This window comes from Salvelinus alpinus, chromosome 8, assembly GCF_045679555.1.
Source record: "Salvelinus alpinus chromosome 8, SLU_Salpinus.1, whole genome shotgun sequence".
In the NCBI taxonomy this organism is placed as follows: domain Eukaryota; kingdom Metazoa; phylum Chordata; class Actinopteri; order Salmoniformes; family Salmonidae; genus Salvelinus; species Salvelinus alpinus.
In genome coordinates this window covers 27,565,861-27,710,039 of record NC_092093.1, presented here as the reverse complement: position 1 = coordinate 27,710,039, position 144,179 = coordinate 27,565,861, and the positions used below count along the sequence as shown (strand labels likewise).

Genomic DNA, 144,179 nt, shown 5'->3' with positions numbered 1-144,179 from the left:
TGAACAACACGAAACAGTCCTGTAAGGTGAAAAAACACAAAACAGGAAACAACTGCCCACAAACACAGGTGGGAACAGGCTACCTAAGTATGGTTCTCAATCAGAGACAACGATAGACAGCTGCCTCTGATTGAGAACCACACACGGCCAAACACAAAGAAATAGACAACATAGAACACCAGACATAGAATGCCCACCCCAACTCACGCCCTGACCAAACCAAAATAGAGACATAAAAAAGGAACTAAGGTCAGGGCATGACAGTCAGGCTGTGCTCATTCTGCCCCCAGGAAGAGATAGAGACAGAGCTGCATTTTATATCAATTTCTGACAGATATTCTGACATAAAAAATACATTCTTCCCCCAAAATTATAAAACAATACGAAGAATTTGAAAACCTAAATGATAAAGACAAACTTAAATACATACAGAAAATGCTGTGTTTTGGCAGCCAAATTTGTGGCCTCCTGTCACAACATGAGTGAAAAATAGTGTGGTTATTCATATTGGTCTATTCTTTATTATTATTTCTTGTAATTGCTGTTAATATGATTACCACTATCATTAGTATTGCTTAATTACAAACAGTCTAGTATATTCCTGTCTTTGACCATTGATGTTAAATGCTTACATTGACAATGGAAGTGTTTTACTTTCCATGTCAATAAAGTATATTGAATTGAGAGAGCAAGAGAGAGTGAGAGAGAGAGAGAGAGAGAGAGACAGAGAGAGAGAGACAGAGAGAGAGAGAGACAGAGAGACAGAGACAGAGAAAGAGAGAGACAGAGAGAGAGAGAGACAGAGAAAGAGAGAGAGAGAGAGACAGAGAGACAGAAAGAGAGGGAAGCCATGGATTTTATCGTCGTATTGAGAACAACCATTATTGCTCCCTGAGGTCTTGGCTCAATCCATTCCAGGTCTATCTGAGTTTCCATTTTGGCCCTGTTTCAGGATGGGATCTTTAAATGCAGTAGTAGTAGAGTCCTCCACCCTCCCTCCCGGCCCATTAGACATAACACTTACTGCGGTAGACATTAAGGTACAGAGGGAGAGGGGCGAAGACACATGACAGGTAACCTAAACAAGACCAGGACTGATGGCCACCAGAGAAACTTGACCTTAGAAAAGGTTAAAGACAGCTTCAACACCACAGTAATAAATGACTGCAGTCACACTAAGATGGAGGAAAGGAAAGGAGGGACATGTTTATTAGGAGGAGCAAATAGGGGTAAAATGTTTTAAGAAGACAATTAGTGTTCTTTTTGGACACGTTTAGGTAGTACTGTTTCTCCTCAGTTGAAAACTTTGACTTTTCCTCAATTTAATTGAATAAATGGACATTAACTGGAATACTAACCACTGCTGATCAAGGGAAGGGGTGAAGATGTGGAGGTGGGGCGGGGGGGGGTTACACTATCCATGCAGTGTAAGAGGGGGGGACACACAAAAGTAAAAGGGCCTCTGGTCACCCCTCTATACCTCCCCCATCTCTAAAAGCCCCAGAAAGACAGATTGAGACAGGGAAAGAGGGAACAGTACAGAGAGTAATATAGTGTCAGCTAGCAGTCTCTTCAGCAGCACCATCATCTACTGCATAGTGATCACCAACCTGTAGTCTCGGGTAGCTACATGGTGTGCAGGCTTTTGTTCCAACCCAGCAATAATTGGTTAGTGAAATCAGGTATGTTACTGCTGGGCTGGAATTAAAACCTGCACTTCTCATAGCTCTCCAGGATGACCACTATATCACAGATGATCATGTAAAGGCAATTCCATGTTAACGAAATCCCACTGAGACTGAGATGTTTTCCTTTAAAATGTATACCTAACAAAAAACATTGATTTTAAAGTTTAACAAACTGTAGAACTTTACAAAAACACATTTAAAGGAAGAACTGAGAAGATACAAAGTTTGATAACAGAATAAAACTGAGGGAGGTTTTATTGCAATTATGTTACTAAACTTTGCATCTGCACAGTTTTCTAGTAATTGTTTTGCTTGTTTACTGTGTAAATTGTTCAAAGTCATTGTGCATAGAGTTGTGCAGTTTGTTTAACTTTGAAATCAATGGTTTTTGTTTGGCATACATTTTAAAGTGAAAAATGTGAGTCTCAGCATCATTTCGTTGCCATAGAATTGCCCGTAAGCTTCCCTGTTTTGAAATTCTGATCATCACTCATCATCATTGATTGATCAGTATTGGTCATTGACACTTGCACATGTGTTTGCTGGATCAATTTGGCCAGTCCTGCTGTCCAGCGTATGTCTCTTATGCCTAGTCTGAAAAAGTCAATCATGAATCTTGCTTTTTCTCTCTTACTCTCCCGTACTGTCTGTTACAATATCAGAAACACACACACACACACACACACACACACACACACACACACACACACACACACACACACACACACACACACACACACACACACACACACACACACACACACACACACACACACACACACACACACACACACACACACACACACACACACACACCAACCACATCATATCTCACCCACTCCCATCCAATGCAGATTTACCTACGCTATGCCCATCTCCATTGACAAGTGAAGATTGTCTGTCTAACTTTTCAATTCTACGACGTACCTATCCAAGTTGATACATCTAGATTTACCACTGTTCCAGCCCATAGCGGGAGTCATCCATACTGAATACGTGTAGATGTTAACCTGTAGCGTCCATGGCTGTAGATTTATCTGCCTGGATGGATCTGCTGAGAATGACTTGTGTTTTAACCCCTGGGTTGGCCATCAGTATTGATTAGAGTGGACTTAACCTGGGTTTAATCCGTGCTTGGCCCGTCACTATCGATTGGGAGGAGCTTTCAAGTGGGTTTAACAACCCCTCCTCCCTCTCTTTCTACACGCTTTCATTATTGCTCTTCTTCCATTACTCATCCGAGTGGAGGAGAAGAGAAGTGGAGGAGAAGAGGAGCAGAGGAGAAGAGGAGTGGAGGAGAAGAGAGAAGAGGAGTGGAGGAGAGGAGAGGGGCTAAAAGTACAGAAGCAGATGTGACACACACAAACACACACACACATCTCTCCAGGATATGACACCGTGTTACACTGCTCCTTCTGTAAAACTGTTAAATATGACTACACGTACAGCTCCTCTACCCTGGGTTTGTTCAGGACATTAGACAGCATTTCAGATGGTCATATGCTACATTCTATGGATCCATCCATCCATCCGTGTGTGTGTGTGTGTGTGTGTGTGTGTGTGCGTGTGCGTGTGTGTGTGTGTGTGTGTGTGTGTGTGTGTGTGTGTGTGTGTGTGTGTGTGTGTGTGTGTGTGTGTGTGTGTGTGTGTGTGTGTGTGTGTGTGTGTGTGTGTGTGTACGGCTGGGTGTGAATTTGCACCATGCTGATGTTCCTGCTGTATCTGTGTGATTGGCAGAATGTGGGTATAAGTGTGTGTGCGTGTGCTGCATATATGTGCGCTGCATGTGCGTGGTGTATGTGGAGTGTGTGTACCATACCACGTAGTGTAGGAGATGGAGAGTGTGCTTGGCGTTTCTCCTCCATTCGTCCTTCCAGAGGCAGATCAGGCGGAGGGGAAATAAATTGGAGAAAGAGAATAAATCAATGCTAAACTGAGCGCCAGCGAGACCTCCTAACCCTGACTCACATACAGGCACACACACACACACACACACTCACACACACACACACACAGGCACACTGTGTCCAGAGAGAGGGAGGGAAGGCGAGAGGGAGAGAGAACAAGGGAGGAAGAGGGAGAAAAGAGTGAGAGAGAGAGCAGGAGAGAAAAAGAGAGAGAGAAAAAGAGAGGGAGAGAAAAAAGAGAGAGAGAGAAAAAGAGAGAGAGACCTCACAACACTGACTCAAGCACATTGCATTATAGGGGGAACAATATGACCAAGACTGGGTGTATTTGCACTTGGATAGAGAAGGCTCAAAAATGCACACACACAGCACATGCACATGCACATATCATATCCTGTCCAGAAAACAGAGTATAGAGTATTAAATAGCCCCCCAAAACAATCTTACAATCTCAAACATTATGCTATTACACATTTGTTTTCTCAATGGGAATATGATTACGAAGCGTAAGCTTGTGTAAGTGTAAGCTGGAGCGTACACGTTTTCAAAGGAGAGCTATGGTGATATGAGTGGGGGGGTTGGGGTATAGAGATTGAGGTTGAGGTTGGGGCATAGGAGCAAGGCTCTTCAGTCTTTTCCATTTTCCTGCAGTCCTCCAAACCCTCCTCTTCTCTCCTGAGTGAGAGCTGATCTAATGCCGAGTGCCACATGTGTTGGAGACAGGGAGCTTTGAAGAGAAACCCACTGGGGGAGCGGTGTGTGTGTGTGTGTGTGTGTGTGTGTGTGTGTGTGTGTGTGTGTGTGTGTGTGTGTGTGTGTGTGTGTGTGTGTGTGTGTGTGTGTGTGTGTGTGTGTGTGTGTGTGTGTGTGTGTGTGTGTGTGTGTGTGTGTGTGTGTGTGTGTGTGTTTCTCTTGCTCTATCTGAAGGGTTGTTTGGGGTATTCTGCACAGGTTGAGATGGGGGGAGGTGGGTTCTTGGGGTCTTGCATTCAGATGTAATTAGTTGACACAAAGGCCTGGTTAAAGCTGGAATCCTCAGAGCCAGTCTCTCTTTGATTGTGTGGGCCAGCTGTGGAGGAATGGCCATTATCTCTCTGAGTCCGGCAGCATAAAGGAACCCCCCAGCCTCACTCACCCCTGCTTTAGGGTTCCCACAGGGGGAGGGCCATGCTGTGGTCACCCCGGTATACACACACACACACAATTGCGTGCTGAGTGTGTTTCTGTATTATAAATATCATAAAGCAGAAGCTCACTGCACATGGGGACACTTAGCCCATTATAGTTGGAGAAATTGAATCTTTACAGCATGCAGGCCATATAATTACTGTTAATTTAACGCTCAGATTCTCTGTCATTAACTCTCAGTGTTTTGAATACAGAGTTGACTGAGGCTCCTGAAACAGAGAGACAGAGCCTATCTAACTGGCTTGTGTTGACAGTCGCTCCAGTCCTTTGACTGAATTAACACAGAGTCTGTCCTTCCTAAGAACAGGACTCACATCATTTATGCGTTATTAAGTCTTGTAATTGGGCGGCCAGTAGTTTGCATATTACACCATTAGGGTAATATGTTTTGCTTCTCTCTGCACACGACTGTTGGAGGCCCTGGTGGCACGTTCGGTAATTCTCGGAATTACAACCTAATCATCACAAATGTTCTTTCAATCCTGGTGATTCAGTATAGGATAGACTGATCCCTAGACCTGCTACTTTATTTGATTCTTTATCCATTGATTTATCTATTATACATATATGAAAAAGTGCACGACTTTTAACCAATTATTTATGCTATGGTAAATAAGTAACTTAATCTAAAAAGTATCCTAAAGTTGCATGTAAACTTTTCACATGCAAATAGCCCTGTCAATGATGTATCTGTAATAGGCATATAAACGAGGGAATACAATTCCTTAAGAGTGTTTTTATAGTAGGCATATCCAGTTTCTTGCACCATCTTCCTGATTCCCCTCTGGTTCTTTTTCTTGGAGGTTGAAAACATTGAACAAAATATAGGCCTAATAATAATTAACATCCCTCCAAAGAATTGGTTTTGGGTGGAAAGTAACTTCTAAGCAATTTCATATTTTGAAGTCCCCCCCTCATAAACAATGGTAGGCTATATTTCAATATTTGCTGTTTTTTTTATATTTATTTAACCTTTATTTACATTACATTTACATTTAAGTCATTTAGCAGACGCTCTTATCCAGAGCGACTTACAAATTGGTGCATTCACCTTATGATATCCAGTGGAACAACCACTTTACAATAGTGCATCTAACTCTTTTAAGGGGGGGGGGGGTTAGAAGGATTACTTTATCCTATCCTAGGTATTCCTTAAAGAGGTGGGGTTTCAGGTGTCTCCGGAAGGTGGTGATTGACTCCGCTGACCTGGCGTCGTGAGGGAGTTTGTTCCACCATTGGGGTGCCAGAGCAGCGAACAGTTTTGACTGGGCTGAGCGGGAACTGTACTTCCTCAGAGGTAGGGAGGCGAGCAGGCCAGAGGTGGATGAACGCAGTGCCCTTGTTTGGGTGTAGGGCCTGATCAGAGCCTGAAGGTACGGAGGTGCTGTTCCCCTCACAGCTCCGTAGGCAAGCACCATGGTCTTGTAGCGGATGCGAGCTTCAACTGGAAGCCAGTGGAGAGAGCGGAGGAGCGGGGTGACGTGAGAGAACTTGGGAAAGTTGAACACCAGACGGGCTGCGGCGTTCTGGATGAGTTGTAGGGGTTTAATGGCACAGGCAGGGAGCCCAGCCAACAGCGAGTTGCAGTAATCCAGACGGGAGATGACAAGTGCCTGGATTAGGACCTGCGCCGCTTCCTGCGTGAGGCAGGGTCGTACTCTGCGAATGTTGTAGAGCATGAACCTACAGGAACGGGTCACCGCCTTGATGTTAGTTGAGAACGACAGGGTGTTGTCCAGGATCACGCCAAGGTTCTTAGCACTCTGGGAGGAGGACACAATGGAGTTGTCAACCGTGATGGCGAGATCATGGAACGGGCAGTCCTTCCCCGGGAGGAAGAGCAGCTCCGTCTTGCCGAGGTTCAGCTTGAGGTGGTGATCCGTCATCCACACTGATATGTCTGCCAGACATGCAGAGATGCGATTCACCACCTGGTTATCAGAGGGGGGAAAGGAGAAGATTAATTGTGTGTCGTCTGCATAGCAATGATAGGAGAGACCATGTGAGGATATGACAGAGCCAAGTGACTTGGTGTATAGCGAGAATAGGAGAGGGCCTAGAACAGAGCCCTGGGGGACACCAGTGGTGAGAGCACGTGGTGCGGAGACAGATTCTCGCCACGCCACCTGGTAGGAGCGACCTGTCAGGTAGGACGCAATCCAAGCGTGGGCCGCGCCGGAGATGCCCAGCTCGGAGAGGGTGGAGAGGAGGATCTGATGGTTCACAGTATCAAAGGCAGCCGATAGGTCTAGAAGGATGAGAGCAGAGGAGAGAGAGTTAGCTTTAGCAGTGCGGAGCGCCTCCGTGACACAGAGAAGAGCAGTCTCAGTTGAATGACTAGTCTTGAAACCTGACTGATTTGGATCAAGAAGGTCATTCTGAGAGAGATAGCAGGAGAGCTGGCCAAGGACGGCACGTTCAAGAGTTTTGGAGAGAAAAGAAAGAAGGGATACTGGTCTGTAGTTGTTGACATCGGAGGGATCGAGTGTAGGTTTTTTCAGAAGGGGTGCAACTCTCGCTCTCTTGAAGACGGAAGGGACGTAGCCAGCGGTCAAGGATGAGTTGATGAGCGAGGTGAGGTAAGGGAGAAGGTCTCCGGAAATGGTCTGGAGAAGAGAGGAGGGGATAGGGTCAAGCGGGCAGGTTGTTGGGCGGCCGGCCGTCACAAGACGCGAGATTTCATCTGGAGAGAGAGGGGAGAAAGAGGTCAAAGCACAGGGTAGGGCAGTGTGAGCAGAACCAGCGGTGTCGTTTGACTTAGCAAACGAGGATCGGATGTCGTCGACCTTCTTTTCAAAATGGTTGACGAAGTCATCAGCAGAGAGGGAGGAGGGGGGAGGAGGGGGAGGAGGATTCAGGAGGGAGGAGAAGGTGGCAAAGAGCTTCCTAGGGTTAGAGGCAGATGCTTGGAATTTAGAGTGGTAGAAATTGGCTTTAGCAGCAGAGACAGAAGAGGAGAATATAGAGAGGAGGGAGTGAAAGGATGCCAGGTCCGCAGGGAGGCGAGTTTTCCTCCATTTCCGCTCGGCTGCCCGGAGCCCTGTTCTGTGAGCTCGCAATGAGTCGTCGAGCCACGGAGCAGGAGGGGAGGACCGAGCCGGCCTGGAGGATAGAGGACATAGAGAGTCAAAGGATGCAGAAAGGGAGGAGAGGAGGGTTGAGGAGGCAGAATCAGGAGATAGGTTGGAGAAGGTTTGAGCAGAGGGAAGAGATGATAGGATGGAAGAGGAGAGAGTAGCGGGGGAGAGAGAGCGAAGGTTGGGACGGCGCGATACCATCCGAGTAGGGGCAGTGTGGGAAGTGTTGGATGAGAGCGAGAGGGAAAAGGATACAAGGTAGTGGTCGGAGACTTGGAGGGGAGTTGCAATGAGATTAGTGGAAGAACAGCATCTAGTAAAGATGAGGTCAAGCGTATTGCCTGCCTTGTGAGTAGGGGGGGAAGGTGAGAGGGTGAGGTCAAAAGAGGAGAGGAGTGGAAAGAAGGAGGCAGAGAGGAATGAGTCAAAGGTAGACGTGGGGAGGTTAAAGTCACCCAGAACTGTGAGAGGTGAGCCATCCTCAGGAAAGGAACTTATCAGGGCGTCAAGCTCATTGATGAACTCTCCAAGGGAACCTGGAGGGCGATAAATGATAAGGATGTTAAGCTTGAAAGGGCTGGTAACTGTGACAGCATTAAAGTCAGTTAAGAACAAATTCTCATTTACAATGACGGCCTACCGGGGAACAGTAGGTTAACTTCCTTGTTCAGAATGACAGATTTTTACCTTGTCAGCTCTGGGATTCGATCCAGCAACCTTTTAGTTACTGGCCCAACGCTCTAGGCTACCTGTCGCCCCTGTTATTGATATAGATGGCACCTATAGCCAACAGATAGAGTTTATTGCAAGTGTCCCATGATATCGAACATTATTGTGCTTCTCTCTCATGTTATGAATACAAACTATATGTATTATTAGTCCTACTATCACAAAGCAAATCCATACTGTGTTCTAGACCAGTGGTTCTCAAACTGTGGGGTGGCACGAGGAGTCGGCACGGGTTCGTTTTTTAAATTTCAGGTACTCAGTCCGGCTTTAAACTTACTCTTGAAAGTTGTAATAGTAGAATGCACAAGGTGCAATTTCTAAATTGGGTAGTGCATCATCACTTCCTCTTGTCATGTCAGTCATTGTATGCTTATATATTTAGAGATATTTATAACTTGTCAGAAATGTCCAGATCAACTAGTCCATGTCAGATAAGTTAATTTTTATTTATGTTTTTTAGCCCATATTGTTGTAATTTTTTTGTCACTGAAATATCACATGAATACACATTAGACATGGCAAAATGTATAGAATTTAAAGAAAATAAGCTTTAAACCTGGGGAGGGGGGGCACGAGATGTTCCCCAATGCTGGAAGGGGAGGCCCGAGTGAAAAAGTTTGGGAACCCCTGTATAAACTACACTACCCCCTTGTGTTCATGAAAACTATGGAGCACAGGTGTTTGCCTTTCATTCTTTGTAATTATTCGTTTTCATCTTATTGAACTAATAGGCTACTGTGTTTGGGGTGTGCAGCCTATTGGTAGGCCTACTTTGAAATGTATTCCCACCACAAAACGCCCGCGTGCCAATGTGGGCGCATGAATTCCGAAGTTTACCAAACAGGCACGGAAGATAGGGACACCGTGGGCGAGCGAGTGGGTTAGAGAGGCTATTCATTCACCCCTCGCTCCTTGGCCCCGATGTGCCCTTTTCGCTTGCCTCCTTTTATTTGTCCCGTCGGCAGAGCGAGCCGCTCGAATGGGTCCTTTGGAATGGAACGAAAAGAAGAGGCGAATGCAGCTGTGACGTGGGCGTTGTTGTTCCATTCACTGCGCTCGCTATGGCAACGGGGCAGAGGCCAGGGAAAAATGCGCCCCTTCTCTTTGGACTGCGTCGCGAGGAGAGAGGCAGCTGGAGGGGCCGTGACAGTTAATATCCCACTGCTCTGAGCGCAAGCCACCATAAATATACACAAAACAATGGTTTTCTCAAAATGTAACACTATAAAGACATTTTTTTTTGTATTAATTTCAAGGTGAAAAGATTATAGCCTGGTGAATATGAATATATTTGAACAAAAAAATAATAAACATTCGCACAAATGACATAGGCCTAGGCCATGGCTCTAATGCATGTATGCATTGTATGCATCGAGTTTGTGGATGTTTCTCATAAATAGATCAATACTATTCAGAATAAATTACCTCAATCGAATAAATGTTTATTGACTAGTTTTTTCCACTGAAATAGGCCTAAGAGGCTATCCACTCTTTCTCAGTCAACACCAGCTTTTCACTCTGCTCTGTTAGTCTGCAGCGGGACTGCCAGTATTGTTGGGGAGAGTGATAGGGGCTTCTATAGAATCTCCCGTGACCAATGAGCGGGGTGCTGTCAGGGGTAACAACATCTGTCAACCGTTCTTGGCCAATAAAGAGCTGAGCGAGGCGGACCTCAGGTGTGCGCCTCTACGTCCCCTTGGCACCGCGCCCGGGAGATCGAGAGCAAAACCTAGCTAGCTGCCCGGTGGCGGAAAATAGTAACTGTCAAAGGCAGCTCCTTTAACGACAGAGCTATCACTCCGGCTCCGAGAGTTATGGCGACCGCAGCGTCCAACCACTACAGTGTCCTGACTACCGCCAGCAGCGCGCCGCGGCAGCACTCGGAGTCCGGGAGCATGCAGCAGGCAGCGGTGTACAGGGACGCGCACACCCTGCTCCAGAACGACTACACTCTACCGGGCAGCGGTCATCCGCTTAGCCACGCTCACCAGTGGATCACGGCTCTGTCGCACGGGGACGGGGCTCCGTGGCCGTCGAGTCTCCTCGGAGAGCAGGACGTGAAGCCCATTCTGCAAAGCGACCGAGAGGAGCTCCAGAATTCCGCCAGTCTGCAGCAACAGCAACAGCGACACCCTCACCTAGCGCACCAGGCACATCACGACGCCAGGGCATGGCGAACAAGCACGGCCTCCACGCACATTCCCGGTATGGCTACATCTGATGGCCAGAGCCTGGTGTACTCCCAGTCTGGGTTCGGCCTGGGAGGACCAGAGCAGATGCACCACCACTCCCTGCAGGAGGAAGACCACCACAGCCACAGCCCACATCTGAGCGAGCATGGAGGCGGGGTACAGTCGTCCCTCTCGCACCACCAGCACGGGGGACACCCGGAAAACTCGGACGAGGACACGCCGACCTCGGACGACCTGGAGCAGTTTGCCAAGCAGTTCAAGCAGCGGCGCATCAAACTGGGCTTTACCCAAGCTGACGTGGGGCTGGCGCTGGGGACCCTTTATGGAAATGTATTTTCTCAAACCACTATCTGCAGATTCGAGGCGCTTCAGCTGAGCTTCAAAAACATGTGTAAACTCAAACCACTGCTTAACAAATGGCTGGAGGAGGCGGATTCCACCTCGGGGAGCCCCACCAGCCTGGATAAGATCGCGGCGCAGGGGAGGAAGAGGAAAAAGAGGACCTCCATCGAGGTGGGCATAAAGGGGGCTTTGGAGAGCCATTTTCTCAAAAGTCCCAAACCAGGCGGCGCGGAGATCACCTCCATAGCGGACAGCCTGCAGCTGGAGAAGGAGGTGGTGAGGGTTTGGTTTTGTAACAGGCGGCAGAAGGAGAAGAGGATGACGCCCATTGGAGGACAGTTACCGGGAACGGAGGACATGTATGGGGACACACCACCTCACCACGGCGCTCAAACCCCGGTACAATGACCTTAAACCCGTTATAACACATGGACCCCTAAAGGATATGAATGTCCCCCTGTGTTTCTCTGTGCCTGACCAGTTAGCATTGGACCGTAGCCAGCCCAGTGCTAATGTTGGACCTATATGGAACACAGTGGGGATACCGAGTGTAAGAACTCGAGCACTACACCCCAGACACACAGAAATCGAGAGCTATGGGGAGTTTTCATGCAGTGGAGATGCGACACGCAATTTCTGGCTACATGGACCGTGGTTGGTGTGTGCTAACCAAAAAAGGTTCAATATCATTGACATCAAATCGATTTCATAGTCAAGGCGCCAATATGTCGTAATGTGTAAAAAATAAAGACAGTATAGGCTGTGTGCACGAACCTACCCGCGGGAAACAGGCATAGAGATCGCAGCCGACAGTCGGTAAATAAACGCCATCTTTCCTTAATAACAAAAGCAACAGGGGTTTAACACGGTCGAAGCTCAATACACCTGCTGCACCATTAAATAAAAGCCAATACTATCACCAGCATATTATTATTAGGCCTATTGTTATTATCATGGTAGGTATTATTATAATAAACATTATTAGTCATGTTTCTATGACAAAGGCAAAGCATAGGCCTATAGGCTATAGGCTAATGTTTATTTACATAGAACAGGGTCATAACGTATGCCTGCATGGACACATGGGGACATGGGATATATTGACATGTATTTTGAGATATATTGAATCAAGTTCATTTCAATTCAACATGTCATGATTAGTTTCAGTTTTACTAACTATATTTGAATTGCAGTTTGTTAATTACCATACAATAGTAAACACAGCATATCCTGTACTGTAGACAACATATTTACCAAGGCACAATGTGTCAGTTATAGTCTATAATGTGGTCAGATTGTATCCCAATAATAAATAAATAAATATCCCCAAAATTAAAGTATCCATAATTTTTAATATATCATAAAATAGGCCTACATAATAATAATAATAATAATACAGTAATAATAATTGTGTCTTGTGCATACCTTGCGAGGCACACACCATGTATGAAGTCAAAATTAATTTAATTTTCTCTTGACACCTCATGTCGTGTCCATCATGTGTACATTTCTGCGCGCCTGTTTACAGTAGCCTATGTGTTGTGTTTGTATATTTATTTGTGTTTCCAAAATCCTGTGATCAGAAAGACCGAGAGACTGTAAGGACCATACCATATCACTGAAGCCTGCCCTCTGCCTTCGTTTCGTAAGAAGATAATAACGGAATATATCTGTACCAGCTCTGTCTTCAGTGGCTCCAATTAATCTAGACAATGATTAATTCACCAAGAAGAATTGTTCGTGGGATGTAACTTACATTTGTTTTTGTATCGCTTTGTATGTTTGTTTGTTGAATTTTCTCTTGTCAGACCAGTGCCAAAGCACAAACACGTACGTGCACGTGCTCTTGTGCCGCTCAACTCGTGATATACATCTGACAGCTGCAGGGTTGGGGTCAACTTTGGCAATTCCTGGAGTCAAAATTGGTTCATTATTTCAAGAATTTCGATTAAAAATTGAATGGAATCAGGAGGAGGCTGATTCCGAATTTGAAATGGAATGACAGGAAATATAATTAAATTAATGGGAAATTCTCAACACACTGACATAAATTAGATAATTTGTATAGCTAATACTTGTGAACCAAATTGGTTTGAATAGCATTACATATTCTCGTTATTTACCTCAAAGTATAGGCATAACATCAACTTATATTATGTAGACTAAGGCACTTCAGTGAGATAATGTGACAAATAGCTATCAATATCACTTATACTCACCTGGCCTAGTGGCACTGATATACAAAACAACTATTTCACTCATCATTGCATGGAAAATGTAGCCTATAGGCTTAGCCTATTTATTGGCATCTGACTCATCTAACGCCTATGCGTATGAATTGTAAGCCTAATTGAAAAGGCTCCCTGGGAAAATTCAAATTGAGTAGGCCTGCACATTTAATACATTTAATACATTTAAGAATAGCTGAAATTAAATTTGTTTGAATTGTTTTTCCTGTCATTCAAATGTAAATTATTATTTTTCTTGACCATTCAAATTCAAACTCAAAATGCTGTATTGGATTTGAGTTTATCTAAGCATTCTGAATTGACCCCAACCCTGTGACTGATCAAATGAATGGGGAAAAGAAATCAATAATTGCACAATTTCTATATTATGTTTTTTTGTCATTAAAATGTATTTGTTTTTTTTATAATCCTTTTGTATTCTTCTCATGTTCTTTTAGCTTGACGAATGGATCACTACTGTCACGCACAACGCTGTACCAATAGTCTTGGCCGCGCGAGCCTGCATTACAACTATGGATTTTATAAATCTGTCTAGGTTGCACAAAATGTCCTTGAGCGGTTTCCGATAACTGTATATTATCGCTGATTTGCACACATTGTCTTGTGAAAATAAATCGTGTCATTACAGAAGTAGCCAGTCAATAACATATAGGCCTATACTAAGAATAACATTGTTTTTTAGCGTAATTTCTGTCTCCACAATTCCAGTCACCGTTTTTCTCATGTTGCACAGATGTAGGCCTACACATTAAACAATTGCGACAATTATAAAAACAATTCGCTTTTAGACGAAATATTGGTCTTTATGTAAAATAGATTATTAAAATATTTAAAGAAATATCCAAATAGCTTACCTGAAATGTTATTAGATTTCAGAAAAACAATACGCTATTACATAATGTAGACAAAGGAACCAAACTTTTGTGACCAGGGCTCAACAGACGGTCGGATAGCCTACACACATGTTAGAACGTAGACCCCTATTATTCTCACATTCAGCCGATAAAAATGTCATACTCGACAACCAATACATTAATGCGTTATTGAATATTGTGGTTGGTAAGGTATCACTTTCTGTAACTTTTACTTTCAAGAAGACTTGCCTAGTCAAATAAAGGTAAAATAAATACAGACTATTACATTTTGGGGGAAAAGTATAAATTAATTATAAGTGACTATACAAGTTTACTCTGACCGTCGGTGGGATTTCCCCAGTCACATTTTAATATTTGGGCTTATGCATTAAATATCATTCCACATTTTGAGAAGGCTATATGGTCAGCTTATGCGCATATTATTATTTTGTGGTGTGATGTAGGCTAGTTATTAGTTGTAAAGGAGTTTTTCTCGTCGAAAACATTCCTGATTCCTTTACTGCTTCAGGGTGTCCTATCATTTTACTGTCAATGGTCCTACTGCCTCTGAGCAAAACACAGTGGGGTGCTGCTCTGTCAATCTCTGAAGCAGTCTCACAGTGGCATCTAGTGGACTGTACTGTGTGCTGCTCTAGGTTGGGGTTCTAGGTAGCTGCTTTTTTTTTTATCACTGAGCAAGTACATCTCTGTGAGAGATGATCTCACCTTCTGACTCGCCCCTCTTTTTATTTCCTTGTAAAAGTCTGGAGTTCTGCAGTTGAGAGAAAGAGAGAGAGAGAGAGAGAGAGAGAGAGAGCATGCCCTCATAGGATAAGAATATATATATATATTTTTATTTAACCTTAATTTAACTAGGCAAGTCAGTTAATAAGAACAACTTCTTATTTACAATGACGGCCTACACCGGCCAAACCCGGACGACGCTGGGCCAATTGTGCGCCTCCCTATGGGACTCCCAATCACGGCCGGATGTGATACAGCCTGGATTCGAACCAGGTACTATAGTGACGCCTCTTGCACTGAGATGCAGTGCCTTAGACCGCTGTGCCACTCGGGAACCCAATATCCTAGATATTGGCAATAGGAAATGTATGTCCACACATAGCACAATAAATGAACAAATATACAGTTTTTAAAATGTGAAGGATATGGCTCTACTGTTTGTATGCATGTGTTCACGAGAGAGAGAGAGAGAGAGAGAGAGAGAGAGAGAGAGTGAAAAGAGAAGAGAAGTGTGCTTGTGTTTGTGTGTGTTTAAAGGAGAGAGACATAGAGGGAAATAAAAACATAGAGAAAAGAGCATGGGAGTGTGAATGTGTTTGTGGGAGAGCAGGAAAATGAAAGAGAGAGAGTGTGTGTGTGTATAAACCCATCTCTCTGGAGGAGCCTGCTGCCTGGATTCTGCATATCAGCAGGCGACCATCTGCCCTGCTCCAGGCCCTCACGCTCCTACAGGCATCCTCTGCATTATTCATATCACACACACACACACACACACACACACACACACACACACACACACACACACACACACACACACACACACACACACACACACACACACACACACACACACACACACACACACACACACACACACACACACACACACACACACACACACACACACAGGCACGTTCCGCTCCTCCGGCACACACATACACAGAAGCACGTCCGTCCCCCCACACACACATACGTGTGCTCCTAGGCACGTGCCACACATGCACACACTTGCACACATCACAAACACACTTACACACTCTGAGAGTCCTCTGCCGCTGGCTCCAGCACTGTAGAATGCCATCTCACTCACCAGGGCTTTAGAGTAATAGGGATTCTGCCCCAATGCCATTGTATGAACTGGATTTCCCATTCCAAAAGTGAGGCGAGACATGAGAGGAGAGCTACCCACCATCTATGTGGAGAGACCCTCAATGGATTTCAACACAATATGGCTACAGACTGAAAATGAGCCCAAATCCTCCAAATCTTATTTTCCAGCGCTTATTCTTTGGCTTTCTTTTTTTGTTTGTCTGTCTCTCTGTCTATTTTCCATTATCCCCTGCTCTGTCTTTCCATTATCCCCTGCTCTGTGTTTCCATTATCCCCTGCTCTGTCTTTCCATTAACCCCTGCTCTGTCTTTCCATTATCCCCTGCTCTGTCTTTCCATTATCCCCTGCTCTGTCTTTCCATTATCCCCTGCTCTGTCTTTCCATTATCCACTGCTATGTCTTTCCATTATCCCCTGCTCTGTCTTTCCATTATCCACTGCTCTGTCTTTGCATTATCCACTGCTCTGTCTTTCCATTATCCACTGCTCTGTCTTTCCATTATCCACTGCTCTGTCTTCCATTATCCCATGCTCTGTCTTTCCATTATCCCCTGCTCTGTCTTTCCATTATCCCCTGCTCTGTCTTTCCATTATCCCCTGCTCTCTCTTTCCATTATCTCCTGCTCTGTCTTTCCATTATCCCCTGCTCTGTCTTTACCCTCTCTCTTGCACCCTCCATCCCTCACACACACAAACAGACACAAACAAAAGAGCAAAAAAGGCTAATCCTCTCTTATTGTTCGTTTGGCTTAGTATTGTCTTAGCACATTGAGAGGGACAGAGACAGATGTGTGTGTGGGTGATAACACACATTGATAGATAAAACTGTAAGTGATGATAAGATATGTCTACAGGACCTATGGAGTTGTACGATGTTGATCCCTAGATGCTGATTGAGAGATACAGAAATACAGAGAGCGAGAGAGAGAGATTGACAGAGAGAGACAGAGAGACAGAGACAGAGAGAGAAAGAGAGAGACAGAGACACAGAGAGAGAGAGAGAGATACAGAGAGAGAGAGAGAGAGAGAGAGAGAGAGAGAGAGACAAGAAAAGGGCAACCAGTGAAGAACAAACACCACTGTAAATACAACCCATATTTATGTTTATTTATTTTAACTTGTGTGCTTTAACCATTTGTACATTGTTACAACACTGCATATATATAATATGACATTTGTAATGTCTTTATTGTTTTGAAACTTCTGTATGTGTAATGTTTACTGTTCATTTTTATTGTTTATTTGACTTTTGTATATTACCTACCTCACTTGCTTTGGCAATGTTAACACATGTTTCCCATGCCAATAAAGCCCCTTGAATTGAATTGAATTGAGAGAGAGAGAGAGAGAGAGAGAGAGAGAGAGAGAGAGAGAGAGAGAGAGAGAGAGAGAGAGAGAGAGAGAGAGAGAGAGAGAGAGAGAGAGAGAGAGAGAGAGACAGACAGACAGACAGACAGACAGACAGACAGAGAGAGAGACAGAGAGAGAGAGAGAGACACAGTGAGAGAGAGAGACCAGTGAGAGAGAGAGAGAGAGAGAGAGAGAGAGAGAGAGAGAGAGAGAGAGAGAGAGAGAGAGAGAGAGAGAGAGAGAGAGAGAGAGAGAGAGAGAGAGAGAGAGAGAGAGCAGACAGAGACAGACAGACAGACAGACAGACAGACAGACAGACAGACAGACAGACAGACAGACAGACAGACAGACAGACAGACAGACAGACAGACAGACAGACAGACAGAGAGAGACAGAGAGAGAGAGAGAGACACAGTGAGAGAGAGAGACCAGTGAGAGAGAGAGAGAGAGACAAAATGAGGTGGAAACTGAGCTGCACTTCCTAACCTCCTGCCCAATGTATGACCATATTAGAGAGACATATTTCCCTCAGATTACACAGATCCACAAAGAATTCGAAAACAAATCCAATTTTGATAAACTCCCTTATCTACTGGGTGAAATTCCACAGTGTGCCATCACAGCAGCAAGATTTGTGACCTGTTGCCACAAGAAAAGGGCAACCAGTGAAGAACAAACACCACTGTAAATACAACCCATATTTATGTTTATTTATTTTAACTTGTGTGCTTTAACCATTTGTACATTGTTACAACACTGCATATATATAATATGACATTTGTAATGTCTTTATTGTTTTGAAACTTCTGTATGTGTAATGTTTACTGTTCATTTTTATTGTTTATTTGACTTTTGTATATTACCTACCTCACTTGCTTTGGCAATGTTAACACATGTTTCCCATGCCAATAAAGCCCCTTGAATTGAATTGAATTGAATTGAGAGAGAGAGAGAGAGAGAGAGAGAGAGAGAGAGAGAGAGAGAGAGAGAGAGAGAGAGAGAGAGAGAGGAGAGAGAGAGAGAGAGAGAGAGAGAGAGAGAGAGAGAGAGAGAGAGAGAGAGAGAGAGAGAGAGAGATTGACAGAGTGACAGAGAGACACAGAGAGACACAGAGAGAGTGAGATGCAGAGACAGAGAGCGAGAGAGAGATAGAGATTGACAGAGAGACATAATGACAGAGAGAGACAGAGATACAGAGACAGAGAGAGACAGAGATACAGAGACAGAGATTGACAGAGAGACAGAGACAGAGAGAGGGAGACAGCGATAAAGAGAGACAGAGATAGAAAGAGAGAGACAGAGAGAGAGAGAGAGAGAGAGAGAGAGAGAGAGAGAGAGAGAGAGAGAGAGAGAGAGACAGACAGACAGACAGACAGACAGACAGAGAGAGAGACAGAGAGAGAGAGAGAGACACAGTGAGAGAGAGAGACCAGTGAGAGAGAGAGAGAGAGAGAGAGAGAGAGAGAGAGAGAGAGAGAGAGAGAGAGAGAGAGAGAGAGAGAGAGAGAGAGAGAGAGAGAGAGAGAGAGAGAGAGAGAGAGAGACAGACAGACAGACAGACAGACAGACAGACAGACAGACAGACAGACAGACAGACAGACAGACAGACAGACAGAGAGAGACAGAGAGAGAGAGAGAGACACAGTGAGAGAGAGAGACCAGTGAGAGAGAGAGAGAGAGACAAAATGAGGTGGAAACTGAGCTGCACTTCCTAACCTCCTGCCCAATGTATGACCATATTAGAGAGACATATTTCCCTCAGATTACACAGATCCACAAAGAATTCGAAAACAAATCCAATTTTGATAAACTCCCTTATCTACTGGGTGAAATTCCACAGTGTGCCATCACAGCAGCAAGATTTGTGACCTGTTGCCACAAGAAAAGGGCAACCAGTGAAGAACAAACACCACTGTAAATACAACCCATATTTATGTTTATTTATTTTAACTTGTGTGCTTTAACCATTTGTACATTGTTACAACACTGCATATATATAATATGACATTTGTAATGTCTTTATTGTTTTGAAACTTCTGTATGTGTAATGTTTACTGTTCATTTTTATTGTTTATTTGACTTTTGTATATTACCTACCTCACTTGCTTTGGCAATGTTAACACATGTTTCCCATGCCAATAAAGCCCCTTGAATTGAATTGAATTGAATTGAATTGAGAGAGAGAGAGAGAGAGAGAGAGAGAGAGAGAGAGAGAGAGAGAGAGAGAGAGAGAGAGAGAGAGAGAGAGAGAGAGAGAGAGAGAGAGAGAGAGAGAGAGAGAGAGAGAGAGATTGACAGAGTGACAGAGAGACACAGAGAGACACAGAGAGAGTGAGATGCAGAGACAGAGAGCGAGAGAGAGATAGAGATTGACAGAGAGACATAATGACAGAGAGAGACAGAGATACAGAGACAGAGAGAGACAGAGATACAGAGACAGAGATTGACAGAGAGACAGAGACAGAGAGAGGGAGACAGCGATAAAGAGAGACAGAGATAGAAAGAGAGAGACAGAGAGAGAGAGAGAGAGAGAGAGAGAGAGAGAGAGAGAGAGAGAGAGAGAGAGAGAGAGAGAGAGAGAGAGAGAGAGAGAGATTGACAGAGAGACAGAGACAGAGAGACAGGGAGAGAGAGACTGACAGAGAGAGAGAGAGAGTCTGACAGAGAGAGACAGAGATACAGAGACAGAGAGACAGAGATAGAGATAGAGATAGACAGAGAGACAGAGAGAGAGATTGACAGAGACAGAGAGAGACACCCCTATCAGACCACAGCAAAATCACAGTCTACTTGAACAGAGCAATACTCAATCATGAGGCATCAAAGCCAAAGGAACTGAGTAACATTAAGAAATGCTATAGATGGAAGGAATGCAGTTTGGAAACCTACCAAAAAACAATTAGGCAACAGCAAATTCAATCCCTTTTAGACAACTTCCTGGGTAAAATGTTCCACTGCAATAGTGAAGGTGTAAACTTGGCAGTAGAAAATCTTAACAGTATATTTGACCTCTCAGCTTCCCTATCAAATCTAAAAATCTCAAATAGAAAACCGAAGAAAATGAACAACAATGACAAATGGTTTGATAAAGAATGCAAAAATCTAAGAAATAAATTGAGGAACCTGTCCAACCAAAAACATAGAGACCCGGAAAACCTGAGTCTACGCCTTCACTATGGCGAATCACTAAAACAATACAGAAATACACTACGGAAAAAGAAGGAACAGCACGTCAGAAATCAGCTCAATGTAATTGAAGACTCCATAGACTCTAACCAATTCTGGGAAAATTGGAAAACACTAAACAAACAACAACACGAAGAATTATCTATCCAAAATGGAGATGTATGGGTAAACCACTTCTCCAATCTTTTTGGCTCTATAACAAAGAATAAAGAACAAAAACATATACATGATCAAATACAAATCCTAGAATCAACTATTAAAGACTACCAGAACCCATTGGATTCTCCAATTACCTTGAATGAGTTACAGGACAAAATAAAAACCCTCAAACCCAAAAAGGCCTGTGGTGTTGATGGTATCCTTAATGAAATGATCAAATATACAGACAACAAATTCCAATTGGCTATACTAAAACTCTTTAACATCGTCCTTAGCTCTGGCATCTTCCCCAATATTTGGAACCAAGGACTGATCACCCCAATCCACAAAAGTGGAGACAAATTTGACCCCAATAACTACCGTGGAATATGCGTCAACAGTAACCTTGGGAAAATACTCTGCATTATCATTAACAGCAGACTCGTACATTTCCTCAATGAAAACAATGTACTGAGCAAATGTCAAATTGGCTTTTTACCAAATTACCGTACAACAGACCATGTATTCACCCTACACACCCTAATTGACAACCAAACAAACCAAAACAAAGGCAAAGTCTTCTCATGCTTTGTTGATTTCAAAAAAGCCTTCGACTCATTTTGGCATGAGGGTCTGCTATACAAATTGATGGAAAGTGGTGTTGGGGGTAAAACATACGACATTATAAAATCCATGTACACAAACAACAAGTGTGCGGTTAAAATGGGCAAAAAACACACACATTTCTTCACACAGGGTCGTGGGGTGAGACAGGGATGCAGCTTAAGCCCCACCCTCTTCAACATATATATCAACGAATTGGCGCGGGCACTAGAACAGTCTGCAGCACCCGGTCTCACCCTACTAGAATCCGAAGTCAAATGTCTACTGTTTGCTGATGATCTGGTGCTTCTGTCACCAACCAAGGAGGGCCTACAGCAGCACCTAGATCTTCTGCACAGATTCTGTCAGACCTGGGCCCTGACAGTAAATCTCAGTAAGACCAAAATAATGGTGTTCCAAAAAAGGTCCAGTCACCAGGACCACAAATTCCATCTAGACACCGTTGCCCTAGAGCACACAAAAAACTATACATACCTCGGCCTAAACATCAGCACCACAGGTAACTTCCACAAAGCTGTGAACGATCTGAGAGACAAGGCAAGAAGGGCCTTCTATGCCATCAAAAGGAACATAAATTTCAACATACCAATTAGGATCTGGCTAAAAATACTTGAATCAGTCATAGAGCCCATTGCCCTTTATGGTTGTGAGGTCTGGGGTCCGCTCACCAACCAAGATTTCACAAAATGGGACAAACACCAAATTGAGACTCTGCATGCAGAATTCTGCAAAAATATCCTCCGTGTACAACGTAGAACACCAAATAATGCATGCAGAGCAGAATTAGGCCGATACCCACTAATTATCAAAATCCAGAAAAGAGCCGTTAAATTCTACAACCACCTAAAAGGAAGCGATTCCCAAACCTTCCATAACAAAGCCATCACCTACAGAGAGATGAACCTGGAGAAGAGTCCCCTAAGCAAGCTGGTCCTAGGGCTCTGTTCACAAACACAAACACACCCCACAGAGCCCCAGGACAACAGCACAATTAGACCCAACCAAATCATGAGAAAACAAAAAGATAATTACTTGACACATTGGAAAGAATTAACAAAAAAACAGAGCAAACTAGAATGCTATTTGGCCCTAAACAGAGAGTACACAGTGGCAGAATACCTGACCACTGTGACTGACCCAAACTTAAGGAAAGCTTTGACTATGTACAGACTCAGTGAGCATAGCCTTGCTATTGAGAAAGGCCGCCGTAGGCAGACATGGCTCTCAAGAGAAGACAGGCTATGTGCACACTGCCCACAAAATGAGGTGGAAACTGAGCTGCACTTCCTAACCTCCTGCCCAATGTATGACCATATTAGAGAGACATATTTCCCTCAGATTACACAGATCCACAAGGAATTCGAAAACAAATCCAATTTTGATAAACTCCCATATCTACTGGGTGAAATTCCACAGTGTGCCATCACAGCAGCAAGATTTGTGACCTGTTGCCACAAGAAAAGGGCAACCAGTGAAGAACAAACACCACTGTAAATACAACCCATATTTATGTTTATTTATTTTAACTTGTGTGCTTTAACCATTTGTACATTGTTACAACACTGCATATATATAATATGACATTTGTAATGTCTTTATTGTTTTGAAACTTCTGTATGTGTAATGTTTACTGTTCATTTTTATTGTTTATTTGACTTTTGTATATTACCTACCTCACTTGCTTTGGCAATGTTAACACATGTTTCCCATGCCAATAAAGCCCCTTGAATTGAATTGAATTGAATTGAGAGAGAGAGATTGACAGAGAGAGAGACAGAGATCCAGAGAGAGTGAGAGAGACAGAGACAGAGAGACAGATAGACAGAGAGACAGAGATACAGAGACAGAGAGAGATAGAGAGAGAGCGAGATACAGAGAAATAGAGAGAGAGCGAGATACAGAGAAATAGAGAGAGAGAGAGAGAGAGAGAGAGAGAGATACAGAGGGATTGACAGAGATACAGAGACAGAGAGAGAGATAGATTGACAGAGAGACAGAGATAACAAAAGTCAGACAGTACGGTACCGATAGACACTCAGGGAGAGTAAGCAATCCTATATATGATGCCACACAGACGTAAAACACAATAAAAACAAAAACAGGGTAACATTTTCACAGCTGTTTTTTATGAAATATTATGAATAACAGATTTTCACACAGCCACCCACCTCTAGTTATCATACGTTCATAGGAAGTTATTATCTATTATGTTACAGAGTTTTTATTGTAGCTCATGTACATGTTTTGTTTTTATTTCTCGCTCACCTATTACATTACCCAGTATACAGTCTGGGTACAAGTGTTTCAGCCAATGATCTATATATACACTAGAACACTAAAATACACAAGATGACTGTGTTGACACCACCCTGCCTTCATCTTGGCACTCCCCTACCGTTGTAAAAATATTTTGGGAGCTAGAAATGCATTTCTTAATGTCATTTGTTTTTGCCACATCTATTCTATTAAAGACACCTTGATGCATACTTTTACATTATATTATGTGAGCTAAACATAAAAATGTTAGATAAAAAAATACATAAAACATATTCATTAAATTATCATTTGTAGAGATTACTAATGTTACTGTCCCCACTACAACATCAAAATACTTAAATACATGCAATTTTGTCCTTCAAACATTTAATTGAAATATTGTAGAATTTAATTCACTCCTATGGAGGACTGCTTCTACTGGGGAGTACCAATATGGCCGACCAGTGTCTTTAAAGCCTCTCAATGGCCAATACATAGCATCAGCAATCCAGGGTATATATACATCATTGGTTTAAGCACTCAACACAGACTGACTATGTAATAGATGGCTGGGTTGTTAAGCAACAAAACCGATGAGGGTGCAACTCTGGGGCAAAACAACTGTCAACTCCAAAGGATTATTGACAACATGTAAACTATATTTAGTCTCCAAATGTTTATTGAAAACATACATTTGCACAATAAGCACTTGTTGTTTATCAAATATATTGTTACAGTTGTTGGTTAGCTACTTAGCAAAATTGAGCCATATTAGCTTAGATGTGACATAAGTCAAAACACCTCAAAACAAGACATGGTATCAAGAACAAGATACAACTATCTGAAACAATCTGCCTACGATTGCCCACATGGCAGCTTCTTGTCATTGTTGCTACAGTAGCTATCTGACCATTCAGAATCAGGCAACCTGTCTATATGGCTCTAGTGGTCTAATAGCACAGATCTCGTCAAGGAAGTGACACAATAGAGCTGAACTCTGACCCCTTACCTTGACTATCTAGAATGGAGAAGGACAAAGCTGCCCATAGACACTGTCAAGGTTGTGTTCCCATCCCTCATGGTTAAGGTTAGAATTGGAGAAGAGGCAAGGTGATCCTAGATCTATGCCTATGGGCAACTTCTACCTTAAGAGTTATCTGTAGGGGCTTTCCGAGTGGCGCAGCAGTCTAAGGCACTGCAGTGTTGCGGTGTCACCAAAGCCTGGGGTTTGATCCCAGGCTGTGCCGCAACCAGCCGTGACCGGGAGTCCCATACGGGGGCACACAATTGGCCCAGCGTGGTCCGGGATAGAGGAGGGTTTGGCTGGGGGAGCCTTACTTGGCTCATTTATTGACTCCTTGTGGTGTGCCGGGCACCTGCAGGGTGATTTGGTGTTTCCTTCGACTCATTGGGGTAGCTGGCTTCCGGGTTAAGCGAGCGGGTGTTAAGAAACGTGGCTTGGCAGGTCATGTTTCAGACCTTCGCCTGTCCTGAGCCCGTTGGGGAGTTGCAGTGATGAGACAAGTTTGTAATCATGAAATTGGGGAGAAAAAGGTGGTAAAAAATGTTATTTAAAAAAAAAAGGTTTATTAAAAAGCTAGCAGTTGAAAAATAAAAGTTTTTACTGCATTATTTGAGCTTAGAGTGTACATTGAGGGGAATTTTGCAAGGGAAAATATTTGTTTAGGGAATTTTCAAAATACTTTCAATATTGTTAATTTCCATGAGGACTATGCCTGGAAATGCCCTTGTCCGGAGCAAATTCTTCAAATTTCAAACATTCCAAAAAAGTGGTTAAAATAAAAAATGGCAATAATGGATAATAACTGAAAAATTATCTTATGTAGTTTCTTTCAATAGCCCTCTGTGACTTTAAATAATATTTCTCTGTGATTCCTAAAACTGTGAACTGTGATTCCTAAAAGATGTGTACGGAGATTTGGTGTACTCAGTCAGATTTGTCTAAAATCCTAAATGAATCAGGAATGAGCAGGGTCAGCTCTACCCTTATTCATGTCCTCATTACATGTAGTGCAACAGGACCACTCATGGTCTGTAAAGTTCTCTACAAACAATATTGTTAACTCTGTCAAAGTGTTGAAATATCTTATAGAATAGTTGTGTTTTTATTGGGCATTTTCAAATAAATTATTTTCCATATTTTACAAATGTTTGTATTGAGCTTTTATATCTAAAGACAAAAATGTGTCTGTTTTGAGTATCTGTTCTCAACTCAGTCAGTGGTCTGTCAACTCCGTCATTGATGTAGTCAATATGATTATTTGATCAATATTCTGGAAGAATATTTGTATCATTGTTCTGCAACATATGCTTAAACAATTGATGTATCTGCTGTGCTGGACCTAAGGGATAATATTTGCTTTATAAATGTTGTTTTATGTTCTAAATCTAGAAAAACATGCCAAAATGCTAATGAAATTAGCCAAGCATTTAGTAGTGCTATAAAACAAAACAGTTTGGAGGTTGGTATGACATATTTGAATAATCTAATGTTAGAATTAAACAATCAAGGCCATTAAACACTAAAAAGATAAGAGGACCAAGGCACTTTTCATATAATTCATTAAAATACCTTTATTTGTATGGCATGTTTAATGGAAACAAAGATTCAAAACTTCAAAGATACGATAATACAATGTCCTCTTTTGAACAGCATTTTCCAATCAACCCTGATTTGCAGAGGGAGTGGTAACACAATTCATTGGACAACACCCAGTAAGCAATACTATACACATTAAAAAGATCACCTAGTGTACTATAAATTAGATGGCTCATATTCAAGGTTAGAACCACTTTTCTAGGGGTTCTGATGCTTCTAGCCTTGATTTGCATTTTGATTGGACTTTTTAATGGTTATAGTATTGCTTACTAGTTGTTGTCCAATGAATTATGTAATCACTCCCTCTTCAAAACAGGGTTGATTGGAAAATGCTGTTCAAAAAATGACATTGTATTATCATATCTTTGTACTCCCTGACAAACGGCTATGCAGCCGAAACGCGTCAGAGTTTTTAATCTTTGTTTCCATTGAACATGCCATACAAATGAAGGCATTTTAATTAATTATATGAAGAGTGCCTTGGTCCTCCTTTCTTTTTGATGACCAATTTACCCCTTTTACCAAAGAGCACCTTCTGTCTACCAAAATGTACTATTGTGTACCTTAGCAGCGCTTCCCTTCCTTATTTTTTTCTAGAAATTAAACACTTGTTGGACAATAGTTGCAAAAATGAAATGCCTTTTATGGTGTCTGACAGAGTTGACATACACTGAGCATACAAACCATTAAGAACCCCTGCTCTTTCCATGATACAGACTGACCCGTGCATCAATCTAAGTCACATTATCAAAACATCCCCATCAAAATGTGTCAGTTTAAGATAGATATCAGGTTTCCTGCATGGGCTACGTCTCAATCCACCACATCTGCCTATGTCGGCCTTCCGCATCTGCAATGGAAGGTGGCCGAGGTACAGCCATCTTTATCAGATCATGAAACATCTTAAAAATCGGTCTTCTCACGAAAACCTCTGTAGCCTCCGAATGGTTACAAACTCTTATGACCAATCTATGGAAAGGGGAGACTCTCACGAACACGACAGTGTCTCAGTTTTGCTCTAGGACCATCACTCATCTGACTGTAACCCAAACAAACGCATGGAAGTATTAAGGTAGTTTTGTGCCTCAAAAAATAAGGGGTTAAATATGTGAAGAAAATAAAATATATATATATTTCCAGAGCGTTCTTATATCTCCTAGATGTAGGACAGACACTTCAAATCCTTATTATTTATATTTTTACTGTCATTTTTTGCCATTTATAAAGGTGTTATTTAATGTGTTTCAATGGGCTATGGTAGAAAAGGCCAAATTCAATATTTTATCAAATAATATTTTTTATAATGATCCATGGTATGATCATCTTAAAACAATTCCATATGTTAGATTAGTACCCCCAGAAATAATAATTTGCAGGGGGGGGATTGGGGACCCACAAAGCTGCGGGTGTGTTTGCTACGCCAGTGTACTAGATAATGGACATAAGCATGCCCCAATGAAACTCACAGGTCATTTGGTAGTTGGGTTTAGACTCAAGCCTTAGACTCAAGCCTAAACACAACTACCAAAGTTCAGCATTCATCAAACAGTTCAGCATTGTTAGTTCAGCATTCATCTAACATTACTTGAACATGTCACGATTCTGGCAACCATTAAGAGAGGTTTGCTTCAGGTTGAGATTTAGATTATAACACAGTTCTGACAAACCAATGGCAACCCAGTTCCAGTAGAATAAGAGGACTGCACACAACAGAGACGTACAATCACACTCCGCTCTTTACCATATTCAAATAGGAGAGAATCTGAACAAACACCTCATTGGCAGCAATAGAACAAAAGTACAAAAATATAAGAAAATAAATAGCTGCATTACTAATAGTGTCAAATAATGCCTCATTATAACATCCCCTCCAAATGTAAACCAACAGAATCAATAAACATGAATACACAAAACAAATAGAAAACAAATCATTAGAAAACAAATAAATAGAAAATAAATAATGTACATGTAAATACATAAATAATATGCTTTCACTGGCTTAAAAGGTAAACACCAAGGACTTACAGTAAATCCATAAGGCTGTGTCTCTCACATGGCTCTAATAAGTGAAGGCAAGAAACATGCAGACAGGGTATAGGGACACAGACAGTGACAGACTGATGCATCATCTACACACAAAGGCTTATGTATCACTGTGTAAATTCACACCGTTTTACCCCATATAGAGGACTCTGTTTTGTAGTAAGATGTGGTCTGAGCACTTTAGCCTTTCAGGAGAGTAAACTTCTTAATAAGGTTTGCAGAGGATCTTCATCATATCATCATAAACATCACCATCATAACCATTACAATCATCATCTTTTCCATACTAACGTCTACACCTGCCCTGAAGAGAACCCAATACTTCACTACTCATTCATTACTATTCTCTGCTGCGACCGAACAGATGAGAGTCCTGTCTCTGTGTGTTCTACTGTGGCCATGCATCTGTATCTGTGTCTGTATCTTTATATGTGTCTGTGTCTGTGCCTGTATCTGTGTCTGTGTCTGTATCTGTATCTGTGTCTGTATCTATGTCTATATCTGTATCTGTGTCTGTGTCTATATCTGTATCTGTGTCTGTATCTTTATATGTGTCTGTGTCTGTGCCTGTATCTGTATCTGTATCTGTGTCTGTGTCTATATCTGTATCTATATCTGTATCTGTATCTGTGTCTGTATCTATGTCTATATCTGTATCTGTGTCTATATCTGTGTCTGTATCTGTGTCTATATCTGTGTCTGTGTCTGTATCTGTATCTGTGTCTGTATCTATGTCTATATCTGTATCTGTGTCTATTTCTGTGTCTGTATCTGTGTCTATATCTGTGTCTGTATCTGTGTCTGTATCTGTATCTGTGTCTGTATCTATATCTATATCTGTATCTCTGTCTGAATCTGTGTCTGTATCTGTGTCTGAATCTGTATCTGTGTCTGTATCTGTATGTGTGTCTGTATCTGTATCTGTGTATGTATCTGCGTCTGTATCTGTGTCTGTATCTGTACGTGTCTGTATCTGCGTCGGTATCTGTATGTGTGTCTGTGTCTGTATCTGCGTCTGTATATGTGTCTGTATGTGTGTCTGTATCTGTATCTGTGTATGTATCTGTATCTGTGTCTGTATATGTGTCTGTATATGTGTCGGTATCTGTATGTATCTGTATGTATATGTGTCTGTATGTATCTGTGTATGTATTTGTGTATGTATCTGTCTGTATCTGTATGTATATGTGTCTGTATCTGTATGTATCTGTGTATGTATATGTGTATGTATCTGTACGTGTCTGTATCTGCGTCTGTATCTGGATATGTATCTGTATGTGTGTCTGTGTCTGTATCTGTGTATGTATCTGTATCGGCGTCTGTATCTGCGTCTGTATCTGTGTATGTATCTGTGTCTGTATATGTGTTGGTATCTGTCTGTATCTGTCTGTATATGTGTCTGTGTCTGTATGTATCTGTGTATGTATATGTGTATGTATCTGTGTATGTATCTGTGTCTGTATCTGTATGTATCTGTGTCTGTATCTGTATAGGGTCAGCTGTAAGCACCCAGCCTGAATAAATGGTCTACGCCTCAAAATCAACTCATGAGGTACGATGACTCATTGATGCACCATATGGACAGAATTCTACACCCTCTGTTACACGCACACACGCACACACGCACACAGGACCCACAAGCGTCTGCTGAATGACAAACACTTGTAATGTCCACATCTCACCATCATACACCATACATCAGCGATGCACTAGAAATAGAAAGATTAGAGTAGACTGTTTCACTATTCCACATACTGTAGCCTACTATTAAATAAGACTGGCAATCAACACTGTGGATTATAGTAGTTGTTTCATGCATAGCACAGAGTGAATTGATGCTATAAGTAACAATGGCCATTCTATTCCTTCTATTTCTAGAATCAATTCATTCTAAAAGGGGAGTAGACACGCCATGTATTTGATGAGAACAGAGAGGCTGAGCAAAGGCCTAACAGTTATTTTCAATCTATTGCATCTTTGTGCGCTTTCTCTGGCCTGAGGCACACACACACACACTGCATCACAATAAACATTAAAACAGGCCAGCGTAGAAACGTAGATAACAGATAACCAGCAGGGTAGTGTGATTTTCATTGGCACCTATTAGCCATGCACCTCCAAGTATATCTAGTCTATTTAGTCTATTTCTACATGGGTGTTTCATCCGCTCTCAATGGCTGAATGTACATACACACAACTAAAGATCTCAAGTAGCCTCCTCTCCTCCTCTTCTTCATCTGAGGTGAAAGAATTGGACAAGTGGAATAAAGTTCCAGTAAGCATCCACCATATTGCTTTCACCAATCCAATGTTTTCAGATCTGTGCAGATGAAGGAGAGGAGACGAGGAAAGGAAGCCACTTTAGATTATTGAGATGTCCCCTCAATCCACAGTATCTGAAGCTCGCCCTCAACATCAATGACCATTCTACAAAGGACTGAGGAAATACTCAATGATGGGTTAAGACCTGACTGCAGATGCAAAGTGTCAGTCATCTGGGTAGAAATAGATGCATTAGAATTCCTAAAACCTAGACCAGCACAAGGGGTTAGTTGAAGGTCACCAGGAAGTTTGGTCATATCAAACAAGCATTGAGAGGTTGTACAGAAGAACCACACAGAGTATTTACATTATATGACATTGGGATAATATATATAATTTGCAGGCTATCTATACTATTTATACTCATATCGAACTGTACTCATTCACATCTTGCCTGAACAGTTCCCCACATATCATATATAATATCAATATAATGACTCATATTTTGCAAGGATGCAAGTCAGGGGGTCAGTATGTCAAACACACATGGTTGGGGCAATGCAGCTCAATTGGGGAACACAGGTAACACACACACGGTTGCCATGGTAAGAGCAACTCGACAACAGGAACCTGGGCGACAGGTGTTGACGTCACCCAGGTGGAGGAGTTTCTCAGTGATTGCGTCATTAACTCCTGATCTCTCTTTCGCAACTCTTTTCTCCATCCCTCTCTCTTTCCCTTTTATCTCTTTCAGGTTGATCTTTTCCTCTCTCTATCCCTCTTGGGCTCTTTCTCTATTGCTATATTACCCTTATTTTCTCTATCTTGCTATTCCTTTATCTCGATATTCAGTCTTTTGTTCCTCTAGCACATTGTGTGTAGAAGCTCTGATACCATCCCTCATTAGCACAGGCAACAACAGCCACTGGCAACAGAAATGCCCCCCAGTAGTTATTCCCTCCTCAACAGGTAGAGGGCACTGTATGGGGGCGGTGTGTGTGTGAGTCATATGGCGGTCAACACTTGAGCTGCTCCATCTCGGAGCACTCCGTGTCCATGTCCGAGTCGTAGAGTGAGTGGCCCGTGAGGTCACTGTCTGGGGAGATTGTGTGTGTGTGTGTGTGTGTGTGAGGAGGACTGGCCTCATCCTGGAAGGTGTCTGTGCGGGAGTACAGCCCCAGGTCCTGGAGTTTGGACAGGGAGTCATCGTCCTCTGTGGTGTCATCATAACAGAAGTCCTCCAGATCAACGAACCACTCGGGCCAGAAGCGCCGGCGGATCCTCTCACAGTACATGGCCAGGTTGATCAGCTCGCCTGGAGGGGACAGGGTGGTTCAAAGGTTAACACAGATCAGCTGAGAATGGGTAAAAAATGTTTATTTTAATAATTAAAGGTGGAGTCTCTTCTAGAGTCTGATTTCTCTCAAGGTTTCTTCCTCATCGCTGTAACAAGATAAAAAATTTAAAAAAAATTGCCTGGGATGTTCTTTCTGGGGAGTGATGCTAACCATGACAGGCAATGTGGTTGGTGGTTAGCTCACCTTTGATGAGCTGCTCTGGCCGTGTGCCCGGCAGGGTCCACATGGCAGGGGCTAGATGGCTGAACACAGTGGCGTCCACCATGGACAGCTTAGGACCCATCAGGTACTTCTTATCACCTACCCAGAGAAACACATCAAGAATCAGTGAGCGAAAAGAATGCTGTATGGAAACAAGAGCCATGGGGTAAAATGTGTACCGGAAATTAGTCCACATGGTGTAGTATCCATCTTTCACCAGAAGAGGACAGAGTTGTACAAGGCTGTTCCATCTAGCACTTGAAACTGGCCATAGTACTATATACCCGACAGAGGAGGCTGGTGGGAGGAGCTATAGGAAGACGGGCTCATTGTAATGGCTGGAATGGAATACATTGAACAGAGTCAAACCTGTGGTTTCCATATGTTTGATACCATTCCATCTTTACAATGAGCCTGTCCTCCTATAGCTCCTCTCACCAGCCTCCTCTGATACCCGAATAATCTATAAAACAACAAAGGAACCTACAGCTGGCTTTAGGCCTGGCCTAGATATGAAATGAAGCATGCTTCTAAGGCTGCAGATTGTACCTTGTGAAATGAGACAGGGATGATGATCTTTAGGACTAAGTGTGATCTTAATGATTATCTACAGTGTGCTCTACATACCGAGCAGGGTGGCCAGCGTCCGCATGTCTTTCTCCATCAGAGTGTAGACCTCCTCCTTGGTGAACCGTCCAATCCCGTGGCCGTACATCTCTCTCTTCACAATGCCGCCGGTCAGGTGACTCAGGATCCACTTGAGTAGGTCACTCAGCGGGCCGCTCACCGCCAGCATCTTCTGGGTCTCCTCCAGGTTGTCCACCCACTGACAGTACGCTATGGTCCTGTCATCACACACAGACCAGCAGAGATTTTCATTTGGCCTACAGCAGGGATCATCAACTAGATTCAGCCGCGGGCCGATTTGTTCTTGAGTGGATGGTTGGGGGCCGGAACATAAATACTAATCATTTGTAGACTGCAAATTGACAACAAGAAGCCCAAACAGATATAATATTTGAATAAAACATAATCGTTTCAAACCTTGCTTTCATTTGTATACGATCACATACAGTATATCTCTCTATCATGCTTGAGATTTTTGGAACAGATTTCCAAAATTAAAATCACTTGGAGCTGATTTGCTTGTGTTTTTTCAGTCTTTTATGTCCAACAATGATTATTTTTTATATAAACTTAGTTTTTTGGGGCTCTGGAGACTTGGAGGGGATAATAAAATTGCCAAATTCTCCACTGGGGGAGCCCTAGACCACAGTATCTCAAATCTATTTGCTGATATAACGTGTGCTCCCGACGGCACAGTTGGTTGGAGCATGCTGCTTGCAACACCAGGGTTTCAGGGTTTCATTCAAGGAACAGATTAGATATTATGGTTTGTGACACAATCACATTCACCAGTGTATCATATATCCTTCCCCAGTATCTAGTGGATGTCCTTCGGTAGTGTATGGAAGTGTCTCACCAGTAGAAGTGTTCCTCCACCATCTTAGTGACAGCCCGGGACACAGCCTTCTCCTGGGAACTGAGGTTCTTGTTGAGGCTCACGCCCAGCTTCTCCTCCAGGAAGTCGATGATGAACTCTGTACCAGACACCTGCTCCTGGTTGTACTCTATCCATGGCATCTTCCCCTGGGGAGAAAGCTTCCCATCAAAGTAGTTCTGCAGTAGAGCGGGAGAGAGAGAGAGAGAAAGAGAGAGAGAGGGGAAAGAGGGAAAAGGAATTTCAATGGTCAATTCCTCTTCAATAGAAAATTACACAACCATTACATCAAAATCACTCATTCAAACACGCACCAACCCAAACATCTCTCTCTCTCTCACACACACACACACACACACACACACACACACACACACACACACACACACACACACACACACACACACACACACACACACACACACACACACACACACACACACACACACACACACACACACACACACCTGGTAGGGCAGGTCTACCATGCGTAGGTAGGTTTCTATCTTGAGGCAGAAGGGGGAGAGGGAAGGGACACCACTCTTTGGCCTGGAGAACTGGTGAAGGATGATGGCATCTTTAGAGTTGAGCTCCTGTTCTTTCCTATGGACCAGCCAGGACAAGGCAGTGTGAGCTCCACATTCTAATTACTCCTGTTTAGACATTTTATTCAAAGCAACTTACAGTTAGGGCATAATTATATGCATGAATTGTGTGTGGGAAACAAACCATCAACTCTGATGTAGTAAGGCCATCCTCATGTAAGGCCATCCTCATATTGGATAAGTGGAATTTAAGTCCCAATTCAAATACACTGTAGACTATTTTACTATCTCTCGATATATGCATCCCCTGGTAGGCTGTAGTACACACGTTCATGACACATTCACCTGCAGGCGATTATAGGCTAATGATCAAATTGTAAAAACAAATTTAAAAAAGTAAATATTCTTAGATCTTATACATAAATCCCATGTGCAATAGTATGTCACGTTTTACAGCTATCTAGCACAGGGAGCATTGCACAAGACCCAGGCTGAAGCTCACTTCGGGCAAGGGCGCCATTGCCAACGGGACACTACAATGTCAAAACAATTAGGACACAACCGGATGAAATATTGCAAGACATTAACATGGCCACTGTAGCAGATAATATTACACGTTTGTACTGACCAACGTGGTCACAAGTTAAGTCGATTTGTAAGGAAGTTGCTAACTTCATGAAGGTGCTTAAACGCGAGGGCAACGTCATTGCTGAAATTCCGAGGAGCTGTCCAGTTAGATGTGGTGCTGAAATGCCCACATGCCAACAACAACAAAAAGCGTTATGATCCCATTATCTATAGTGCAAATTGCTTCGGTATAATGACAATACAGGAAGAGTAAATCGTTTCAAAGTAACTACTTAGAGATCGATGTAGAATGGATCTTCATGACAGTTTTTTTTAAGTATGAAAGAGCACAGGCTGAACAAAAACAAACGCTACGTCATTGCTGAGTAGGCCTTGGGCTATTGTTGCTGCAGGTAACCCGATATGTTTTTGTAAGGACAGCAGCGACCGAAGTCAATACGTTATTTCAATAAAAATCTAGGGATTCTACAGCGAAGCTGCAGTTTCCCAGGTTATCAGATCGCCAATTTCTGTTAGCTCATGTCTATTTGGGCCTGGCTTCTCTCTTAATAATTATCTCACGAGCGAGGTTAGTAAAGGTCATCTTATCACAACCGCAGTGTTTTTCTACTGCAAGAGAGACAGAAAACGAGGAGACATCTTTGGCTTGGGTAAAGCCATATAACCAATATCACACATGTACTATCATCCCATGCCCTTGAGAAATTGTAAAGAAATGAAAGACAACCTTTGCAGCAATAAATATGATCTTCTTATTATTGTAATTACAATGAACAATCGCTAATAACATGCGTCTAATAGGTACATCACTAGAATACGAAGAGCCATAACGGCCGCATGACTCATTGGTTTATTTTTCCATAACGCGACTGAACATGGAATCTCATTCAAGAGGGCGGTTACATCACATTCACAATCCACCCACTCACGAATCCTTATTATCAACCTATTCCGCTCGTGCAGCGCTCAACTCGCCCAGATGAAGTAATATCATATATTGAAAATACAACAATAATATAGACATGTGATGTTCCTAAATAATGCCCAGGCACTACGGCAACCATTCATATTGATATCAATGCCACGAGTAATTGACTGTAGACAAGCGTGTTCTGCATCTACAGTGTTATTGACAGGGCTCTGTTTTTTTGGTAGGCCTACCTGATGGCGAGCAGCTCGTGCAATAGATAGGCAGCGGTGGCGAGCAGAGCGCCCCCGGCCAGATAAAGCGTTTTCCGCCACCACGAGTCAGACCCAAGGGCCGACATGATCCCGCCGTAGTCCTGCAGAGGGTAGGCGATGATGTACCCATAAAACGAGAGCTGCTCATCGGAGCCGCCCAGACCGAAGGAGAAGCTCTGGTTCCGGCCAAGATCAACCACACACGAGCGCGTCCAGGCGAACCCGACGCGCCAGTACATTCTCTCGCTCAGTGGCCTCTTTCCGCCTTGCTTTGGCCGGTTTTGGCTTCATCAACGGGGGCTTCATGGGTGCCGAGGGGTCGTCGCGGTGCGGGATGTGACGAGGAAGAAAGTAACGGCCATCTCGCCTGGCGGTTATCCCCGCAGCGGGGTAGGCATCCTCCGCAGCGGATCGCCGCCGCTCTCTCTCTCTGTCGCGGATGAGGAGTGACGTCACGAAGGCTGTACCTTTGTGTATCAGCTCCTAGAGGCGGAGGGCAAAAACATCAATAAATACACCATGTTGCTCCAACAACAAACTCTGTTTTTGCAATAAGCTGGACAATACTACATTTCCTACCAATGTCAATGCAGTTGTCTAGGCTACGTTTATTTTTTTTACAGTAGTCCCAGTATAATGGACAGGTCTGCTTTGCAAGAATATATGTAACTAATATGCATTACCTCTGCTTACCACTAGATGTCGCACTACAGCCACATACCTATTTCCTCAGAATGGTGGTGTAGCCAGCCTGTGACTTTGGCAGTCTGACATATTTTTATGCAAGATGTTCAGTGCAGTGTGATAGAAACTTCCAGACCATTACACATTTCAAACAAGTCCAAACTAAACTCTCAATCATCTCAAAACTGTCTTCCTCTCCTTCATCTGTAATGATTTGCAAACAGCCAGTAGGTGAAAGTAATAGGGAGGATGACCACCAAGTCTGACTTCATCTTGACTTTCTTTTCACATCGGGGTATATGAAGCAAAATATAGGAGGAATTCACTATTGGGATGCCCCCAAAGAGAGGGGACTATTAGAATGAATACCCCCCAAAACATTACATTTCCATGCAATAGGACACAGTTGTGCTCTGAAGTCCCTTGACAAGCAGCTTTATTGTGTAAGGCATTCAAGCACCCGGTTCTGGACAGACATAACAAGAGAAACTCAACCCAAAACACTAATCACTCCCACTGTATTATTTACGGCACAGATAATATCAATATCCACAAGTAAATATGCACAAAGGTATAGTGACACTTCAATTTGATGTAATACATGACGGGTGCACACAGAAAGTAACACTGGACCTGGCAACTGTAGGACTGATTCAATATGCAATAAAGAACACAAGGCTAAAATATGACCTTCCCTCCCCACCAAAAACAAATAAATGTGGTCCTCAGACAATGTTTTTAAAAATTTTTTTATCATGATAGTAAACACATTTGAGCACTTTTACTTGAAGCAGACTTAGCTAATACAGTTCATGATTTCTACCCATGCAAATTTGCTCATCAAGCGAAACACAAAAGATTAAAATAAAGGAATAAAGACGTGAGTAAGGCTATTTGCAAAGGCTGGAGATGGGCTGGGCAGGAGATATAACAGTAAATGAAGACATCTGAATCTAGTGTGTACCCCTGGAAATGACATTCTCGCCCATGACTTCACCTGCTAAACTCTGCAACCAATCAATGTAGACCTCAGATAGCAGGACATCCAATCGGGTAACATTCAAACAGCCTTACATCCTATCAGATCGCATCTAAAACAGTACAGGGTACAATCATCTTACAGATACCAGTATAAAGGACTACTATTATCCCTGAGGAATGAAGCAACTATCAAAATGGGCCACTCAATCACGCAGGCGCGCACACACTCACTAATGGTCAAGTTCTCTGGTCCCACGGAGCTCCATATTACATGACTGATCCCTGAGAGAGTTCAAGGATGTCAGGATAATCACAACTCAAAGTCCCCCCTCCCTGCCTACATCCTGTTTCTTGCAGTTTGGTTTAGGTCCATAAAGTTAACTGTTGAGAGACGGAGTAACGTGGCAACACATGACTGCTGGCACCGATTGACTGATGACAGCATTCCTGTGGCCATCTCTCTGATGAGTTATCGTATGAGCAAAGGCGGACTGAGCGTGTGCAGACTTGGTCTTCTGGTTGGGATAACCATATCAGAAAAGAGGGTTTGGGCTTTTTTGGTACCCTGTTTTCTCTGCTATTCTATCAGTTGAAATACATATGATTCGTCTCTGATGTCACATCACGGTTTTGTGCGACATAAGTTTCCCCTGGCACCCTGTCCATGGATACCATCTCGTTGCCTATGACTGGCTGTAGGAGTTGTTCTGGTTCCCATTAGAGCTCTGGTCATTCTCACTGGTACACAAACAAACAGGAAACAGTTAGTTGAGGCAGGAAGTGGATGTGTCATGTAAACAGCCAATAACTGCGACATTGAGGTGAGATTAGGAAAGAACTCAGTACCTGTTGGGAGGAGGCTTGGGTTTAGGCATCTTGTTGATCACAGCAGCCATCTCCTTCCTTTCATCAAAGTTCTTCCACTGGTCATAAAGCTTTAGGATGACTCGGATGATCTCCAGAATCTGAGCAGGGAATAAACGTCACCGCACAGTACTCTATTATCCCTAAGGCAACTGGATCTATATACATACAATCAGCTTTCCCCTCTGATTGAGAAATATGTAATTTGTATGGTGTTGCCTTACCTTCTCCATGTCTACAGAGAGCTCAGCGAACCATTGCCTGGCGTCCTTCTGCTGCACCACACAGGCAACATGCAGACAGGCTGTGGATGCAGGAGGAAGACATTTAGTGTAACACCTCAACTATATTATATTGAGCTGAATATCTAGCAGTAGTAAAGGTGAGGGGTCTGATGGGGAGTCTTACCTAGAGCAATCATGAAGGGAGGGTAGAGTAGACAGAGGTCTGTCCTATACGTGTCATTCACTATTCTCCTTTAGAACGAAGAAAGGGGAAACCATGAGTGTTCCAACAGTTCATATCAAATCAATACATGCTCCCACAAAGAATAACTCATACCAGGCCAATGGCAGTAGCATGTCCTCCTGCCCCATGTCCTGCACATACTGCAGCAAGGGTCTGTAGGGGTGGTACACTATCAAACAGCAGTCCTGGAACACACAAGATCAGTTAATCCATCCATCCATCCATCCATCCAACAAATGGATGACATGATCCATCATGGAGTGTATTGTGAGAGACAAAGCATTCTATACTCACCATGAGCTCAAGTAGGTAGAACTCACATTCTAATATCTGTCATGAGGAAAGCAGATGAAGTTTAGTAAATATATCAGTTTCATAGTCACAATTTAGAACCCTCCTTCTCTCTATTGGCCTCTATAGTTTTGAAAAACAGTATCTGGTACTAGCAGCATCCTGCTAACTGAATCTCTACCGTGTGAATCACCATCATCTCCTCGCTCACTCCACACCAAATCAATAATAGTCTACACAGCTTTTGAACAGGCAAGGTGTTAGGACAGCTCCAACGGGCTCCTGGTAACTCTGTGGAGACGTAGATAAATTACCGGCGCTGCCACCGGTGTTGCCTTACCTTCTCCACTTAGCACCGCAGGGAGAAATGCGCCCCGGCAAGAACACACGCCACCAACCAGTCAAAAAAAACTCCGGCGGCGATGGGAGTTTCACCATAGGCATGTGACTGCTAGTGGAATGTGGCATCAACATACTGATACCTAACTACAACACACACACCGTAATGGACTCATAGTGGTGGATAAATATTCCACAATATAGTGAGTGTATGTTGCGTAAGAGATTGGTCCCACCACCATGCAACATGATCGTAACATCTAGCTACAACAATGAATGATATCCTATCTAATAACTGTATAATAAATACTACATTATTACACCTAAGAACTGTTTATATAGCACATCCTAATTGAATAGTAAGGTTAGGTAAGACTTACATGGTTCATTCTATAAGGGAACTCCTTTGGGAAGGCATAGGAAAATCTGGTTTTTACTGCACAAAACAAAAAACACTTGTTAGATTTGGAATCACATGAACACAACCCATCAGAATGAATGTAGCCTTTCTACCACAGGACTAGTGTATTTGTCATTTTCAAAATAAGCTAATATCTAAATGGAAACACTTGAGCGTGTCTCCTGACTTACACACGGACGTAGCTGCAGAGATCAGACGAGTGTTTGAAACAACACCAAATTCCTGGAAGAGAGAGAGGCTTTGATGATGCTGTCATAGAGCAGTTAACCCCATCCTACTTAACTGCTCTGTAACATAATCTGTGTGGGAGTAGGGATGGGGTTAACTGCTCTGTAACATAACCCCATCCCTACTCCCACACAGATTATGTTACAGAGCAGTTAACCCTACTCCCACACAGATTATGTTACAGAGCAGTTAACCCCACCCCTACTCCCACAGACTAGGAAATGTGGAACGGAAAGAACGGGAAATCAGGCCATATACCTCCACTTTAGAAGCCAAGAACACACATGTAGGAGCCATGAGCACTGGGTCTATACTCTTCAGGGAGTACCTGCATATTAGGAAGAGGCCATTAGCTTTTATAAAACAGTTCAAAATTTTTTATTTAACTTTTTTAACTAGGTAAGTCGGTTAAGATCAAATTCTTATTTACAATGACGGCCTACACCGGCCCAACCCGGACGATGCTGGGCCAATTGTGCGCCACCCTATGGGACTCTCAATCACGTCCGGTTGTGATACAGCCTGGATTCGAACCAGGGTGTCTGTAGTGACACCTCTAGCACTGAGATGCAGTATCTTAGACCGCTGCGCCACTCAGGAGCCCGATGCTCCACTAATGACATTTAGAATTCCATAAAGAATAGAACATAGTGTTCTTGCCATGAAAACGGCATAAGCACCTGGCATAGAAACGTTTGAAGTAGACGATTGCTGTAGCGATGACCTGCTGACGGAGCTTCAGGTGTTCACCCAGGGCCTGGATGACTAGAACAGAATAAGTCAAACTCAGCGCACATCTAAAGTCAAACATATCAAAAAGCAACCATAAAAGACAATAGATCATTTAGAATATAAAAGATATGTAAACAAGCTCATTATTGCTGGTTATTGAACAGAGACAAGACCTTAGGGTGATAAATGTGATATTGTACCAACGGTAGGCTAATTCTCACATCACAAAAAACTGTTCCCACCACACTGATGTATCATAATAGGTGGAATCAAAGAAATACAGAGTTAAATATAGCCTTCTTTAGATACCATTGGCAAAGAAGATCTGCAGTTTCCAGTACTCCTCCTCATTCATAAACTTCATATCCTTCTGACGCTCCTTCAGCAGGTCCTGTTTGTCCAGGACCCACTGCAAACTAATGACAGAAAGGAGACAATGAATTACACAACGAGCGATCACATACACACAGTATCATAACAACAAAACGCTGCAGATGGGAAATCTGATAGCGGTGCGTCAGAAAGAATCAACACAAAATGCCTTGACGACCAGTGGCTAGACTGTCACAGAGGCACAATAAATAATTAGCTGGCTCAATAAAGAAATCTTAACATTCATTACTAGCTTATTACCCCTTGGAATTGCATTGATAGCTACTGAACATGTTTATCCGCTACACTAATATTGACCTAACATGAGAGTGGGCGAACAAAATAACGTTAGCTAGCTGTTAGCTAGCTAACATTAGCTAGCTACTGTGAAGCGGGCTAAGCTAGCAAGCTTGCCAACTACTTAGTCCTCAAAACAAAGGAGTTTCTTTGCCATGCACAGTCCTTATACATCACGTTTGGCCAGAACACTTACTAATGCGAGCTCTGCCAGAAGTTCCCCGCCATGGCTTAATAGTTGAGGTAGAAAACGCAACTTTAAATTGTGTTCATTTGTCTTGAAAAATTTGTCAAACGAAGACCAAATGGGGGATGTCACTAGGTACCACACCCACAAAGTCAGAAGGCCCGCCTACTCGACCAATCAGATGACTGAGTGAGATGACGCGTATGCCGGTTTATGGTTAATGACCAATCAGACGAGGGAGTGTGATGACGCATGTGTGCCGACGGGCTTGCAGGAGAAAACGAGAGATGCATTTCTTTTATCTAGTGATCCATCAATGATTTGGCTATTTATTAGTCTAAAGCCAACCGTTCTAAATGCAAGTGGTAATCAGATGTCTTCATCAAACTCAGCTTGCAAGTGTATCATGTTTGCCCTTACTCATAGTTACTTGTCAAAATCAAATTGTATTTGTCACATACACATGGTTAGCAGATGTTAATGCGAGTGTAGCGAAATGCTTGTGCGTCTCGTTTCGACCATGCAGTAATATCTAACAAGTAAACTAACAATTTCACAACAACTACCTTATACACACACAAGTGTAAAGGAATGAATAAGAATATGTACATAAAAATATATATGGATGAGAGATGGCCGAACGGCATAGGCGAGATGCAGTAGATAGAGTACAGTATATACATATGAGATGAGTAATGTAGGGTATGTAAACATTATATAAAGTGGCATATTTTAAAGTGACTAGTGATACATTTATTATATCCAATAGGTTTACTTCAATATCTGCATTGTTTTTAAAATGGCATCTAAAACACATTTTGCATTCCACATTGTGACAAAACAAAGAAATTAAAGGAAAAGGGGAATGGGAAAAAATGTAATTGCACCACCAACTAACCCTGCACCTATACATCCCACTACTTGTGCCCTAAACGATCCAACACCACGTCGTCGGCCTGGGAGGATGGAACCCCTTCTCTCAAAACTTCCTGTAGATCTTCTGCACTAAAATCTCTCACACCCAAATATTTATCTGCTGCTGCAACTACCACATCTATCTTCTGTGATTTTTGCTCCATCAGTGCAATGCAGTTGATCACCATGGCTATAAATGCAAGAACTCTAACCTTACTGGCTCTCTCTTCAGGCCTACTCACTGGGTGGCTCCCAGTCGACTATCCTCTACTCTCTTCACTGCATCAGCATAGGACACTTTCTGCCCCACTTGAACTCTGGCAATCTCAGCCGGTCTTGGTCTCTCCCAGTGCACTTCAGATCCCCAGTTGCATGGACACCCCCATTGTTGACACACAGTGCTTTCTCTATCCAAACTGTACACTCCCTCGGACTATGCCCTCCTGCACATTTCTCACATCGTGGGATCTCCCTTCTAGTCTGCTGCAACATGTCCGAATCCTTGGGACCTAAAGCACCAAAGCAGGTTCAGAGCATAGGCCCTCACAGAAACGTAAATTTAACCTAACCTTATCAGGAATAAACTCGGTGTCAAAGCTCAATTGCCATTGCCACCGGGTCCACGTCTCACCAAACGGTGGGCGTCAGAAACACTAGAAATATTCCTTTTCATTTGATCCACCTCTACACTCAACGCTATCCCTCTGATCACCACTTTTAAACGGCACCCTGCAAAGCACACCACAGGTTGAGCCCCGAGCCGCGTAATGAAGCACCCACAAAAAAATATAAACAATTCCACTTCTCAAAACTTTCGCAGTTGTAACCATCCCCAATTTGTCCTTTACCCAGCCCGACGCAATGTATGGGTAGGCCAAAAAGCAGGAATCCACTCCGCAGGTAGGCCCACTTCATCCTGGACTGGCTCAAACCCAGAGCATTCACCACTGCAGTCTGACTCCATTTCAATATCATCAAGGTTCTCAACAGAGAATTAAGACCTGTAAATCGCATTACTTGGTTTGTAATGAGCAGACGTAGGCATGTACACATTATTGCCCAAAAAGGTTTATACCATGTATTGTGCTGCTACCATGTTGTTGTCATGTTGTGTTGCCGCCAATGTTATGTTGTTGTTTTAGGTCTCTCTTGTCGTGATGTGTGTTTTGTCCTATTTTTTTAAATCCCAACCCCGTTCCCGCAGGTTGCCTTTTGGTAGGCTGTCATTGTAAATAAGAATTTGTTCTCAACTGACTTGTCTAGTTAAATTAAAAAAATACATCTCAACGAAGGTGTATACTCAGGAAACTAATCTATGATTTTAACAGCGCCATTCTTACGCTTCTTCGTCATTGCACCTCCTCTGTCGATCTCTCTATTTGGTCCTCAAATTTAAACTCAAGACATGCCATTTCGAAAATTAGTATTTTCCTCGCAAACCGGAATACGGGTCTTCACACTTCCTCATTTGATTGGTCGGATAGGTGGGCCTTCTGAGCTGGCATACGCGTCATCACACTCCCTCATCTGATTGGTCGATTAGGCGGGCCTTCTGACTTTGTGGCTGTGGTAACAACTACCAATAGAAAATTGACAGCCAATAGAAAATTGTCAGCTAATCAATTTGCAGTGGCATCACTCAATGCTGTTCTGACGGTGACTGGGCGTGCTATGCCTGTGTTCCGCGAAGAGGTTGCGGGGTAGTAAATAGTGGGGAAAGGCACATCTCCTGTCGTCTATGAAATTAGCTAGTAGAGATAATATTGTTAGTGAACCGAAGTATCCTAACAATGGAAATATATCATATTTCTATGAGCCTAAGAGATAGTTAAAGGAAGCAACATTGTGTTTGTCCCATATGGAAAACAACTTTCACAGCAGTGCACTTGGCACCTTAGAACCCGTATGACCTTAGAAGTGACGTCAAAAAATGTTGTCCCATTAGTGAAGAAGGTGAAGAGGGGGTGGAAAAGTGAGGCGGGCTAATTTCGCAGTTCATTCACCCCATCCACTAATGGTCCACTAATTTAGGAGAGTAGGCTAGTCTAGATTATTAGTGTCTGTAAAAAAATGTTTTAACCCAGTGTAATAAAATACATTGTATAAATAATTAATACTCATTCAACCCTTTATTTTTATCTACTAACGAAGTCTGTGATTAGTTTCCAGCGGTGAGTTAAGGTGAAAACACTTAAAGGCAATCATCATGAGTCGCAGCCCAGAAAGGATGTATTCTTACTGCCGCCACTTCGAGGGCCCCCTCGCCCCCCCTCCTCTTCCTACCAGGTGCGGATCTCGAGCCCCTCGCCAACACGCAAGGATTTCTGTCACCGCTCTGCCAGCTACAGCCGCAGTGGGGGAAGCATAGGGAGGAGGAACATCTCCAGCTTCCGCAAATCCCGCATGACCAAGTAATACAACTGGACTTCTCCTGAAGTTTTATTCTCTGTGGATATGACCATTTTTGTAAAATTGTATTTAACCTTTTTTTAACTATTAAGGCATTCTAGGCCACAGTTTTGCTTTTCATTTCATATCTGTTTTTTATTTCACTGGAATAGTGCCCCATTTATAATTGTAAGTGTAACGGATGTGAAATGGCTAGCTAGTTAGCGGGTACGCGCTACTAGCATTTCAATCAGTTACGTCACTTGCTCTGAGACTTAAGTAGGGTTTCCCCTTGCTCTGCAAGGGCCGCGGCTTTTGTGGAGCGATGGGTAACGACCGTGCTTCGTGGGCAACCGTTGTTGATGTGTGCAGAGGGTCCCTGGTTCGCGCCCGTGTCGGGGCGAGGGGACGGTTTAAAGTTATACTGTTACATTGATGCTGTTGACCCGGATCACTGGTTGCTGCGGAAAAGGAGGAGGTTGAAAGGGGGGTGAGTGTAACGGATGTGAAATGGCTAGCTAGTTAGCGGGTACGCGCTACTAGCATTTCAATCAGTTACGTCACTTGCTCTGAGACTTAAGTAGGGTTTCCCCTTGCTCTGCAAGGGCCGTGGCTTTTGTGGAGCGATGGATAACGATGCTTCGTGGGTGTCAGTTGTTGATGTGTGCAGAGGGTCCCTGGTTCGCGCCCGTGTCGGGGCGAGGGGACGTACTAAAGTTATACTGTTACATAGGCATAGCATAATAATCACTGTTTACAAAATAACAATTTATTCAGATGGGACACTCATTTCTCTTGATAAGATATTTTTCACTTTGAGTATTAGACCTATTCCTATGCTTTCATTACATGAACAGATTAAAAGTGTTACAAAGTTAAATGTAGTGGATGGTTGATGGCTGGCCTTGTCCCCTCCTGTCCTGGCCATAGCAGTGTGAGTATGGGGGCCCTGTGCTTTGGCATGGGGCTGGGGCCCAGCCTGGATCTGGATGTAGCTGCAGCGGAAAACCAGGAATTCATGAGCACACGCACCAGTGAGAGGCAGGAGATGGTGGCCCTCAACGACCGCCTGGCTATCTACATTGAGAAGGCAAGACCACACCTCATCTCACACACTAATGTTCTCCTCCTCTCTCTCAAACTGTCTGCGTCGAGCTTTCCTCTCTAACTTCTGTCTATCACACACCCTGTACCTCTTCACAGTCATGCCAGCCTGTCTTTCTCTGTGCTGTCTCTCACTCACAAACCCATGATCCATCCCAGGTGTGTACTCTGGAGGGGCAGAACAAGCTGCTGGAGGCTGAGATTGATGTTCTGCAGAACCGCTATGTGAAGCCGTCTGGGCTGAGACAGCTCTACAAGGGCCAGCTGAGAGAGCTCCACAGGATCGCTGAGCAGATGAGTGTAGATTTATGACCACCAATATGGCCCACCTAGTATAGCCTACGCATGATATTTACTCTTACAACTGGGATGGGAGTCACAGGTATTGGGTTTGACTGTGTTTCCCCCACTCTAAGGACCTGGCTAGCAGACAAGGGGGCCATGGCAGGACAGGTGGAGGTGCTCAAGGTCAAATATGAGGAGGCTCTGGAGGCCAGGAAGAAGCCCGAGTTGGAGATCGAAGCCTTCCGCCCCGTGAGTCAAACACCGATGCAGACATAACCATTAAACAATATCTACATGACAAACTCAAATTGTACACACACAGAATCACCTACTTCATTTACCAGGCTTTCATGAAATCATTTTCTATCTTCCCAGTTATTCTTGTGTACACACTCAAAAATAACTTGATCCCCTAACCTTGCTGTCTGGCAGGATGTGGATAGAGCTACCTCGGCCCGTATCGGCTTGGAGAAACAGCTGCAGAACCTAGATGTGGCCTTCCCTACCAGAGTTCACAAAGAGGTAACATTTCTGTGTCTATATCTATATTTATATCTGTTCATAATGAGGAAGGTAGGTGTGTCTATCTGTATTCACACTGTGTAAGTGTCTTTAACTGCCTTGAGTCACAAAGGGGCAACATACCTCTGTCTATCTATTTTCACATTGAGTTAGTAACTGTCTGTCCACAAAGGTGGACTGTCCACATATACCTGTGTCTATTAGCAGCATCTGTTTAGAGGCAATTCCATAGTAACAGAATTATGCAGAGACTCTGATTTTTCCATTTAAAATGTATGCCAACCAAAAACCATTGATTTCAATGTTGAACAAATAATACAACTCTGAACAATTTACACAGTAAAAAAAAAAATTACTGGAAAAATTGTGCAGATGCAAAGTTTGGTAACAATAACAGTAAAATCTCCCTCAGTTTAATTCTGCTGTCAAACTTTATCTGCAGTTCTTCCTGTAAATGTGCTTTTGTACAAAATTCAGTGGGAATTGATAAAAGTAGTCCTTGTGCATAGAGTTTTATGGTTTCTTAAACTTTGAAATCAATGGTTTTTTTTTGGTATATATTTTAAAGGGAAAAATCTGAGTCTCTGCATAATTCTGTTACCATGGAACTGCCCTTAGTGTGGCTTCTGGTCATCACAGGCATGCATTTGGTTTACACAACTGCTGTAATGACCTGCTAATTACTTTTTATGACAGGTTATGATTTACAAGGGGAGTGTGGAGAGTGTGGATTGGCAGAATGATGGGCAACCATTTAGTGACTTACGGTGAAAACTGCATGGGAGGCTTACACAGAAAGGAATGAAAGCAAATTCATAGAAGGAACGAGTAGGCTCCATTTTGTTTGCCCCTCTCAGGAAATCGAGTAGCTGATGCAGCAGATGTACAAGACAGTTGCCAAGGTAGACATGACCTTTGCCCTCCCTGACCTCTCCTCCGCCCTCAAACAAATCCAGTCGCAGTATGACAGCATTGCCGTTAGAAACCTACAGGTACCAATTACACATTGTTAATTATATACTGTATAACATATGTAATTACACATATAATGTATTACATATGTAACTTTACATATTACATATATACTGTATCACATATGTAACTACATATATTATTACATAGAAAACGGAATCCATTTTGTTTCTGTTGTTCCTCAGGAGATTGACGCTTGGTACAAGTCAAAGTTTCAGAACATGAACAATGTGACGACCAAACGTGCTCCAAGAGTTCAAAGTGTGAGAGAGGAAGTCTGAGGTTACAAGAAAGATGTAAGTGCAAACTTATTTTCTTATCATCATTGATACTGTTATTGACACCGCCGGTCAACAGAATAAAAACATGGGTGTGCTTCTGTGTGTGTGTGTAGATCCTAAACCTAGAGCGTGAGTTGAGTCCATGAAGACGAGGAATGAGTCACTGGAGAATCAGATTTGTGATGCTGTGGGGAGACGCATGAAAGAAGAGACACATCTGGTGAGTAGTGTTACTCCCACAACACATCTTTACTGTAGAAAGAAGCACGGCAGGTCAGGGCTCTTTTAAAAGTGGGCAACAAGTGAGTTCTTTAAAATGGACTCTAACAGCCGCTTAGAGTTGGATCCCTATGACCTATACGCTTGTGTGTGTTTCCCACAGTAGCGTATTGAGGGGCTGATGCTGGAGCTGAAGGTGATGGAGAAGATAGCTCTGCTGCTGAGGGAGTACCAGGAGCTGCTCAACGTCAAGATGGCCCTGGAGATTGAGATCACCACCTACAGGTGACATCACACCTTCCCCAATAGTCTAAACAGGCTTCTGCTCTTCTCGTGTCTTATCTCCTTCTTGAATAGACAGAAGTGGACAGGTGAAAGCAAATTGACAGTAGGAATCTCCTGGGTTTGTCAGATCTGTGGAGGAGATTAAACAGAGAAGACAAGGAAAGGCAGCAACACAAGTCTTTTGATATGGTTATTCTTTTGATATGTTAGTAAGTGTACGTGTGTTTTGTCATTGCTTCTCTGTGGTTGTGTATTTGTCAGGGCGCTGATCAAGGGCAGGACACCAGTCTCAGTACCATGGTACAGAGCATGTCTCTGGGTGGAGGAAGAGGAGGCATGGCCATCAGTGCTAGCATGAGTGCTTGCTCCGCCTCTGCCTCCGTTAGCGCCTCTGGGAATGGGTATGGTGCTGGGCTGGGCAGAGTCCCCAGTAATGGACATAACGGAAACACCAAAGAGGCCCCTGACAGGGCAGTGGAGGTGAAATCAACAGAGAGCTATGAGGAACAGTCAGTGGAGATGACTGAGCGTCAGACTCATCAGGTAGAGCAAGCCTGTGTCAATAACTCAATCATAACCTATGATCTATCGATAAAATATGAAATACCGATAATCTGTTTTGTCATCTGAAAATATGCTAATTGTGTACATTTTTGTATATTTGTGTCACCCAGTATCATTTACAACACTCTTGTCCTGGCATTTTTAATCTCAGAACAGTTAACACAAAAGACACGTATGAGTGACAAACAGGAAAGCACCATCACCATCTCCGGACCTGCTGACGACACAGACGAGGATTAGAATGTTAGACCAATACCCTTTAGACCTAAGCCCTTCCACCCACAAATGTATCCTACACCAACCCCCTAGCATAATGGTCTTCAGGATCAGGATGCCTATGGTCCTCTGTGTGTCTCTGGCTGCACTAAACTCTGAGCCTCACACTTCCTTTCTGTTAGCCTTTAACTCCCTGTGTCTTAGAACCATCTCTCTCTATAAGCAACAAATAAAAAACACCAAAGCAATTACCATATTTTCTCTTGATGTGGTCATTTCAGAGTATACCTGCATTTGGGTTGTTCTGTTACGTAATAAGTCAATTAACTCTATGTCATAATGCATGCCATTTATTCCATGTAACTAGAGGGTTTTTGAGAGGATACGAACTAAAAAGAAATGCAGAACAAGTTTGTCAGTTTCACTTCCATATCTTTACTCTTGGTGTTGAACAATTACATAGCAGCACAGTCTTTCCAGTTGAGATCTGTTCATAGTAGTGCAGATACTCAGATATGCTAAATTGATCTACAATAATAACTGGTAATGTAAACACTTATTACATGGGAAAAGTACAAAACAAATACATTTACAGGATTAAGGTTGGGTAAGAAGGGGGATTAAAATGTTTACCTTATTTAGCATATGCTCCCTTCACATTGACTGAAATCAATCACATTTTTCAGACTCATAGAAAAGTAGCAATAATTCAGTATTAAATGCTGTATACCGTATAAAATGATTTGGCACCTGATAAAAAGGCTACAAAATGGGACTGGGTTCAGGAAGTGTGGTCCATCTTCAGGAGATTAATGGATTTTTCAATAGACTTAAATTGCATAGTGTGTGTGTTTTATAACGATTTAGGCTCCTCTCCTACTCCTCCAGCGAGGCGGTACACTGCCAGGCTAACTTCATGTGCCAGGGCATCGGCACTCTCCTGAAACACACAAACACATTACCATCACCACCATCATCCCCATCAGACAGTGAGAGACAGAAAAAGAAAGTGCAAAGAAAGTTAAAGGCATAGTGAGTGAACATGGAAGGTGAATTGAGTGGCTCACTATCACTCCATGTCTCAGCCTCTCAGTCCCACCTGTGTGTCTGCCTCAGCGTACACTCGGACCACATCCTCTGTGCCAGAGGGACGGACAAAGGAGCGTGCCTGTCTGTACTTCTTCACCAGGCTGTCTATGGCCTCCTGCAGACCTGCTGGACTCACTGTTCTCCTCTCTGCATCTGTAGTGTCAATCACCCGCCGGTCTGCCACCTATAGGCCGTACAACAACTGCAACTGAGGCACTGGGATGAACTGTGTTAAAACGTATGTACTAGTTTCCTTTAATATACAGTAATTTATAGTAACATACGATGCAACTCCCTGAGTGCACATACGCAAACCTTGACTTTGAGCTGTCTGTTGGGCAGGTCTGTGTAGATTGCGTCCCATTGTTGTACTGTCATCCCTCTGATGGCTAACACAGCCTCAATCAGCAGCATGTCAGAAATAGCATCTCCTACAGTCTACAGAGAGAGGGTGAGAAAAAAACGTAAGTAATGCAAACAGGATTTGACCCTTCTTTGCAATGACCGTGTGTAGTCCCTGAATTGCTAAAATGGTTGACTGTGGGTGATTCGCAATATGCATATTACCGTGCTGCACACTCATGTGCCGAGTGCATTCTCAGAGGACATTCTCTTGAGTATGTTCTTGTGAGGACGAGTGTGGAGAATACATAAAACATTACATTTGAGAAGCACTCGCACATCCCCTACCATATTACCTCACACTGCCCCTCTCCCCCATTCACTGAACCTTCTTCCAGCCAGGACAATGGCAACAATAGATGAAACAAGATATACACAAAGCAAACGTTTTACTTCATAACTTTCAGCTAGCTATATGTCAACAGCAATAATCTAGCTAACTAGATAGTTTATTCGCGTGAAAAATGTCAGCAGTCAGACGCCTACAGCGGGTGGTCCCTAAAACACCGTGTGCTGAACGATCGGTAGACAAACGCTAGATCCACATTCGGTATGATGTGTGCAAGCCTTAAGAACTGAAATTTCAGCCTGTTTTGGTGGGATGGAGTTTTGGCCTGCCTGGTGACATCACCAGAAAACTTGTGAATAGACCAATAATAAAGGCAATTCCAAACCTCTCTGCCAATAGATGGGTTGGTTGTTTAGCAACAAAACCGATGAGTGCGCAAATATGGGTCAAGACAGGGTTGGCTTAGATTGTTGACAACATGTAAACTATATTTTGCCTCCAATGTTTATTGAATAAATTGCACATGAGAACTTGTCTATGAAATACATTGTTAGTTGTTGGTTAGCTAGCGACTTAAAAAAAATATTAGCATAGAGGTGACATCAGTCAAAACAAGTCAAGGTATCAAGACAAGATAAAACACTTACGATCCCCACATGGCAGTTTCTTGTCATTGTTGCTAGCTATCTGCTCATCCAGAATCACAACACAAGGACTTCTGTCCAATTTAAAAAAAACATTTATTTAACCTTTATTTAACTAGGCAAGTCAGTCAAGAACAAATTCTTATTTACAATGACGGCCTACCGGGGAACAGTGGGTTAACTGCCTTGTTCAGGGGCAGAGCGACAGATTTTTACCTTGTCAGCTCAGGGATTCGATCAAGCAACCTTTCAGTTACAGGCACAACGCTCTAACCACTAGGCTACCTGCCGCCCCATTGAAGCATGCGTATCATTTTCTGTGACGGTCTCAGCTAAGCCGTCTAACAGCTAGTTTTCAGTTTTCCCCTCCCCAATCAAACCACTCCCAGACAGTCCTAGGAAAATTTGTTCTTGAGAATTTAGCTTAGCTAAGAAACTGTTTTGTTTCTTTTTGACCATTTTCATTGAAAACAATCACAGTAAGGTACTTCATTGTTACCCATAAATTATTTGATATTGAGATAAAAATGGCTGCATTGGACCTTTAACATATCAAGATAAAATATTGTAGTCAGACAACATATGAGATGTGAATAGGCAATATTTCATTCTGAAGTCAGTTTATTTTCTCTTGCATCAGCCCAAATAATGTCCACCAGCAGTTGCGTTATTATTTCTTCACGGACTTGCCTAGTTAAATAAAGGTTAAATGCTTAGAAATGTGTACAAGCGGATTACGCATCCAAAAAGTGCCCTCTGTGCTTTTATTTGGACTCCAACTGATGCATGCTCCAATTTCCGTGCTCGTACCACGGTACTGTAGTATGCATATTGAGAAACACCCTGTGTTGACCTGACAATGTGTGGCCATACCTGGTTGATGAGGTTGACCGTGTTCTGCAGTAGAAGTGCAGCTCTCCTCCTCTCAGCGTTGGTGTTGGAGTCCTGGGCTAGCTTCTGAATCTTTTCCTCTGCTGCTTTACTGAACAGAACCTGAGACAGGACCACAACATAACCATAGTCAGACGGGCAGCCATTGATTGCGTGCTTTCAGTGTGAGTGTGTATTTGTATGTTGCTTACTCACAGTCCCGTGGCCGTTAGCCTCAAAGTAAACACCAATGTCAAACTCCTGAGCTGCATGGTGAAGGTGTTTCACTCCTGTCTTGGTACACCTCACTATTACCTGGGAAGAGGGAGGAGAGGTCAGCACTGATCGCATGTGTGTGTTGGAAAGACTGAGGAGTGTGTGTGTCCACACCTTCATGGTATCTTCCAGGTATTGTGTAGAGCTGCCGTTAGCGTACGCTGTCTGCACCACGGCTATCTGCAGGTCAAGACCAGCCTGCACAAACCAAACACACACAGGGGGAACACAGGTTAGTGTGTGCTCACTTCTGAATGAGGATGGTACTGAGTCAGTGTGTGTTACGTAGGGGCGTGTTTAAGCATCATTCATCTTGGTTAACCCAGAACTAAAGTCTTGCGTAATTGGTCAGCTGCTCGATTAAGTTCTGAGTCCATACATGTTAAGAGAAGCAATGAAGAAATGCTAGAACGAGGAGCAGAACCGGAACGAGTAGCTCCACCCTCTGTCTTCACAAGCTATGGGCCGAATGTCACCTCCCCTTCCGAATTTCAAAAGATGCTATACACCTGCGAAATCGTGATTTGTGCAAATAACCAGTGATGAAAACCCCAAGCCCCGGAACTATTGCTACTCGTTAGCTAACAGTGCTTGTAGTATAGAGACAGATCGAAGGTACCACTTATGTTTACTGCAGTCTGCCCACCAGAGATTAAAGCATCCGAGGTAAGTATAGCGAGTGTGTGTGTGCATATACTTGTGTGAGCAGTTCTTTGAGGTAGGTGCTGATGAGAGTGGCAATCTTGTCTCCATCTAGCAGATGGAATCTCCCTGCAGAGCCGCTGTAGTAATAAACTATACGATCAGCATCGCCATCATAGGAACAGCAACGCTCCCCAGCAGTCATCTCCACCCCTAGAGAGAGAGAGGAAAAAAGAGAGAAGAAGGGTCAGAGCCATCCACTTCAGGAGTCTGGCTGTAGCCTACAGTATTTATTAAATGTAACTCATTGAGATGTCTTCCCTCTGGTTGCCAAACATGGAAACTATAATATAACAATCCTGACTGTCCTGTGTTTCATAATGAGATATAGCAGGTTTGTTTATCAGTCACCTGTAGTCTGAGAGACACACCCATGAGTCAAAGTTCGGTTTCGACCTCACTGTACATTAAGACACACCAAGAGGTGAGCCCTACCTCAATAACAGTGGTCCCGTGTAGCTCAGTTGGTACAGCATGGAGCTTGCAATGCCAGGGTTGTGGGTTCAATTCCCACGGGGGACAGTATGGGGAAAAAGTATGAAATTGTATGCACTTGCTACTCTGGATAAGAGCGTCTGCTAAATGACTAACGTAAATAATCTTAAGTAGCTTCCTCTCCTTGTTTCTTTTTCTTTCCCTATACAGATCTGAAATGTAAAATGACAGTTGCAAGTGGATATTCTCCATATAGCTTCCACTTGACTTACCCCATCTCTTCACAGCAATACAGATGCAGTGCAAATAAAATACAGAAAACTGGGCGAGGATGCTATTTGTGGTCTATTGAGATGCACACATGGAAAGAAAAGAGACAAGGAGAGGTCTACTGAACTGCAGTCGCACCTTTGGGAGCTCTCTGCTGTACTTTGACGTAGTCGGCTCCACACAGGTGGTTGAGTTTTCCGCTGGAGCCGTCGTTGAAGAGGGACAGCTGCAGCTCATTCTTCAGGTAGGTCTCCATCTCACACACCTTCAGAGCCCCGATACCATTAGCGCCGTCCACCAGCAGGGCCTTCTGATCATCTGTACGGTTAGGCACCTGGAGAGAGGGGGTAACATTATTTTTCATGAACAATCATTTTTAACTGCTTGAAAATGTGTATACATGATTTATAAAAGAATATACATGCTTATAACTGCTTACAAATGTGTGTACGTGATTATAAATGATTAAATAAAACATTTGTATTCTTAGTCATGCTTATTAAATGGAGGTTACTATAGTGTTACAGACAGACTGAGGTAATGTAGTCTTACATTCTTAGTGAGCTGGATGAAAGCCTGGGAGAGTTTCCGGTAGTAACCTTTGACAGTGGCTTCACCATAGCGACCCTGGGTGTTCTGACAGCATACCATGTAGTGCAGCTGGGGTGTGGTCACCAAGCCATAGTCTGATAGACAGGGAAAGACACCAATCAGTGATTTACAAAAAATAAAAATAACCAACCACACACCAAGGTGTAGTCGAATAAGAATGACAGAAGGATTGACATAATAGACAGCTAAGGAAACCTAAGAGTTAACGCACCTTTACTGTGGCCTCCCAGGGCGTGGACTCCATCCAGTACTGCCTGTGATAGGCTGTCACTACTGGGCCTGAAGTGACACAAACAATTAGATTAAACGTCTAAGGAGATATCGGAGTTGCCTGACGACTCAAACTGAATTCTTCCTCTGCTGTATGTTCGCTACATAGTTCAGTCTGAGAATTCCATCTTTGAAGTTGTTTGTGGTGACGTCAAAATGTTGTACAAAGCAGTCATCAGTGACTGGATCATATCTAACCAATCAGAGTATCAAAGCCAATGACGCCGCTTTACCCACGTGTGTTCTGGCCCAATCCATTGGTTTCTGGGACCAATCAGAATGGTTGCATTAATTTGCATCACCAGGTGCCTCAGGTGGAAAGAGTTTACGTATTTAAGACCAGTCCATTGGTCCTAAAGTTAAATCTCCACCCACCCAGGGCACTGGGTGATGCAAAAGGAACTCACCCCGTTATATTGTTATTCATGGTTATAGTTCAGTTTCTAGAGAATGCTAACACCCCAGTACCTGGTGTCTTTTCCCACGAACACGCTGGCCTCTTGGGCCATGCTGATGGCCTCTCTCTCTATGACGTCTTTCAGAGCAGTGAGGAGCTCCTCCTGCTCCGCGTTGGCCAGCTGGGTGGCATAGACCTCCCACGCAGGGGTCACCATCTCCCCCATGGGGTCCACCAGCTTCACCCCGTTATCCTCCTGGAGAGGGGGTGATATAGTGGAGAGGAAGGGAGAGGTGGAGGGACGGAAAGAAGGGGTATGATGAGAGGAATAGGAAGGGGTCGTTGTAGTATATTGGATAGTAAGGGTGAGGTAAATGGAGGGGGAGAGAGAGAGATAAAGATGGATATTGTGTAAGTCAGAAAAGCAATAGTTTACCTGAAACCAAATCAATACTAGACAACCTTCCTCTAATAATATCTGAAAATCGGCCCTGAGAGCACACCAGAATAGAACACCAGAGACTATCAGTTAAAGAGAGACTGAAGCCACACAGACACAGTGAATGATTAATAGGCTACTGAATGCACTTCATGTTTAGTTCACCTCAGGGTTGTGTGACGCAGTGACCATGACTCCGATGGTGGCCTTAGTCTTCTTGGAGCGGAGTGTGGCCAGTAAACCCATTCGGAACATGACATGGTCTAACTGCTTAGAGTTGGTGCGGAACCCAGCAGTACCATACTGTAGGACCAACCCTACAGGTTTAGGGTGGATAGCAGATTTCTGGGATACTTCCTCAAACTGGGCCATTCCTGAAACACATAACAGGGAAACAAAGGGGATGTCCTGATAGAGAGGAACCAACTTCAGACTTCGGCTCCTCTCCTTCATAACATGTAGTTTATAGTCTTCAAGGGGCTAAACATGTTAGGAACCCCAAAGAATCATCATGATCTGATATTCATTCAGAACACCTTACAATAATAATGACGACAGCCATACACCTTTGTAAACACTATTACAATATTTGATCTGTCAATTAAATTTTTTATTTCACCTTTATTTAACCAGGTAGGCAAGTTGAGAACAAGTTCTCATTTACAACTGCGACCTGGCCAAGATAAAGCAAAGCAGTTCGACACATAACAACACAGAGTTAACGTTACACATGGAGTAAAACAAACATACTGTCAATAATACAATGAGGTGACTGAGAAAACATGTTCATCATGCATTCGTCGTTAATCCTCCATAAACCTAGGCCCTACTAGGACATACTTTACGGGGCAAAGGTGTAACGTTATCTGTGCTGAACATTGATGTCAACCAGCTAGCTACTGCAGAAACATGATTGAGCTCCTCTGACAGACTGATATGGAACATACGTGCAGCGTAATTGACTTGTTAAACGATCAATAGAATACAGGCTATTCATTTCGAAATACTTACTAAACTGATTTTTTTTTAAATCTTTCACTTACTTGCTGTTGTTGAAGAAGAAGCTACCAAGGAAGTGGAGTGAATGGAAAGCTTCCTGATTCTCCTGGCGACGTGGCTGCGGTTCAGGGTACGTCACGTGACCACGCCCTTCAAATGTGGTGCGCTGCTACTTGGCACGAACCCAATAATCTGAGCACATGAACTGGGCGGATTACACGTTCTGTTTTGATGCATTTATTCAGTGGCCACCGTTTTAGACGACGATTTCCAACAAGAACAATTAGTGGAACAATTAGTGGGTTTGTTTTTCCAATGTTTTTTTCCCACCCAAGACAAATAAATGCTGTATGTATAAAATGTACTGAACACACGTAATAAAATGCCTAGAATAAATGTGTCTTTAATAAAATGCAGTTATTGTCTATTATATGATCTTGCTCTGTATAGCCTTTGCAACAAACGGCAGATAACGCTACGTTATTTATAAGGGGTCTAGGCAATACAATTATGGTAATTATATGGCTTTATAGGCTACAGTGTGCGGCAAAATGTCAACGACCAGGCAAGGCTACAGTAATAATGAGAGAGTAGTTTAATTGAGAGAGTAGCGTCATGAGGGCACCTGCCATTTGGAAAATATAGGCTAATCCCTGTGCGCAGTGTGTTCGAACCTGGCTTCTAATATTGTGCACCCTTGCAGCAGTGCACACTCGTAAATTAACCCTTTGTCATATTAGCGATATGAGTTCTATACTGTAGGCCTACAGGAATACTCCCCTTTAAGAACGCACGACCGTGAGCGTGGTAGACGTGGGCGTGTGTCGGTTTGTTAATAAAGCGTCACCTGACCCTGGCCTAACACTAACTGCACTGAGGGAAGAGAGGATAGAAAGGCAGACAGATAGACACTCTAAATAAATAAACGAACGAGTGAATTAAATACACAATTATATTCCAACATCTCCATCTTCATATAGTAGCCTATTCCGCGTTCTTGGATTGGTGCGCCGGTCAGTGTTTGCTAATGCCACAGGGGGAAGAGGCGCATCTGCTGTAGACAAAGAGAGAAGGGCAACGCGCCTATCAGACATTCCTGATCAGAAAAAAAGATCCGGTAGGAATATTTTAACCCACGAGCCGACAAGGACACTGTGCGTCATTACTACAAAAAGCTCTACATCCTACCCGTGCATTTACCTCCTCCGGTTTACCGTTTTGCGTGCGTTGTGGGGAGTGGAAACACTTGACCGTCAATCCGATGTTCCTGCAAAAAGGATAAGGGAATATTCTGTGGATTTTTGATGAAGTTTGGACATTTGGCCAAATCCATTCATTCCGAGGACAAGAAGCGCTGCGCGGTTGCAACGTTTTCGATCTCCTGATTGTTTCTTTGTTAGGCCTATTGCTTTATTGCTGTGGTGCGAGGAAATATATTATATTGCCCACGTAGTGTTACGTAAGAGTGGCGTTATCCAAGGTGCTGAACTGGACGTTATAACGGGACACAAGGCAAGGGAAGAGAGCAATCTTGCGTAAGTCTAACCATGTCAGAACACACATATAAACGTGACCTAATGATTTAATTTCTAATTGTGTCTTTATTTATTTACTTGAGCTAATTTTGAAAATGTGTTACCCATCCAGAAGGTCACAGGCCTATCCGTGAGGGATTTGGAGAGGACCGCACTGCACTGGCATCGTTGATACCCGTATTCCTGTAGGAAGACCGCCTTTTCATATTTTTTTTTCTCATTAGTGAAATAAGTTCTTGAGGTGGTCGACTACACGGGGAGAAAATGTCGGGGCAGACGCTCACGGATCGTATTGCCGCTGCGCAGTACCAGTTAACGGGATCAGAGGTATCTCGCGCCGTCTGCAAAGCCACCACTCATGAGGTGATGGCGCCCAAGAAAAAGCACCTGGAATGTAAGAGCACTCCCATCCCCACCCTTTTGCGCATATATTGATATTCTGTTCTTTAGGCCTACTCTCCAACTTGATCGGGATAGACAATTGTTTATTCAGAACTCACAGAAACACACACACACACACACACACACACACACACACACACACACACACACACACACACACACACACACACACACACATACAGGCAATATCAAGTGTAGAACACATGTCACTGTAAACTGCATAATTTGTATTCGATATCTATGGACAATTTGTTTGACATTCATTAGAATGTCACTTTAGATGTTAGGCAAGTCTTCAACCAATGCATTACATTTCTTTGTTCCTGCCCAGCATGTGGGCAGAGTGGTAACATTAATTGATGTTTCCATGGAGATGACCCCAATGGTGACCCCTAGTCATCTTACATGTGCAGCCCATAGTGATTGGAGAGAGAGGTGGTCATAATTCAAGACAGGCTGACACACAGAGGCCGATAGTTATAATACACAATGCTCTTGTTCACTTGCCCTTGCACACTACCCCTCCCAAACTTCCCTTAACAGATCCATATGCCAGGAGCGCATGTCTTCAAGTCTTCACGGGCTGCAGTGTCTGCTAGTTTTGTTATTGATTAGCTAAAGAGCTCCCTTACTTGGTTTCACAGGTATAGCCTACACACTATGCCGTACATCAACTGACAATGCATGGGCAACAACTAGAAAACAGATATATGTAGCCCGACTATAGGTAGATAGGCCTTTACATCCAAGTTGGCTTATTAACCAGTAGCCAATTTTTCCTGCATCACCACAGAATTGCAACTTCATACCAAACAGCTCTGTTTCTATAAAGACACAGGGTCTGCCTCATGACAAGACATTATTAATCACTGTCATTCGGCCTTGCAGCCTGAGTCAGACTAAACCAGTCATCCTCCGTTGCGTGGATGGGTGGTGTTCCACCTGCCTATGTGTGTGTGGTCAGGTGGCTGGCCTAGTCTTAGGCTAGGTCTAGCAGGACTCGTGCCTTGTACTGTATGATCCCGCTCTCCACTGAATAATGTATTAATCAGCCAATGTCTGGCCTGCATTATTTACACAGCCAAAGGTGGCAATGCTAATGGTAGAGTAGACAGGAGACTGCTAGGGATTAGTTTAGCATAGCAGACAGAGAGAGACGATTCACAGAATGGCTGTCAAGGAGAAGACCTGAGCTCTTTAGCCAACAAAATATATTTTAATGTTTACTGTACAGTTATAGGATCTTCATTTGATCACCCTGTTGCAGGAGAACTTTCCTGCAATGTATTTCCTGATTTGTACTTGTTTTGAAGATTGCTCATTAAGAAATGCTAGCGGCGGCCATGACTGATGCCAAAAACGAGAGTTGTCTTGGGAAGTGTGGTTTGATGTGGGTGTGTTATGTTCACATATCGTACCTTGGCACCGTAGCAACAACATGGCCACTTCCTCAAAATAGTCACTTCCTTAAAATAGTCACAATTAATCTAAGATAAATGAAGAAATCTTTAATTAATTTAGACGTTTTTGCAGAGGAAGTCTTAGTCATACAATTGTACATAGCTAAGCTGTTTGGTGCAGTATTTCTCAAGTAAAATTAGCATGAGGCCTCCCGAGTGGCACAGCAGTCAAAGGCACTGCATCGCAGTGCTAGAGGCATTACTACAGACCCGAGTTCGATCCCAGGCTGTGTTGCAGCCGGCCACGACTGCGAGACCCATGAGGCAGCACACAATTGGCCCAGCGTTGTCTGGGTTAGGGGAGGGTTTGGCTGGCCGGGATGTCCTTGTCCCATCGTGCTCTAGAGTCTCCTGTGGCGGGCCGGGCGCATGCACGCTGACTTCCGTCACCAGTTGTACAGTGTTTCCTCCGACAGATTGGTGCGGCTGGCTTCCGGGTTAAGCGGGCAGTGTGTCAAGAAGCAGTGCGACTTAGCAGGGTCGTCTTTTGGAGAACGCATGGCTCTCGACCTTCGCCTCTCTGAGTCCGTACGGGAGTTGCTGCGATGGGAAAAAACTGTAACTAACAATTGCATATCTAGAAAAAGGGGTAAAAAGTACAACAAAAAATAACAAAATAAAATGTGCATGAAAAACTAGTCAGTGCACTGAAAACAGTCTATCGAGTTAGGAAAGTCTGGCTTCGCGCTCAGGACTAATTTCTGAGAACAATAACATGTCGACAACTTCATCATCTGCAAGCTGTCAAACTATCGTAAATAAAGCGCAAGCTACACACTGTTTATCAGTATACAAAATAATTTGCTTGCTAGCTAAGTTCCAACGCTGTGTTTGTCAATTAAGCTATCAAGCAGTAGCTAGCAGGCACAATGAGCAGCCAGGCCACAATCAGCTTATTAAGTCACTGGCGAGTGGCGACTAGTGGCTTTGGTGCCGCTTAGTTTTTTTCACAACTTTATCACTATCTATTACCAGAGTGTGTGTCTGTCTGTGTTTCATAGGGCCTCATGTTACAAAACAGGTCATGGGGACACATGACGCTTGCAAAAGGGTTTTGGAATATTGACAAGTTGCAGTTTGGATACAAGTGTTGTCTGATCATCTCAATTGATTGACACAACGGGTCGCCAAACGAACTATAGGAATTGGTTCCCCTTCACGCGATGTGATTAAGATGCTTAATATCAAAGATGTTTACAGTCACGCCACACCCTTACTGTACCCATGTGACATGTCACTATAAAAGGCGATGTGGTGTGACATACTGTCTTTTCTTCACGATCACGTTTGTGTTTTACAATGCAAGATTGCTATTAATCCCCTTTGGATTACTTTCTTACAATTCTTCTATGACTTGAGGTGCCCGAGTAGTTATTTTATCTAATCTACTCCCTCTCTCTCTCATTATTGTGCCTGCCCATACTAGCTAACTTTTATTACTTTTTTGTAGGGCATTTCTATCCTTATGTGTTAGCTTCGGGTCTATCCCGTTACCTCAGAAGTTAACTTGTAGCTAGCTAGCTAAGTTAGCCACACATAGCTACCTGTTGTTGGTGCTTGTTTTAATATTTTATTACATTTTTACCCCTTTTTCTCCCCAATTTCGTGGTATCCAATTGGTAGTTAGTCATGTCTCATCACTGCAACTCCCGTATTGACTCGGGAGAGGCAAAGGTCGAGAGCCGTGCGTCCTTTGAAACACAACCCAACCAAGCCACACTGCTTCTTGACACAATGCCTACTTAACCCGGAACCAGCCACACCAATGTGTCGGAGGAAACACTGTACACCTGGCGACTGAAGTCAGCTTGCACTGCGCCCGGCCTGCCACAGGAGTTGCTAGCGCGCGAGGGGACAACGACATCCCTGCCGGCCAAAACCTCCCCTAACCCAGATGACGCTGGGCCAATTGTGTGCCGCCCCATGGGTCTCCCGGTCGCGGCCGGCTGAGACAGAGCCTGAACTCGAACCCAGAATCTCTAGTTGCACACTTTAGACCACTGTGCCACTCGGGAGGCTGTTGGTGCTTGTTGACCCATGGTGTTGTGCCAGTCCCTGCTTGACACCAGCCCATTGATCCAACATTACCACTCCCTCACTTGGAGTTTTGCTGTGATCACGGAGCTCAGCGGTGTTGTAGGCTACCGGTCCTTGCTTGACCAAGTCCACCAACACCGAGACTGACAGTCCGTGCTTGACTCTGCCAGTCAGATTTTTTGTATGTTTTTTAAATATTTTTTTATTTAACCCTTATTTAACTAGGCACGTCAGTTAAGAAGAAATTCTTATTTGCAATGACAGCCTACACCGGCCAAACCCGGACGATGCTGGGCCAATTGTGCGCCACCCTATGGGACTCCCAATCACGGCCAGTTGTGTTACAGCCTGGAATCGAACCAGGGTGTCTGTAGTGACGCCTCTAGCACTGAGATGCAGTGCATTAGACCGCTATGCCACTTGGGAGCTCAACCCTAACCCTAACCCAGATAGCTTCATATAGGCGGGAGTTTCGAGCCGGACCTTAATATATATTTAGGTTGGCGTCTCGAACCCGAAACACAATGGGTTGGAGCCAACGGTAAGCATCCAAGACCGATGCCGAGGTAATCAAAGCATACACTGAGACACACTGAAACAAAAAGCTCGTTTTTGTTACCTTTTTCTTGGTACACACTTCTCTTATGTTAAAATCCGTTCTTTGCACACTGATTCAGTGCTGTAAACATGATGTCATTCCACCCATGTCAACAGTGTGAAAAACAACTCCCAGCTTCAAATGAGCACACACTTTGCGTTCTTTGCTTGGGATCTGAACATGCTGCACAGGGTAGCAGCTCTTGCACTTACTGTTAGAATTTCAAACCAAGAGCTTTGAAATCTCGACTAGTGTGCTTTGGGGGCGGAGCCAGATCAATGATCAATGATCATTCCAAACGCTCCAGGTATAATAATGGGTCTCACCCTCCTCGTTTTCCACTGCCCAATAAACGTCATCGCTCATCCTCGCCTGGGCACAAATCTCGATGCACGGAGATGCGCAAGGAGATTAAGTCACTGGACAGTTGTATGGCAACCATTGAGTCTGCCCTCAAGCACATCCTGACCAGGCTTCTCCCGGTGGTACCAAATCCAAACCCTACCTCTGAACGGAGCGTGGTTGCTGAATCGGATGACACTGGCGTACTGTCCTGCCAATCAATCAATCAAATGTATTTATAAAGCCCTTTTTACATCGGCCGATGTCACAAAGTGCTATACAGTAACCCAGCCTAAATCCCCAAACAGCAAGCAATGCAGATGTAGAAGCACAGTGGCTAGGAAAAACTCCCTAGAAAGGCAGAAACCTAGGAAGAAACCTAGAGAGGAACCAGGCTCTGAGGGGTGGTCAGTCCTCTTCTGGCTGTGCCGGGTTGAGATTATAATAGTAAATGGCCAAGATGTTCAAACGGGGGGGGTCAAATAGTAATAATAATCACAGTGGTTGTAGAGGGTGCAACTGGCTCTAGGCTCCTGTGCAAGGGCCCCAACTGGGATGCCAAGAAACCAGGCTCAGACTCATGCTGCACCTGCCGTGTCCTCTCTGCACCACAGCATGCAGAGCCTCACTCCTGATGAGACTCTCTAGCGCAACACAGTTTCCTTGAGCACCACCTTTCCAGCTGGAAAAGGTCAACAGCCAACAAATGGGTGTTACGTACTCTAGCACAAGGCTACGCAGTACAATTTTGTACACGCTTGAGAGTTGTCTTGAAAACAACAGATTGAAACCCTTCTCAAAACAAAATGATGCTCAGAAAACTCCCCGCTCCTGGAAAAGCATGCAATCGATGAGGTAGCTTAACAAAACTGCGGGTTCTACTCTATCTATTTGTTTTGTGCCAAGGGCGGAGATCTTCATCCGATCCTGGACCTAAGGTGCCTGAATCACCATCTTTCACCACTTCCCTTCAAAATTCTGACAATCAAAACCATCCTTCATTCAGTATAACCAGGCGATTGGTTAATTTCTGTCATTTTGACTTTCCTCCAGGAGCTTATGGCCAGGGAAGTCCCCATCTACATTGAACGTTTATGGCAGCCATCTCTATGACCAGCTTGTGGTGCGTCACCAGTGCACACCCGCAAGTATCGCAATTCATGAAAGGTGCCCGCAGGCTACGGCATCCCAAGGCTCCTTCAGTACCATCATGGGAGTTAGATCTTGTCCTACAATCACTTATGAGCCCAGCATTTGAGCCCCTTCTTCACTTGAGCTATGTGAGCTCTCATTTAAGACTGCCTTTATATTGGCTGTTATTTCAGCCACCCTACCCACCCTTCATGCTTCAATTTATCAGAAAAAGGATCTAAGGCAGTGCTTTGCCAAATCCAGCATTCTTACCTAAGGTACCTTCATCATCACATGCTAGCCATCCCTTAATCATTCACCCGCCTCCCCACTCCTCACAGAAGAGTCGTTAGATAGCAGATAGCAGATGTTCTGAAAGAGCTGCAAAACCTGGACCCATACAAATCAGCTGGGCTTGAAAATCTGGACCCCCTATTTCTGAAACTGTCCGCCGCCATTGTCGCACCCCCTATTACCAGCCTGTTCAACCTCTCCTTCATATCATCTGAGATCCCCAAGGATTGGAAAGCTGCCGCGGTCATCCCCCTCTTCAAAGGGGGAGACACCCTGGACCCAAACTGTTACAGACAGGGCAGGATGGATATAGGTCTATCTAAGGTCTTCGAAAGCCAAGTCAACAAACAGATCACTGACCATCTCGAATCCCACCGTACCTTCTCCGCTGTGCAATCCGGTTTCCGAGCCGGTCACGGGTGCACCTCAGCCACGCTCAAGGTACTAAACGATATCATAACCGCCATCGATAAAAGACAGTACTGTGCAGCCATCTTCATCGACCTGGCCAAGGCTTTCGACTCTGTCAATCACCATATTCTTATCGGCAGACTCAGTAGCCTCGGTTTTTCTAATGACTGCCTTACCTGGTTCACCAACTACTTTGCAGACAGAGTTCAGTGTGTCAAATCGGAGGGCATGTTGTCCGGTCCTCTGGCAGTCTCTATGGGGGTACCACAGGGTTCAATTCTCGGGCCGACTCTTTTCTCTGTATATATCAATGATGTTGCTCTTGCTGCGGGCGATTCCCTGATCCACCTCTACGCAGACGACACCATTCTGTATACTTCTGGCCCTTCCTTGGACACTGTGCTATCTAACCTCCAAACGAGCTTCAATGCCATACAACACTCCTTCCGTGGCCTCCAACTGCTCTTAAACGCTAGTAAAACCAAATGCATGCTTTTCAACCGTTCGCTGCCTGCACCCGCACGCCCGACTAGCATCACCACCCTGGACGGTTCCGACCTAGAATATGTGGACATCTATAAGTACCTAGGTGTCTGGCTAGACTGCAAACTCTCCTTCCAGACTCATATCAAACATCTCCAATCCAAAATCAAATCGAGAGTCGGCTTTCTATTTCGCAACAAAGCCTCCTTCACTCACGCCGCGAAACTTACCCTAGTAAAACTGACTATCCTACCGATCCTCGACTTCGGCGATGTCATCTACAAAATAGCTTCCAATACTCTACTCAGCAAACTGGATGCAGTTTATCACAGTGCCATCCGTTTTGTCACCAAAGCCCCATATACTACCCACCACTGCGACCTGTATGCCCTAGTCGGCTGGCCCTCGCTACATGTTCGTCGTCAGACCCACTGGCTCCAGGTCATCTACAAGGCTATGCTAGGTAAAGTGCCGCCTTATCTCAGTTCACTGGTCACGATGGCTACACCCACCCGTAGCACACGCTCCAGCAGGTGTATCTCACTGATCATCCCTAAAGCCAAAACCTAATTTGGCCGCCTTTCTTTCCAGTTCTCTGCTGCCTGCGACTGGAACGAATTGCAAAAATCTCTGAAGTTGGAGACTTTTATCTCCCTCAACAACTTTAAACATCTGCTATCTGAGCAGCTAACCGATCGCTGCAGCTGTACATAGTCCATCAGTATATAGCCCACCCAATTTACCTACCTCACCCCCATACTGCTTTTATTTATTTACTTTTCTGCTCTTTTGCACACCAGTATCTCTACTTGCACATGATCATCTGATGATTTATCACTCCAGTGTTAATCTGCTAAACTGTAATTATTCGATTTATTGCCTACCTCCTCATGCCTTTTGCACACATTGTATATAGATTCTCTTTTTTTCTACCATGTTATTGACTTGTTTATTGTTTACTCCATGTGTAACTCTGTGTTGTTGTCTGTTCACACTGCTATGCTTTATCTTGGCCAGGTCGCAGTTGCAAATGAGAACTTGTTCTCAACTAGCCTACCTGGTTAAATAAAGGTGAAATAAAAAATAAAAAATAGTTGCATACATTTTTCCTGGTTAGGGCATTGAGTGCCTATCTTGCTGCAACAAGAACTGTTCGTCAATCAGACAGCTTTTTGTGTGCTATGGGGAGAACACCAAAGGGCGAGCTGTCTCGAAACAGAAACTGACACATTAGATTACCAATACAGTGTCAAAATCTTCAAGCTGCAGTATGTAGACCAACTCCAGACGGCATGGTAGCACACTTCACCAGGGGTATGGCACTTCATGGACCCTGTCCAGAGGGGCCTCCCTGGACTCTATCTGTGCTGCTGCAAGTTGGGCAACACACATGAGGTCCTACAGCCTCAATTTTATGTCCACACCATCAGTGGGGTCTGTGGTTCTGGACTCGGCAGGCTCTCTCAACCCAGATAAGTGAGTGTGCCATGAACCTTGTACATACTTACTTACTTATCAATTATGGATGTTCTATACATATCAGGTATGAAGGTAATTCCCAGATGCAGACCACGTTGAATAAACAATAGTTTAATATTCCAATGGGCAGGCAATAGACAGGTCAAGGCAGGCAGGGGTCAGAAAACCAGAGGTGGCAGGCTCAGCGTGACAAAGGGCTGTGAGACATGGGTTTGACTCTGGACACATGAAAGGTGGGATGTATACGAAGGGCACGGGGCAACAAAAGACAAACAGCAGAGGGGCTAATGATCTTAGAGATGGGGAACGGCCGATAAACTGGGGGGATTCCACCCGGAGGGCCAGATCCCTGGTGGATAGCCATACCTTCTGCCCGAGACGATACCGGGGAGCCGGGATTTGATGGCGATCCGCTTGTCGTCGATACCTGTAGGTGGTCTTGAGGAGGGCCGACCGGGCTCTCCTCCAGGTACGACGACAGCGGCGGACAAACATCTGGTCAGAAGGTATGCCGACCTCCTCATCCTGCTCGGGGTAAAGCGGGGGCTGATACCTCAGGGAACACTCAAATGGTGATAGGCCCATAGCAGAGCAGGGAAGGGTGTTGCGGGCGTATTCCACCCACACCAGCTGCTGGCTCCAGGTGGTGGGGTTGGCGGAGACCAGGCAGCGCAGGGTGGTCTCGAGGTCCTGGTTGGCTCGCTCCGACTGGCCGTTAGACTGGGGGTGGAACCCGGAGGACAGGCTGGCCGATGACCCAATGAGGGTGCAGAACACCATCCAGAACCGGGACGAGAACTGAGGGCCATGGTCGGAGACCATGTCCACGTGCAGTCCATGGATCAGGAAAACGTGTTGCACCATGAGCTGGGCCGTCTCCTTAGCAGAAGGTAACTTGGGGAAAGGAATGAAGTGGGCGGCCTTGGAAAAGTGATCCACAACGGTCAGAATGGCGGTGTTGCCATCAGACTGGGGGAGACCCGTGACAAAGTCCAGGAAGATGTGAGACCAGGGGCGATGAGGGATGGGCAGAGGTTGGAGGAGGCCAGCCAGAGCTTGTCGAGAGGTCTTGATCCGTGCACAGACCATGCAGGTGGCGACAAAGGCGGCGACGTCCGGATCCATGGTAGGCCACCAAAAGCATTGTCGTACAAAGGCCACGGTCCGCTGGGAGCCCGGGTGGCAGGCAAGCCTGGAGGAATGGGCCCACTCCAGGACCACAGAGCGGACTGCGTCAATCACGAACATCCGGTTATCTGGGCCCGCCCAGGGTTTGGCTGGGACCATTGCGCCTGCCGGGCCGGTTTCCCAATACCCCAACTGAGTGCCGTCACCAGGCACAAGGTGGGAAGGATGGTCTCAGGCTCCAGGGTGGCAGCTGTAGGGTTATAACGGCGAGACAGGGCATCCGGCTTGACATTCTTGTACGGTAGGAGAGGGAAAAGTTGAACTGGGTAAACAGCAGGGCCCATCTTGCATGCCTGGAGTTGAGGCACTTGGCGGTGTGGAGATAGTCCAGGTTTTTGTGGTTGGTCCACACAATGAACTGATACTCCGACCCTTCGAGCCAGTGCCTCCATTCCTCCAATGCCATCTTCACCGCAAAAAGCTCCCGATTCCCCACATCGTATTTCCTCTCCGTGGGGGTGAGGAAGTGGGAGAAGAAGGTGCAGGGATGCATCTTAAGGTCCAGGGATGAACGTTGAGACAGAACAGCCCCCACTCCGACATACGAAGCATCGGCCTCCACCACGAACTGAAGGGAAGGATCTGGATGAACCAGGATCGGAGCCGTGGTGAAGCGATGTGTAAGGTCCCGGAACGCCTGGTCTGCGCCCGTGGACCACGTGAACGGAACCTTGGTAGAGGTGAGGGCAGACGGGGGGTGTCCAAGGTGCTGTAAACCCGGATAAAGCGATGATAAAAGTTTGCAAACCCCAGGAAGCGTTGCAGCTGTACCCTGGACATAGGCTGAGGCCAATCCACCACAGTTTTCACCTTCTTGGGATCCATCTTGATGCTCCCAGCAGAGAGGATGTAGTCCAGAAAGGGAATGGTGGAGTGATGGAACTCGCACTTCTCTGCCTTAACGAACAACTGGTTCTCCAGAAGGCGCTGGAGAACCTGCCGAACATGGAGCACGAGTTCTTGGGGGGAGCGGCAGAAGACGAGGATGTCCTCAATGTAGACAAAAACGAACCGGTTCAGCATGTCGTGGAGAACGTCATTCACCAGAGCCTGGAACACACCATACATTTATTAAACATAAGAATGAGGGTGAGTTTTTGTCACAACCCTGCTCGTGGGAAGTGACAAAGAGCTCTTATAGGACCAGGGCACAAATAATAATACAGTGATCCCTCGCCACTTCGCGGTTCACTTATCGCGGATTCGCTATTTCGCGGATTTTCATAATGCATTTTTTTTTTTTTTTTTGTGCATTGTGCTCTGCATTCTGATTCGCTAAAAACTCACTCCCGCTTCTTGTATCAAAACATGCTACGAATTGTGCTATCATTTTGTCGTCTCGTGCAGTTATGTGTACGTACATAAAACAGCTTGGCAAATTTACATTAAGTTGGCCAAATTATCTTGTAATTTCGAACATCTCCTAAACCCATAATGTCGACGAAACGGCCTGGACCGACAAAAGCACCTGCGGATGGGCCCAAACGGCGGAAGATGCTACCTATCTCAGATAAAGTTAAACTTCTGGACATGCTAAGGGAAGGTAAAAGCTATGCAGCCGTTGCTCGCCATTACGGAATCAATGAATCTTCCGTTCGTTACATAAAGAAGGAGGAAAAAAACATAAGGACGACAGCAGCAGTCAATTTTAATACGAATGCAAAAAGGGTTGTAACTGTCCGCAACAAGACCATGGTACGGATGGAGACGGCATTAGCTCTGTGGATTAATGACTGCAGGAAAAAAACCATAACCCTGGATACAAACGTTATCTGCACAAAAGCGAGAATGCTGTATGAAAACTTTGCTGTCAGTGACGGGGAAGAGGGAGAGGATGCCGGGCCCTCAGCAAGTGCTGCTGACACAGTGGGAGAGGATGCCAGGCCCCCAGCAAGTGCTGCTGACAAAGTGCCAAGCGCATTTAATGCAAGCAAGGGCTGGTTTGAAAAGTTTAAGAAACGCTTTGGACTTAAAAATGTTTGTCTGCACGGTGAGATGGCGTCTGCGGATACCGCTGAGGCAGAAGCCTTCGTGAACAATAAATTCAAGGCGATCATTGAGGAGGGGGGATATAAGCCCGAACAAGTTTTTAACATGGATGAGACTGCCTTATTTTGGAAACGAATGCCCTCCCGCACCTTCATCATGCAGGAAGAAGCCAAAGCCCCAGGATTTAAAGTTCACAAAGACCGTTTGACCCTGGTTATGTGCGGAAATGCCGCAGGTTTCATGATTAAACCGGGGCTGATTTACAGGTCTAAAAATCCCAGGGCGCTGAAAAACAAAAATAAGGATGATTTGCCTGTTTACTGGATGTACAATGCAAAGGCTTGGATGACAAAAGCGCTCAATCTGGATTGGTTCAAAAACTGTTTCATCCCGGAGGTCAAGTGTTATTTGAGAGGAAAGGGACTGAACTTTAAAGTGCTTCTGCTCCTTGACAACGCCGGAGGTCACGATAATGATTTGGCATATGATGGTGTGCAAATCGAATTTCTGCCGCCAAACACTACATCCCTGATTCAGCCCATGGACCAAGGAGTCATCCGTGCTTTCAAGGCTCTCTATACGCGCAACACCCTGCAACATCTTGTTGACGCTATGGACTCGGATCAAGATTTCTCACTGAAGGACTACTGGCGTGGATACACCATCGCATCGTGTCTCCAAAACATTCAGAGGGCCATTCAGGAAATGAAAACGGAAACTCTGAAGGCCTGCTGGAAAAAACTATGGCCAGAGGCAGTGCAAAACGCAACCGGAGGCTCGCTTGACGAGGTCCACCACTCTGCCGTAGAAACAGCTGTGAATCTGGCTAAACAGATTGGAGGAGACGGCTTTAATGACATGAGTCCGGATGACATAAACGCCCTGATTGATGGAGACGCACAGCCGCTGACCGATGCAGAGCTGGCAGAAATGACAAAGCCACAAAGCGACGATGAAAGAGAAGAGGGAGAAGAGGACACGAGAGATGAGGAGGAAGGACTAACGCTTGGTCGCTTAGCAACCATGGTGCGAATGGCCACTGAACTTAAGCGAGTAGCTGAGGAATGGGACCCTTTGATGAGCCGTTCATTACAGTTCTCCAACGTAATCGATGGTGGCATGTCGGTGTACAAGGATCTTTTTGCAAAGAAGAAAAAAGAGCGACAACAGCTGCCTATCACTATGTTCTTCTCCCGAACAAACACACCTGCACCGCGGGCTTCAGAAGAAGAGAACACTGCAGAGCGCAGTCAGGATGCAGCGGCCCAGTCTGAAGAGCAGTGAAACGGCCTACACGTGAGTCACTGTATTTGTATACATGTAATAGTTGCTAATTGTAAAAAAAAAAAAAAGTTTTCTATTTCGCGGATTTCACTTATCGCGGGTCATTTTCGGAACGTAACCCCCGCGATAAACGAGGGATCACTGTATAATAATAATCAATAATGTTGCTCTTTATTTAACCAACTTACATATAAAACCTTATTTTTTTTCATCAAATTGTGAATAACTCACCACAGGTTAATGAGAAGGGTGCTTGAAAGGATGCACATACCTCTGCAATGTTGGGTTGTATTGGAGAGAGTCTCAGTCTTAAATAATTTCCCACACACAGTCTGTGCCTGTATTTAGTTTTCATTCTAGTGAGGGCCAAGAATCCACTCTCACATAGCCTCAATTTTGTCCCGCACATTGAATATAGTTGCGGAGAGTCCCTGTAATCCTAGATTCAGATCATTCAGGCGAGAAAAAACATCACCCAGATAGGCCAGTCTTGTGAGAGACAAGTGAAAATTATGGTCAGTAGGGAAGACTTTAAGCTCGTCACTCAATTCATAAAAAATATGTCAATACTTTTCCCCTTGATAACCAGCGCGCTTCTGTATGTTGTAAAAGCGTTACATGGTCGCTGCCCATATCATTGCATAGTGCCGAAAATACACGAGAGTTCAGGGGCCTTACTAAACGTCTTTCAAGCTGTCAGGCATTCCCTTGGCAGCAAGAGCCTCTCGGTGGATGCTGCAGTGTACCCAAGTGGCGTCGGGAGTAAGGAGCAGCTGCTTGCACGCGCATTACCACTCCACTATGTCTCCCTGTCATGGCTTTACCGCAATCATTACAGATACCAACACATCTTGACCACCAAAGTCCATTTGATGTCACAAAGCTGTTCAGTACTTATATCCTCTCCTGTTATATCCTCTCAGTACTTATATCCTCTCCTGTTGTCCTGGTTTCCAGTGGTTTGCAGAAGAGGATGTCTTCCTTAATTTACCACCCATAAACGTAACGGACATATACCAGGAGCTGTGCCAGGCCCACCACATCTGTTGACTCATCCAGCTGTAACGCATAGAATTCACTGGCATGTATGTGAAGCAGGCAATGTCTGTATAGTTTTTTTGGCCTTTCCCCAAAGCATTAAGTTGAAGAATTAAGTCCTCCACAATAGCATGGGGCTTGCCTGTGCTAGCCACTCGGTAGCTCACCATATAAGACGCTTCTAGCTCCTTCTTATTAATGGTATCTGTTGCTTTTATACATGTCTTACTACTTGAAAGTTGTCTTAATTCTTGCTCAAAATACTCCTGTGGCTTATTTTTCAAATTGGCATGTTTTGTTTATAAGTGAAGGTTTCATCAAGTTGTGAGTTAAAGTACTTTTGCACATATAACACACTGTGCGTGAGGATTTACTTATTTATTTAACTAGGTGGGTCATTTAAGAACAAATTCTTACTTACAATGACCACCTACCAGGGAACAGTGGGTTAACTGCCTTGTTCAGAGGCAGAACAACAGATTTTTACCTTGTCAAAACGGGTATTTGATCCAGCAACCTTTCGGTTACTGGCCCAATGATCAAACCACTAGACTACCTGCCGCCCGGAGGAAAGGAACTACTCCCAATATAAGTGCATCCCAAATCAATGTAGTTCTCATCATATTTGCGCCTCTTCGATGGTCCAACATCCCTGTCTGTTGTTCAGTGCTTTCCTGGGTAAGGGGGCAGTAGCTCTTTGGCTGCATCAGATTCATTACTGTCAGTGTCCATGCTAGCTGGGCTAACAACAAATTTTGAATTACTGATGCTAGCATTGGATGTGCTCGTGGAAGCAGAACAACTTGTGTCTTCGACAGTTGCAGGTGTAGTACTGCTGGTAGTAGCAGTACTACCAGTAGAGCTGATATGTGTCTCTATGGACGCAACCATTTATCCATTTTTGAGCAAATGGAATGAGCAGCAGCTACGTTTGTCTACATATGGACCGTTAGTGGAATTCCCGCGAGAGAGTAACAGTTAATGTGATTGGATGGTAATTATTTGACTAGACTACCTGTATGACATTGTGTTGTTACTTAGCTGAACACTAGATGGTTTAATTTCATTTTGGGCAGTGAAACAAGGCTACTGAGGTGTGAAAAGAAACTCACCCAAAAGTATAGCCCCGTTGGAAAATATAAATGGACTGTTTGAAAATGTGAAGGAGAAAAAAAAGTAGGATTTAAATCTTTTTACTTTTACTAATTTAAAATAAATGTGAATCACATTTTTATAGATGTAACCTTGGTTCTCTGAGTATAGTAACAGGTCGCTAAGCTTTCATGTTGTTCCTCCATGGAGTTCGAGTGAAGTAATAGACAGTGTGTCATGCCTTTTTATAAGTGACAGGTTATGTGGGTAAAGTAGGGGTGTGGCGTGACTGTAAACATCTTTGATATTAAGCATTTCAATCATATCGCGTGAAGGGGAAGCAGTTCCCGTAGGTCGTTTGGCAACCCGTTTCTCTACTCAGAGAACCAAGGTTACATCCATAACCCAACGTGCTAGCACATGCGCAGATCAAATACACCGCTGGAACACCGATTGAAGGGGTTTATACGTCCTAGTAATTCAAAAGATTGCTCTGAAAACAAGGTGTTTTATTCTGCATATGCTTCCTTTGATTTTGACCTTACGCCAATTAGGATAAGCAGAGTAAGGTGTTTACATTACTATTGCATAATCTGCCTATTGACATAATCAGTTTAATATCAAATTATTACTGTGAATGTAAACATACTCAATATGTCCCATTCATTTTCATTGCACTCAAATAAATGTGCATGCCTATTGGCGTGAAAAAAGTAATGGTAAAGGCAGAGCTCACTCTTGCCTTTGGACGTCACACGTCATCTGCCCAAATCAAAGTTTTATTAGTCACATGCGCTGAATAGCTTACAGTGATATGGACACCAAGGAATTTGAAGCTCTCAACCTGCTCCACTACACCCCCGTCCTCTTTTTCCTGTAGTCCACAATCATCTCCTTTCTCTTGATCACGTTGAGGGAGAAGTAGTTATCCTGGCACCACACGGCCAGGTCTCGGATCTCCTCCCCATAGGCTGTCGTCGTTGTCGGTGATCAGGCCTACCACTGTTGTGTCATCGGCAAACTTAATGATGGTGTTGGAGTCGTCCCTGACCGTGCAGTCATGAGTGAACAGGGAGTACAGGAGGGGACTGAGCACGCACCCCTGAGGGGCCCCTGTGTTGAGGATCAGCGTGGCAGATGTGTTGTTACCTACCTGGGGACAGCCCATCAGGAAGTCCAGGACACAGTTGCAGAGGGAGGAGTTTAGTCCCAAGGTCGCTAGCTTATTGATGAGCTTTGAGTGCACTATGGTGTTGAACGCTGAGATGTACACAATCGCCCAACCTTAACACACACATTGTGTGTGTGGTTACAGTAGGCTAACATATGTCAATGGCTTTAGGAACAGCAGTAACATCAGGCAGGATTTAGGTTACCAACTGCCTAGCCAGTCGTAGCTCAATCTTGGGGGCAATGATCACGTTCCCGCACTGACTGACTGTGTGGAGGCTAATTGATTTAACATTACGTTAGCCAACATGCTACACTAGCAAAGTTATGAATGATATAGCTGTCGGCTATATATTAGAACTTACCGTTCTTTGTGCAGCTTCAAATGTCGAACAAAGTTGGAAGTTGTTGCGCCTCCATCTGTCATTTTCTTCCCACATGTTTTGCAAGTTGCATCCGTTTTTGTTGATGCAGCGTAGTCTTTATATCATCTTTCCAAGGGCTCCATCTGAATTCACCCGCCTACGTTCCTCTCCACTGCCATGCGCAACTTTTTGTCAGCTGGCACAATTTGATTGGCTGCTGTCCGATTCAAACTGTAATCCGTTAAATTAAGAGTTGATGGGCTGCACACTTTTTTTAATAGCATCATTTTTTATATTTGGGCTTGGGGAGGGTATCAAGTCAGTTCGAGTCAAAAGGCTCAAGTCCAAGTTAAGTCACCAGTCATTGGTGTTAAAGTCGAGTTGCAAGTCATCATATTTGTGTGACTCGAGTCCACACCTCTGGGTGTTCCTTTTGTCCAGGTGGGAAAGGGCAGTGTGGAGTGCAATAGAGATTGCATCATCTGTGGATCTGTTATGGCGGTATGCAAAGTGGAGTGGGTCTAGGGTTTCTGGGATAATAGTGTTGATGTGAGCCATGGCCAGCCTTTCAAAGCACTTCATCCATCAATCAATCAATCAATCAATCAATCACTCAAGCAATCAATCAATCAGCTGATGTCACAAAGTGCTGTACAGAAACTCAGCCTAAAACCCCAAATAGCGAGCAATGCAGGTATAGAAGCACGGTGGCTTGGAAAAACTCCAGAGAGAGAGAGAGAGAGAGAGAGAGAGAGAGAGAGAGAGAGAGAGAGAGAGAGAGAGAGAGAGAGAGAGAGAGAGAGAGAGAGAGAGAGAGAGAGAGAGAGAGAGAGAGAGAGAGAGAGAGAGAGAGAGAGAGAGAGAGAGAGAGAGAGATCTGGAGACACTGTGGCCCCGGCCGACGATACCCCCGGACATGGCCAAATAGGCAGGATATAACCCCACCCACTTTGCCAAAGCACAGCCCCCACACCACTAGAGGGATATCTTCAACTACCAACTTACCATCCTGAGACAAGGCGGAGTATAGCCCACGAAGATCTCCCCCACGGCACAACCCAAGGGGGGGGGGGCGCCAACCCGGAAAGGAAGATCACGTCAGTGACGCACCCCTCCTAGGGACGGCATGGAAGAGCACAAGTAAGCTTGTGACTCAGCCCCTGTAATAGGGTTTGAGGCAGAGAATCCCAGTGGAGAGAGGGGAACAGGCCAGGCATAGCCAGCAAGGGCAGTTCGCTGTGCCAGTGCCTTTCTGTTCACCTTCACACTTCTGGGACAGACTACACTCAATCATAGGACCTACTGAAGAGATGAGTCTTCAATAAAGACTTAAAGGTCGAGACCGAGTCTACGTCTCTTACATGGATAGGCAGACCATTCCATAAAAATTGAGCTCTATAGGAGAAAGCCCTGCCTCCAGATGTTCGCTTAGAAATTGTAGGGACAGTACGGAGGCTTGCGTCTTGGGACCGTAGCGTACGTGTAGGTATGTATGGCAGGACCAAATCAGAAAGATCGGTAGGAGCAAGCTCATGTAATGCTTTGTAGGTTAGCAGTAAAACCTTGAAATCAGCCCTTGCCTTAACAGGAATCCAGTGTAGAGAGGCTAGCACTGGAGTAATATGATCACATTTTTTGGTTATAGTCAAGATTCTAGCAGCCGTGTTTAGCACTAACTGAAGTTGTTTTAGTGCTTTATCCGGGTAGCCGGAAAGTAGAGCATTGTAGTAGTCTAACCTAGAAGTGACAAAAGCATGGATAAATATTTCTGCCTCATTTTTGGACAGGATGTTTCTGATTTTTGCAATGTTATGTAGATGGGAAAAAGCTGTCCTTGAAACAGTCTTGATATGTTCGTCAAAAGCGAGATCAGGGTCTAGAGTAACGCAGAGGTCCTTCACAGTTTTTTTGTGTGACAACTGTACAACCACCAAGATTAGTTGTCAGATTCAACAGACGATCACTTTGTTTCTTGGGACCTAGAGCTAGCATCTCTGTTTTGTCCGAGTTTAAAAATAGAACATTTGCCGCAATCCACTTCCTTATGTCTGACACACAGGCTTCCAGGGAGGGCAATTTTTGGGCTTCACCATGTTTCATTGAAATGTACAGCTGTGTGTCATCCACATAGCAGTGAAAGTTAACATTATGTTTTCGAATGACATCCCCAAGAGGTAAAATATATAGTGAAAACAATAGTGATCTTAAAACGGAGCCTTGAGGAACACCGAAATTTACAGTTGATTTGTCAGAAGACAAACCATCCACAGATACAAACTGATATCTTTCCGACAGATAAGATCTAAACCAGACCAGAACTTGTCTGTGTAGACCAATTTCGGTTTCCAATCTCTCCAAAAGAATGTGGTGATCAATGGTATCAAAAGCAGCACTAAGGTCTAGGAGCACAAGGACAGATGCAGAGCCTTGGTCTGACACCATTAAAAGGTAATTTACCACCTTCAGTCTCAGTGCTGTGATGGGGTCTAAAACCAGACTGAAGCATTTTGTTTACATTGTTTGTCTTCAGGAAGGCAGTGAGTTGCTGCGCAACAGCTTTTTCAAAATGTTTTGAGTGGAGTGGGAGATTCGATATAGGCCAATAGTTTTTTATATTTTCTGGGTCAAGGTTAGGCTTTTTCAAGAGAGGCTTTATTACTGCCACTTTTAGTGAGTTTGGTTCACATCTGTGATAGTGAGACGTGTATTATGTTCAACATAGGAGGGCCAAGCACAGGAAGCAGCTCTTTCAGTAGTTTAGTTGGAATAGGGTCCAGTGTGCAGCTTGAAGATTTAGAGGCCATCATTATTTTCATCAATGTGCCAAGAGATATAGTATTAAAAAACTTGAGTGTCTCCCTTGATCCTAGGTCCTGGCAGAGTTGTGCAAACTCAGGACAACTGAGCTTTGGAGGAATACGCAGATTTAAAGAGTCTGAAATTTGCTTTCTAATGATCTCTTCGTCAAAGAAGTTAATGAATTTATCACTGCTGAAGTGAAAGCCATCCTCTCTTGGGGAATGCTGCTTTTTAGTTAGCTTTGCGACAGTATCAAAAATACATTTTGGATTGTTCTTATTTTCCTCAATTAAGTTGGATAAATAGGATGATCAAGCAGCAGTGAGGGCTCTTCGATATTGCACGGTACTGTCTTTCCAAGCTAGTTGGAATACTTCCAGTTTGGTGTAACGTCATTTCCGTTCCAATTTTCTGGAAGCTTGCTTCAGAGCTTGGGTATTTTCTGTATACCAGGGAGCTAGTTTCTTACGACAAATGTTTTTGGTTTTTAGGGGTGCGACTGCATCTAGGGTATTGCGCAAGGTTAAATTGAGTTCCTTAGTTAGGTGGTTAACTGATGTTTGTATTCTGACATCCTTGGGTAGTTGGAGGGAGTCTGGAAGGGCATCTAGGAATCTTTGGGTTGTCTGAGAATTTATAGCATGGCTTTTGATGATCCTTGGTTGGGGTCTGAGCAGATTATTTGTTGCGATTGCAAACGTAATAAAATGGTGGTTCCGATAGTCAAGGATTATGAGGAAAAACATTAAGATCCACAATATAGGAAAAATATTAAGATTCACAATATTTATTCCATGAGACAAACTAGGTCCAGACTGTGGCAGTGAGTAGGTCCGGAGACATGTTGGACAAAACCCACTGAGTTGATGATGGCTCCGAAAGCCTTTTGGAGTGGGTCTGGACTTTTCCATGTGAATATTAAAGTCACCAAAAATGTGAATATTATCTGCCATGACTACAAGGTCCGATAGGAATTCAGGGAACTCAGTGAGGAATGCTGTCCGGCGCCGGAAAGAGATGGCTGCCTCGCTTCGTGTTCCTTGGAAAATATGCAGTATTTTGTTTTTTTACGTGTTATTTCTTACATCGGTACCCCGGGTAATCTTAGGTTTCATTACATACAGTCGGGAGGAACTACTGAATATACGATTAACGTCAACTCATCATCGTTCCTACCAGGAATATGACTTTCCCGAAACGGATCCAGTGTCTTGCCTTCCACACAATACAATGGATCTGATCCCAGCCGGCGACCCTGTGCGACGCCGAAAAAGGGGAAAACGTGGCGGTCTCGTGGTCAGGCTTCGGAGACGGGCACATCGCGCTCCACTCCCTAGCATACTACTCGCCAATGTCCAGTCTCTTGACAATAAGGTTGATGAAATCCGAGCACGGGTAGCATTCCAGAGAGACATCAGGGATTGCAACGTGCTCTGCTTCACGGAAACATGGCTAACTCAAGGGACGCTAACGGAGTCGGTGCAGCCAGCTGGTTTCTCCATGCATCGCGCCGACAGAAACAAACATCTTTCCGGTAAGAAGAGGGGCGGGGGGGTATGCCTTATGATTAACGAGAAGTGGTGTGATCATCATAACAACACACAAGAACTCAAGTCGTTCTGTTCACCTGATCTAGAACTCCTCACAATCAAATGTCGACCGCATTATCTACCAAGGGAATTCTCGTCAATCATAATCACAGCCGTATACATTCCCCCCCAAGCAGACACATCGATGGCCCTGAACGAACTTTATCTGACTCTTTGTAAACTGGAAACCACACACCCTGAGGCTGCATTCATCGTAGCTGGGGATTTTAACAAGGCTAATCTAAAAACAAAACTCCCTAAATTCTATCAGCATATCGATTGTGCTACCAGGGCTGGAAAAACACTAGACCATTGTTACACTAATTTCCGCGACGCTTATAAGGCCCTCCCCCGCCCCCCTTTCGGAAAAGCTGACCACGACTCCATTTTGTTGATTCCAGCCTACAAACAAAAACTCAAACAACAAGCTCCCGCGCTCAGGTCTGTTCAACGCTGGTCCGACCAATCTGAATCCACGCTTCAAGACTGCTTCGATCACGCAGATTGGAATATGTTCCGCATCGCGTCCAACAACAATATTGACGAATATGCTGATTCGGTGAGCGAGTTCATTAGGAAGTGCATTGACGATGTCGTACCCACAGCAACGATAAAAACATTCCCAAACCAGAAACCGTGGATTGACGGCAGCATTCGCGTGAAACTGAAAGCGCGAACCACTGCTTTTAACCAGGGCAAGGTGACCGGAAGCATGACCGAATACAAACAGTGTAGCTATTCTCTCCGCAAGGCAATCAAACAGGCCAAGTCTCAGTACAGAGACAAAATCGAGTCGAAATTCAACAGCTCAGACACAAGAGGTATGTGGCAGGGTCTACAGTCAATCACGGATTACAAAAAGAAAACCAGCCCCGTCGAGGACCAGGATGTCTTGCTCCCAGACAGGCTAAACAACTTTTTTGCCCGCTTTGAGGACAATACAGTGCCACTGACACGGCCCCCTACCAAAACCTGCGGGCTCTCCTTCACTGCAGCCGAGGTGAGTAAAACATTTAAACGTGTTAACCCTCGCAAGGCTGCAGGCCCAGACGGCATTCCCAGCCGCGTCCTCAGAGCATGCGCAGACCAGCTGGCTGGTGTGTTTACGGACATATTCAATCAATCCTTATCCCAGTCTGCTGTTCCCACATGCTTCAAGAGGGCCACCATTGTTCCTGTTCCCAAGAAAGCTAAGGTAACTGAGCTAAACGACTACCGCCCCGTAGCACTCACTTCCGTCATCATGAAGTGCTTTGAGAGACTAGTCAAGGACCATATCACCTCCACCCTACCGGACACCCTAGACCCACTCCAATTTGCTTACCGACCCAATAGGTCCACAGACGACGCAATCGCAACCACACTGCACACTGCCCTAACCCATCTGGACAAGAGGAATACCCATGTGAGAATGCTGTTCATCGATTACAGCTCAGCATTTAACACCATAGTACCCTCCAAACTCGTCATCAAGCTCGAGACCCTGGGTCTCGACCCCGCCCTGTGCAACTGGGTCCTGGACTTCCTGACGGGCCGCCCCCAGGTGGTGAGGGTAGGTAACAACATCTCCACCCCGCTGATCCTCAACACTGGGGCCCCACAAGGGTGCGTTCTGAGCCCTCTCCTGTACTCCCTGTTCACCCACGACTGCGTGGCCATGCACGCCTCCAACTCAATCATCAAGTTTGCGGATGACACTACAGTGGTAGGCTTGATCACCAACAACGACGAGACGGCCTACAGGGAGGAGGTGAGGGCCCTCGGAGTGTGGTGTCAGGAAAATAACCTCATACTCAACGTCAACAAAACAAAGGAGATGATTGTGGACTTCAGGAAACAGCAGAGGGAGCACCCCCCTATCCACATCGACGGGTCAGTAGTGGAGAAGGTGGAAAGTTTTAAGTTCCTCGGTGTACACATCACGGACAAACTGAACTGGTCCACCCACACAGACAGCGTTGTGAAGAAGGCGCAGCAGCGCCTCTTCAACCTCAGGAGGCTGAAGAAATTCGGCTTGTCACCAAAAGCACTCACAAACTTCTACAGATGCACAATCGAGAGCATCCTGTCGGGCTGTATCACCGCCTGGTACGGCAACTGCTCCGCCCACAACCGTAAGGCTCTCCAGAAGGTAGTGAGGTCTGCAGAACGCATCACCAGGGGCAAACTACCTGCCCTCCAGGACACCTACACCACCCGATGTCACAGGAAGGCCATAAAGATCATCAAGGACAACAACCACCCAAGCCACTGCCTGTTCACCCCGCTATCATCCAGAAGGCGAGGTCAGTACAGGTGCATCAAAGCAGGGACCGAGAGACTGAAAAACAGCTTCTATCTCAAGGCCATCAGACTGTTAAACAGCCACCACTAACATTTAGCGGCCGCTGCCAACATACTGACTCAACTCCAGCCACTTTAAAAATGGGAATTGATGGAAATTATGTAAAAATGTACCACTAGCCACTTTAAGCAATGCCACTTAATACAATGTTTACATACCCTACATTACCCATCTCATATGTATATATACTGTACTCTATATCATCTACTGCATCTTGCCATCTTTATGCAATACATGTACCACTAGCCACTTTAAACTATGCCACTTTATGTTTACATACCCTACAGTACTCATCTCATATGTATATACCGTACTCTATACCATCTACTGCATCTGCCATGCCGTTCTGTACCACCACTCATCCATATATCTTTATGTACATATTCTTTATCCCTTACACTTGTGTGTGTGTGTAAGGTAGTAGTGTGGAATTGTTAGGTTAGATTACTGTTGGTTATTACTGCATTGTCGGAACTAGAAGCACAAGCATTTCGCTACACTCGCATTAACATCTGCTAACCATGTGTATGTGACTAATAAAATTTGATTTGATTTGATTTGATTTGTATAAGGCCCAGGAGGCCTGTAAACAGTAGCTATAAAAAGTGATTGAGTAGGCTGCATAGATTTCATAACTAGAAGCTCAAAAGACAAAAACGCAGTCGTTTTTTTGTAAATTGAAATTTGCTATTGTAAATGTTAGCAACACCTCCGCTTTTGAAGGATTTACGGGGGATATGGTCACTAGTGTAACCAGGAAGTGAGGTGTCATTTAACACAGTAAATTCATCAGGCTTAAGCCATCTTTCAGTCAGGCCACTCACATCAAGATTATATTCAGTGATTAGTTCATTGACTATAACTGCCTTGAACGTGAGGGATCTAACATTAAGTAGCCCTATTTTGAGATGTGAGTTAATAATTACAGGAATGGAGGAGGTCTTTATTCCAGTGAGATTGCTAAGGCGAACACCACCATGTTTAGTTTTGCCGAACCTAGATCGAAGCACAGAGACGGTCTCAATGGGGATAGCTGAGCTGAATACACTGACTGTGCTAGTGGCAGACTCCACTAAGCTGGCAGGCTGGCTATCTCATTGTGGATGTGAGTTCATGGCTACAGACATGAGTGCTATTGGTCGGTAGTCATTTATACAGGTTACCTTCGTGTTCTTGGGCACAGGGACTATGGTGGTCTGCTTAAAACATGTTGGTATTACAGACTCGGTCATGGAAGGGGGGCCGGACCCGGTGCGAGAAACGGTCACTAATAATCGTCAGAACCCAGAAGATGAGGCAGACACAGCAGTACTAGAGATGGTGGTTTAATTAAAGAACAAAATCTTCAGGCAAAGAAACTAAATCCACAATGTCCAAAAATAAAGCCAAGAGGCACAAAATGGAAATCCTCCAAAATACAAAAGAAACTCCACAAAGTGGTAAAAAACAGCAGGGAAAAACAAACCTCAAAAGACTACTCAAATAATACACAAGAACTAAACCAGAGAACCTCTGGAAAATCCAACAAGAGAAATATCTGTATAAAACAAGGCTTGGGCTGGGGCTGGGTGCTAACTTACAAACACTGAGCAAGGAACTGAGGAACACACAGGGTTTAAATACTAACAAGGGAATGACTTACAGGTGCAAACAATAATTAGAGCAAGAAAAACAAAAGGTACAAAAAAGGTGCAATGGGGACATCTAGTGACCAAAACCCGAACAGTCTTGGCCAAAACCTGACAGAGAGGTTGAAAATGTTAGTGAAGACACTTGCCAGTTGGTCAGCGCATGCTCGCAGTACATGTCCTGGTAATCCGTCTGTCCCTGCGCCTTTGTGAATGTTGACCTGTTTAAAGGTCTTACTCACATCGGCTGCGGAGAGCGTGATCACACAGTCTTCCGGAACAGCTGGTGCGCTCATGCATGTTTCAGTGTTATTTGCCTCAAAGCGAGCATAGAAGTAGTTTAGCTCATCTGGTACGCTTGTGTCACTGGGCAGCTATCGGCTGTGCTTCCCTTTGTAGTCTGTAATGATTTGCATGCCCTGCCACATCTGTCGAGCGTCAGAGCCGGTGTAGTATGATTCGATCTTAGTCCTGTATTGACACTTTGCCTGTTTGATGGTTCGTCGCAGGGCATAGCAGGATTTCTTATAAGCTTCCGGGTTATAAGAAATACGTTTTAGAGTCCAGCACCTTGAACGCGGCAGCTCTACCCTTTAGCTCAGTGCGAATGTTGCCTGTAATCCATGGCTTCTGGTTTGGGTATGTACGTACAGTCACTGTGGGGACGATGTCATCGATGCACTTATTTATGAAGCCAATGACTGAGGTGGTGTACTCCTCAATGCCATCGGAGGAATCCCGGAACATATTCCAGTCTGTGCTATTATAACAGTCCTGTAGCTTAGCATCTGCTTCATCAGACCACTGTTTTTATTGATCGAGTCACTGGTGCTTCCTGCTTTAATTTTGCTTGTAAGCAGGAATCAGGAGGATAGAATTATGGTCAGATTTGCAAAATGGAGGGTGAGGGAGAGCTTTGTATGCGTCTCTGTGTGTGGAGTGAAGGTGGTCCAGAGTATTTCTTTCCCTCTGGTAGCACATTTAGCATGCTGATAGAAATTTAGTAAGACGGGTTTAAGTTTTCCTGCATTATAGTCCACGGCTACAAGGAGTGCCGCCTCTGGGTGAGCGTTTTCCTACTTGCTTATGGCGGAATACAGCTCATTCAGTGTGATCTTAGTGCCAGCATCAGTCTGTGGTGGTATGTAGACAGCTACAAAAAATACAGAGGAAAACTCTCTAGGTAGATACTGTGGTCTACAGCTTATCATGAGATACTCTACCTTAGGCGGGGCAAAACCTCAAGACTTCCTTAGATATCGTACACCAGCTGTTATTTACAAAAATGTGCTGTCCTGCTGATACAGCGTATAACCAGCCAGCTGTATGTTGATAATGTCGTCGTTCAGCCACGACTCCGTGAAGCATAAGATATTACAGTTTTGAATGTGCCGTTGGTACTTTACGTTTGTTTTACTGCTAGCTAAAAGACGCTGATCAGGAGGGATGGCTAACATATTGCATCTGAAACAGTTCTCAAAGTTGGATTTTCTAACAAAATAGGGGGTGATAAGGGATGAAAGACCAACACTTGAGTTTAAACATTCGAATCCTGTTGCTGCAGGATTATTTTTCTTTGACAATATAGGTCAAATTAAGATCCTACACCTGTAGATGTCTTCCCTTTGTTGTGACATAGATAGCTTTGTCTCTTGACTTTTCCAGGGCCATTCAACAAACTAGATGAATATAGGGCACCATGTTCTCCCTATATTCTTTTCTTGCCAAGTAGCTTATGCCCTCAAGGCAAAATTCAAGGCTTCAAACACCAAACATTAAATTGGGTCAACATTTTTAGGCAAGGGCTCCGCCTAACCTACGTTTATTAAGGGAAACACTGGTAGGGCATATTATTTGTCTTCTCCTCAGGGATAATGATATGGAAGGGTATCTCTACATATTATATATATTACATATAGTTTGCCCTTTATGCGTTTGCATAACACAGATTCCACAAATAATGGCCTAGACATGGACATGGACATGGAATAAGAATATTGTATATCTCATTGACTCTATACACTTTGCCGGTGACATCAATTTGCCACTGTGATGATACATCAAACCTCTAAACCCCTCTAGTCTTTGTGTGAAGCCATTCTATTGGAGAATATAGATCTTGTTCTCCTTCGTCATTGTGTCATGATTGCTGACCCTTGAGGGGCAGTCCGGTTGCTGTGGAAAAAGATTGGAGAGAGGCTCAGAGACTCCAGGGGTGATACTAATGACAGAGGGGGGTTCTGGGTAGGCACAGTGGTGGACAAACGACTCCAGAGTGATATGACAGATAGTCATTTGAGGGAAAAGCATACATATCCCTGGAATTACATTTTCTAATCAAATCAAAGTTTATTAGTCGCTACAAGGATTTGCAGGTGTAATAGGAGGTGCAACGAAATGTTTGTTACTAGCAGTACAGTAGAATGTCTCGCAAATACAATACAGATACACACAACAGCAAAATAATAGAACAAATACACAAAGAAATAAGCATCCAAATTAGATATATTAGAGTAGGCAGGTGTGAGAATCCATAATACAGATATATGATGTGTATAGACAGTATATAATTTGGAAAATAAAATGGTAAGCACAGTAGTTGGGTCATTCCACCAATTTGGTGCCTTTGGAGAAATGTAACCTTTTGATTTCAACTAATTTTAACATTCTGTCATAAAGAGCACATGTTCAACTTGCAAAAATATTTTTCCATCTCAAGAGGTTAAATAAAAAAATTGTACTACAGAAATGACTTTGTCAAAGCAACAAAAATAGTTAGGGCTTTACAATTGTGGTGAAACTTGGACACATTTTGGGATTAAGTGGGTTGGAATCTTCCTAGAAGTGACACAAGGTTGACAGAGGGACATGTCAAAATGCTGCATTTTGGCACTTTTAGCAAGCCTTTATTCATATATAAAAATCTGATTTATTGAATTATCCATGTGGTCTATATTAAAGGGCACTTCTTTTTAAAGAGGCTTTTAAAATGCATTATTGGTGCACAATTTTGCAGGTACAGTATATTTGGACGAGCCATGTCGAGAATACAGTATACATACACAGAGCATAAACAACAGTATACAGTATAAACAGAATATGAGCTGACAAGCGTTCAATGACTCTTTATGCAACGGGTGGGTCTAATCCTGAATGCTGATAGGTTAAAACCGTATTCCAGCTGGTGTCTATTCCATAAATTACTACCGGCTAAATCTATGACATTAAAATCCTATTTACTCTGTTCCATCTGACTGCGCAATCCACTGTCTCCTCATCCCAGCCAGGCAATTCATTAACTTGATCTCCACTATAAAAAAGCATCTAGACTTTATCTCATATTTCTTTTAGACTAACATTTCGTTTTCAACAGCAGAGATTTGGATAACCTTGCTGTCTGTCTCTCTGACATTTGCAACATTCTTTCAATATTCCAATTCGATCTCCAGCTGTCCAATAGTAATGGACGTGTCGTTCTCAGCCAGTTGAAATAATGAAACAGCTGGCATCATTTTTATAGATATATACAAAGACATGTCAATTGAAAAAAAGGTCAAATGAAACGAAGGTCAACTAGTTTGCAGTCTTTCCAGATTCAGTTTGAAGTGACTGTGTTAGCTGTGTTGTTGGCTAGCTCCTCTGAACAATAGTTTCCTGACGAGTGAGCACATTTTCTATACCAGGCGAAATCGCGCCTCATTAGCCCATTGTTATGGATGTGTCCAAATAAATGTCACTGGAGAGCAGCTTAAACAAATGCAAATGCAGCTACATTGCTGTTATTCTGGCTGCACTTTTTGACACGACTGTAAATTAGCCATAGTTGGGTAGCTAGTAAGCAAGGGATAAGAACGTTGCCAGCCAGTATGGCAATGGAACATAGATACAGAACAAAAAGACTGAAAGACTGGGTCATGTTTCTGGCAACCGAACCGATAGAATGAACGACCAGCCAGCTTGGGTAGCAACCCTAGATTAGTGTCTCGACTAAATCTTGTGGAAGGATGAAATAGTATGAATATTTTTATGAATTTAAAGTTTTTAATGAAAATATCTCAATCATTATTTGAATATTGTAACGACCCTGGGTTTATAAGTTCAGAAATCAACTTTGCCACACGAGCATACTTTTGCGGCACAGTCGATAGCGCGGTGGACTTCGGGCTAGAAGGTCAAGGGTTCGAGACCTGATCCCTGCCGTTTCATTACAATATGTTGGTAACCCGTTGTATAAAAGGGATAATGCCCTCGAAGACGGTGTTTGGAGGATATATTGGCACGGTTTACCTCGACTTCGTCTCAGGCTTAACAACACCAGTGCCAATATATCCTCCAAACACCAGCTTCGAGGGCATTACCAACACTAGACAGCCAACAATGTGAAGCAAAATAAGGAGCTCATCGTGGACTACAGCAGACAGAAAAGGGAGAACATCCCCATCCACATCGACGGGCGGTGCAGTTGCTGTACCAGGCAGGGATTCAGCCCAACAGAATGCTCTCAATGGTATATAAGTTTGTGAGAATCTTAGGGGCCATTCCAAATTTCTTCAGCTGCCCGATGTTGAAGAGTCGCTGTTGCGGCTTCCCACCACACACTGTGTCGGTGTGGTGGGACCATTTCCGGTCCTCGATGATGTGCACGCCAAGGAACTTGCGGCCCGTCGATGTGGATGGGGATGTTCTCCCTTTTCTGTCTGCTGTAGTCCACGATGAGCTCCTTATTTTGTTTCACATTGTTGGCTGTCTAGTGTTGGTAATTAGGCCTACAACTGTTGTGTCATTAGCAACAAGGTTATTATAGTAAACAAAAACTGAAAATAAAATAAAAACTAAAATTAGAAAAACTATTTAGGAAACTGAAATAAAAGCACTTGAAAAACAAAGTATTCTAAATATATTGTTGACAGCAAAACTAACAAAAATAAAAACCATCATGAATTATGTTTTTATATATTTTTTTATAATTATATATTTTTTTATAATGGGCATTTCGAGCTTCTGAATCTGGTGGGTAAATGCTGCCAGGAGATCCCAATGTTTCAAATAGGCCTAGCTTGTGCATCACTGTCACTGTCTCACTAGCTATCAGGGAAGATATTCCGAAGGCGAGCATGGCTGGGCCAAGCTAAAACAGCTTGTGAAGTAGCTGGAGCTTTTCGCAATCCACACCGACCAACTTCAAACTGACAGCCAGTCGCTGTCTGATGTGGTGCTGTGGTTTCTGAACCTTGATGCACACTTGCAGTCAACTTGTAGTCAACGCTGAGCTATATGGGGTTAAAAAGACATTGAAGATGTAGACCTATGTAGTCTGTGATGTGACAGGAATCAATGGTGTAGTGGTCAGTGTAGCCTCATGCATGTTTCTATGCATGGACACATAATATTTGTATGTGGATGTATTTATGTGTGTAGGCCTTTTCAAATATCTAGTCAGTCAATTAATTAGTCAGTCATTGCTGCTGGAGCTTGTCCAGAGCTGATACCTCTGGATATTGATTCTATCTGTCTGACTGTGACTGTTGATATCTTCAGAAAGAAGTTGAATACAAATACAAAGTTGCCAAAGTATTTGAAATTGTTACAAACAAGTGAAGGATAAAATGATGCTTCAAATGAAAACCGAGATGACTGCATTGAAATACACTTAGTATACAAAACTTGAAGAACACCTGTTCTTTCCATGACATAGACTGACCAGGTGAAAGCAATGATCCCTTATTGATGTCACTTTTTAAATCCACTTCAATCAGTGTAGATGAAGTGGAGGAGACAGGTTAAATAAGGATTTTTAAGCCTTGAGACATGGATTGTGTTGTGTGCCATTCAGAGGGTGAATGGGTAAGACAAAATATTTAAGTGCCTTTGAACGGGGTATGTACCAGGCGCAGCAGTTTGAGTCAAGAACTGCAACGCTGCTGGGTTTTTCACACTCAACAGTTTCCTGTGTGTATCAAGGATGGTCCACCACCCAAAGGACATCCAGCCAACTTGACACAGCTGTAGGAAGCATTGGGCCAGCATCCCTGTGGAACGCTTTCGATACCTTGTAGAGTCCATGCCCCGACGAATTGAGGCTGTTCGGAGAGCAAAAGAGGAGGGTGCAACTCAATATTAGGAAGGTGTTCCTAATGTTCGGTATACTTATTGTATAAATAGGCTACATGGGCCTATATAGGCTATTTCAATCATATTGAAATATATTTCATGTTCAATCAATTGAGTTATATTTTGCAACTAAGCTACTGTCTGTCATTTTTGCCTCAATGTGTTTCATGATGTGTGACAACATGAGCGCAATGATGTTCGCAATCTGTGCTTTAATGCATTATTATTGGGTAAGCATAATAAGCCACCTCCATATCTCTCTAGGAGCTGATCTGTCATCAGTATTGTGGAATCATTCTAATGTTAAGGTAAGATTTGAATGGATAAAGCTGATCAGAGAGCAGCACTGCTTTTCTTTCCATCCTATCAGTATCGACACATGGTCTAACGACGCACTTAGCAAACGTTCTCTCTATGTGCTTGGGAACCACTCTTTAAAAAGTTTGTTTGTACATAACGATGCATCCGGTACGATGATCGTAATTATTAAGTTACATCGCAACTGCGTAACGAGGCCCTGGTGTTTGAGTACGAAGAGACACACAAACATACACACACACAGACAGGCACGCACACACTCACACACACCCGCATGCATGCATGAACACACACACAATCCTGTTTTTATTGCTATAGACCCCCTAAGGGTCTACCGGTTCATTCTTAGAGCTCTCCTTTCTGCTGTGGATTACTGAAATAGTCTTTATTTTGATCAGTCAATCATCCTTAGACTTACACACACACACTGCTCTGTGGTGCATGTGTGAATGTGATGGGCCACAAATATTCTTGTTTCTCTCCATTAACATTAAACAATACACACATAAACAACACACAACAGGGTTGTCGGTTGAGATGGAGTATATGGTTGAGTTGTGGTGTAAACAGAGCAGGGACAGGGACTATCCAAACAGGATGTGATGTAAATCGTGTCAGGTCCATAGAGGAATAATGACATCAGTTGTCAGTCCTGTCACTGTACTTTGATGTTATTAAGATCATTCTAGGAAGTGATAAAGAGATGATCTGCTAAATATCCCAGATGTGACTCTATGTACAGTCTGTACATCCTTCAACATTAGACAAACACTGGACACAAAAGCTGTTAAATGGAGACGGTATTAGCACATCATGGTTTGTGTGGGGGAGGGGTCACCACACCAGTCCCCTCACCAATGATATTATTCTATGGACAAAGCCCCTGCCCCTCTATCTTTAATCCTGAAATGACCTACAAGCCTTCCTCTTCATGCATTCGCTCTTTCTTTTCAGTCTAGTCAGTATTGGACAATAATGTATTATATTGCAGCCTTCCAGCTTTTGACAGAACAGAAACATTGTTTGGCTATGCTTGTAGCAACCTTCCCTATCCTAGAAGGGATGGTTGGTGGACCCAGTGGCATCATGCCCATAGGGGTCACAAAGGCACGTGGCCCCACAAAAATGTCAGATGTTAAATGAATTACTAAACTTCATATTTAAACCCACATATTATAATTCTTTTTAAAAAATATGTCAGCGGTATTTTGCGGGGGGCACACTGACTGGACCAGGCAAATAGCACCCCCCTATTCTCCCTAGTAAGTGGTTCTTTCCAAGGTGCACGGAGAACAGAGATGCCTAGGCAGGACGCTAGATACTCTAGTTCGTGCGGTATCACCAGTGGAGAAGGAGAGAATGTAGAGTGAAACACAGCATTTGATTCGAGCTGCCGGTGATGTTCAGGAGGTATGTTTGTTTATGAATGTGATCAAGCTGTGTAGCCTATTGGTTCCATCTTCATAAATAAATAAAACTAAAATGTTTTTGTTATTTCTCTGTAATACTAATAAGGAATACTCTGTAATAAGACAATAGCATTTTCTCCAAATTTCTCCAGGCCCCCCTCCATCCTCTCGTACTTTGTGCCCCCTCTAACATAATAGGTGCACGATGCCCCTGGGTTGACATGTGTGATAAAAGATAACAATAAAGGCCAGATGATATCTCCAATCCGCCTCTCTCTCTCTTCCGAGCAGCTAGTCTGTCACATACTATCTCCCAGAGTGCTGAGTTGACATATGTTTCAGAGGGAATTGCGCTCTTAGTCAGACCTGTCTGTCTGTCTGTCTGAGTGGCAGTCTCTCCTATGGGGGAGATCATGATGACAAGGCACTATTTCTCATTGTGTATTGGATCCTCTCTACCACTGCTTGTGTGTGTTTTTTTAGGCTTTGAATGTGTGTCCTGACTCTTAAATATATGTTTGCAATGCTTAGCTCCATGAGGTACATAGTGAAGTGAAGAACTCCAAGGGTATTTTAGTGCTTTTACACATTCCAGTAGCAGAACCAACATCCATACCCAAGCGCACACACGGACACACACGGACACACACGGACACACACGGACACACACGGACACACACGGACACACACGGACACACACGGACACACAGAGACACACAGATGCATTCACACACAGACACAGGTAATGACACACACCCACATAATACACAGCCCGCACTCATACTCCAAATCCACAAAGCATATGAATGAAGCAGTCTGGAGACTGAAGCAAACTCATTTGTCCCGAAGTGAGGCTGGCTTCCCTATCAGCTACGGCAGCACATTACATATTTCTTGGATGTCAGCATGTCTTAACACTTTTAAATTGTACTTACTCATCATGATTTTAAAACTCTGGATCAAAATGAATCCTGCTATATTCCATTCTCTCAAAATGGCTGACTGTTTCACTGATCGTGAATCAATAACAGAACAGTTTCACTGATTCTGAACCTAACAGCCTCCCCCCAATACAAACAAACCTCTTTATGTGTTTCAGATCTGATCTCGGCCACCAATGCGACCAACGTGAACATCCCTCAGATGGCTGACACTCTGTTTGAGAGGGCCACCAACGCCAGCTGGATTGTCGTCTTCAAGGCCCTCGTCGCCACACACCATATGTGTGTCCATGGCAATGAGGTCAGAGGACAGTAATTTAGTACACCACCACAACAAAATACAATTAGACTGTTTCAGCACCACGGACAGCTGCCCATGGTGCTGAAAACAGTGCTATCTGGAATGCTGCTCATTCTGAAACATGGTTATCAAAAACAAGTGTGCATGTCTAGAGCTATTTTTACACGCTTTTCCACACTGTGCAATATATACTCTCGATTTTGGACTAATGTACTAGTATTCAATTTGTAGTTGATTATTTCATTGAATATGCCTTTATTTTCCTGCTGTTGTTTTTAATAATGGTTTTGCCATGTCAGCCTATTTCCTTCTGTTTCCTCAGAGGTTCATCCAGTACTTGGCCTCCAGGACCGCTCTGTTCAACCTGAGCAACTTTATAGACAAAACAGGTTCCAACGGTAAATGCACTTCCTTTCCAAAAAATTTGTTTGTGTGTACAGTGCTTTTGGAAAGTATTCAGACCCCTTGACTTTTTCCACATTTTGTTACATTACGGCCTTATTCTAAAATTGATTACATAGTTTTTTCCCCTCATCAATCTACACACAATACCCCATAATGACAAAGCAAAAACAGGTTTTTGCTAATTTATTACAAATAAAAAACGGAAATATCACATTTACATAAGTATTCAGACCCTTTACTCAGTACTTTGTTGAATCACCTTTGGTAGTGATTACAGCCTTGAGTCTTCTTTGGTACGACGCTACAAGCTTGGCACACCTGTATTTGGGCAGTTTATCCTATTCTTCTCTGTAGATCCTCTCAAGCTCTGTCAGGATGTATGGGGAGTGTCACTGCACAGTTATTTTCAGGTCTCTCCAGAGATGTTCGATCCAGTTCGTCCGGGCTCTGGCTGAGCCACTCAAGGTCATTCAGAGACTTGTCACGAAGCCACTCCTGCGTTTTCTTGGCTGTGTGCTTAGGGTCGTTGTCCTGTTGGAAGGTGAACCTTTGCCCCAGTCTGAGGTCCTGAGCGCTCTGAAGCTTTGCTCTGTACTTTGCTCTGTTCTTTCCCTCAATCCTGACTAGTCTCCCAGTCCCTGCTGCTGAAAAATGTCCCAATAGCATGATGCTGCCACCACCATGCTTCACTGTAGGGATGGTGCCATGTTTCCTCCAGACGTGGAACATTCTCCCATCTCCACAGAGGAACTCTTGAGCTCTGTCAGAGTGACCATCGGGTTCCTGGTCGCCTCCCTGACCAAGGCCCTTCTCCCCCGATTGCTCAGTGTGGCCAGGCGGCCAGCTCTGGGAAGAGTCTTGGTGGTTCCAATCTTCTTACATTTAAGAATTATGGAGGCCACTGTGTTCTTGGGAACCTTCAATGCTGCAGAAATGTTTTGGTACCCTTCCCCAGATCTGTGCTTCGACACAATCCTGTCTCGAAGCGCTACGGACAATTCCCTCGACCTTATGGCTTGGTTTTTCCTCTGACATGCACTGTCAAGGTGTGTGCTTTTCCAAATCCTGTCCAATTAATTGCATTTATCACAGGTGGACTCCAATCAAGTTGTGGAAACATCTCTAGGATAGTCAATGGAAACAGGATGCACTGAGCTCAATTTTGAGTCTCATAGCAAGAGGGTCTGAATACTTATGTAAATAAGGTATTTCTGTTTTTTTGCTTCGTTTTTATGGGGTATTGTGTGTAGATTGATAAAGATGTTTTTATTTATTTAATCCATTTTAGATTAAGGCTGTAACATAACACAATGTGGAAAAAGTCAAGGGGTCTGAATACTTTCCGAATGCACTGTATGTGCGTGTGTGTGTGTTGGGGGGGGAGTGAAACGGGTGGATTCCCTTCCAGTTGAGAGCATAAACAGATACAGTAGATCTGATGTGAGAGGAGCAGAAGGAGAGGAGGATAGGAAGAGACAGGAGCCGTCTGGGAAGAGGAAAGGACATCACTGCTAATAACATGAGGAATAGGAGCAAGCATGTAATGTGCCCCCGCTAAACATACAGTACTGTCAGTACATGCATAAACACTCACACTAGCACATGCATACACGCAGATAATAGGGTTGCACAGTATCTACATTTTCATATTATCATACCGTTCTCTTACTCTCATCCTGGGATTTACGGTATTACCGTTTTAGCACACAAGGGGGAACTAAATACACAAAAAAGCCCATTAGGCGTGTATTACCAGAATGGTAACAAAATTAGCACAAACTTATAGTGAATATCAATAGAGGCTGCTAGCTAAACATGCTAATGAGCGCAAGCAAAAATAAACTAGTTGCAAGGACAGGCAATTGAGCTCATAAAGTTATACAAGTATAGGTAGTAGCTTCCCTAATGTCATTTTTGGTGAGTTTGGACATCATTTGGACAGAAAATGTAAAGAGATGCATCAAGCAAATTAACAAAGTTTTGGCTCATGCTTGTGTGAAGGAAGAACAGTACTGGTTCTGGAGCAGTGTGTACACGCTGTATCTATGTGGAGTTGCTCGGGCAACAGGTCCGCCTGCGCTGTTCGGAAGGAGAATAGGGGGGAGGAGCAGACGGGCCGAGAACGGAAAGAAGAAAAAAGAAACGCAAGGATATCAAGATAACTCATCCAAAGAGCTTTGACTTCTCAAACATGGCAGAAAGCTAACACTATATGATGCCCTGTCTCCTTATTAATTCACCCACTTACTGAGATAACTAGCAAGTTAAACCAAATACACAGATGGACTCTCCCGTTGTGCTATTTACAAACAAACTATTCTGGGGAACTATGGTAAGCTTTCATAATGTTAAATAATGTGACCGGTGAAATGAAGAACACAATCTGCTTTATCTCCTAATGTATTGCACAAGTTGATTGCAGGTATTAACTTAAAAAGCAGTTCAAAAAAATTAAAACTTCAAAGAAATAGTATTGAAAAACCATCCTGTGGCTATTTCCAATTACCCCAGTGTACTGTATATACGGTATACCCCCCAAGCCTAACACACACACACACACACACACACACACACACACACACACACACACACACACACACACTAAACTGCTTCATGTCCCTAGGATTCCGATGTCCTGCACTTGTCTCCAGTGTCTTGCCCTGGTGTCATTATAGATCCCTCCCCTTCAATCCCTTCAAAACCCTCAAATCAGATACATAACTTAGAAAACTGAAGAGCCTGAAGTTAACTGATCGACAAGATCAATCATAAGATAAAATACTGTCTTTAATGTGTTACAGCATTAAATCAACTTCTTCCTTAATGAAACCGTGAATGTTAAATGAAACAATGTATGAGCTTAGCACATGCATTTAGTCATTAGCCATTGGATTTATCAGGAGCTATATGTTTGGTGTGATGTGAATGTGATGCTCAATATGTTCCTCAGGCTATGACATGTCTACGTTCATCAGACGTTATGGCCGCTACCTCAATGAGAGGGCCTTCGCCTACCGCCAGATGGCTTTCGACTTCACCAAAGTCAAAAAGGGGTGCGTCACTCACTTCTCTGTCTCTCAAAATCCTTTTACGTCCGCATTGTTGAGGTCCTCATCAGTGAGGCCCACCTCATACTGTCATTCACCTCATCCCTGAGGCCCTCATGCTGTCATTCACCTCATCCCTCAGGTCCACTTCATACTGTCATTCACCTCATCCCTGAGGCCCTCATGCTGTCATTCACCTCATCCCTGAGTCCCACCTCATACTGTCATTCACCTCATCACAGAGGCCCACCTCATACTGTCATTCACCTCATCACAGAGGCCCTCTTCATGGTCTTCCCTGTGTGTTTCCACCTCAGTGCTGAGGGGGTGATGAGGACAATGACTCCAGAAAAGCTGTTGAAAGGCATGCCTGTCCTGCAGACCCAGATCGACACACTGCTGGAGTTTGATGTGAGTTGGACATGCTGGTCACCATTGATTTGGTTACGTTTGTCTCTGTTTGTCTGGCTCTCTGGGACTTGTGTTCGGATGACTGATGGTCATTAGCTGAAAACTGTAATGTATGTCAGGCCACAAAGAATACTGTTTATTTTCCTGTTTAACATTCTCTTTTACTCTTTCTCTTCTCTTAATACCTTCTCTTCCCTCTTTCTTTCTCTCTCTCTCAATAGCAATGATGCTATTCGTTCTATTGACCTTGATCTTTCTGTATGGGTGTACAATTGGTGATGTTTCGGTACAGCAAAATATTGCTGGAGTTTAATAAATTAGTTAATTGCTTGAGTTAATTGATGCTCTTTTTTTATACTACATGACTGGTTAAATAAAAAGGTCTCTCTCCCAGGTCCATCCCAAGGAGCTGAATAACCCTATCATCAACGCAGGGTTCCTGCTGCTCTTCAAGGATCTGGTCAAGCTGTTTGCCTCCTACAACGATGGGGTCATCAATCTATTAGGTGAGCTAGACATTTCATTGGATGCATACCAAACGCCACCATTTTTCCTATATAGTGCACTACTTGTTACCAGAGCCATATGAGCCCCATGGGCCCTGGTCAAAAGTAGAAGGGATTAGGGGGCCATTTGCGACAGACTCTTTGTCAACAATTAATAGATAAATGACTTCTTTTCACCATGTAGCCATTTAGCAGATGCTCTTTTTCACAACAACTGTTAAATGTCTGTAGAGAAATACTTTAAGATGAAGAAGAGCGACTGCAAGGAGGCCTTAGAGATCTATAAGAGGTTCCTGACCAGGGTCACCAAGATCGGAGAGTTCATGAAGCTTGCTGAGGTAAAGGAAACTTCCTAACGGATTAGGGTGTATTCTAACTAACTCCAAATGAAACTAACACAGTGCTTCCTCATATACAGTGTCCGTTGGTACTTCAAATAGAATGATGCCCTGATATGGTTGTGAAATTGTCTCTTGTCTGTGTTTTGTTCTTCAGACTGTCGGAGTGGACAAAAATGATATTCCTGACATCAACTATGTAAGTCACTTGTTTTTGTGCTTACTCTCTGGAAGGATGATGAAATAGTTGTAACAAACACACACACACAGAGATGTCTCATCCATCATAATCCCCCCCCCCCCCGATCTGATCCCAGTGTCTGCACCCTGGGGTGGTGACGGACCTAGTAGACTCGGATGATGAGGACTGTCCCTTTAAGCCTATTGAGGACCCGGTAACCATAGAGACACAGGGTGGCTTGGCAGAGTGCCTGTTTGGAGGATGGGGTGTTGGCATGGGATCATTCTACAGACTGACACTTCTGACTGCAGTTTGTGTGTGTGTTTGCATATGTGTGTGTGCTTCCATTTGCACAAAAGATGGTAGAGTTTAAGTAAAATGTTCCTGAACACTTCATTCTACAGGACATTGAGTTTATACAAAGGTGGGATAGTGTGGTGAGTTAAAAACCAAGGGTTTGGAGTGGTGCTGCCATAGAAATAGAATTGGGTGTTGCTTTACTTGAAGTGTTGGCATGCGGCGGAATGAGGAAGTTCGTGCCATAAACCTACAGTTACTGTGTTTTTGATTGGTTCTCTCTTCTCTCCTCAGGCTCCCAGCAGCATCCTGGAGTCTCTGGAGACACACATGAACAGTTTGGAGGGGAAGAAGGGGTAAGAGGACCCTGTCTCTAACCAACTCATTTCTGAAAGAGCTAAAATGTGGAAATGTCTCCATAGGTGTCTTTACACAGAGAAAATAGTACATGAGAAATGACAGGGTGAGAAAAACTAGAGGGAAACTCATAACTTGGGCTCTGTCCTGTCCCAGCACTATAGTGTTCTGAATACGGTTTTCTGTTATTATCTTTTACTTTAATAGTTATTCTCTCTTTGTTCCTTTCTGTTCATCATTGGGGATCACAGTGAAGGGTGAGCATAAACACTTTCTTTGGGGTCTGACAGATGAGTTTATTGTAAAGTCATGAAAATAAGTAATTTCAATGTATATGTTTTCAGCTCTGAAAGGTGATATCTAGCTGTGATGAAGTTGTCATATTAACAATTCCTTTTCTCTTTCAGGTCTCCAACAAAGGTGAGTGGATGATTAAACATTATTTCCACCGCCTTTCTGTTTCTGCTCATATAACAACACATGGATACAAATAGGCATTTCTCTCTCTGTATTCCAGGGGTCCCCTACCAATAACGTGTCTCCGACCTCCACCCCCGCCAAATCTGCAGCCGCCGTGCCCACCCTAGCGCCACCACCTGAAGAAGCCACCGAGTGAGTGTCCACTTCCTCTGCCTACCGCAGCATTTACCTCATCTCCTCAGCGATTTCCTCAGTTCTGGCATTTTAGGATTCTGTTTCTTTTTTATTTCATAAAATGGTGAATAAGGGACACTGTATTTTCCCTTTCATCCTCTCTCTCTCTCTGCCACCATTTCTCCATCTGTCTTCACCCTTCTATCTCGCTCTAGTTCTCTCTTAGATCTGGACCCTCTCTCCTCCTCTGGTCCGTCAGTAGGAGCCTCAGCAGCCCCTACATCCTGGGGAGGTAATGTCCCACATCAAAACTTGATACACAGCTTGATTATTAATTAAAACGTAGTTACATTATCTAATTAACAGTCATGTAATTGCATTTCCCCCCCCATCACCTTCTCCCATGCTCTTCTGGGGATGCTGCCACAGACCTCCTTGGATCAGGTGAGTGCTATCCCACAGTGCCTCTGGTATTAACCTCTCTAGTGTGTTAACAGTATGTGTCAGTTCCTATAGATCTCCCACTGTGTTTCATAGTGTTGCTATAGTCTAAGGAAGCAGTCTCTTTCTCTCCCTTTCTTTCTCTCTTCTTTCTTTCCCTCCCCCGCATTTCCTTATTGGTTTTGGTTCTAATGGGATGTTTTTTATTTATTTATTTATTTAAATTGGGTTGATTTGGTACCTTCATTTCTTTCTAATGGGATTTTTTTGGTTGCTTTGGATCCTGTGGGGTATTTTGGGTTGATTCATGGGGTTGTTTTGGTACCTTGTTTTGGGGTTGGTTGGTACACCCTTTGGGTACCTGCAGAAATGGGCGAGTCCATGCTTCCTGACCCCACCCTAGCTGTAGAACCCGTCCCCTCTCCCGCTGGTGTAACGTCCACCCCTGCAGCTGCGGAGCCAGGAGTCTCTCTGGCTCCTCCCCCTAGTGCGGCCGTGGCCGCCGCCCCCACCCCCGGCGCGACGAATATGGATCTGCTGGGAGGTTAGTGGGCTTCTGGAGGATTCTCTACAACAGAATCTCTGCTGGACAGCTCAACCCAAACCAACCCGCCACATGCACACAGAACATACAGTGTTCTGTACATGCATATACACACAGTGACATAGATACCCCAAAACAAACACACCATGTTTGCAAAACATGTCAGAACATGTCAGTCAACACGCATATACACATACTGGTATGCATTCTGTACATATACACACAGAGACAAGCATGCACACACTTACAGACACACTCATACATGCTACTCATACATTTTTCACATGCTTCTTTTTGTTTGATAGTCCAAAAGCTTTTCCTCAACTTCAGAGAAAAGCCAGTCTATCAATCAGTCACGTTCTTTATTACCGCTTAAGACCGGGTTCCCCAAACTCAGACCTGGGTTCCCCCCTGGGTACATGTTTTATTTTTTTCCCTAGAACTACACAGCTGATTCAAATAATCTAAACTTGATGATGAGTTGGTTATTTGAATCGGCTGTATAGTGCTAGGGCAAAAACCTAAACGTGCAGCCGGGGGGAGGGGCACCTTTAGGTTGGGGGGGCAGGACAGAGTTTGGGAAACCCTGGCCTAAGAGAAATCTTGCTTTGCTTCTGGGTTCACTCTGTGCCACGCTTGTCCAGTTACGTAGTGCAAAAGACCTAGTTACCGCTTTATAGTTTAGTTGTATCTAAAGCCTACCTTCCGTACACTCTGCTGTACCTTCTGTCTGTATTCTCATTCACCCCTTTACCTGTCAATCACTCATGCTACAAAGTAAATGTTTTGTAACTAATCTAAACTCAATTTGTTAATAAGTATATTAATCAAATATATTAAATATTGCATACCTGACATGACATAAGTATTTAATCTACAGTATAGTACCATACCGTATATTAAGTACATGAAATACCTTAATGAAGTAAAAGTAGTATTTCTGAACTCTACAGACACAGTATCTTTTAAGTGGCTTCTTGACCTTCCTTTTCTGAAGCTCCTTGACTGACTTATTATCTCTGGCTTGTGTTTCTTTTCCCTGTTCTCTCTACTTCTCTCTCTGTCATCTGTGTGTGTGTTGGCTATCAGATGCGTTTTCGACCCCTGTTCCCACCTCTGATGCCTCTGCTGAGGGCGGAGCTCCGGCCTCCACGCCAACCCCAGCCGCCAACGCTGCTGCCGGTGGGTTACAGGACGTGTATATATGTGACTGTGTGGGGTCTGTCTGTGTAAATGGATGTATATTTGTATGGATGTTCGTATGTGTGTGTTTGGCTGTGTTCCACTGCTCGGTGCATCCATTTGTATATTTGCTTTTGTGTATGGAGAGTGTGTTGATTCCATTGTTGTGGGCGGGTGTAGCTAGTTTCCCTAGAGATGTGATGCTGCTGGTTGTTTCTAGGCATGGCTGATGTTGTTACCATGGAGATTGGTGCTGAAGTTGCTATGAGAACAGTGGTTGACCACTACATGCTAGATTTCGCCTGAGGCTTCCTTGCCTTAGGTGAACTCTATCCCAAAATGCATCTGCAAGCTCCTTGGTTACACTCAAATCTGGTGTGTTATTGGCAGTGGTGGAAAAAGTACTCAATTGTCAAATCAAATCAAATTGTATTTGTCACATGCACCGAATATAACAGGTGTAGACCTACCGTGAAATACTAACTTACAAGCCCTTAACCAACAATGCAGTTCAAGAAATAGAGTTAAGAAAATATTTACTAAACAAACTAAAGTTTAACCTTTCTGAACCACCCATCCCGGATCCGGGATAATTTGCATCAGCAACGCTGAATAGCATAGCGCCACAGTCAAATAATATTACTAGAAAATATTCATATTCATGAAATCACAAGTGCAATACTGCAAAACACAGTTTAGCCTTTTGTTAATCCACCTGTCTTCTCAGATTTTGAAATTATGCTTTACAGCGAAAGCAATACAAGCGTTTGTGTAAGTTTATCGATCGCTCGACAAAACATTAAGTACACTTAGCATCAGGTAACTTGGTCACGAAAATCAGAAAAGCATTCAAATTAATCGTTTACCTTTGATGATCTTCGGATGTTTTCACTCACGAGACTCCCAGTTAGACAACAAATGTTCCTTTTGTTCCATAAAGATATTTTTATATCCAAATACCAAATACCGTTATGCTGAGAAATCCACAGGAAAAAGCGTTCACGACAACGCAGACAAAAATGTCCACAGAAACACGTTTTTTATAATCAATCCTCAGGTTGTTTTTCAAATATCTATTCGATAATATATCAACCGGGAGTGTTGGTTTTTCACTAGGTCCGGGAGTAACAATGGCCGCCTTTCTCTGTTGCGCACAACTCACTCTGAGAGCCCCCACCTATCCACTTACGCAATTTGATCGTTCTCACTCATTTTTCAAAATAAAAGCCTGAAACTATGTTTAAAGGCTGTTGACACCTTAGGGAAGCCATAGAAACGGGAATCTGGTTGATATCCCTTTAAATGGGTAATAGGGATGCATAAGAATAGAGAGGTTTCAAAAACAGAGGCACTTCCTGATTGGATTTTCCTCAGGTTTTAGCCTGCAATATCAGTTCTGTTAAACTCACAGACAAAATGTTGACCGTTTTGGAAACTTTAGAGTGTTTTCTATCCTAATCTGACAATTATATGCATATTCTAGTTTCGGGGGCTGAGAAATAGGCAGTTTCAAATGGGTACGTTTTTTAGCCAAAAACGAAAATACTGCCCCCTACACTTAAAAGTAACACAAGAGAATTACATAACAATAACAAGGCTATATACAGGGGGTACCGGTACCGGGTCAATGTGCGGGGGGTACAGGTTTGTCGAGATAATTTGTAAAGTGACTATGCATACATAATAAACAGCCAGTAGCAGCAGTGTAAAAACAAAGGGGCAGGGGGGTTGTCAATGTAAATAATCCGGGTGGCCATTTTATTAATTTGATCAACAGTCTTATGGCTTGGGGGTAGAAGTAGTTTTAAGGATCCTTTTGGTCCTAGACTTGGTGATCCGGTATCGCTTGCCGTGCGGTTGCAGTGAAAGCAGTCGATGACTTGGGTGACTGGAGTCTCTGACCAACACCGCCTAGTATATAGGTCTTGGATGTCAGGAAGCTTGGACCCAGTGACATATTGGGCCGTACGCACTACCCTCTCTAGCGCCTAACGGTCAGATGACGAGCAGTTGCCATACCAGGCGGTGATGCAAATGGTCAGGATGCTCTCGATGGTGCAGCTGTAGAACGTTTTGAGGATCTGGGGACCCATGCCAAATCTTTTCAGTCTCCTGAGAAAAGGTGTTGTTGTCCCCTCTTTACAACGGTCTTGATGTGTTTGGACCATGATAGTTTATTGGTGGTGTGGACACCAAGGAACTTGAAACTCTCGACCCACTCCACTACAGCCCCATAGATGTTAATGGGGGCCTGTTTGGCCCTCCTTTTCCGATAGTCCACAGTCAGCTCCTTTGTCTTGCTCACATTGAGGGAGAGGTTGTTGTTCTGGCACCACACTGCCAGGTCTCTGACCTCCTCCCTATAGGCTGTCACATTGTTGTCAGTGATCAGGCCTACCACTGTTGTGTCGCCAGCAAACTTAATGATGGTGTTGGATATGCGAATTGGAGTGGGTGTAGGGTTTCCGGCATGATGGTGTTGATGTGAGCCATGACCAGCCTTTCAAAGCACTTCATGGCTACAGACATGAGTGCTACAGGGTGGTAATCATTTAAGCAGGTTACCTTCACTTCTTGGGAACAGGGACTATGGTGGTCTGTTTGAAACATGTAGGTATTACAGACTCGGTCAGGGAGAGGTTGAAAATGTCAGTGAAGACATTTGCTAGTTGGTCCGCGCATGCTTTGAGTACACGGCCTGGTGATCCGTCTGGCCCCGCAGCTTTGTGAATGTTGTTCTGTGTAAAGGTCTTGCTCACATCGGCTATGGAGAGTGTGGTCACACAGTCATCCGGAACAGCTGGTGCTCTTATGCATGCTTCAGTGTTGCTTGCCTTGATGCAAGCATAAAAGGCATTTAGCTCATCTGGTAGGGTTGCGTCACTGGGCGGCTCATGGCTGGGTTTTCCTTTGTAGTCCATAATATTTATCAAGCCCTGCCACATCCGATGAGCGTCAGAGCTGGTGTAGTAGGATTCAATCTTAGTCCTGTATTGATGCTTTGCCTGTTTGATGGTTCGTCTGAGGGCATAGCGGGATTTCTTATGTACGTCTGGATTAGTGTCCCACTCCTTGAAAGCAGCAGCTCTAGCCTTTAGCTCGGTGCGGATGTTGCCTGTAATCCATGGCTTCTGGTTGCGGAATGTACGTACGGTCACTGTTGGGTCGCTGTCGTCAATGCACTTATTGATGAAGCTGGTGACTGAGGTGGTATACTCCTCTATGTCATTGGATGAATCCCGGAACATATTCCAGTCTGTGCTAGCAAAACAGTCCTGTAGCGTAGCGTCATCTGACCACTTCCGTGTTACTGGACATTCCTGCTTTAGTTTTTGCTTGTATGCAGGAATCAGGAGGATAGAATTATGGTCAGATTTGCCAAATGGAGGGTGAGGGAGAGCTTGGTACGCATCTCTGTGTGTGAAGTAAAGGTGGTCTAGAGTTTTTTTCCCCCCCTCTGGTTGCGGATTTAAATTTGCCTGATTAAAGTCCCTGGCCACTAGGAGTGCCACTTCTGGATGAGCATTTTCTTGTTTGCTTATGGCCTTATACATTTCGTTGAGTGTTGTCTTAGTGCCAGCATCGGTTTGTGGTCGTAAATTAACGGCTACGAATAATATAGATGAAAACTCTCTAGGTAGATGGTTTGGTCTACAGCTTATCAATACCTTGAGACTTATTGAATATTAAACATGGGCCTGTTATTGACAAATAAACGCACACCCCTTCCTCTCGTCTTACCAGATGTAGCTGCTCTGTCCTGCCGATGCACAAAGAAGCCAGCCAGCTATTTATTATCTTTGTCGTCGTTCAGCCACATCTCGGGGAAACATAAGATATTACAGATTTGAATGTCCCGTTGGTAGGATAGTCTTAGTCGTAGATTGTCCAGTTTGTTTTCCAATGATTGCACGGTGGTCAATAATACGGAGGGTAGTGGTGGTTTACCTACTCATCTGCAAATTCTTACAAGGCACCCTGCAAAGCAGTATATCCTTCGCGTTAGACTCATTAAAGAAAAAATATTTGTCCAGAGCGAGGTGAGTAATCGGAGATCTGATGTCCAGAAGCTCTTTTCGGTCATAAGAAACGGTAGTAGCAACACTATGTACAAATGAGTTACAATGCGAAAACACTAACAAAGTAGCACAGTAGGTTCGGAACCCATAAAACGGCAGCCATCCCCTCCAGCACCATTATACTTTTACTTGAGTAAAGGTAAATATACCTTAATTAATAGAAAATGACTCAAGTAAAAGTGAAAGTCACCCGGTAAAATAGTACTTGAGTAAAAGTTGAAAAGTATTTCGTTTCAAATATACTTACAGTTGAAGTCGGAAGTTTACATACACTTAGGTTGGAGTCATTAACTCGTTTTTCAACCACTCCACAAATTTCTTGTAAACAAACTATAGTTTTGGCATGTCGGTTCGGACATCTACTTTGTGCTTGACACAAGTAATTTTTCCAACAATTGTTTACAGGCAGATTATTTCACTTATAATTCACTGTATCACAATTCTAGTGGGTCAGAAGTTTACATACACTAAGTTGACTGTGCCTTTAAACAGCTTGGAAAATTCCAGAAAAGGATGTCATGGGTTTAGAAGCTTCTGATAGGCTAATTGACATAATTTGAGTCAATTTGAGGTGTACCTGTGGATGTATTTCAAGGCCTACCTTCAAACTCAGTGCCTCTTTGCTTGACATCATGGGAAAATCAAAAGAAATCAGCCAAGACCTCAGCAAAAAAATTGTAGACCTCCACAAGTCTGGTTCATCCTTGGGAGCAATTTCCAAATGCCTGAAGGTAACGTGTTCATCTGTACAAACAATAGTACGCAAGTATAAACACCATGGGACCACGCAGCCATCATACCGCTCAGGAAGGAGACACGTTCTGTCTCCTAGAGATGAACGTACTTTGGTGCGAAAAGTGCAAATCAATCCCAGAACAACAGCAAAGGACCTTGTGAAGATTCTGGAGGAAACAGGTACAAACGTATCTATATCCACAGTAAAACGAGTCCTATATTGACATAACCTGAAAGGCCGCTCAGCAAGGAAGAAGCCACTGCTCCAAAACCGCCATAAAAAAGCCAGACTACGGTTTGCAACTGCACATGGGGACGAAGATCATACTTTTTGGATAAATGTCCTCTGGTCTGATGAAACAAAAATAGAACTGTTTGGCCATAATGACCATCGTTATGTTTGGAGGTAAAAGGGGGAGGCTTGCAAGCCGAAGAACACCATCCCAACCGTGAAGCACGGGGGTGGCAGCATCATGTTGTTGGGGTGCTTTGCTGCAGGAGGGACTGGTGCACTTCACAAAATAGATGCCATCGTGAGGAAGGGCAATTATGTGGATATATTGAAGCAACAATACAAGACATCAGTCAGGAAGTTAAAGCTTGGTCGCAAATGGGTCTTCCAAATGAACAATGACCCCAAGCATACTTCCAAAGTTGTGGCAAAATGGCTTAAGGACAACAAAGTCAAGGTATTGGAGTGGCCATCACAAAGCCCTGACCTCAATCCTATAGAACATTTGTGGGCAGAACTGAAAAAGCGTGTGCGAGCAAGAGGCCTACAAACCTGACTCAGTTACTCCAGCTCTGTCAGGAGGAATGGGCCAAAATTCACGCAACCTATTGTGAGTAGCTTGTGGAAGGCTACCCGAAACGTTTGACCCAAGTTAAACAATTTAAAGGCAATGCTACCAAATACTGATTGAGTGTATGTAAACTTCTGACCCACTGAGAATGTGATGAAAGAAATCAAAGCTGAAATAAATAATTCTCTCTACTATTATTCTGACATTTCACATTCTTAAAATAAAGTGGTGATCCTAACTGACCTAAGACATGGAATTCTTACTAGGATTAAATGTCAGGAATTGTGAAAAACTGAGTTTAAATATATTTGTCTAAGGTGTATGTAAACTTCCAACTTAAACTGTAAGTATTACAAGTACATGGAATTGCTAAAATGTACTTAAGTATCAAAAGTGAAAGTATAAACCATTTCAAATTCCTTATTTTAAGCAACCCAGACGGCACAATGTTATTTTTTTTAAATTATTGACGGATCACCAGAGGCACACTCCAACACTCTAACATAATTTACAAATCAAGCATTTCTGTTTAGTGAGCACCAGATCAGAGGCAGTACGGATGACAAGGGATGTTCTCTTGATAAGTGTGTGAATCGGACCATTTTCCTGTCAAAATGTAACAAGTACTTTTGGGTGTCAGGGAAAACGTATGGAGTAAAAAGTATATTCTTTTCTTCAGCAATGTAGTGAAGTAAAAGTAGAAGTTGATAAAAATATAAACAGTAAAGTACCGATACCCCAAAAAACTACTTAAGTAGTATTTTAAAGTATTTTTACTTAAGTACTTTACACCACTGGTTATTGGTATACCAGAGAGTATATTGAGAGAGCATGAATACTACTAATATTGTTTTTTCAAAGATGTTTCCTGCTACACCTCTTCACAAATCATGTTATTTTCCTATAATTTTTCATCAGACATGCATATTTTCCAGATTATCTCTTGATCATATACAGTATTTCATCGTTTTTTACATTTACTGTTTGTTTCTAAAGAATATGGAGCTGTGAATTCCTAACTGAGCTTCTATCTTCTCCCTCAGAATCTCAGACAAATGCAGCTACTCCTCTTCCCTATTGAACAGAATATAGCTCTTCGTTTTACACTGTGTTGTGGTCATTGCGTAACATCCTCATCTTCTGTTGTCATCCCTTCCCCCTGTTCTCTCCTCCCAAAGACCCCTTTGCCCCCTCTGGTGGTAGCTCATATGCAGTAGGCCCAGGGCTGGACCTGTTTGCCATGATGCCTATGGAGAACAACTGCTTTAACTCAGTGGAACCCCCTTCTGCCCCCTCATCCACCATCACAGCACCTATCCCCCCCACCACCCCATCGATAGACCTCTTGAGTGGTAAATGTTTACGCATGTGTGTGTGGTACTTCTTAACCTTTTCTTTTGTCCCCTTTCGTCTCTGTCCTCTACTCTGCATCCATGTCCTCTCCTCTCCTGCATTTTTTCAGTCGACTGCATTTTTCCTGGGTGTCCTTTTCTCTTTGTGAGGCTAACTTGCACATGTTTCTGTTCCTCTGTTTCCTTTCAGCTTGGATACATTCTGCTGCCTCTGCTCCTGCATTGACTTTCAATCACAATTGTTCATCTAATTAATCAGTGTTTGTATTCTGCTGTTCTCATCTCTGTGTGTGTGGGTGGGTGGGTGGGTGGGTGTTTTCTTGCCCTGTAGCTATGTTTGATTCCATGCCAGATCCAAGCTTCACCAAAGCAGACCTTGCCCCCAGTGTTGACATGTTTGGAGCAGGTACCCAGACTAGCGCCATCTCACTGCTCTCCTCCTTGCTACTCTCCTCCCCTCTCCCTCTTTCCCTTTGCCCTCTTTTCCCCTCTCCTCCATTTCATTTCTCTCCATCGGTTGTCTTGTTGTCCTTGATCAGTGAAGAAAAGGAATTGTGAATGATTTCCTCTGGGTCTTCTACAAGCTATTGAGCAGGGCCTCAGCTGCTCTTCCTTTCTCTCTCTCAAACCTTGCCATCTTTCTCAGCATGTGTTTGGAGTGCTATTTCTGTATGTACATTCGTGCATGTGAATTATTGTATTTCAGGGATACTGATTGTGTACCAATCTAACCCTCCTCTACCCTCCCCTTACAACAGATGCCTTCTCCTCCCCTGCCCCTCTCTCCTCTGCCCCCCCAATGGACAAGGGGGTGATCATGGACCTGTTTGGGGGTGGGTAACTGTACACCCTCCCCCACCCCTAACTATGCCCCTTGCTGCTGGTCGACGGTCTTCACATGAGTGGCCTTTGTGAAAGAATATCTCTCTTGAGCAACAAAATCCATAATTTGGATTTATTATTTGATTGTTTAATTGATTATTTTCATCATGTCATTCACCTTCATCAACATTTCTCATTTCTGGTGACCCATAATCTTGTTAGTGTAGTTAAGTTGTTAACTGTGGTATTCAGGGAGGACACAGTGACTTTTCTATGTATTCTCTAGAGCATATTGAGTTTGTGTTGCTAAGTAAACTCAGAGAAGAAACGTCCTCTCACTGTCAACTGCGTTTATTTTCAGCAAACTTAACATGTGTAAATATTTGTATGAACATAACAAGATTCAACAACTGAGACACAAACTGAACAAGTTCCACAGACATGTGACTAACAGAAATTGAATAATGTGTCCCTGAACAAAGGGGGGGTCAAAATCAAAAGTAACAGTCGGTATCTGGTGAGGCCACCAGCTGCATTAAGTACTGCAGTGCATCTCCTCTTCATGGACTGCACCAGATTTTCCAGTTCTTGCTGTGAGATGTTACACACTCTTCCACCAAGGCACCTGCAAGTTCCCTGACATTTCTGAGGGGAATGGCCCTAGCCCTCACCCTCCGATCCAACAGGTCCCAGACGTGCTCAATGGCATTGAGATCCGGGCTCTTCACTGGCCATGGCAGAACACTGACATTCCTGTCTTGCAGGAAATCACGCACAGAACGAGCAGTATGGCTGGTGGCATTGTCATACTGGAGGGTCATGTCAGGATGAGCCTGCAGGAAGAGTACCACATGAGGGAGGAGGATGTCTTCCCTGTAACGCAAAGTGTTGTGATTGGTTGCAAAGTCAACAAGCTCAGTCCGATGATGTTGTGACACACCGTCCCAGACCATGACGGACCCTCCACCTCCAAATAGATCCCGCTCCAGAGTACAGGCCTCGGTGTAACGCTCATTCCTTCGACAATAAACGCGAATCCGACTATCACCCCTGGTGAGGCAAAACCGCGACTCGTCAGTGAATAGCACTTTTTGCCAGTCCTGTCTGGTCCAGCGACGGTGGGTTTGTGCCCATAGGCAACATTGTAGCCGGTGATGTCTGGTGAGGACCAGCCTTACAAAAGGCCTACAATCCCTCAGTCCAGCCTCTCTCAGCCTATTGCGGACAGTCTGAGCACTGATAGAGGGATTGTGCGTTCCTGGTGTAACTCAGGCAGTTGTAGCCATCCTGTACTGTCCCGCAGGTTTGATGTTCGGATGTACCGATCCTGTGCAGGTGTTGTTACACGTGGTCTGCCACTGTGAGGACGATCAGCTGTCTGTCCTGTCTCCCTTTAGCGCTGTTTTAGGCATCTCACAGTACGGACATTGCAACTTATTGCCCTGGCCACATCTGCAGTCCTCATGCCTCAAGCACATTCACACAGATGAGCAGGGACACTGGGCATCTTTCTTTTGGTGTTTTTCAGAGTCAGTAGAAAGGCCTCTTTAGTGTCCTAAGTTTTCATAACTGTGACCTTAATTGCCTACCGTCTGTAAGCTGTTAGTGTCTTAACAACCGTTCCACAGGTGCATGTTCATGGAACAAGCATGGGAAACAGTGTTTAAACCCTTTACAATGAAGATCTGTTTTTTTATTAATTTTACCTTTATTTAACTAGGCAAGTCAGTTAAGAACAAATTCTTATTTTCAATGCCGGCCTAGGAACAGTCGGTTAACTGCCTTGTTCAGGGGCAGAACAACAGATTTTTACCTTGTCAGCTCAGGGATTCGATCTTGCAACCTTTCGTTTACAAGTCCAACGCTCTAACCACCAGGCTACCTGTCGCCGCCTCTGTGAAGTTATTTGGACTTTTACGAATTATCTTTGAAAGACAAGGTCCTGCAAAAGGGATGTTTCTTTTTTTCTGAGTTTAGATGTAGATGTGCCGCAGCGTATTGGGATCAAAGGAGTTTCTATTGGTGTGTACTGTATGTGTGTATACCTGTGTATGTCTACTGACCTATCTGACAGTGATAATGCTGCTCTATCTGTTTGGCGTTCCTAGTGTGGAGCGGATGGCTGACTTCTTAACCCTTCTCTGCCCACATGCTGCACTGCTAATGGCTTGGCTCACCTTGGCCTGGTATGGTTTGGTTTGGCTTGGTTTGGTTTTACCCATCAGACTCCACTGGTGGAGAGACCAAGCCTGCTGCCCCTGCAGCTGCCTCTGGTGCTGAGCTGATGGCAGGTAATGTACCTACCGATGCACGACACACCCACCATGCACGACACACGCACCAGGCATGACCCATTCACATTGTATGTAAGACACATAACAGTAATTATAAACTGGATGGTTCAAAACCTGAATGCTGATTGGCTGAAAGCCGTGTTATATCAGACCCTATGACAAAACATTTATTTTTACTCTTCTAATTCCATTATTAACCAGTTTATAATAGCAAAAAGGCACCTCGGGGGTTTGTGGTATATGGCCAATATACCACGGCTAAAGACTGTATCCAGGCACTCCACGTTGAGTCATGCTTAAAGAACAGGCCTTAGCCATGGTATATTGGTCATATACCACATACCCTCGGGCATTATTGCTTAAATATACAGTTGAAGGCGGAAGTTTACATCCACCTTAGCCAAATACATTTAAACTCAGTTTTTCACAATTCCTGACATTTAATCCTAGTAAAAATTCCCTGTCTTAGGTCAGTTAGGATCACCACTTTATTTTAAGAATGTGAAATGTCAGAATAATAGTAGAGAGAATTATTTATTTCAGCTTTTATTTCTTTCATCACATTCCCAGTGGGTCAGAAGTTTACATACACTCAATCAGTATTTGGTAGCATTGCCTTTAAATTGTTTAACTTGGATCAAACGTTTCGGGTAGCCTTCCACAAGCTTCCCACAAGAAGTTGGGTGAATTTTGGTCCATTCCTCCTGACAAAGCTGGTGTAATTGAGTCAGGTTTGTAGGCCTCCTTACTCGCACATCCTTTTTCAGTTCTGCCTACAAATATTCTGTAGGATTGAGGTCAGGGCTTTGTGCTAGCCACTCCAATACCTTGACTTTGTTGTCCTTAAGCCATTTTGCCCCAGGTTTGGACGTAGGCTTGGTGTCATTGTCCATTTGGAAGACCCATTTGCGACCAAGCTTTAACTTCCTGACTGATGTCTTGAGATGTTGCTTCAATATTTCCACATTTTTCCTCCTCACGATGCCATCTATTTTGTGACGTGCATCAGTCCCCTTGGCTGATTTCTTTTGATTTTCCCATGATGGCAAGCAAAGAGGCACTGAGTTTGAAGGTAGGCCTTGAAATACATCCACAGGTACACCTCCAATTGACTCAAATTATGTCAATTAGCCTATCAGAAGCTTCTAAAGCCATGACATAATTTTCTGGAATTTTCCAAGCTGTTTAAAGGCACAGTCAACTTAGTGTATGTAAACTTCTGACCCACTGGAATTGTGATACAGTGAATTATAAGTGAAATCATCTGTCTGTAAACAAGTGTTGGAAAAATTACTTGTGTCATGCACAAAGTAGATGACCTAACCGACTTGCCAAAACTATAGTTTGTTAACAAGACATTTGTGGAGTGGTTGAAAAACGAGTTTTAATGTCTCCAACCTAAGTGTATGTAAACTTCCGACTTCAACTGTACCACATAATATTTTCCATTGTACTGTAATATGTAACCACATCGCCAAATATATCTGACAAAGTTACAGTGGATATATTAAAAGCTTATTGTGTGTGTATTTTTGACAATCTAGATATATTATTTCACATACATTTTTTGTATACAGTGATCATTCTTCTATTTGACTTTTTTAATAACCCTTGTATTAGTAACAACAGACAACACACATGTATATGAACATGTGTCTGTCTGACTGAATACATCCTGATTGTATGTAACTTGGTTTTATGGCCGTTCCACATGCATACTGCTGTTTTGTATGGTCATTATTGTTCTAGCTTCTGTCCTTAGTTGTCTCTCTCACTCCGTTGATGAGAGAGACAACTGAGTGTTTTTCACTCAGCCACTTGGTAACCCTGGTAACTGTGTTACCGTGGCAATGTTCCCTGTTTCATGGTCATGGCTGTCACTAGCCTGCATGCTATGTTACTGACGATCTGCAAATACTACTGCTTATGGCTTAACTCTTTCTCCTCCATCTCTCTTTCTCTCGCAACATTTGTCATCTAACTCACTCCATTATTTTTCCCTTCTACTTTTTCCCTTTCTTCTTACCCTTCCATCCTCTCCCTCCCCCTTTTTCTCCTTCTGCGCTTTGTCTCTCGCTCTCAATCACTCGCTCTCACACTCTCTCTATCCTCTCGTTCTCTCTTCTCTCTCACCACCCTCTCTCCATCTGGCTCTGGGGCTGGCTCATTGCTTGCTTCCTGCACTCTGATTGGGTGAGTGTTCTGGCCCATTGATGTGCTGGTTTCCCACAGTGCATTGCTGCACTGCAGTAGGAGAGCCACTGCTGCTGTTCTGTTCCCTCTGCTCTGACAGATGCTTAATATATACAATGTGTGACATGCTCACATCACAATGCCCATTTAGCTTTGTACTGGCTAGGCTGCAGTGCTTTCTCACTCTAGAGTAGAGGCTGCATCCTAACTGTCACCTAGATACAGAGGGTGATACCCTATCTCAAACAATCTCGCTAACAAGATACTACACTCTTAGAAAAAAGGGTTCCAAATGGCTTATTCGGCTGTCCCCATAGGATAACCATTTTTGGTTCCAGGTAGAACCCTTTTTGGTTCCATGTAGAACCCTCTGTGGAAAGGATTCTACATGGAAACCAAAAGGATTCAAACTGGAACCAAAAATGGTTTTTCAAAGGGTTATCCTATGGGGACAGCCGAAGAACCCTTTTAGGTTCCAGATAACACCACAAGAGTGTAACACTATTGAGTAGTGTTAAGTAAACAAAATATGAATGCTCTTTATTGATATTACATGTACATGGAGAGCATTACTTAAACTGTATATTGCATATTTGTGTGTGTGTGTGAAGGCACAGTACATGTCCTCACAGTCATAGTGAGTATCAGTACGAGGGCTTGCTATACTCGTCTCTGATCACTTTTGACATGGAGACCGTATCAATATGTTATCATGGTAATCCCACTCGTAAGGAGGACCCCTCCTGTTATGATCTGAAAGGATTATTGTGACTGTTTGATCTAAACCTGTCTTTCACCCCCTCTCTCTTTCTCTCGCTCTCACTTTCTCTCTCTCTCTCTCTCTCTCTCTCTCTCTCCCCTTTCCCTCTCTCTCTCTCCCCTTTCCCTCTCTCTCACCCACCTCTCTCTTTCTCTCGCTCGCTCGCTCTCACTCTCTGACTCTCTCTCTCTCTCTCTCTCTCTCTCTCTCTCTCTCTCTCTCTCTCTCTCTCTCTCTCTCTCTGTCTCTCTCTCCCCTTTCCCTCTCTCTCTCACCCCTTTCCCTCTCTCTCTCACCCCTTTCTGTCTCTCTCTCCCCCTCTCCATCCTCTTCTCCCCCCTCCCCATTGCTATCTCTCTCTCCCCCTTCCTCGTGTCTCCTGTAGCTTTTGATGGTCTAGGGGATGTTTTGATGCCTTCTATGACACCCCAGGCCGTGGCAGCCTCGTCTCCAGTTAAATCTATGGGAGGAGACCTGGACGCCACCATGGCTAGCATGGCTAGCAGTAAGTCTCTGAGCAGACGCATGACAGTGATCCTCTATTTGGCCTGAAGCATTTCAGCATCATGGTGCTGCCCAGCTATGCATAGACATGAATTTACATGGTAGTTACATACCGCTGCTAGGTACATTGTCATTACAGTGGCGGTACGTCATGTTACATAGTACTTATACATGTGATAAGATACTGAATGGACATTATTCTGTGACTGGGAAATATTAATTGTCCAATGTCTTATTTTCTCTCTCTCAGATCTGGGAATGGGGAGCCAAAAACCGTAAGTTTTCCTGTTTTGAGTCTGTCTTTTTGTGTATCGAAATGTCACTTAATGCCATGGATTACAATCACATAGCATTTTCCATGTGCTCAATGAGCTTTACATTTTAAAAGGTTGGGAGGCTATAGCTGTCTTTTCTTTCTCTTTTTCTATTGGCTTACTGACTGATTGACATTCTTCCGCAGGGGGGAGAACACGATGGGAGGCTGGTCAACTCCTCAGGTAGCTCCTCCCAGTTGGAACGCTCCCATGGTAAATGTTGTCTGGTTCATATAGCATGGAGTGCAGCGACATGGCAGTGACGGGCATGGAATGGAACAAATTACACGCGCCGTTCCTCTCTGACTCTCCAGGGTGGTCCAATCACAACACTGGGAAAATGGAAATTTGGAGTTTGGCGTTCGGTTTAAAAGGGGTGAACATTTTGTGGGAAAACTATGGGTTGGATTGGGAATAACCCCTGGAGAGCTCTGAGAGGGCTGATGTTTGTCCCAAACTAAGGAGCTGCTTGGAAAACCACTTCCCGTTTCTTCTCTTATGGTTCTGACCTCGAGCAAGCCACATGACCCTTCGGTGACCCCGAAATGCCCTGCTCATCTGCATATATCTTTATTTCTATCCCCATTGGCTTTCTTTAGCAACAGCTCCACTTCTCAGGGTCCAAACAAAACACACTACAAAACAGTCGCATTTAGATCACTTTAGCTTCATAATTTAATAAGCTGCACTTACCATTGCTTCACTTGGCCAAAAAGCTTTCGCTATAGGGTCTATAGTTGCTGTATTGCCCCATGGCTTCAGCTATTAATTTAGCCAAAGCCTTACTACTAGATATAAAAATCTGATATTTAGTTGCTGATTAAACTGGTCTGCCTGATCATGTGTTCCTATAATTGACCCTGTGCTCTTCAAATGCTTCTGCTTGAGCAAATCACCTGAACCAGATTTTAGAGGCTAGGTTTTCTATGTGATCTCTCTCTCTCTCTCTCTCTCTCTCTCTCTGTTGAATCTGTTTTAATGATGTCTTTGTCTGTGTTGTGTGTGTGTGTGTCAATGATATGTCTGTGTGTTTGCTGTTGCAGTGTTGTCTTTGTTGTGCCTGTGTTGTATGTAGTGTAGTAACATCCCACCTCCTCTTCCCCCCTCCACACCCCTAGAACGTTCCAATGGGGTCCCCTTCTTTTATGGGGTCTAACCAAGGATTCAGCATGGTAAGACCACCCCACCCTCGGTCTAGGACCATTAGGAGCACCTAAGATGGCCAATGACCCCAATAGGTGGCCCACTTAGTTTGGTGCCACTGTGAGAGATAGTAGCTGCCATAGCGTCTGACTGTCTCCTCTCTCCATCTCAGGGCGGAGCGGTCGGGGCTGGAGCTCCCATGATGCCCATGGTTAGGCCAGGCTTTGGAGCCCCTGCAACCCCAGGAGCACCGGTAAGACACACACACACACACACACACACACACACACACACACACACACACACACACACACACACACACACACACACACACCTATTCCATGACACAGTGTTTCCTGTGACAGATGGGATCTCCAGGGATGGCCGGGAGTCCGAGGAGGCCTCCTCCTCCCAAGAATGCCTTGGATGACCTCAACATCAAGGACTTCATGTAAACCCCTCTAACCCTCCTAGGTAGGGCTCTCTCTCTCACAGCGCCACCAAACTATATACACACAATGCAATGAAAAGAGAGAGTTACAGAAAAACATTGTGGTAATCAACTCTCTCTCTCTCTCCAGAGGTTGTCGTTGTGTCTGGAGCTCTATCGATGTGGATGTGTGCACTCCCCGCCTTCCTGTCACGCCCAAGTCCCTTCAGCCAATCAGCCATCAGCATTACGACCCCTGCCCTCTGACTTCCCCGTAACCCCGCCCTCCCTCTCTGTCTGATGTTTTAGCACAAACCGTGGATGTGAATCATAAATACAGAAAACAAAAATGTGTATGTGTGTGTGTGTACTTCAATGTTATCCTTTACTTAAATTAAGACAAAAAATGTAACATAAAAACTTCTATTGTATTTTGAATCATTCTGGTACTCCCTGAAAGAGCTGAGTTGGAATGTGTTGTTAACCGTGAACTGTGTTCGGTGTGTGTAAACCTCACTGGCCAATCCCTGCCCTATCCCCTCCCTTGCTGTCCAATCAAATTCTGTACTGAGCTGTGTTGCTGACGTTATTCAACACTTAGTTGTACTTCTCTCCATTCATTGATCCATCCAGCCTCTTATACAGTTCTATGGGTGTATATTGATGAATATTGAAATATGTATCATCACAAATCTGGGTTTACGAGATGACGAATCATATGACAACTTCCATTTTCCATTCAATTCATTTTTGTTTTTATTTTGTCCGTTTTTTTTATTGTGTGTTACATGCAACATTTGTTGACTATGTTCAAATTGACATATGCGTTTTTGAATATTTTAAATGGTCCCGTGTGGCTCAGTTGGTAGAGCATGGCGCTTGCAACGCCAGGGTTGTGGGTTCATTCCCCACGGGGGGACCAGGATGAATATGTATGAACTTTCCAATTTGTAAGTCGCTCTGGATAAGAGCGTCAGCTAAATGACTTAAATGTAAATGTAAATGTTAAATGATAGATTATACATATATTTCTTTAGTCTTTATTTTGAGAGAAAATGTATCATATATTTTAATTATGTCTATGAATTGTAAGATTGAAAAAAATGCAAGAAGATTAAAAAAAGAGCCTTTCCCTTGTACAGTATCTCCCTATCTGTATTTGAAGGCAGTATTGAATGCAAACTCAGTCCCAGTGTTTACTGTTGCACTCCCTGTTGGTGTGAAGTGGTACTGCATTTAAGCATGTCAAGTGAAGTTGATCTGGGTTGCATCCAAATACTTTTAAAAATCAAAATATACTTGTCTCCTTTCCTTAACGGCCAACTATCTGAATTGAATCGATAGGTGAAAGGCAGTTGGTGGAAATAATGCAGTCCTTACACCTATCAGTGGTCATGGAGTGAATGAGACAAGGAAATGTTTGTAAACATTACTGGGACACTTCCACCAGGTCATGGTGATGCAGTGATCAGTACGCTTGTATCGTCCGCTGAAGCAACACTCCAGGGGTGTTTACGAACTAATTGGCGGTAAAGTATTCAGATATACACTGGATGTTCCATGTGTTGTTTCTCTTCCAAAGTGACTATATTAATGTGTTGAGAAAGAAAAAGATACATAAAACGTATCATATACAATAATGTGGATAACAATGTTTGCTATATATTTGGTTGAAGGCAGTGTTGTTTGGTTCTTGGATGGCATCACTCCTCTCCTCTCCCCCACTTGCATGTGAGTCCCATTGAGATCGAATAAAATTCAAATACACTGATGTCTTCACTGTTGTCATTCATGTTTGATGTTCAGTCCATCACACATTTTTTGGTATTCAATGGTAGGCTTTAATATAAAGAAATACAAATTATTTTTAACAAGCTAAATTTATATTTAGGAAATACTCAACAAAAGACACATTTACATTTAAGCCAGATAGCAAAACTATGAATCATGCAGAAATGGTAAAAATAAGCACCAATGGAATTAATCTTAGCCCCCGTATTACGTGCACAATGGGCATTTCTTGGAAGCAACACATAAAGGAATATAAGACTGGAAAACCTGTTAGTGTTTGGAGAGCACCATAGAATTTTGAGACCTCAAAATATTTTTGGGGCATTCTGGATAGGAATCTGTTTGATTGACCGGAGCATGAAAATCCTCCCATATTCTGAAATCCTATTCCATCTGATCTGTCTGTGCTGGCCATTTGATAGTTCGTTGACCACCATTGCAGCACTTTGAGGTCTCAGTGAAAAGTGCTAGATGAACATTTGTTTCTTCCTCTGATCAGTCTGACAGATCCAGCAGATAGATCCCTGACTTCTCAGGCCTTCGTACACATGCTGGGATCCCCATGGATCCAGTGGCAGATCTGAGCGTATTTAGGTGGAGTGATCCTCACCGCCACATTATAATCCCTCTTTTCACCCCGGTCCCCTTCCACCCAGCGGTGCCCTGAGAACACTCCAATCACCTTCCGCTGCCACTTCCTCTTATTGGATCCCTCCACTTCCTGTCTGAGCCGGATGTATACGCCAGCACCTGACGCCCCCTGCTGGGCGTCACAGTGCTGATACAACAGGTCGTCTGACTCCTCCGTCACTGAACAGAAGCGATAGACCACCTTTTCTTTCTCTCCTTCCGTTTGTCCTCCCTCTGGCTCATTGTCAAACCCTGAGAAGTGGATGCGACCTAAGGGGAGGGGCTTTGCAGCGGGCGCCACCCCCAGCTCCATGTGCTTCTGTTTGATTGGCCGTTTCAACTCTAGGAGGGCGTAGTCATAGTCAGGGGTAACGGCGTTAGTGTCATCGTCCCCTGTGTGTATCCAACCCTTGGGGATGTGGATTTGTTTCACGCGTGTCCAGCGGAAGGAGGGCTGCTTTTTAGTTTCTGTGCTGCGTTGTACACGGCTACTTCTGCTACCTCTCGTTCTCTGCCTACCCCCTCCCTCTCTTCTCTCCTTCTCTGTGTTCCCTTCTTCACCTCCCTCTGCTCCGGTCTCCCCATCAACCGCGTTCTGTATCTCCCCCTTTCCCTTCATTCCTCTCTGCCTCCCTCCTCTCCGTCTCTGCTCCTGTCTCGGTCCTTCTTCATCTATCCCATTCCCATCCTCCTCCTCTTCTCCAACCTCTTCCTCTCCTTCCACCTTTCCCACCCTTTCCACATCTCCTCCTCTCCTCCCACCTCTCCTCCTCCCCCCCCTCCTCCTCCCCCCTCCCCTACCTCGTTTAGATTTGACCTGTAGGACCCCGACTTTCAGCCTGCGGACCCCCTGTAGGTAGTCCTTCCCGTCGTGGACACAGTGGGCTGCCGTCAAGATGTGTTTGTCAGACACCAGGACCCCGGAGCAGCCTGTGGACAGGCGGACCGCCGTGGAGAACGGGTAGTTGGTGGTAAAGTGGCTGTCTGAGATGACAAAGCGCCCGTCCAAGCCGTACACCTGACGTTTCCTGCGAGTGTGTGAGGGTGTGCGTGAAGTCGTCTCATTCAGGCCCTGCAGTGTGACATCGGTGTGTGTGCGCGTGCCGTTTTCATACACCGTCTCGTATCCCAGCATGCTCTCCACTGTGGCCTGGTCGGGAGGGGGGAGAGCGCTCTGACACTCTATCCCACACATCCCCTCCCCCTCCCCATCTGACCCCTCATCCTTCCCCCCAAATGTGGGAGTCCGCAGATGCACTGTGTGCCTGTCCAGAATCAACGGGACACTCTGCACGGACCAGCCATACTCTTTATCATCATCATCGTCACCGTGGCCCCCCCAGACAGGAACACACAGGGGCAGGGCACAGAGCAGCAGACACAGGGGAATGGGGCACATCACACTGCTTCACCAGGGCCTACGAAACAGAGGAGAGAGGAGGGAAGAGTGAGCTAAAAGAAAGACATAGGTGACTGGTGTATAAAATGAGGGCTCAGGCCAGCAGAGGGTGCTTTATCCCAAACAGTCATAACAAACTGCTTTAGTGTTATTGAAGGCTTATCTTTGCAATAGCGGTCTCACCGGCAGATGCCGCTGGTAGTGAAGTCCGTTATACGTTTGGAACAGTTATGTGACATAGGCAACTGGCTTATTCAGATAAGTAGTAGCCTAACTAACGTTGGGCTCCAACAATAGCCTACTTTCACCTGATGATACCATGATTGAAAAATGGAACTAAGGCCATTTGATGTTTGTTTTTCAACTATAAATATTGTCATAGACTTGCCTACATTCAACGAAATCTTTATTATAATGCAGCAAGACTACAAAAGAAACAGCTTGATAAAAGAACAACATAGGTATGAACCTGACCAGAAATATGATTTTATAATATGTAATATGGAAACGATGATGATTTAGTGGAAATACTGTACATAGGCCTATTGGCTATAGTGTGATGCGTAATGGTGATAAAACGATCACATTTTCTCATAATGGTCATAGTAGTCTAATCACTCATAGAACATCACAATGCAAAGTAAATAATGCAACTGTTGTCGAAATTGAAGTTGATGATCATTGATTAGTAATGCCTGGCCTGTGTCTATACATTCCTGCCTAACACGTGAACTGATTGAAATGGAGAGTAAACAAAACAATCATACCTGCAAGCATTTGACAAGAAATGCAGAAGTTAGCAAAATGCCTCTTTTAATACATAAATCGGTATTTCATCCAGTCGGGTATGATTCAGTGAGTGAAAGACCGCGTCCCATCATCGCCAGCGCATCAAACAAACGGAACGCAATGGAACGCCGTTCGCGAGATCTTCACGGAGATTTGTCCATGATGAAGAAAAAAAGGGAATAACAAAGTGCGGCTCGTTCATGTTACAAGGCAACACCGGGGGAGGTACTGCCTGGTGTTGCGGAAAGCAAGGAGGAGGACTGACTGAAGTTGAATGAAGTTCTTCAGTATGTGAACTGTGGAATTTATGTCCAAAAGCAGGCAAATTATATAAAACGTGTTATTGTATTTTATACTTTTTTTTGCCCCCATATACTTATTTGCATTGCCCACCTCACACATCTACTGGTGTTGCTTTGTATTGTTTTATGACAAAATAACTTATTGAATGACAGGCTGGCAGTCGTTGAGTTTGTGTGTGGGATATGTTTTGTGTTTTCAGTGTCTGTGGGCAAAACTGTAAATTCAGATTTATGTCAGCCAGGTAACATTAGACTGCTTGTGTCTTCACACACTGCCTGTGCTGTCTCTCAGTGAGAGGCAGATGGTTTGGGGTTGGACACACACACACACACACACACACACACACACACACACACACACACACACACACACACATTGATTCAACTCTAGACCTTCATAGATCTTAAAGCTGCAATATATATGTATGTTTTTGGGCGACCCCACCAAATGCACATAGAAATGTGAGTTTATCTGTCATTCTCATTGAAATCAAGTCTGAGAAGCGGGTATATCTGTTCTATGTGCACTATTTCTATGCATCCCATTCTTAAGTTTCGTTTTTGTCTTTTACTTTCGTTTTTGTACACCAGCATAAAATAGCTGAAAATGCAATATTTTTGGTTATGGAAAATATATTTCACAGCGGTTTAGATGGAACAATGATTCTTTACACAATATTTGCTTGTTTTGTCACAAACTGAAATTAGGTGAACCGTTAGAATTTTAGCAACCAGGAAATGCCGGAGAGATTTTTGCATAGTGCACCTTTAAGGAACAACCTGCGTTTCAACTCCAGCAGGTTTATTTTGACAACGGATTGGCCTCCTGGCTGCACAGGCACTCAACTCATTCACCAAATGAACTCTTTCTCTTCCTCCCTCTCTCCCCCTCTCCCTCCTTCCTCCCCACTTCCCTTCCTTATCCTTTCCTCTTTAATACACAGTATAGCAATAGCAGTACTCACAGTCAAAGATCTAAACATTTCAGTCTTTAACAGAGAGCTTTGGCTGGTTCATGTTACCATATATACGTCTGGCTTAACATGTAACTTCCTGTGGATGTGTGACTGTTCCTATGCTGTTTGTTTCTATATGGGTCCCATAGATGCAACAATGCATGCCATTATAAGGCTTTTAAGGATATAAGAACTGTTTGCTTTTTCCCCTTCTGTGTAAATGGGCAGCCTGGTAGAACTCTTCCATTGGTTGATGAGAACAGGAGGTTGCTGACACATTAATAGGGGAGGATGTGCTCGTGGTAATGGCTGGAGTGGAATGAGTGTATTGGTATCAAATACATAAAACACATGGCTTCCATGTGTTTGATGCGATTCTATTGGTTCCGTTCCAGTCATTATTATGAGCCGTCCTCCCCTCAGCAGCCTCGTGGAATTGAGGTCAATGAAAGAGCCAAAGATGGTCATTGGTTTGTTTATGATAGCCATAATAACAACAACTTTTCATATTGATATACCAACAGCTGAATGGTGAGTGCAAAAGTGAGGTAAAGCAGAGGAGTAGAGAGAGAACACACTGTGTGTGTGTTCATTCTATGTCTCTTCCCTCTATGTAATATGGAACTTCTTTCTCTTCTTCTCTCCCTCCCTAGTGAGATGTGCCAGATTATCTCTGAGATTAGAGAGAGATGATAATCACTCCAGTGTTGGTTTCAAACAACAATGTGCAAATATGTATATTAAACACTATTATAACAGTCTCCTCGACTGAACTTCACACCTCATTCTAGAGGTTTAGCCCTTTGTGGAGCAGCAAGTTTGTGGGCTCCACATACAATAGATGCGGTAAAAGAGCCAATGTGACGCAAAAACGGTCATACCAATCGGCATAGCGGACAAGAAAGTAAGAAAGACAGTGACTACAAAAGCTAGCCAGCACGACGGTATGTGATGCTATGGTGATTTCAGTAAACAAACAGTGCAAATCAACATCCGGTAGAAAACCACGCTATGGCAGACAGAAGAAATGTACATATTTGAGCCCCGGCTGCAAGTCCCGTCTACAGCCAACCTTAACAGCATTTACAGCCGTTCTCTCATTGAAAACAATGACATCCGATTTGCCATCTACCGTTTTCCTCGTGCAATCTAAACTCAGCGTAAGTCATTCCTGCTGTAAATGTAACGGATGTGAAATGGCTAGCTAGTTAGCGGTAGTGCGCGCTAATAGATTTTCAATCGGTTACGTCACTTGCTCTGATACCTTGAAGTAGTGGTTCCCCTTTCTCTGCAAGAGGGCCGCGGCCTTTGTGGAGCGATGGTTAACGATGCTTCGTGGGCGACCGTTGTTGATGTGTGCAGAGGGTCCCTCGGGGCGAGGGAACGGACTAAAGTTATACTGTTACATAAAGATGTTGATGTTGATTCCATCCTGGCCCGTGGATGTGAGTAAATGTTATTGGATAGTTTGCTTGAGGGAAATAAAGCATTCTAATTGTGTATAGGTTTGAAGGAAAAAGGGAACAGACGTCTGTCACGATCGTGTGGAAGAGATTCGGACCAAAACGCAGCATTTGGAAAATAAGCCATCTTCTTTTAATAACACCACGAAGATGAACACGACACAAAACACTATACAAACTAACAAAACAACAAAACGACCGTGAAGCTACAAACGTTGTGCACATACATACAGGCTACAAACGTTCTACATAGACAATTCCCCACAACAAACTAAAGCCTATGGCTACCTTAAATATGGCTCCCAATCAGAGACAACAGAAACCAGCTGTCTCTAATTGGGAACCCATTCAGGCAACCATAGACTTTCCTAGACAACTACACACAACATAGACAGAGCTAGACAACTATACTAAACATAAAGCCAACTACTCTAAATAAACCCCCTAAACCTTACAATCACCCTGGACACTACAAAAACCCACATAAATACCCATGTCACACCCTGACCTAACTAAAATAATAAAGAAAACAAAGAATACTAAGGCCAGGGCGTGACATAGCCCCCCCCTTAAGGTGCGAACTCCGGGCGCACCAGCACAAAGTCTAGGGGAGGGCCTGGGTGGGCATCTGACCACGGTGGTGGCTCAGGCTCAGGGCGAGGTCCCCACCCCACCATAGTCAATCCCAGCTTATATCTCCCCCTACAAATGACCACCCTCATATTACCCCCACTTAATCTTTTGAGTAACATCGACACAAGGGGCAGCACCGGGATAAGGGGCAACACCGGGATGAGGGACGGCAGCTCCGGGCTGAGGGACGGCAGCTCCGGGCTGAGGGACGGCAGCTCCAGGCTGAGGGACGGCAGCTCCGGACTGGCTGGCGGATCCTGGCTGGCTGACGGCTCTGGCTGGTCATGGCTGGCTGACGGCTCTGGCTGGTCATGGCTGGCTGACGGCTCTGGCTGGTCATGGCTGGCTGACGGCTCTGGCTGGTCATGGCTGGCTGACGGCTCTGGCTGGTCATGGCTGGCTGACGGCTCTGGCTGGTCATGGCTGGCTGACGGCTCTGGCTGGTCATGGCTGGCTGACGGCTCTGGCTGATCCGGTCTGGCGGAAGGCTCTGGCTGATCCGGTCTGGCGGAAGGCTCTGGCTGATCCGGTCTGGCGGAAGGCTCTGGCTGATCCGGTCTGGCGGAAGGCTCTGGCTGATCCGGTCTGGCGGAAGGCTCTGGCTGATCCGGTCTGGCGGAAGGCTCTGGCGGCTCCTGTCTGGCGGACGGCTCTAGCGGCTCCTGTCTGGCGGACGGCTCTGTAGGCTCATGGCAGACGGGCGGCTTTGCAGGCTCATGGCAGACGGGCGGCTTTGCAGGCTCATGGCAGACGGACAGTTCAGACGGCGTAGGGCAGACGGGCAGTTCAGGCGCCGCTGGGCAGACGGGCAGTTCAGGCGCCGCTGGGCAGACGGGCAGTTCAGGCGCCGCTGGGCAGACGGGCAGTTCAGGCGCCGCTGGGCAGACGGGCAGTTCAGGCGCCGCTGGGCAGACGGCAGACTCTGGCCGGCTGAGACGCACTGTAGGCCTGGTGCGTGGTACCGGAACTGGAGGTACCGGGCTAATGACACGCACCTTAAGGCTAGTACGGGGAACAACAACAGGGCACACTGAGTTCTCAAAGCGCACTATATGCCTGGTGCGTGGTACCGGACTGAGGGCACGCACCTCAGGACGAGTGCGGGGAGAAATAACAGTGTGTACAGGACTCAGGAGACGCACAGGTGGCTTAGTGCGTGGCGCCGGATATACCGGACCGTGAAGGAGGACACGTGCTCTTGAGCACCGAGCCTCCCCAACCTTACCAGGTTGAATGGTCCCCGTAGCCCTGCCAGTGCGGCGAGGTGGAATAGCCCGCACTGGGCTATGCAGGCGAACCGGGGACACCACCTGTAAGGCTGGTGCCATGTACGCCGGCCCGAGGAGACGTACTGGAGACCAGATACGTTGGGCCGGCTTCATGGCACTCGGCTCGATGCCCAACCTAGCCCTCCCAGTGCGGCAAGGTGGAATAGCCCGCACTGGGCTAAGCACGCGTACTGGGGACACCGTGCGCTTTACCGCATAACACGGTGTCTGACCAGTACGACGCCCTCTTACTCCACGGCAAGCCCGGGGAGTTGGCTCAGGTATCCAACCCGGCTTCGCCACACTCCCCTTTATCCCCCCCCCAAGAAATTTTTGGGTGTTACTCACGGGCTTCCAGCCACTCTGCCTTGCCTTTGCCTCATAAAACCGCCTCTCCGCTTTCGCTGCCTCCAGCTCCGCTTTGGGACGGCGATATTCCCCTGGCTGAGTCCAGGGTCCTTTGCCGTCCAGGATCTCCTCCCATGTCCATGAGTCCTGTTTACTTTGCCGCTGTTGTTGGTTCCGATCATGCTGCTTGATCCTGTTGTGGTGGGGAATTCTGTCACGATCGTGTGGAAGAGATTCGGACCAAAACGCAGCATTTGGAAAATAAGCCATCTTCTTTTAATAACACCACGAAGATGAACACGACACAAAACACTATACAAACTAACAAAACAACAAAACGACCGTGAAGCTACAAACGTTGTGCACATACATACAGGCTACAAACGTTCTACATAGACAATTCCCCACAACAAACTAAAGCCTATGGCTACCTTAAATATGGCTCCCAATCAGAGACAACAGAAACCAGCTGTCTCTAATTGGGAACCCATTCAGGCAACCATAGACTTTCCTAGACAACTACACACAACATAGACACAGCTAGACAACTATACTAAACATAAAGCCAACTACTCTAAATAAACCCCCTAAACCTTACAATCACCCTGGACACTACAAAAACCCACATAAATACCCATGTCACACCCTGACCTAACTAAAATAATAAAGAAAACAAAGAATACTAAGGCCAGGGCGTGACAACGTCTTAATAAAGTTCAAGAGTTCGACACATACAACAACACAGAGTTACACATGGAATAAACAAACATACAGTCAATAATACAGTAGAAAAAGTCTATATACAGTATGTGCAAATGAGGTAGGATAAGGGAGGTAAGGCAATAAATAGGCCATGGTGGCGAAGTAATTACAATATTGCAATTAAACACTGGAATGGTAGATGTGCAGAAGATGAATGCGCAAGTAGAGATACTGGGGTGCAAAGGAGCAAGATTTAAAAAAAAAAAATACAGTATGGGGATGGGGTAGTTGGATGGGCTATTTACATATGGGCTATGTACAGGTGCAGTGATCTGTGAGCTGCTCTGACAGCTGGTTCTTAAAGCTAGTGAGGGAGATATGAGTCTCCAGCTTCAGTGTTTTTTGCAGTTTGTTCCAGTCATTGGCAGCAGAGAACTAGAAGGAAAGGCGGCCAAAGGAGGAATTGGCTTTGGGGGTGACCAGTGAGATATACCTGCTGGAGCGCGTGCTACGTGTGGGTGCTGCTATGGTGACCAGTGAGCTGAGATAAGGCGGGGCTTTACCTAGCAGAGACTTGTAGATGACCTGGAGCCAGTGGGTTTGGTGACGAGTATGAAGCGACGGCCAGCCAACGAGAGCGTACAGGTCGCAGTGGTGGGTAGTATATAGAGCTTTGGTGACAAAACGGATGGCACTGTGATAGACTGCATCCAATTTGTTGAGTAGAGTGTTGGAGGCTATTTTGTAAATGACATCGCCGAAGTCGAGGATCGGTAAGATGGTCAGTTTTACGAGGGTATATTTGGCAGCATGAGTGAAGGATGCTTTGTTGCGAAGTAAGAAGCCGATTCTAGATTTAATTTTGGATTGGAGATGCTTAATGTGAGTCTGGAAGGAGAGTTTACAGTCTAACCAGACACCTAGGTATTTGTAGTTGTCCACATATTCTAAGTCAGAACCGTCCAGAGTAGTGATGCTGGACGGGCGGGCAGGTGCGGGCAGCGATCGGTTGAAGAGCATGCATTTAGTTTTACTTGCTTTTAAGAGCAGTTAGAGGCCACGGAAGGAGAGTTGTATGGCATTGAAGCTCGTCTGGAGGTTAGTTAACACAATGTCCAAAGAAGGGCCAGAGGGATACAGAATGGTGTCGTCTGCGTAGAGGTGGATCAGAGAATCACCAGCAGCAAGAGCGACATCATTGATGTATACAGAGAAGAGAGTCAGCCCGAGAATTGAACCCTGTGGCACCCCCATAGAGACTGCCAGAGACCTGGAAAACAGGCCCTCTGATTTGACACACTGAACTCTATCAGAGAAGTAGTTGGTGAACCAGGCGAGGCAATCATTTGAGAAACCAAGGCTGTTGAGTCTGCTGATAAGAATGTGGTGATTGACAAAGTTGAAAGCCTTGGCCAGGTCGATGAATATGGCTGCACAGTAATGTCTCTTATCGATGGCGGTTATGATATCGTTTAGGACCCTGAGCGTGGCTGAGGTGCACCCATGTCCAACTCTGAAACCAGATTGCATAGCGGAGAAGGTATGTACATGTAGATATGGTTAAAATGACTAAGCATATATGATGAACAGAGAGTAGCAGTAGCGTAAAAGAGGGGTTGGCGGGTGGTGGGTGACGGGACACAATGCAGAAAGCCCGGTTAGCCAATGTGTGGGAGCACTGGTTGGTTGGGCCAATTGAGGTAGTATGTACATGAATGTATAGTTGAAGTGACTATGCATATATGATAAACAGAGAGTAGCAGCAGCGTAAAAGAGGGGTTGGGGGGGGCACACAATGCAAATAGTCCGGGTAGGCATTTGATTACCTGTTCAGGAGTCTTATGGCTTGGGGGTAAAGCTGTTGAGAATCCTTTTTGTCCTACACTTGGCACTCCGGTGCCGCTTGCCATGCGGTAGTAGAGAGAACAGTTTATGACTGGGGTGGCTGGGGTCTTTGTCAATTTTTAGGGCCTTCCTCTGACACAGCCTGGTGTAGAGGTCCTGGATGGCAGGCAGCTTAGCCCCAGTGATGTACTGGGCCGTATGCACTACCCTCTGTAATGCCTTGAGGTCGGAGGCTGAGCAATTGCCGTACCAGGCAGTGATGCAACCAGTCAGGATGCTCTCGATGTTGCAGTTGTAGAACCTTTTGAGGATCCCAGGACCCATGCCAAATCTTTTTAGTTTCCTGAGGGGAAAATGCTTTGTCGTGCCCTCTTCACGACTGTCTTGTTGTGTTTGGACCATTCTAGTTTGTTGGTGATGTGGACACCAAGGAACTTGAAGCTCTCAACTTGCTCCACTACAGCCATGTCGATGAGAATGGGGGCGTGCTCGGTCCTCCTTTTCCTTTAGTCCACAATGATCTCCTTAGTCTTGGTTATGTTGAGGGATAGGTTGTTATTCTGGCACCACCCGGCCAGGTCTCTGACTTCCTCCCTATAGGCTGTCTCATCATTGTCGGTGATCAGGCCTACCACTGTTGTGTCATCTGCAAACTTAATGATGGTGTTGAAGTCGTGCCTGGCCATGCAGTCATGGGTGAACAGGGAGTACAGGAATGGACTGAGCACGCACCCCTGGGGGGCTCCAGTGTTGAGGATCAGCGTGGCAGGTGTGTTGCTACCTACCCTCACCATCTGGGGGCAGCCCGTCAGGAAGTCCAGGATCCAGTTGCAGAGGGAGGTGTTTAGTCCCAGGATCCTTAGCTTATTGATGAGATTTGAGGGTACTATGGTGTTGAACGCTGAACTGTAGTCAATGAATAGCATTCTCACATAGGTGTTCCTTTTGTCCAGGTGAGAAAGGGCAGTGTGGAGTGCAATAGAGATTGCATCATCTGTGGATCTGTTTGGGTGGTATGCAAATTGGAGTGGGTCTAGGGTTTCTGGGATAATGGTGTTGATGTGAGCTATGACCAGCCTTTCAAAGCACTTCATGGCTACCGAAGTGAGTGCTACGGGTCTGCAGTCATTTAGGCAGGTTGCCTTCATGTTCTTGGGCACAGGGACTATGGTGGTCTGATTGAAACATGTTGGTATTACAGACTCAATCAGGGACATGTTGAAAATGTCAGTGAAGACACCTGCCAGTTGGTCAGCACATACCCGGAGCACACGTCCTGGTAATCCGTCTGGCCCCGCAGCCTTGTGAATGTTGACCTGTTTAAAGGTCTTACTCATGTCGGCTACGGAGAGCGTGATCACACAGTTGTCCGGAACAGCTGATGCTCTCATGCATGCCTCAGTGTTGCTTGCCTCGAAGCGAGCATAGAAGTGATTTAGCTCGTCTGGTAGGCTTGTGTCACTGGGCAGCTCGCGGCTGTGCTTCCCTTTGTAGTCTGTAATAGTTTGCAAGCCCTGCCACATAAGACAAGCTTCGGAGCCGGTGTAGTATGATTCAGTCTTAGCCCTGTATTGATGCTTTGCCTGTTTGATGGTTCGTTGCAAGGCATAGCAGGATTTCTTATAAGTTTCCGGGTAATAAGAAATAAGTTATAAGAGTTCAGCACCTTGAACGTGGCAGCTCTACCCTTTAGCTCAGTGCGAATGTTGCCTGTAATCCATGGAGTACAGGAGGGGGCTGAGCACGCACCCCTGTTGTTGCCTACCTTCACCATCTGGGGTCGGCCCCTCAGGAAGTCCAGGACCCAGTAACATAGGGAGGGGTTCAGACCCAGGGCCCTGAGCTTAGTGACGAGCTTAGAGGGCACTTTGGTGTTGAAGACTGAGCTGTAGTTGATTAACAGGATTCTCACATAGGTATTCCTCTTGCCCAGGTGTGACAGGGCAGTGTGCAGTTCAATAGCAATTGGGCGGTATGCAAATTGTAGTGGGTTTAGGGTGTCGTGTAAGGTGGAGGTGATATGGTCCTTAACTAGCCTCTCAAAGCACTTCATGATGACAGAAGTGAGTGCTACGGGGCGATAGTCATTTAGTTCAGTTACCTTCACTTTCTTGGGTACAGGAACAGACTGGGATGGGGAGAGATTGAATATGTCCGTAAACACACCAGCCAGCTGGCCTGCACATGCTCTAAGGACGCTGTTTGGGATCCCGTCTGGGTCGGCAGCTTTGATTGAATGTGTTACTCACGTCGGCCACGGATATCAGGACCTCAATTAGCCAGACTAACCGGTGCCTGTATATAGCCTCGCTACTGTTATAGCCTCGCTACTGATATTTTTCACTGTCTTTTACCGTTGTTTTTTATTTCTTTACTTATCTATTGTTCAGCTAATACCTATTTTTTTCTTAAATATTGCACTGTTGGTAAGTAAGCATTTCACTGTAAGATCTACATCTGTTGTATTCGGCGCACGTGACAAATAAACTTTGATTTGATTTGGGGGCCCACGTCAGTGTTGTTTTCCTCGAAGTGGCCGAAGAACGTGTTTAGCTTGTCCGGGAGTGAGGCGTCGGTGTCCACGATGTGGCTGGCTTTCCCGTTATAAACCATGATTGTCTGGAGTCCCTGCCACATGCGTCTCGTGTCTGAGCTGTTGAATTGTGACTCCACTTTACCTTACGGAGGTCATAGGTGGTTTGTTTGTACGCGTCCATGTTCCCAGTCACCTTGCTGTGGTTAAATGCAGTAGCTTGCGCTTTTAGTTTCACGCGAATGCTGCTGTCTATCCACAGTTTTTGGTTTAGATGAGTTCTAATCATCACAGTAGGAACAACATCCTCTATGCCCTTCTTGATGAACCGAGTCACAGAGTCCGTGTATACAGTGCATTCGCTAAGTATTCAGATCCCTTGACTTTTTCCACATTTTACAGCCTTATTCTAAAATTGATTGATGATTTTTTTCTCATCAATCTACACACAATACCCCATAATGACAAAGCGAAAACAGGTTTTCAGAATTTTTTTATTACAAATAAGAAACAGAAATACGTTATTTACATAAGTAAATTGAGATGTTTGAGATGCTCATCCTTGAGATGTTTCTACAACTTGATTGTAGTCCACCTGTGGTAAATGAAATTGATTGGACATGATTTAGAAAGGCACACACCTGTCTATATAAGGTCCCATGGTTGATAGTGCATGTCAGAGCAAAAACCAAGCCATAAGGTTGAAGGAATTTTCTGTAGAGCTCCGAGACGAGACTGTGTCGAGGCACAAATCTGGAGAAGGGTACCAAAAAATGTCTGCCGCATTGAAGGTCACCAAGAACCCAGTGACCTTCATCATTCTTAAATGGAATAAGTTTGGAACCACTAAGACTCTTCCTAGAGCTGGCCGCCCAGCCAAACTGAGCAATCAGGAGAGAAGGGCTTAGGCCAGGGAGGTGACCAAGAACCTGATGATCACTCTGACAGAGCTCCGGAGTTCCTCTGTGGAGATGGGAGAACCTTCCAGAACGACAACCATCTCTGCAGCACTCCACCAATCAGGCTTTTATGGTTGAGTGACCAGACGGAAGCCACTCCTCAGTAAAAGGCACATGACAGCCCGCTTGGAGTTTGTTAAAAATGCACCTAAAGGACTCTCAGACCATGAGAAACAAAATTCTGTGGTCTGATGAAACAAAGATTGAACTCTTTGGCCTGAATGCCAAACGTCACGTCTGTAAGAAACCTGGCACCATCCCTACGGTGAAGCAAGGTGGCAGCATCATACTGTTGGGATGTTTTTCAACGGCAAGGACTGGGAGACTAGTCACGATCGAGGGAAAGATAAATGGAGCAAAGTACAGAGAGATCCTTGATGAAAACCTGCTCCAGAGTGCTCAGAACCTCAGACTGGGGGCGAAGGTTCACATTCCAACAGGACAATGACCCTAAGCACACAGCCAAGACAACTCAGAAGTGGCTTCGGGACAAGTCTCTGAATGTCCTTAAGTGGCCCAGCCAGAGCCCGGACTTGAACCCGATCGAACATCTCTGGATATACCTGAAAATAACTGTGCAGCGACGCTCCACATCCAACCTGACAGAGCTTGAGAAGATCTGCAGAGAAGAATGAGAGAAACTCCCCAAGTACAGGTGTGCCAAGCTTGTAACGTCATACCCAAGAAGACTCGAGGCTGTAATCGCTGCCAAAGGTGCTTCAATAAAGTTCTGACTATGGGGTCTGAATACTTATGTAAATGTGATATTTCAGTTTTTTATTTTGAATAAATTAGCTAAAATTTCCAAAAACCTGTTTTTGCTTTGTCATTATGGGGTATTGTATGTAGATTGATGAGGGGGGAAATCTATTTAATCCATTTTAGAATAAGACCGTAATGTAACAAAATGTGGAAAAAATCAAGGTGTCTGAATACTTTCCGTATGCACTGAACGTCGTGACTATCCCCGGAGGTGACCCGGAACATTTCACAGCTACGTTATCAAAACAATCCTAAAGCATAGACTCCAATTGGTCAGACCAACATTGAAGAGTCCCTCTTCTGGCTTCCGAGTGACACAGCGGTCTAAGGCACTGCATCTCAGTGCAAGAGGCATCACTACAGTACCTGGTTCAAATCCAGGCTGCATCACATCTGGCCGTGATTGGGAGTCCCATAGGGAGGTGCACAATTGGCCCTACATTGTCTGGGTTTGGATGGGGTAGGCCATCATTGTAAAAAAGAATTTGTGCCTATTTTAAAGGTTAAATTTTAAAAATCCACGGGTGCCTATAGTTTAAGTTTCTGCATATAGGCGGGGAGGGGCAGGATGGAGGCGTGATCTGATTTACCCATCCCAGAAGGGAGAATAATAATGCTCAAGCATGTTCTCTCTGTGTGTAGCGCAGGAGATGTGTTGGTAGAATTTCGGGAGCGTTTTCCTCAGATTGCCTTTATTAAAGTCCACAGCTACAATAAATGCAGCCTCAGGATATGCAGTTTCCAGTTTGCACAGTCCAGTGTAGTTCCTTGACAGCCTTTGCGATGTCGGCTTGGGGGGGAATATACACGGCGGTGACAATAACCACAGGTAATGCGGTTGATGGTGAGCTATTCCAGATTGGGAGAACAAAAGGACTTGAGTACCTGTACATTACCACAATCACACCGTAAGTTGCTCACCATGAAACATTCCACTCCACCTTTGTTTTTCCCGGAGAGTTCTTTCTTCCTGTCCGTGCAAAATATGGATAACCCTGCTGGCTGTATACCCAGAGAGAGTCATGATAGTATTTTACAGTCACTTATGTCTCTCTGAAAAGAGATCCTCGCACTGAGCTCGTATACTTGTCCAGGGGCTGTTGTCCAGGGACTATACGTTAGCGGGTAATATACTCTGAAGTGGTGAATGGTTTGCTTGCCGCCTAAACCTGGCTAGAACCCCACCTCTCCTCTGGCGTCGACGTTTTGGTGAATGGGGCTGCCTCGGGACGTCTAAACAAAGGAGTCCAAAAGTTATTTTTGGTTGTAGGAAATAATACTAGAAACAAATAATGTAAGAAATAATGACAAAACAAGCGAAATATTGCCAAGTTTGCTTGGAGCTAGAAACAGGGCGACCGTGTCTGTCGGCGCCATCTTGTTATCTTGTTTACTAACACATTGAGAGAGAGAATGTTCTGAGTTGGGTTTGTTTGATTTGTGGTGTAATATTCTTCATGTTGGAGGTTTAGGAATTTGGAATCACCCTTGCTGATTGCTATTGGCTTTCTGCCTCTCAAGCAAAACAGGGAAAATGCAGTAAATGCAAAACTCACACTTATCACACAATTCCACTTTCATTATTTACAGTGTTTTTGATATTAGAGTCCTATGATAAATGTAAGAAATCATTCTCTGACTACATAATTAAGTTTTCTGAATTAATTGTATACATACAGTGGGGAGAACAAGTATTTGATACACTGCCGATTTTGCAGATTTTCCTACTTACAAAGCATGTAGAGGTCTGTAATTTTTATCATAGGTACACTTCAACTGTGAGAGACGGAATCTAAAACAAAAATCCAGAAAATCACATTGTATGATTTTTAAGTAATTCATTTGCATTTTATTGCATGACATAAGTATTTGATCACCTACCAACCAGTAAGAATTCCGTCTCTCACAGACCTGTTAGTTTTTCTTTAAGAAGCCCTCCTGTTCTCCACTCATTACCTGTATTAACTGCACCTGTTTGAACTCGTTACCTGTATAAAAGACACCTGTCCACACACTCAATCAAACAGACTCCAACCTCTCCACAATGGCCAAGACCAGAGAGCTGTGTAAGGACATCAGGGATAAAATTGTAGACCTGCACAAGGCTGGGATGGGCTACAGGACAATAGGCAAGCAGCTTGGTGAGAAGGCAACAACTGTTGGCGCAATTATTAGAAAATGGAAGAAGTTCAAGATGACGGTCAATCACCCTCGGTCTGGGGCTCCATGCAAGATCTCACCTCGTGGGGCATCAATGATCATGAGGAAGGTGAGGGATCAGCCCAGAACTACATGGCAGGACCTGCTCAATGACCTGAAGAGAGCTGGGACCACAGTCTCAAAGAAAACCATTAGTAACACACTACGCCGTCATGGATTAAAATCCTGCAGTGCACGCAAGGACCCCCTGCTCAAGCCAGCGCATGTCCAGGCCCGTCTGAAGTTTGCCAATGACCATCTGGATGATCCAGAGGAGGAATGGGAGAAGGTCATGTGGTCTGATGAGACAAAAATAGAGCTTTTTGGTCTAAACTCCACTCGCCGTGTTTGGAGGAAGAAGAAGGATGAGTACAACCCCAAGAACACCATCCCAACCGTGAAGCATGGAGGTGGAAACATCATTCTTTGGGGATGCTTTTCTGCAAAGGGGACAGGACAACTGCACCGTATTGAGGGGAGGATGGATGGGGCCATGTATCGCGAGATCTTGGCCAACAACCTCCTTCCCTCAGTAAGAACATTGAAGATGGGTCGTGGCTGGGTCTTCCAGCATGACAACAACCCGAAACACACAGCCAGGACAACTAAGGAGTGGCTCCGTAAGAAACATCTCAAGGTCCTGGAGTGGCCTAGCCAGTCTCCAGACCTGAACCCAATAGAAAATCTTTGGAGGGAGCTGAAAGTCCGTATTGCCCAGCGCCAGCACCGAAACCTGAAGGATCTGGAGAAGGTCTGTATGGAGGAGTGGGCCAAAATCCCTGCTGCAGTGTGTGCAAACCTGGTCAAGAACTACAGGAAACGTTTGATCTGTGTATTTGCAAACAGAGGTTTCTGTACCAAATATTAAGATCTGCTTTTCTGATGTATCAAATACTTATGTCATGCAATAAAATGCAAATTAATTACTTAAAAATTATACAGTGTGATTTTCTGGATTTTTGTTTTAGATTCCGTCTCTCACAGTTGAAGTGTACCTATGATAAAAATTACAGACCTCTACATGCGTTGTAAGTAGGAAAACCTGCAAAATCGTCAGTGTATCAAATACTTGTTCTCCCCACTGTATGTCCAGAAGCGAGAGCAGTTTACATGTTCAAAGGGCCAATGAGATTGAGCTAGACTAGCTTTTCCCGAAATCGGTCCTCGGGATCCCAAGGGTTTCACGTTTTGGTTTTTGCCTTAACACTGCACAGCTTATTCAAATTTGTTAGAGATGTGTTTGATTTGGAGTCTTTCCAGTTGGAGGAATGGCCCTATTTATTAGATTAGAATGCGTGAGTGTGTTAGTTTGAGCATTATGCATTCTGAGTGCACCCCTGATGGATTGGGACTTCACACAGACCTTTCAACTCCTGTCAATATCTACTGTAAAACCAGTGGACATTATTATTGTTCCACTAATTCATTGTCTCATGAATCCAACATGGTCTTTGGAAGCCTTCGTTTGAACTCTCTTCAACACCACCTAAAAGTCATTCATCTGTTTAGCTATGCGATAGTAGGTGATGAACTGCGTATTAAACAGTCATAAAATATGTTCTGCTTAAAATGATTATTCTGTGTGGAGGATATATTTGTTTTAGTACTCTGGGGTATTCCAGCATATCTCCACTAAGGAATTGTGGTTTTTCTAGATGTTCAGAGTAAAGTACCTCTCTCCTCTCATATGTTGGTCATTAGCACTCCTCAGTCTTTATGCATAGTGTATCACTCCTCACAGCTCAGAGGATCACTGTGGCTTCTGCACATCGCTCCAAAGAAAATAGTGTTAGAAGCACAGGGCTTTGTGTCTGTGTTTTTCTGTCTCTATTTCTCCTCAAATGATTATTGCACTACTGATATTGGCACAAAGTTATGTCTCTGACTATGTTCTCCTCTCTGTCTCTCCCTCTCTTTGTCTTTTGCTGTCTCTCTCTGTGTCTCCCATTTCTCACCATCCTTCACCTTCTCCCCTCCTCTGGACAGCAAACTGGGTGAGAGAGAGAGTCAGCTCATAACCCTGTGCTCCCTCTGTCTAGACACACACGCCACTATTAATAAAACAGATACAACAAGGGTCACAATGAAGAATATTGTGTGTGTGTGTGTGTGTGTGGGGGGGGGGGGACCTGAGTCAGTGTTTCCCCCAGCTGGCCCTTTAGGCTGTGCCTGGGTTTTCTCTGGCTCAATTTCAGTCAATGAAAGCAGCCAGTTCTCATACAAGGATGACTTCCCCTCTATTCTCAGTCTGTACTCCAGCCAATAGGCTTGGATACAATTTTCTGTATTTGTATTTTTGTCTTTTGTCCTTCAGCAAAGGTTATTTTGACCCAATACAGACTGAAGGGATTGATACAGTTAGATATTGGGATATAACTTTTTACGATATTTTGTATCACTTTGACAATAACTCAATATTATTTTTGCGCTAGTTGGCTGTACCTGTACAGCATGTTCTCCATATATAAAAAAAATATCACAATACATATAGAACTGTGAGAATCGCAATACATATAGAACCGTGAGAATCGTAATACATATGGAACCGTGAGAATCACAAAACATATAGAACCGTGAGAATCACAAAACATATAGAACCGTGAGAATCACAATACACATAGAACCGTGAGAATCGTAATACATATAGAACCGTGAGAATCGCAATACATATAGAACCGTGAGAATCGTAATACATATAGAACCGTGAGAATCACAAAACATATAGAACCGTGAGAATCACAATACATATAGAACCGTGAGAATCGTAATACATATATAACCGTGAGAATCGCAATACATATAGAACCGTGAGAATCACAAAACATATAGAACCGTGAAAATCACAATACATATAGAACCGTGAGAATCGTAATACATATAGAACCGTGAGAATCGCAATACATATAGAACCGTGAGAATCACAAAACATATAGAACCATGAGAATCACAATACATATAGAACCGTGAGAATCGTAATACATATAGAACCGTGAGAATCGCAAAACATATAGAACCGTGAGAATCACAATACATATAGAACCGTGAGAATCGTAATACATATAGAACCGTGAGAATCGCAAAACATATAGAACCGTGAGAATCACAAAACATATAGAACCGTGAGAATCACAATACATATGGAACCGTGAGAATCACAATACATATAGAACCGTGAGAATCGTAATACATTTAGAACCGTGAGAATCGCAATACATATCATATTGGCACCAAAGTGTTGATATAATATCATATTGTTAGGTCCCTGGCAAATCCCAGCTCTACACTTTGTCTTTTTGTGTGTGTGTGTGTGTGTGTGTGTGTGTGTGTGTGTGTGTGTGTGTGTGTGTGTGTGTGTGTGTGTGTGTGTGTGTGTGTGTGTGTGTGTGTGTGTGTGTGTGTGTGTGTGTGTGAGAGAGAGCATTTCTGCTTACATAGACTGTACTGTACATACTGTATAGACTGTAAACATGTTTTTGTGAGTGAGTAAATGTACGCCTGTGAACAAATATTCTCTCCCTTCTCTTCTTGCAAATAAATCAAGTTGAGTTTGGAGTGGGTTATGTTTTCCCTGGACAGTAAACAGCACTAGGATCTTAGATACCATCAATAAGCACATATTTATTCTAGCAACCACACAATTTTAATCACTCAAATGGATCCGCTCAACAATTTACAACTCACTCACAGTTTATTTTCCTTTCTCATCATATACTGTAACAATACACACTAACCCAGCTGTGTCAAAGACATTTAACACAGAACCAACATTGGCAAGGTACTCAGTATTTGAAGAACCATTTATTTGTTATGGGAATGTATTGTTGTGTTGAAGCCTATAATGTATTTTATATTTATCACAGATAAAATGCCATCACTATGTAGTTTTTTTTCTAATGCTACTGCAGCATAACGCGTTTTGATTGCACCAATTATTGTATGTCCAGAGAGGCAGTGTTTATTGACATGCATGATGACGCAATCATGGTTTTAGCCATCATAATTATGGTTATGATGATGGAAAGGGTCAGTTTATTATGCACATACAGGGATGAGAATGTACTACTGTGGTTTTAAACATGACAAAGCAATGATGAACATGCAGGTAGGTGGGTTCAGCCATTCAAGTAGCAAGGGTTTATGAATGAACACATACTGTATGTTCCCCCCTAAACAAGGCTAAATACAGTGGCTGTCTTCTTACCAGGGATGGTTCAGGCTCAGAATCACCAGTTAGGCCACCGTGAAAATGTAGAACGTTTGTCTTGAACTCATCAAGACGGTTTGTATGATTTTAGACCCTTGTATGGTGTGGTTATTTGAGTTGAACAGGGTGTGTGGAGGGATCCAGGCTTATAATGTGATCTAATGAGTTTTTATTCATTTTGGTGGATAGGTCTGGTCCCTAGTGGGCTTGTGATAACAGCACTATATTGCTGGTGTCTATGAGATGAGTCATCAACAGGACCTGGGCATTCTCCTCGTCTAACTCTCTCACACTTCTACAGTTGTGCCCTCTTAATTATATCACTCTGTTTTCACTCTGTTTTCGCAGAGAATTGTCCTGCGCCGCAGGGAATGCAAACTTGTACAGTATTCGCCATCTCACTCTGTCCACCTCTCTCTGTCTCCATCCCTTTCTCGTTGATTCTTTACCCTCCTTCACCAGGTCTCTCTCAGGCCAGCTGGCAGAGGAACATGAAGAGGAGTAGCTTTAGGAGGAGAGAGACCTTGCCGAGGCCAGCTGAGGAGGAGGAGGAGTCAGGAGGAGGAGGTGGGTGGGTTTGTCTTGGCTCTATACATCTGCCTTGTAACAGAGAGCTTTACAGTTTCCTGTCCACTTCTAATCCCCCTTTATTGTTATGCAGAGCTACTGTAAGTGGAAAGTTCCCTTGGAGCGATAATCTAATCAAAGTGCTCAGTGTTTTAGTAGTCCGATTTTTGATGTAGCCTTGAGCTGTTGATGACCAGCTGGCAAATGTTAACAACACACAGATATGATCTTTAATATATCTGGTCTTGATTAACTTTCCATAGCTCAACACAAGTATACATAAACATGTTGTTAACATGACTCACCTCTCTAAATAGGGTGGACCAGTCACACTTTCTGACACTATACATACAATAATTAAAATGGGCTCTTTTTATAGAAATAGAGCATGCCTTTCGTTAAATAGCAGAAAACAAATCATTCAGTCGACATTCATTCCCGGCTTTAGGCTATGGCAATATCATCTATATGGATGCAGCTGCCACTGTACTGAAGCCATTGGACACAGTTTATCACAGCACACAACACTTTATTACAGGCGATTGGTTCAGTACACATCATTGCATTCTGTATCAGAAAGTAGGCTGGCCCTGTCTTAAGTTTTGTAGATCAATGCACCTGCTCTCTTTTCGTTTATTAAGCACTTTTGTGCAAACTTCTGCCATACCTTACTTACTTCATTGTTAAATTACAGAAATACTCTAGAGGTCCTGTTGATCTCTATGGAATTAGGTAAATCTGCATTCAGTGTTTTGTGCCCCCTGTATGGAATGATCTGCAGAGCTCTCTGCACCTTGATGCTCTGGTGCGCCTAGTGCAGTTCAACTTAATGGAGGACCTCATTGTTGACAAATGTCTCTGCTTCTTAAATTGCTTGTAGTATTGTATGTTTGAATGTTGTACATTTTATAAATTGCTGTACTCCCTTGGGAAACAGGCCTTGGTCTCAATGTGACTCCCTGCTAAAATGAAGGTTAAATAAAATAAATACATGTCTGTGATGAACTGACATACAGTATAGATGTGAGCAGTTTGTGCGGGAGGGGAACGGGGAGGTGTTCAATAACATTCCAATTGATGTTAATCAAGTTATACTGTGCCAGTCTGCCAGATATTTCAGGATGGTCAGGATGGAGGGTACAATTATACCATAATATTAAGTGCCTACTGGAACCCTCTGGGCTACTGTCATGGGCACAAGTACAACTTGCTCAACCATTAATTTTATACGTCAATTTTATTGTTTTATTTTATAGGAATATTTCTGTTTTATGGTGATGTGTCATGTCACTTGTAACTTCAACACACACCAGAGGAAAAGGAAAAACATGTTCTATTCTTTCTTCTCAGGGTTTTAATGAGAGATTGGCCTGTGGGATGTTGCCTTAGGAGAAGGTCCAGGATGGACGGTCCTATGAGAGCAATGAAGCATGGACTCTCACATAAACATCCTAGCTAGCACATAACATTCTGAGAACCTTATGTTTCTTAGAGCTTGGTTGTGAGTGCGTGGTTGTTCATTGATTATTTTGCATACAACCTTCCCACAACTTTCTGGAAATGGTGTAGGATTGTTCCAAAGCCAAGAAACTTTCTCAGCACATTTAGGGAACTTGAAAAAAACATGATTATTTTGCTATTTCATTACTTTAACAGAATATTTCCTAAATGTTCTAACATTGTTACATTTAAATAAAATGTTGGTAATGTTCTTGGAACGTTCGCCAACTGGTTCGACATTGGGAATGTTCTCAAATAGTTCAGAGAACGTTAAGAAACAACGTACTTCTGTGGAAATTTCGGTACTTTAGCATAATGTTTCCTCATGGTTATACTTAAAGAGCGACTTCCCCTAAAAAACAACTAATCCCTTTGAAAACAGCCTATGTGGCATCGATATGAGTCAGATTTTTTTTTTCTACTTTCAATATTGACTACAAAAAGTAAATAGGAGAATTTTGGTCATAAAGTCAGTCTTGTCTAAAACGACGTTTGGAACCTCCGTGATTCACAACGAGTAAATTAAGGTTTGATTTGGATTGCAATTATGTCAACAAATCATGCCCCCTTTTGCCAAACTCCACGTGCAAATCGCCCCTCCGCCCACTTCTCTTCCCTTCATTGAATGGGGCTCCGTTGTTTCATCGCCCCAAACCAACATGTTCAAAGGATCACGGTCATTTGAGACTGAAAAGACATATACGGATTGACCATACAATGCATGCTTCCATCTAGGTTGAAGATGGGAATATTTTGAACCTAAGTTTCCAGCAGGATGCACAGCCAACAACTGGTTTGCATGCCCTGTCGAAGGACCCTATCATGTGGAATAGGTGGTTGGAGTTTGTTTGTCCCGAGTGGTGGTGAGTATAGCTAGACCATTGAGTGCTGGTTATCAATCAAGAAAATTTATTTATAAAGCCCTTCTTACATCAGCTGATGTCACAAAGTGCTGTACAGAAACCCAGCCTAAAACTCCAAACAGCAAGCAATGCAAGTGTAGAAGCACGGTGGCTAGGAAAAACTACCTAGAAAGGCCCGGAACCTAGGAAGAAACCTACAGTGGTTGTAGAGGGTGTAACAGGTCAGCACCTCAGGAGTAAATGTCAGTTGGCTTTTCATAGCCGATCATTCAGAGTATCTCTACTACTGTCTTTAGAGAGTTAAAAACAGTAGGTCTGGGACAGGTAGCACGTCCGGTGAACAGGTCAGGGTTCCATAGCTGCAGGCAGAACAGTTGAAACTGGAGCAGTAGCACGACTAGGTGGACTGGGGACCGCAAGGAGTCATCAGGCCAGGTAGTCCTGAGGCATGGTCCTAGGGCTTAGGTCCTCAGAGAGAGAGAAAGCGAGAAAGAAAGAAAGAAAGAAAGAAAGAAAGAAAGAAAGAAAGAAAGAAAGAAAGAGAAAAAGAGAGAGAATTAGAGAGAGCATACTTAAATTCACACAGGACACCGGATAAGACAGGAGAAATACTCCAGATATAACAGACTGACCCTAGCCCCCCACAGGATATAACCCCACCCACTTTGCCAAAGCACAGCCCCACACCACTAGAGTGATATCTTCAACCACCAATTTACCATCCTGAGACAAGGGCGAGTATTGCCCACGAATATCTCCCCCATGGCACAAACCCGAGGGGGGGAGCCAACCCGGACAGGAAGATCACGTCAGTGACTCAACCCACTCCAGTGACGCACCCCTCCTAGGGATGGCATGGAAGAGCACCAGTAAGCCAGTGACTCAGACCCTGTAATAAGGTTTGAGGCAGAGAATCCCAGTGGAGAGAGGGGAACCAGCCAGGCAGAGACAGCAAGGGCGGTTCGTTGCTGCAGTGCCTTTCCGTTCACCTTCACACTCCTGGGCCAGACTATACTCAATCATAGGACCTACTGAAGAGGTGAGTCTTCAATAAAAACTTAAAGGTCGAGACCGAGTCTGCATTTCTCACATGGATAGGCAGACCATTCCATAAAAATGGAGCTCTATAGGACAAATCCCTGCCTCCAGCTGTTGGCTTAGAAATTCTAGGGACAATAAGGAGGCCTGCGTCTTGTGACTGTAGCGTATGTGTAGGTATGTACGGCAGAACCAAATTGGAAAGATAGGTAGGAGCAAGCCCATGTAATGCTTTGTAGGTTAACAGTAAAACCTTGAAATCAGCCCTAGCCTTAACAGGAAGCCAGTGTACAGAGGCTAGCACTGGAGAAATATGATCAAAATTTTCAAGTCAAGATTCTAGCAGCCGTGTTTAGAACTAACTGAAGTTGTTTTAGTGCTTTATCCGGGTAGCCGGAAATTAGAGCATTGCAGTAGTCTAATCTAGAAGTGACAAAAGCATGGATTAATTTTTCTGCATTATTTTTGGACAGAAAGTTTTTAATTTCTGCAATGTTACATAGTTGGAAAAAGCTATCCTTGAAACAGTCTTGATAAGTTCGTCAAAAGAGAGATCAGGGTTCAGAGTAACGCCGAGGTCCTTCACAGTTTTGTTTGAGATGACTGTACAACCATCAAGATTAATTGTCAGATCCAACAGAAGATCTCTTTGTTTCTTGGGACCTAGAACTAGCATCTCTGTTTTGTCTGTTTAAAAGTAAAACATTTGCTGCCAT

The 144,179-nt window shown here is 44.1% G+C and overlaps 7 protein-coding genes across 11 annotated transcripts; 3 read left to right on the top strand and 4 right to left on the bottom strand.

Moving 5' to 3' along the window:
• The first annotated feature begins 10,211 nt into the window (after positions 1 to 10,211).
• Positions 10,212 to 13,781, top strand: LOC139582840 (POU domain, class 3, transcription factor 2-like). Its single transcript, XM_071413220.1, has one exon. The coding sequence runs from the start codon at positions 10,404 to 10,406 to the stop codon at positions 11,529 to 11,531; it is 1,128 nt and encodes a 375-aa protein (XP_071269321.1). The 5' UTR covers positions 10,212 to 10,403; the 3' UTR covers positions 11,532 to 13,781.
• A 9,700-nt stretch (positions 13,782 to 23,481) lies between these two features.
• faxca (failed axon connections homolog, metaxin like GST domain containing a) lies at positions 23,482 to 36,387 on the bottom strand. The gene is made up of 6 exons (XM_071413226.1): positions 35,913 to 36,387; positions 34,086 to 34,221; positions 33,601 to 33,797; positions 32,745 to 32,962; positions 32,100 to 32,216; positions 23,482 to 31,873 (listed from the first exon to the last, which is right to left on the bottom strand). Exons 1-6 carry the CDS (start codon positions 36,170 to 36,172, stop codon positions 31,575 to 31,577), a joined length of 1,227 nt encoding a protein of 408 aa, XP_071269327.1. The 5' UTR covers positions 36,173 to 36,387; the 3' UTR covers positions 23,482 to 31,574.
• Positions 36,388 to 37,036: 649 nt separating this feature from the next.
• ccnc (cyclin C) lies at positions 37,037 to 44,163 on the bottom strand. 3 transcript variants are annotated; one of them, XM_071413229.1, is made up of 12 exons: positions 44,053 to 44,163; positions 41,251 to 41,357; positions 40,890 to 40,974; positions 40,468 to 40,537; positions 40,152 to 40,203; positions 39,941 to 39,996; positions 39,225 to 39,260; positions 39,024 to 39,115; positions 38,871 to 38,938; positions 38,687 to 38,766; positions 38,445 to 38,563; positions 37,037 to 38,336 (listed from the first exon to the last, which is right to left on the bottom strand). In XM_071413229.1, exons 2-12 carry the CDS (start codon positions 41,303 to 41,305, stop codon positions 38,282 to 38,284), a joined length of 768 nt encoding a protein of 255 aa, XP_071269330.1. In that variant the 5' UTR covers positions 41,306 to 41,357; positions 44,053 to 44,163; the 3' UTR covers positions 37,037 to 38,281. The 3 variants fall into 3 exon arrangements, with proteins under 3 accessions (XP_071269330.1, XP_071269329.1, XP_071269328.1); XM_071413228.1 differs by lacking the exon at positions 44,053 to 44,163 and adding an exon at positions 43,788 to 44,006; XM_071413227.1 differs by lacking the exon at positions 44,053 to 44,163 and adding an exon at positions 41,807 to 41,954.
• A 255-nt stretch (positions 44,164 to 44,418) lies between these two features.
• ngs (notochord granular surface) lies at positions 44,419 to 48,772 on the top strand. The gene is given in 11 exon segments (XM_071413219.1): positions 44,419 to 44,978; positions 44,981 to 45,123; positions 46,031 to 46,190; positions 46,364 to 46,502; positions 46,632 to 46,738; positions 46,922 to 47,011; positions 47,869 to 48,003; positions 48,169 to 48,279; positions 48,378 to 48,396; positions 48,399 to 48,484; positions 48,650 to 48,772. Coding segments are annotated over 11 exon segments (1,173 nt in total). The 5' UTR covers positions 44,419 to 44,918.
• Positions 48,773 to 49,959: 1,187 nt separating this feature from the next.
• pgm3 (phosphoglucomutase 3) lies at positions 49,960 to 57,536 on the bottom strand. 2 transcript variants are annotated; one of them, XM_071413215.1, is made up of 13 exons: positions 57,287 to 57,536; positions 56,409 to 56,651; positions 55,876 to 56,060; positions 55,349 to 55,416; positions 55,078 to 55,211; positions 54,664 to 54,859; positions 53,816 to 53,973; positions 53,233 to 53,316; positions 53,059 to 53,157; positions 52,846 to 52,965; positions 50,953 to 51,075; positions 50,648 to 50,821; positions 49,960 to 50,488 (listed from the first exon to the last, which is right to left on the bottom strand). In XM_071413215.1, the coding sequence occupies exons 2-13, from the start codon at positions 56,613 to 56,615 to the stop codon at positions 50,402 to 50,404; spliced, it is 1,635 nt and encodes a 544-aa protein (XP_071269316.1). In that variant the 5' UTR covers positions 56,616 to 56,651; positions 57,287 to 57,536; the 3' UTR covers positions 49,960 to 50,401. The 2 variants fall into 2 exon arrangements, with proteins under 2 accessions (XP_071269316.1, XP_071269315.1); XM_071413214.1 differs by having other exon boundaries at positions 56,409 to 56,617; positions 57,287 to 57,532.
• A 524-nt stretch (positions 57,537 to 58,060) lies between these two features.
• Positions 58,061 to 118,483, top strand: LOC139582838 (clathrin coat assembly protein AP180-like). Of its 2 annotated transcripts, XM_071413218.1 has the most exons (27): positions 58,061 to 58,777; positions 58,890 to 59,171; positions 92,838 to 92,980; positions 93,303 to 93,378; positions 96,336 to 96,438; positions 96,750 to 96,843; positions 97,238 to 97,349; positions 97,581 to 97,687; positions 97,845 to 97,886; positions 98,460 to 98,521; positions 98,774 to 98,779; positions 98,930 to 98,942; positions 99,040 to 99,134; positions 99,332 to 99,408; positions 99,546 to 99,560; positions 101,191 to 101,283; positions 108,079 to 108,252; positions 108,584 to 108,658; positions 109,011 to 109,085; positions 111,300 to 111,365; positions 114,707 to 114,826; positions 115,076 to 115,100; positions 115,286 to 115,352; positions 116,258 to 116,311; positions 116,455 to 116,535; positions 116,648 to 116,756; positions 116,864 to 118,483. In XM_071413218.1, exons 2-26 carry the CDS (start codon positions 59,042 to 59,044, stop codon positions 116,735 to 116,737), a joined length of 1,995 nt encoding a protein of 664 aa, XP_071269319.1. In that variant the 5' UTR covers positions 58,061 to 58,777; positions 58,890 to 59,041; the 3' UTR covers positions 116,738 to 116,756; positions 116,864 to 118,483. The 2 variants fall into 2 exon arrangements, with proteins under 2 accessions (XP_071269319.1, XP_071269318.1); XM_071413217.1 differs by lacking the exons at positions 98,774 to 98,779; positions 98,930 to 98,942; positions 99,040 to 99,134; ... (12 more) ...; positions 116,648 to 116,756; positions 116,864 to 118,483 and having other exon boundaries at positions 58,071 to 58,777; positions 59,002 to 59,171; positions 98,460 to 98,550.
• Positions 118,484 to 118,529: 46 nt separating this feature from the next.
• Positions 118,530 to 121,546, bottom strand: LOC139582837 (inactive serine protease 35-like). Its single transcript, XM_071413216.1, has 2 exons — positions 121,300 to 121,546; positions 118,530 to 120,551 (listed from the first exon to the last, which is right to left on the bottom strand). Exon 2 carries the CDS (start codon positions 120,530 to 120,532, stop codon positions 119,036 to 119,038), a length of 1,497 nt encoding a protein of 498 aa, XP_071269317.1. The 5' UTR covers positions 120,533 to 120,551; positions 121,300 to 121,546; the 3' UTR covers positions 118,530 to 119,035.
• Positions 121,547 to 144,179: the final 22,633 nt, after the last annotated feature.

Coding starts and splice junctions, on each gene's coding strand:
- ccnc (XM_071413227.1), bottom strand. CDS start 41,838: ATGGCGGGGAACTTCTGGCAGAGCTCGCATTA. Junction 39,261..39,940: donor TCCCTTATAGAATGAACCAT/GTAAGTCTTACC, acceptor TCCTCATGACAG/ATATTAGAATGTGAGTTCTA. Junction 38,767..38,870: donor TCCCTTCATGATTGCTCTAG/GTAAGACTCCCC, acceptor CTGCATCCACAG/CCTGTCTGCATGTTGCCTGT.
- LOC139582837 (XM_071413216.1), bottom strand. CDS start 120,532: ATGTGCCCCATTCCCCTGTGTCTGCTGCTCTGTGCCCTGCCCCTGTGT.
- LOC139582838 (XM_071413218.1), top strand. CDS start 59,042: ATGTCGGGGCAGACGCTCACGGATCGTATTGCCGCTGCGCAGTACCAG. Junction 96,844..97,237: donor ACACACTGCTGGAGTTTGAT/GTGAGTTGGACA, acceptor TCTCTCTCCCAG/GTCCATCCCAAGGAGCTGAA. Junction 97,688..97,844: donor AGTTCATGAAGCTTGCTGAG/GTAAAGGAAACT, acceptor TTTGTTCTTCAG/ACTGTCGGAGTGGACAAAAA.
- pgm3 (XM_071413215.1), bottom strand. CDS start 56,615: ATGGCCCAGTTTGAGGAAGTATCCCAGAAATCTGCTATCCACCCTAAA. Junction 54,860..55,077: donor TCATCCAGCTCACTAAGAAT/GTAAGACTACAT, acceptor CCCTCTCTCCAG/GTGCCTAACCGTACAGATGA. Junction 53,974..54,663: donor ACAGCAGAGAGCTCCCAAAG/GTGCGACTGCAG, acceptor CTCTCTCTCTAG/GGGTGGAGATGACTGCTGGG.
- LOC139582840 (XM_071413220.1), top strand. CDS start 10,404: ATGGCGACCGCAGCGTCCAACCACTACAGTGTCCTGACTACCGCCAGC.
- faxca (XM_071413226.1), bottom strand. CDS start 36,172: ATGTACTGGCGCGTCGGGTTCGCCTGGACGCGCTCGTGTGTGGTTGAT. Junction 34,222..35,912: donor CACGAGCTGCTCGCCATCAG/GTAGGCCTACCA, acceptor GCTGGTCCATAG/GAAAGAACAGGAGCTCAACT. Junction 32,963..33,600: donor GTGGAGGAACACTTCTACTG/GTGAGACACTTC, acceptor GTGTGATGACAG/GACCATAGCGTACTGTCAGT.